Source organism: Cupressus sempervirens, chromosome 3 (assembly GCF_028749045.1).
Source record: "Cupressus sempervirens isolate cs-2001-9-10 chromosome 3, ASM2874904v1, whole genome shotgun sequence".
Classification (NCBI taxonomy): domain Eukaryota; kingdom Viridiplantae; phylum Streptophyta; class Pinopsida; order Cupressales; family Cupressaceae; genus Cupressus; species Cupressus sempervirens.
Genome location: NC_143120.1, coordinates 702,019,081 through 702,163,259, shown reverse-complemented (window position 1 = coordinate 702,163,259; position 144,179 = coordinate 702,019,081). Strand labels below are relative to the sequence as shown.

The 144,179-nt window shown below is 34.8% G+C and overlaps 1 protein-coding gene across 1 annotated transcript; it reads left to right on the top strand.

The window, feature by feature from the left end:
* Positions 1–37,546: 37,546 nt before the first annotated feature.
* Positions 37,547–85,084, top strand: LOC149568691 (proline-rich family protein). The gene is made up of 3 exons (XM_089821581.1): positions 37,547–37,823; positions 67,480–67,614; positions 84,179–85,084. Exons 1-3 carry the CDS (start codon positions 37,635–37,637, stop codon positions 84,551–84,553), a joined length of 699 nt encoding a protein of 232 aa, XP_089677707.1. The 5' UTR covers positions 37,547–37,634; the 3' UTR covers positions 84,554–85,084.
* The last annotated feature ends 59,095 nt before the right edge of the window (positions 85,085–144,179 follow it).

Genomic DNA, 144,179 nt, shown 5'->3' with positions numbered 1-144,179 from the left:
ACGGTACCATTATCTGGAGGAGGTCCCACACTCCACTTTCTTGCTGATTTTGAAGGCTCAATGACATAAACTCCTCTGTCAATCATTCCAAGAGTGAACTAATTTGAGTTAGATGGATGTGATGCAACTACTAGAGGATAGAAACTGCATGAATAATTAAAGGATACATTTTGAGTTAAATCATAAAATACTTGGGGATCCATTTATCCATACATAACATAACTTTTTCCTCCTTGGGCCAACTTATCTATTCATGCCTGAAGCTAAATATGAAGAAGGTGCAATATGACAGTGTGGCCTCAAGCTCTCTGCATCAAATACTCCAATGACACCATCACAATAGCTTGCAACTGTGAGAAGGCTGTCGCATGAATATACCGCACTTGAAATGGGAGCAGATAGAGAATCATGAGGTGTCCACTGTAGTACATGAAAATGTGATATCAATTTACACTCATATAAAGAAGGTATCTTATATCATTATCACTTACTAAATTTGAATTCTAAATTGGTGACAAAGACTTACATAATGCAAACGGTCAAACTTAGAAGCATCATAAATAGCAAGCTAGCTCTCATGAACAACCAACAAGTGAACTTGATCATTATGGAACTGTACTCTTGTATCCCCAACTGGTGGTGATGATCTTCTTATGTGTACTTGTAAAAATTTTGACTTTCACTTCTCCCATCTATCAATGCTCTAGAAATAGAGCTGCCAAAACATTGGCCAAAAATTTAGTAATTTGAATCTATAAACATGTGAATTTACAAATTGAGATGGCAATGGATATACAAAAAGAAGACAAACCTAGGCATTGGCCCCATAATATTCTTAGATAAATCTATTTAGGCAGTACCAAAGTAAATCAAGGTTTTAGCTTGCTGTGACACCTAAACAGAACAAGCAATCTGATTACAAGTTCTGAACTATTGGCATCAATCTTAGAGAATCAAATCGATCACCAAGGTTTTTGCACAAAAAGGTTTACAATTGTTTTTTATAAGAATCAAGGACCATGTCATGAAAGAGTTCATTAAAGTTTGATTGTTTTATGAATATTGCACTCCTACTGTGATATACAACATACTTTGTTATGAGTTTAGACCTTTATTAGACAAGAAAGACCATCTACACATTAACTCATTTATCCTGACACTAAAACAAATGTTACAACATTTCAAAGATAGTAATATAGACAAACAATTTAAGAAAGGGGTTTGTCTATACTCAACACACATTATGGAATGGTAGATGTACTAGTTCAGTATATCCTTAAATATGAAGTTTCAACATATATCATGATTCAACAATTTATACTAATATAGTCAAACATTGTATATGAAATCTTGATATGTTTAACAATTCATTGGAAGCACATATCTAGTATAAAAAACAATATAAGGATTCCTCAACAATAATTAATCTCTGATAGAACATTTCATACAATAATTTCACCTTTAGCAAAACTAATTCAGTTATTAAGTACATAGACTCAACATAACTCTAAATCAATCATATTACAAACTCTTACCAAACATAAGAATAAATGAAGTGCATTAGATTATACGCTTACACGACATTCTACCAAGCATACTATTAAACCAATTCCAAAAAAAAGATTTGTAATGGTTTAGAGAAGTATTAAAGTGCAGATGTTACTATTCTACATAGGCCTACATACCCAAGTTTAGAAGAGTAAAGATGAAATCAATAAATTTAGCCCTTGTGTTGGTCTCTGAGTCTAGTAACAAGACATTCATGTAACTAGATACAACTTAAGTTGTACTATGACACCTATCAACACATTTAAAATTAACCATTACATTTCTTAGTTGCTTCATCCACTACCTCTAAAAACTATGTATTCATCTTATCCCTACGAGTCCATGGATTTAATTTACCATTCTTTTAAAGTTCATATTATCCAACCAAATCTCTTTTTAGTTTGAGGAAGGCAACATCCTTGTCACTATATCATTGTTATGATGCTTTTTGCAGTCAACAATCTTGTGGGTTCAATATTTATCAATTCAAATTTCATTAAAAGCTACTCACATTTACCAAGATTTGTTTAGCCTTCAAATCCTTACTTCCATATACAAACAAGCAATCAATATGTTCAAAGAAGTAGTCGATATGTCTAAATTTTCCCAAATATAAATAAATGTAGCATGGTGTAGGGCACTCAAGGTCATCATGAGGCATTCCACAAGGACCTTGCACTACACCACCTTCCTAGAGAATTCATGAGTAAGATAACAAGGTTTTAGGATGTTAGGAATATTATGAATCTAGACACTAACTGTGAATCTACACATAATGTTCACACTGTTCTTATCTAAGAATCTAGACACTGAGTATTTATCTAAGAATAGTATCCTAAAACACTATTGAAGATAATAAGGTTTCAGGCTGTGTCTAGACACTGAGTATGAATATGCACATAATGTTCAACTTTCTCTTTCTCCTTCACAATCAAAACACTCAATCTTAAATATCAATTCATAACACAATGTATAACTCTATCATCTTCTATAAAGAAATGTATACAATCCATAAATATTTCAAAACCAAATTACCAAAAAATAGTGTGCTAAACAAAGTGAATCTTCACTAATGTTGGCTCCAGCAAGATGCAACATTAACTCAAGAGCTAACATTGAATAACCATGCATAATGATGGATTGAATAAAAAATTTCTATTCTTCACAAAAACTATCAATCATATATTCAATGATGAATATCTTGTGGAAATACCAACACCTAGGTCTATGATTATTGGATTAGATATATTACTTTGTCTACACACTTTATCTACAATCACATCCTTCAATCATACCAAGAACTTGTGTTAATTTCTTTTTTAGCTCCTTTGCTTTTTCACATAGTACAGGTGGAATAATTGCATTGTGAGGGAAGCAGAGAGGAAATCACAACAATGCTAATCTTCTTCTTCTTTTATAATTGTGGAATATGTTTAGAGTTCCAGTCTCTTGAAATATATATATATATATGTGTGTGTTTTTTTGCATGAAATATCGTGAGGTAAAGATTAGTTTAACAAATTTTTAATGGAAACAACAAAAAATCATATACCACATTTTGAGAAGGTACTCTCTAGTTGTGTGGAAAAGTAGTGTCACTAAGTGCAAGTATCCATAAACGCATAAGTAATTCCATGAAATACTGGAGTTGTGTTGTGACAAGATCTAAAGAGTATGATGCAAGTGTTGAATAAAGTTAAGATTGCAAACAATATGAGAAGTGCCATAATTACTATCAAAATAATATGAGAAGTGTCATTTTCCTTAAAGAGTGTAGGAAGGCCAATTTAAATTAGAATTTAATTTAAATTTGACTTAATATTTCTATATTTCAAATAAAGAAGATGCAAGTGCATTTGTGTTTTATTAGCCAACATGCTACTATGTTGATAGTGAAGTTTCATCAAAGGAAAGGATATATTCACACATAAGTATCCCTCAATCCAGCATTATAGTTGTTTTCATTCCAGAATTATAGATGCTTTCTGTTGCATCATCGAAGCACTTAACTTCATCCACCAATTACCACTATAAACTAATGATGTTGTGTAGAAAAGTGTTCTTGATGCCCATTGTCATATATTGTAATACTAAGCAAGGGGAAATTCCATAATAGATGATTTGACTCTTAGATCTTATCAAGTATGGTAGAAACATGTGAAAATGAAAGGGTCATTTAATCTATATTATGGGTGGAAGAGAATGCAGTCTTGAAGATGTCAATGAAGAACATGTTCTCTCATTAAAAAAGTTAGAAAATGCCATTATTGAGGCTAGAAACATAACATTTAGAGAGCTATCGATATTTTTTTATCATTCTCAATGCATGTTACAAAATTCAACATTTTCCAATCTTTTGGACAACTCTTGAATTATGTTAATTTCAAAACAAGGATACTTGGTAGCAAAGGAGCTGAAAAAGAAATTAAATTTATCTACCTAATGTTAATTTCAAAATATCAAAATATGAAAAAGAAGAAGAAGGAAAATCAAAATATTCCCAGATTAAAATGATGAATGATGAAATTTGATTCAAAACATTAACAACAATAAAATGATAAGATCTGTTTCACTCACCCCAAGCACAATAGTGACAACCCCACTCCATTCCAAAGATCGTGATGATTTATCAACACCCTTGTCCAAAAACACTATCAAAGTAGCAGTTTTAGTGGATCCCAAAAGTACTGTGAGTGCTAACAGGGATAATGGGGCTGGAAAGCTTTTCATTGTCTCTGCCTGCATTGTGCTCTCAATTTTTAGTCACAACTCAAGAATACAACTACTATATAAGTAAAGAGCGTCATGAATGAGACCAATGTTTCTATTATAGTAATAAAGGACTAAAAACTAGGAAAAGAGGATGACAACACACACAGAGCACTATACCCACAATCTTGAACTGGCTACTTGCAGACTTAATTTCTACTTTCTCCATCCTACAAACACAAAAAGGTACCAATTAGACCATAAGAGAATAAAAACCCAATCTTTGAAGAAGTAGAAAACATGTGATTAGAGCGTACTACTCACCAAAAATACTCACTTTCTCACCATCTTTCTCACCACCCTGTTTGTGAATACTTATCTTTCTCAAAATCTTGTTTATGAATGCTTATCTCCATACTTAGCATTATTTTGTGTCTAGAGTGTCATCGATGTTTTTAAATGTAGAATGAAATGGTTGTAAGTATGCATTTCTACCACATGCAAATGATTTTGAGATACAGACCTGTGCAATCCAATCTCCCAAGGAATAGACAACACCACTTATCGCCATCTTTGCCAAAACAGGATTTTTCATAAAGCGATGTTAGAATAGTTACTAAAATGGTCATAAATTATGTTGTTATGGTAAAAGAATACTTTAAATTAAGAAAAAAATAACACAATATTAAAACATGACATCGTGCTTTAAAAACCAAAAAGGTACCTATAACAAAGAACTTCATCTGGACTTGCTAATTGGTTGTGACTATTTACTAAAAGGCTTATCTTTAAAGTTTGAGATTCACTTGGTTTCGAGAATAGTTTAATATTCTCTACTAAACAGGGCCAACCATGTGAAGACAAAAGCTCATTTGCTTCCCTCCTTAACATCACTCTAAATTCCCCATTAACATTTAATAACATTCATTCATTCATCCATTTTTGAAATATAACATTCAATCATTATAATCACATGATAACATTCATTAACACAAAACATTCATGAATAATTCATTAGCACACAACATTCAAGAGTAAGTCATTCATGATAATTCATTAACACAATATTCATTAACACCCAACATTCATGAATAAGTCATTAACACATAAAATTCATTAACACAGAACAATCATTTCTTTTTGGATTTCTTGCTTCTTCTTTTTTCATTAAATTTCTAAGAGGAATATCAATGTCCTTGTCATCCCCCTCCTCTACTGGTTCTAACGCATGTCTCCTCCTCATCCGTTTAGGAACATCATGAGGCCGCTGCACCAAAGAGGGGGTCCGCTGTAATAACAAGTACTTCATGAGTTAAATTCACACCATTTTATATTAGTGAATTACAAGTTTTTATTTTAAGTAAAAGAAATACAAATCAAAAAATTAATTTAAAACAACAAAACATATATTTTCTTTACTTGAATGTGCAACATGTTCTACTTGCTAATCAGTCTGAACATCCTCTGACACTCGTTCAACACGACATGATTCTATATCCTCTAAAATATACAAAAAAAGGTTACACCAAGTTCAATTAAATATTTTAAATTGTATTAATAATTACATAATTATTTTTAAATAGAAAATGAGCACCTCCATGGATAGTACGATGCACATCAGGGGCTTCATGATGCTGCGTATGAGCTATGTTACGATTAACAGGCTGCATTGCAATGTCATGCACATTATTATCAAATAGATTGTTGCTCAAGTATTCAATTTCTAATATATTTTTTTGGCATATTTACCTTTACACATGATGCAGGAGACTGTTCGGTCAGGGCAATGGAAGCTTGTCGTAGGCATTCAGCCACGACTACATAGCCTTGCTTGAAGGCAATTTTTTTGTGTTCTTTCGTGGCCTCCAGATTATAATCAACGCCCTACATTTTTTTATTAATCAACAAAATTATTTTCATTTTATAAATAATTTTTCTCTGCAATTCATTTACTGCTACTTACAACTCGTGCTTTGATTTTAGAATATCCCCCAAAGCTAAGTCTGTGCAGCCCAACCTTTTCTAGTTTGGCTTTTGTTGCCTTTGATGTGTCCTGCAACCTATGAAAAGTTTGAAATATGTTAGATGATATAGATATAAAGATTAGTACTAATTAGTGCATTATTACATTAATGTAATAGTAGTTAATACTATTGCATACCTTCTTGGATTTGCTAGTGTACTTTCTCTTCGACCTTCCCCTTTCTCCTTTGCATCCAAAATGAACTCATTCTAGTGCCTCACTACAATAAAGGGAGGCCACTCATACTTCAGGTTAAGGACGAGACTCCTTCGATATGAGTCCCTCACAACCTTAAGATGTTTGGAAGCTTTTTGTAACAATTTCTTATGATAAAAAATATTACTACCAAACTCATGCTCTATATCTTTGGTGAGGTCATCTTTTAATTTTTTATCTTGGAAGTTCAACCTTTTAAGAAAAAATACAAAATTGTTAGATATAGCTAGTATAAGAAAAGATCTGAATGAAAGGAAAAATGTTGCACCAATTAATGATATGAAAAAAAAATAGTGGGATAAAATTAGTTCACTTATGATGTTCCACCTTGTATGTATGGTGGGCCCGAATCTCGTAGCACAAGGTCATAAAGCTTCTTATAAAATGTATCATTTCCTGCAATAAATGTCATGGGATAATTAATCCAAAGTGGTGCAAAAGCACCTCAAACATTTAAGCAAAAGATAAAGAACAAATTTGAGATTAAAGGGTTGATTATGTAAAAACCTTACCTAGAAAAAATATTCACACCATGGTACTTATGCAACAGTTTATTTCATAAGCATATTTTTCTGTATGGCTAAAGTGTGATAATGACAATAATATATGACAATTTCATTGGTATGTGAAATATAATGTTCTCAATATCATTATTGTTCGAAATCAAAAGATCAAAAGTAATTCTGCAAACTTGTTTTGAAGAAATATGGCACACTAACAACAAGCTCAGAAGTCACACAAATAGTTACGAAACAATACCATGAAGAAATAGAACAAACACTAACATATAGAAAGGAATGCATACATTAATTGAATCCCATTCACCTACAAAGTTGTAGAAAATTGATCAATCAATTCTACCATTTGTTGATCATAGTTGGCACATGAATATCAAATATATGTTGCATAGAAAATCCTATCTGCATGGGCTCAATGCCTCATTCTTGATTTAGTTTCTAAGTATGTTCCTTCTAAAAACAATGAGATTTTTGACATAATGAATCTTCTCGAGGATAGGCTACAACATGTAAATAGTGTTATCGTTTTAGCTATAGTTAATGTATTTCTTCATTTGACAATGTCCATGGCTGATGTGCACCAGAAGGTAAGTTTTGAAAATGAGTTCAATGTAAATAATGTATTATTTATTAAGCACTTGCGAATGGAAAATCTTACTGCAATTTTAGTCATATTTGTTTGATATTCTAATTTTGGTTGACTTCTACGTCACAATAGAAATCTTGATGCACAAGTCCTTGAAGGTACTTGAGAATGGAGTTGTTCTAGTTAACTCTTCTGAGGTTTTAAATAGGCAGACTTGGAAATTTAATGAGGAAAATAAATGCTTCATGCAAGGCCTTCTAGAGTTCATGAACAAGTAAAATGAAGAAAAGAACGAGAGTAATACAAACTCAAAAAATAAACTGGACAAAGGAAAGAGAAAAATAGGGTTTCTCACTAATGAGGGGAAGATATAGGCTCTGAAAAAGTTAGATCAAATTTGGATCTCATAGATCCAGTTCATATGCATTACTTGGATACTGCTGAAACATACAGTGCCAGTAGAAATATTTAGATCAAATTTGGAACTCACAAATTTAGTTCAAAAACATTAAAATGCAAAATAGACTTGTAGAGGGTTGTGCCCTAACATAATAGACTTGTTAAATATCAATAGAGGAAATCATGAACTCTAAATTACAAGTGATATAAATGTTTCCAGCTCCTGAACACAATAGAGCAGAAGAAGTTCAAGTTTTTACCGAACAATAAAATACAGAAGAGGATATCACATATTTTTATTGGATGAGGCTCTATCATTCAAGGGATTATTTAAATTCCAATGGCTTATGTAACATTAACCTCTAGGAGGAAATCCCTCATATTGTGGTTCAAAAAAGTATAATAGCTACCAAAATAAGGAAATAATCGTATGTAATTATATGAGAACACAATCAAATACAATATATTAGTTGGAAATTGAAGTAGAGCCTCAATACAAGATGGGGAATTGTGATACGATCAAAGGAAAAACATTATGAGTTAAAACTTGCCCTAGACTATGACTAAATCATTCCTTCCTCTCTTGAAGGATATAAACCATTTGAGCAATCCAAATTAAACCACCACAGGTACTAAATCAAATACTTCATAGCTCAAATTAAATTACTAAACTATAGAATTGCTGATATAGACTTTTTCATTGATAATTCATATGATCCTACCAAACCCCTAATAAAAAGGAATTCCAGAATAATTAAACAACTTGCACAATATGACATACTAAAGAAGGTCATGAGGCATCACTCCACATGAAAAGCCCTTGCATTCACCACTTCCTATCATGTTTACGTCTTGCAAGAAAATCCTTATTATAATATAAAAAATAATTATTTAAAGTACCTGGAATCTTAGGACATTTTAAAGGCATTGATTCATCATTGTTAATCAACAACAATGTCTGCATAGCTCCCATGTTAAAACATAGGTAGCTCCAAGAAATGATGGTGAATTATCACCAATACATGCACTATGATCTGTATTTGGCGGCATAGAAGACGGTGCATCTCCTACCACAAAAAAATCCACTATGTGATGCACCCAAGATTAAAGTACAAATTATCAACTCATAATTAACACAAAACTGAATATAGCAAAACAAGGATTTACTAGCTGGACATCCCCTTGTTGCCAACATTGCAGTCGAAAATCTTGTATGGATGTCTGTCAACCTCATAGGAGTCTCCTGCACTGGATGACCTAAACAATACATTGTTAGCAAAGACATTCTGAAATAATAAAAGTAAGAGTTGAGTTAAGAAGTTTTTGAATGTTCAAAATAAAAAATTCCTTCTAACTTGTCAACTAAAAGATTATTTTACCAATGCCAGTTAGAGCTCTGTTACTACTGGCCTCACTGCGTTGTCCTTGACCAGGTTGTGGATCAGTTGCCAAAAAATCTTGTATAACAAGAATTTAGTAATTAAAGTTTCTTACAACTCTTTAAAAAAATTGCATTAATAAAGTATTTTTGCACATATTACATATTTTACTTCACAACATAAAAGATTATAAAATATAAATCTTTATTGAACTTTTGTTATAACTAAAGATTCATTACTGCTTACTTCATAACGACGAGCTTGCACTCTCAAATCTGATAGCTTCTTCATCATCTCCTCGGATGGAATATTTGCTTCATCCAAAATTTTCATTATTTCTAAATTAATTTTTAAAAATTTTTTTCTTTAACATTATTGTTACATTGGGAGTTTTAGCAATATCATGATCAGAAGGCATAGCTAGTGGCTCGGTACTTACTGCTGGTGCTTTTCCCTTATCTTGAACATCAAATTGTGAGAGGAATATTAGTAAAACTAGCATAAAAACTCAAAAATTGTAAATAAAATAATTTGTAATAATATAACATTTTTCAACTATCTAATTTGTACAATTTCAATAAGGTTTACCCTTGCTAAAGAAGGGGTGGGAGTAGCATCCTGGTGGCCTCTATCATCTATCGGATCTATATCGTCCTGTCACAAAGATCAAACATAAAAACTTCAGCTAACTGAAAGCAATAGAAAGCAAAAAAAAACTTATTAACAAAATGGTATATAGTACTTACAACCCTCATGATAGTAACTTTGTTTGTATCTATGCGATTTAAATGGTAATTTATTAGCAGTTCTTCCCCTACACGTATTGATTTTATTACACAAACAAAAACTTCATTCCCCTCACATGCCTCAAATATGCAATTGGGTTGCTTACTAGTTGAGGAAGGCTGCGTACTATTTATAAAACCTACAATATTACTTGTTGCTTTTGGTCTCCCATCAATGTACATAGCAAATCTTTTACTTTGATCATTTTCTTTCTATTTTATATAATTAGCTAATAGTGCATACCTACGCATACTTTTTTTATGTCGAACAATCTGCATCCAATCATTGTAATTGTAACATGGACTGACATACTTGAACAATTTGACAACTTTGTTGTAACATACCTTTATCCCATCCATGGAAAATAGGCCCAAACCATGTAATGAGGATGGAGCAATGTGATATATCCTCTCATTAACTCAAAAATCTATGTTAATTGGAGGTAGCTCATTGGGTACCCATTCTTTCTCAATGTGTGTACATTGAAAAGGCACCTTGATGTCGCCTTTGGTCTCATCATCATAAGAACATGACCCCCCATTAGCAAGGAAAAATTGCATGTGTTTATCAAATTTTTTTCTAATCTTTTGACCTCTAGTTGATCTCCCTATTTTAGTTGTACTACATTTAGAGCTTTCATCTACCATTTCCTCATTTCCCTCATTCGATGTAGATAGATCTGACAAGTACCTATTTGGTGGGTCTTGCAATCCATCAAATAGAAAATGAAAGTGACAAATATAAAATGTAGTAAGTTGAGAGTGATTATACAATTATATTTCTATACGGACATTCTTTGTCTATATATACATTATATGATTATATAATATGTTTATTTATAACATATGTGCTCAATGATAAACAAGAAGAATATAAGAAAATTATGTTTATTTATTGACTTATACCTACTGATCCATGTCACTATGCATGATCCAAGCCAAAGGGGTCAAATTTCTTGCATATGTTAATCATTTATCTTAAGTTAGTTAAAAATTACATGATACATGTATGCTACAAATAACTTAGAAGACAACATGAACAATATGCAACATCGTAAACATGAACAAATTCACCTTATATATGGAATGCAAGATCGTCAATAGAAGGGGTGATGATGTTTGCAGTCATTGATTATCTTCATCATCATCATCATCATCATCATCATCATCATCGCCATCATCACCATCATCATTTCCATCATCACCATCATCATCGCCATTATCACCATCACCATGGCCATCATCATTGCCATCATCACCATCATCATTGCCATCATCACCATCACCATCATCATCATCATCATCACCATCATCATCATCATCATCATCATCATCACCATCATTGTCATCACCATCATCTTGATCTTCATCATCTATTTCTTCATCATCTTCAATATCTCCTTCTTCCATAACATTATACTTTATCAGCCTTCCTCTTGGATCATGTCTAACAACAAATGACCAACCCTGTTTATGTGGAACCTCTGAGTAAAACACTTGCTCACATTGGCTTGGAAGAACATAGGCCTCATCTCTAATTGGCTCAAACGACCTTGTATTAATCATTGTAAATCCATTATCATGTTGAATAATCATTCTATCTGGATCATTTTGATTTAGTCATAACCTGTACCATTTGATGATGAATAGAACTACTTTGAAGGAGTTAAAGTCACACTCAATTATATCATCCAAGATGCCATAGTATTGATTTTAAGATTGTTGAGGATGTATGTCATTTCTAGATGATATATTGGTGACCTTGAAAACTGCAGTTATCCCAGAATCACAAGTTTTCTTTGTGTCATCCAACTTTTTAATGTGAAATTTGTGGCCATGATAGTACATAGCTTTGTGGTGCTTGACCTACAATTTTTGAAGTGTGTGTAAATTATTTGCATCATGAGTTGATACGAAACATACGTCGAGTTATGATTATTAATAAATTTCTATGTACCTCTCCAACTCTTAAACCCTTTACTAGATCAACTACCATTGGCATAACATTGGAATCTCCATTACGATGAGTTTCTATAACCAATGAAGCAACACCTTCCCATGTTAATGAGCAACCATTTTGTTGACATCGTTCAATCCATTTCATCATCCAATCAAGATTGTTTGCAATATACGAATGTATTGCATCTCACTCTCGACCACCTATTTCAAAAAAAATACACGAATTATAAATAACTTATATTGAAGATTTATAAGAATTAATTAACTACAATAACATCTTAGATTTACCTGTCACTTTTCTCAATCTACCTTTTCCCATCAAGTACTCCACTTCGAATTTGTTAATTGGGTTGGGGTCTCAAATATGATCTACATGGATCTTTGCTACAAACTTAGGAAGATATTCACTAATGTACACCATGGTCTGGTATACCATATATCCCTCGACCATAGAACCCTCAGGATGTGCTCTTTGTCGAACCAAGCCTTTCAAAAATTTCAAGTGCCTCTCAACCATCCACATTGACCTAGTTGGTACAAGTCCACACAATTCAATCTCCTCAACTTGATGTATGAGGTAGTGTTCTTGTGCATTGAAAAAACTTGGAGGTAGACACTTTGGCATTTCACACATAAGAAGAGGAATTTTTCTCTTCCAATATTTTATATCTTCTTTATTGATTTCTTTAGATGACAACCACCTCATGTATTTTCCAAGATCATATATAACTTGTTTGACATTGTTGGTGAAGTGGTGTGGGAGACATAGAGGTAAAACGTACTACAATATTTGTAAAATGATGTTGTCAATATTTTATAAAAGAATGCAATTAAAACTACATGCAGTATATAAATACATAGTGAATACAAAATAACATGAATTACCTTAATAAATGTATGCCAATCATGTGTTTTCAACCCTGGCCCAAATTCACTTTTCTTTGATATGAGATTGTTTATGTTCGCAACAAATCCTGTGGAAAATCATTTTTTTTATGACTTCTTTTATAGCATTGCTCTGCTACTTTGACAATAACCAACTAAGGGCACTTGTATCAATCTGGTCTCCATTGTTATTTGGTCGAATGCCATTTTTCATTGCATGGTTGGATTCTTCAATGTCACTACAAGTTTTGACAATTTGTTCTTTGTCACGCCTTCCATCCAAGATTTTCCATAATGTCTCTGTTACATTCTTTCCAATATGCATAGGATCAAACAAATGCACAATTGGGAGTTTCTCATAGTACAATAACTTAGTAAATTGCGTAGGATAAATTTTTAATCCTTTTGAAAGTTGGTCATTGATGCCTTGACAACCTTCACAAGCATCAATTACATCATCAGTAAACAAAACAAAATATCAAAATATAAATTTGAAACAAAAACCTTCAGATGGAATGACATTACCTTGATGATTTAATTTATTGTATGCCAACTTCCATAGGTGAGGTGTCATTCTTTGTGGCTTTGACATAGTCTCTTCTTTCCCATTGAAAATATGTTTTTCGATAATTCAGTACTTATGATTTCTATGCAGAAAGTGTCTATTCTCATCGAACACCTGCTTTCTTAAACTTTTTGAATGATGAGATTTTGTCTTTGGACCACAAATTGGACATGAAAATTTTTCCTTTGTTTGAAGACCTACAAGATCATGTATAATTGGATTAAATGTCTTAACTTTGACATACCAAAAAAGAGGTGTTAAGAAGAGAACATACCACAAAAATGTATTAGCCTAGGGGCATCATGTATTGTCCATACAAGCATTGCATGAAATTGAAATTGTCTTTGTCCTATTGGTCTACAGATGTCATACATACTAACCCCATTCCATAACACCATCAACTTGTCAATAAGGGTTTCAATATATACATTGATATCTTTAACTTGGTACTTACCTAGTTGAATGAACAAAAACATTACATAATTATTATGACCATTTTGATGGATTAGTAATAATAAATTAATTTAGATGACCATTAAATCAAAAAATACCTGGAACAATCAACATCAACATTATGTGCTCTCTCTTTATGGACAACCAAAGAGATATGTTATTGTTGATAACAAAAATAGGCCACACTAAGTAAGTAGATCTCATCTCTCCAAAAGGATTGACATCGTCTGCTGCCATTGAAAGCTTGAGATTACGAGGTTCTTCTTTAAAGTGTGGCCATTTTTCCTCTATTTCCTTAAATGCCAAACCATTTGTAGGAATTCACATGATGTCATCTTGACTTCTATTGCGTGCATGGTAATCCATAAATTGTGCCAAGCTATTGCACCTGAATAATCATTGCAGACGTGGAATAAGGGAAATATGTTGAATAACCTTACGAGGCACCTTTTTTGTTAATCGATTTGACTGATATCTACTAATATGACAAATAGGGCATTGTGTTGCAAATTCATGTTGTTTATGATATATAATATGATCATTCAACATGCACATATTGTTTGACACTCCATTCAATATTTTTCATGATGGCAGATAATTCTTGGTATGAGCAAGGTAGAATGTTTGATGGTGGTAACAAACACTCACCTATCAACCTACGACCAAAAATATAATTTGTTAATTTAAAGAATATTAATTGCTACACAAACCCAATTTTAATTGTAAGGGAACTACGAGTAAAATAATGAAAGAAGATGGCATATCTTAACATACGTGTCATTGCTATGTTGGATAAACCATTCATAACCTTCAAGTTCACCAACAACAATACAATGACAAGAAGAGTTGTTTTGGAGCCTTCATATAGGGATTTGTGTGCCTTCTCAAGTATAGGTACATCAAGCTCTATGTCAACATCATCATTATCATCATCATCATCTTGATCATCGTGATCATCTTGATCATTGTGATCATTTTGATCATCGTGATCTTGAACATCGTGGTCTTCTTCCATGGTATCATTACCTTCTACTTCTATATTCACACCTCCATGTTCCCTCATTTGGGAATTCGCATTCTCCGAATTGTCATGGTCCATAACATGAACCTTAGGGATGTTGACCTATATGAAAATGATGACCTTATATTAACCATGACCATGATGTCATCATCAAATCATGTCTTATGTAATTTATAAATTATTAAAGTACATACCAATGGACAATATACATTTCCCCCTTCAATGTGACCATGTTGCCTACAATGTTGCTCAGCTGTTGTGATTAGATATCTTCAAGTCTTTAAGCCCTTACAAATTTTGCAAGGACAATAACATTTTCCATCACCTTTTCTTTTTAAGTTAGACCATAGTCTAGCAATTGTCTCCCTTTTTTTGGTGCATTGATATCATTAGACATGGTCTTTCTTGAATGGAATGACTCATTGGTGGAAGAAGGATGATTTGTTTGCAACCTACAGATGGAGTAGTAAGAGGAAGACACATATAGAAATGAATACTAAAGTGAGACAGATAGAAAGAGGTATAGATAGAGAGATAGATTGATAAAGAGATAAAGAAATATAAAAAATGAAAAGAAACAAATACTTAGTTGACCTTCCATAACTCTACCTCTACATATTGTACTTGCTACATACAAGCACTTCCTAAGAAAATGGGCAGCAATAGCCAAGAAGGGAAGAGGAGAGTCCATTTGGCTCAAGGGGACGATGCACAAAGTGACCAAGGGGCAAGAGGAAATGCTAATCCATGGAGAGGAGAGTCTCTAATGTTCAATAGAACCCTGCTAAAGACTATCATAGAGCAAGAACCTCCCCAAAGAAATACATTATTCAAAACTCTTTGCAAGGTAAGAGGTAAGGTTTGCAAAGTTATTGTAGATTCCGGTTCAATTGATAATATAGCCTCAAAAGAAATGGTGGAGAAGCTTGGATTGAAGAAGTTGCCTCATCCTAACCCTTATAAGGTTTCATGGCTAAATAAGGAGCAATAGGTCATAGTAAATGGACAAGTTCATGTTCAATTTCAAATAGGGGAGTACAAAGACAAGATTGTCTATGATGTTGCAGAAATGGATGCTTATCACCTATTGTTAGGTAGGCCTTGGCAATTTGATGTCAATTCTAAGCATAATGGAAGGAGCAATGTTTACATCATCTCCAAAAAAGGGAAGGAATACACCATGCGACCACTGCCAAAAGATAGGAAGGAGATTCAACATGCATCTAGTGTGATGATGGTTGGAGAGAAGGAGTTTTTGAAGATCCTCAAGGTGAAAAACACCCCTTGCTTTGCCATAGTAGTAAAGCCAAAACTTGGAGAAAAAGGAAAGGAGTTAGGTTTGTGAACCAAGTAGGAGTTAGGACATGCTAGAGTGGGGTCAGCCCAAGATATTTTGGAATGTTCAAGAACCTGGTAAAGGGTATCTGGAAAGGTGAAAATAAACAAGTATTTTTACAGCTATAAAGGAGAATTGAGAGCATTATAAATAATGAAGAAGAAACTTAAATCCATACAACTTCACCTCTATTTACAATTTCAGCTTTCTGCATTTGAAATATGACAATATACAAAATTTCTAGTCACATATTCACTTAAAAAAGAACACCAAATACACCTTTGCTACAATATCTTCTTCAGATTCTTCACTATCAGATTCTTCAAAACTACAAGCTCCTGTGCAGAAAAAAGATGAGCTGTACTAAGTAATTTTTGATGGGCAATATTTAAACAAATCAACTATCAAAAAAATAATTTATGAAATTTAGTTGCTTTATTATGTATTGAAGACTTGGCTTAACCATGGAGTACCTCATTAGAAGACTTGTCCTCACTTGATTCTTCTTTACCATTTTTAAAGCTGCAACTGACCCATTCTTTACTACAACTAAGTTTTTCTTTCCCAAAGCACTTGGTTTTTATGTGTTTCCTGTAATGCACTTTGAATAATATTAAACACAAATTTCTTATCTCTCTTTCAAAAAGTACAAAAAAATTGATAAAATGAAAAACGTCACAATAGTATAGCAATATTTAAAGATAAAAAACAAAAATCTATTAATGTTATGCTAGAAAAGTACAATGAAAGTCTTCATCATTTAGAGAGCACCAATTTTTTTGTTTGATTTTCAATTTGAAATAAGGCATTTCAATTAACTATTTGTTCACTATTGATCATCAAAATTCCATGAGCTTGTGATTCCACTAAAACATGATTCTGTTCTATAGTCTCCTCAGAAGAATCCTCATGCTAGAATCTTTTACTGGCAGCTTCTTTGCAATGGCAAGATTTTTGCTTACAGGATGCTTCACCTTTATCTATAGATCATTAACACAAAAATGATGTAACGCCCCGCCAAGGGATCCAAAAGAATTAACCTAAAGTTTCACTAAGTTTACTAAACATTTTTTTTTTTTTTAAAAGTAAGAAAGTATAACATACACATCAAACACATAGTAGCGGAAGCAATAACATGTAATCATCGACAAACATATATTGCAAGTTACATTTTTTAAAGATCCCAAGACGTTGAGTCACATTTAAATTTAATTAAATCTAAGTCTAACAACTATCACATACATATGAAGAATAATCAGAAAGTCTCATGTCCATAATATACATTTGTTCTGAATGCCTCTCGGCAAATTAATTCGGAATGCTCAATCATCCACTGTACAAGTCACAGGGTATGAAAGGCTTAAAAGAATATACATATGTAAAGATCAAGATACAACATCCTCAAATCCATGATACAAAGTACAGTAAAAATATATGAGACTATTCCCATACATGATACATCCATACATCCATAATGATAAAACATCTATCATAAAATCTAACCATCCATCATAATAATCCAAGAACATAGTGAAGGTAAATGCCAAACACGAAAACTCCAGCCACGGTGACCACGGAACGGATCTCAATACTTGTATTAATATCTTTATCAATTTATTAATATTTAACCAAAAACTATTAATAAATTAATAATTACAAAAACTATATTAAAATGCATTAATATTTAAATTGACAAATAATAATAAAATCTATCAATTAAATATTATTAAATAATAATAAGTTTACATTATAAAACTTGTTAATAAAGTATTATTAATTAATAATACATTTAATATTAAAATCTATTAATAAAAATATTAATTAAATTTATTTATAAATCATAATAATTAAAAAGTTATTATTATTAATAACTTTATCTTATATAACTTTTAAGAATATGTAATAAGATTATAAGTTTAAAAGAAGCTTTAAACATTAACCATTGCCAAATATTGAAAAAAAAACCTACTAATCGTCCTTTTTAAAAGAACTATGTGGAAAGCGATATTTAACCGCTGCCTGCGTGTACAGTGCGACTTATGTCAGCACAGGTACATATGAATTCACGCCAGGCCACCAAACAGGTAGGTGAGAGGTATGTGGGGGTACTTTTGTATATGTTTTTGTTTATATAAATTTATTTTGTTTTGTTAATATAAATAGATATATGTTATAATTAACTTTGTTTTAGTAAAACTTATTTTATAAATGAAACACAAAAATCCTTTCGGCACAATTTTAAAATGAATAATTTTTTTTTTAAAGATTTTGTTATTTGATTTAAAACCATCCAATCTCCCATACATGTTTAATTCAATATTTGATTTGATTTGATTTTACTAAATTAATTCATCTAATCAGATTTTATAAATACATAAAATTTATAATGTAAATCTTTTCTTTAAAAAAAATCATATATATTATTATTAATCAATTTCAAGTAAATTTATTTTATTAAATTTTATCAATCATAAAATTTAAATAAAATAAATCAATCATATTTATTTTCCAACTTAGAGATTTCTTCATCCAATTTCAAAACCCTAACCTTATTAAATTTCTCAAATTCCATTTAATTCAAACTCAAATCTTTATTTAATTCTTATTTATTTCAACTGTTGAATGAGGTCTTCTAAATGGTTTTCAAACCTAGATTTACAGATGAAAATGAATAGCAAAAAGGTCTAGAATGAAGAATTGACACATTCATACAATGAAATTTGAGAAGACAAGTTCTTACAATCACGAAGTAGACAGAAATATCAAATTGCATAATTCAAGCAATGATCAAAACACAAGACCCTACCTGAACCTGATGCTAACACACAAACACCCAAGAATTGTGAGAAGATTCGCCTCCCAAAATTCGCATCCAAATTCGTCTCTAAAATGTTGTCTCCAATTCCTCCCTTCAAAAATGAACCCTCTCATTGTGATAAAGAGTTCTCTCCTTAAATCGGGGCACTAATTGTGCGTTCACCCGAGAGGACTCGTTGCTCTCAAGTCTCAACTCGAAATTAACTTTTATTAATCTTTGCTTTATCTTTTCATGCACATTAACCAGATTATTAAATAACTTTATTTAATTTTCCTCTTGACTTCTATTTTTAATTAATTTATTACTTTAATCTCATGTGCACTTTAAGCAATTAAAATAACATTATTAAATTCACATGTTTAATCTTTTTAATTAATTTCTTTTATTTTTTTAAACTCATGCACGCATCATGCAATGTAGAATTTTTTTAATAATTTAATATCTTTCAACTTTTAATTTATTTTAGAACTTAATTGATAACATATTTAATTAATTTAAATAACAATAATATTTAGCATTTATTTAAAAATGAACTCCAAATATATTATTATTAAATTAAATAAATAATATCCTGTTCTAAATTTATCTTTGACTTTAACCTCTAAATTTAATTCTTTTATTTAATTAATTTCTCAATTAATTAAATATAAAGATACCATAATAATTCTCTATTAAATTAAATCATTAATTAATCTTTTTAATTAGACTTAATTAATAGAAAATACACCAAGGACTCATAAAGCAATATACGAAAACCCATCATAGAAAAACACATACCAAATCAAACAAAAGGGTTATAATCCCGAAATTACATCATTTGATGCATTCGGAGGGTACTTAACTCAGATACTTGTCCTAATTATCAATTAGGACAATTGGCTAAAGGGTTTAGGATTTGGACTTAAGAGTTTATCTCCCCTCTCTTACCATTGAGACAGTGCGATAGGGTACTCTCATCCTGACAATTCAGGGAAGTCGATACCCGGTACCTGCAACCTGCATAAAATCCACGCATGTACAAACACAATATTCTAAGCTAAACAGACAATGGCAGGAAGTGGTGCATCGTGTAGATCCCGACTAGCAGGTGACTACGACTCCCTTCCTTAACCATATCAGAAACACCATACATAAATAAAACAACACGCACACCATACACATGCAGTATGGGGTAAGTATCCATAAGAAGCACCTGGAATAATAAACCATCTAACTAATCATCATCGATAACTGAAACCATTGAATAATCATCATACATGCATGAAATATAGAGTACCAAGTAATCTCATCATATAATAAACTGAGTGTAAAACAACATCTGATAATATCTAAAATAATAATACTAATCATCAAACATAAATTGGCCTAAAAGAGTTTGGCAATGATATCAGAAATGTAGCTCGAAAATGTAAACTAGGGGCAGGCACTACAAATGAGTACCATAAAGTCAAAACATATGTTATATTATCAATATGATCCCAAAAAGCAACAAAATAACTCGCATTCTTTAGATCTGGTATTTTTTTCAAGATAAATGTAATATGTTAGTAGAGATCAGAATTTAGATTTGTAATATATATCCCTTATGTGCAAAGTGGTTGAAAAAATTCTTAGGCCAAGGAATTGGAAAATTTAATTTAGAATTGAAAGGAATATTACAAGAATCCCTATGAATTATGGTACGGACATACTCCTAGTGTTAAGCATTCCAATTTTTTTGGTAGAAGATGTTATATCAAGGGAGTTGAATTCACATGGAAATTTGATCCTAAGAGTGATGAAGGCATTTTCTTAGGATAATCCACTAAGAATAAGGTATAAAAATATCTTCAATAAAAGAACCAACATGATGATAGACAATGCAAGTGTGAAGTTTGATGAATAACCAGAGAAATCAGATAAGCCTAATGAATCTAGTAACCAAGAACTTGATTATGTTGGAGAGATAGTTTATATTCAATTGAAGATGTAGGAAACTCCTAATTTAAACGGGAAATTCCATGGTATGTGTAGCTAAACCATGTGATGAATTTGATCATTGGAGATAAAAATGCAATACAAACTAGAAGGGAAATCAAGGAGAGTACTTGTTTGATTTTTTAATTTAAGCCTAGAACATTTTATAAAGTATCAAAGAGCGACCAATGGATTAAGGATGTGGAGGAAGAACTTGACTAGACTTAGAAGAATGATACATGGAAATTAGTTCCTGAACCAACAAACAAGAATGTGATTAGCACAAAGTGGGTTTCTAGGAACACAAATTAAAAAATATTGGTGATGCAATCAAGAACAAAGAAAGACTAGTATGCAAGGGTTATTCACAAGGTCTGGGCTATTGAAAGAATTTTGCAATGATTGCAATACTTGAAGGAGTGAGAATACTAGACAGTCTCATAAATAATCCTGAAGAGTATACTGAAAGTTAGAAATGACTTTAGCAAGCGAGCTTTAAGTAATATATGAGATCTAAAACCATTTGTAACATCAAACAACCACTTTGATATAGCTTAGAGAACCTAAAAATCCAAACATTATAGGGAAGCATCCAACACAAACAAAGTATTTTTCACATACTTCGCATGGATGATAATTTCACAAACTTGGAGACAAATAAAGCTCACTTAACCTTGAACAAAACTAATATTTGTTCTTCAAAAGTAATAAATATAGTAGAATACCAAAAAACTTAACTTAGATTTGGTTGAATTTAATGAGAAGGTTCTAAAGACCATTCATTAGAGAAATCATTTCAAAGGTGATGTCTTTTTGCATATGGTAAGAGAATTTCACTTTCTAAAAGAAATAGAATGCTTACTAGCTCTGTGACACATTTTGATACAAAGAATTATAGTGACTAATCAAAATATCAATATGCTCAATTTGGTATTATATGTCAAATTTTACAGTGCAACTTGACTTTGAAAGGCATAGGTACTATCTTCAGTTTCTTAGCTCCTATTATTTAAGTAGACTTTGATGCAATGAAGCTTGAACTCTATTTTGAAAAGAAAAGAGTTGCTGATTATTTAACTTCCACTAGTGCCACTCATCCAATTTCTATAAAAAGAATACCATCAATATTTGATAATAATTTCCACGATAAGTTGATGTAAAAAGAAGTAGAACGAAAGTATAGTAATAGTCCAGATTGAGTTGAAGACAAATTTATGGTATTCATTGATTGTGAAGAATATCAAAATCATATATTATAGTTTGAAATTTTGAAATAGAAGAAGATGTGAATGTTAATTTTAGTTCTAATCCAAGATATAGTTCCAGATATTTTTAATGGTTATATACATACTCTTGTCAAGAAATAAGGTTATTATTTTTAAATTAACATTTAATCTTCAAAGCCACCCAAATGAAAACACACAACATTTAGGTCTTTTTGTTTCAATAATCCACTTATCTAATGAGCAATCATATCATTAAAAGCTTCATTATAGTATTTATAAAGGTCTTAAATTTTGTCAATTACAATCTTCCATAGAAAGAAAAGGAGTTACCAATTGCCTAGCCTAGATAATTTTGTTGAAGGAGATCTATGTTGTGGAACACTTCCAAGAAATGCAAGTTACACTTCAAAACAAACAAAGAAACACAAAATCAGACGGTACTTTCTGCTTCTATAAATTTTATTTAAATTTAATATTAACATAAAATAGAATGAGTTTAAATGACCATAAAGAAATTGGCTTTAGAAACTTTCATTAATTCTTGGAAATTTTTGAAACATTTAAATTGAAACCCAAAGTAACATGAATATTTGAACTTAGTTATCAAACCTTATTTTACTAGCTATGTACTAGCAAGATAAACTAAAATAGTTTGCAGAATGGGTTGTTGCATATATGCACTAATTACAAATTATAGCAAGACATAAAAAGAAAAAGAATGGAAAGTGAACCGAAAAAATCTACAAATGAGCATAGAACCAATGGGACAAGGATCTACAACACAGAGACTAGTGATAAAAGAAGCTAATTTTATAATGAAGTTCATCATAATATTGTAACTGGAAGCAGAATGTACATCCCTAGTACATCATAGGTAAAAAGTCACAAACTATAAAATGAAAGTAGAGACAAATTCTTAACACCATAAAATCCCTTACAGTATCTGGAGACATTAGTGTGCAAGGCAAAAAACTAAGTATCAGTTGTTGATTTACCTAAAAGTAAAATAATGAACGTTAGCCAAGTGTATCACCGAATAAAAACAAGCCCAAAACTTAATGGCTAGTCCTATGATCATGTTACCAAGCCCTTATCATTTTATGATTAGGTGTATGAGAAAAGGGCAACCAAAACTATACACTCCAAACTGGTTTGATAAACACTATCAATCATGTGTATGCACTCAAATTATGATCCAAAATTGTTGATCTACAAACATTAGTGCTAATATTTCGTCCCAAAAATGCTAGTTATAATTCAACTTTCACACCTTCTAAACATTATTGTGAGAATAAATGAAACCCAACGTATTGTAGGCAGTTGCCTCTTAACTAAAATTACTCCATCAATGTCTGTTGTTTTCAACTCGACTTACAAACCCTCTCAACTTACAAACCCTCATATTTACACCCTCATAACTAGGGCTTCCTCAAGCTATGACTTCCTCCAACAATGATTGTTTAAACAACAATGTATCAACTCACTTATTTGTGTATGCTCGTGTGTGCTTGAATGACAACTGACAAGTTTGTGTATGCTCGAATGACGACAGACAGTTCAAGTTTAGGGTTGCAGTAGATGCTCACAAGGGGTCAAAATGCTATAATTAAACGCTCCAATTGATGAAGAATGTTGGAAAGCTTCAAATTATCTGTGAATGATGATTGGTATGGCGCTCAAGCAAAATGCCCTCCATTGACTTGCCGCTCAAGTGAAATATCAACTGTTCCACGCAACTTTTTTTTTTTTTTTTTTTTGTCTTTATGCTGTTGTGTGCATCGCAATTGAGACCAACACAAAATACAAATAATTGGTCACAATTGCAACCAACACAAGCATGTATTAGAAAAAAACAAAAGTTTCCTTTATAATGATGACCAACCAAGCCATTTAAAAGAGTTGGTTGAAATTTAGGGTTAAATGCACTAGTGTGTGCACTTGATTAAGAGATTTACAATATAAAGGTTGGGTTAATGCCTACCCGCACTTTGAGATTTGTGAATACAATAAACAATATGTATTCTTGTAATATATGATTTGGTATAGTGCATCTAGTTCTATGCCTCATCAAATCCTCTATGCTTTGTACTGGTTCTTCAATTTTCACTTAATTGATTTCATAATTACATTCATCTTTATTGCTTGATAGAACTATCTTCTCTATCTTCCTTTTTCATTCAAACTTACTCTCTCTCTTTTATCTCTTCTCAATCAATACTTATATACTACTTTGTAGCTTCCTTTGTACTTGATCTAAATAAGGTTTTGATCTTTCTGCACTGCTTGAAAAATAGGATCTACAATCCACATTCATCTACATCTTCCAAGGAATAAATTCTTTAATACCATTAGTTCAATCCTTACATTCGGAACATATAAAATCTAGTTTCATTCATAATAAATCTTATCTAACATTTTCCTTGATCTTCATAAATCATTTTCCTACTCCATAGATTTTAATCACTTAAAATTTTGTAGATTCACACACATTTAGGTTCATTATACATTCTGTAGTTTCCTCTGTTTATTTGTTTGATACATGTCATGCTCAATATTAATTGTGCTCATTAACATTATGCTCGATTAGCATACTACTCGATAACCATTCTATTTAGTAATATTTTTGCTTAGTAACATTATTTATTGACCTATTCTATCTTGTATTTACTACATGACTTCTTATCATTTTGACTTGCTTCACCGACCTATCTTTTGTCTTATTGACTTGATTATTTACTTCATCATGACATAGTTTTTCACTAATGACAAAAATAATGTAATTAGGAGTAGCAAGATTATCCAATTTATTTCTCTACAAAAGCTTTGAAATCTTGAAAATACTCAAAGACTTCAAACTTATATATGATGAAATATACAAATGTGTATTGGAAAATATTATAAATGAATGTTAAAACATGTTTGGTTTTTTTCAAAAGAAAGGATGTGGAAATAGTCTTGCCAAATCGTTATGTACTAGCTCAAAAAACTATGTGGCTCTCCATGCTTTGCCTTCATCAAATATTTATTTAGGATTCTTTCCAAAAATTCATCCTTGATAAACTCCATTACAAAATTGAATAGAAGGCAACCCTGTAACTATAGTGTATTTATTGGGTTGTTGTAAGTAGCAGCAGTTTAAGTGGACAAATTGCTGATGTCGTAAATGACTTGCCTCATCTGAGTGAGTAAGTAATACAAGTGAAAGCAAATCAAAAGCAAAGTGAGAGAAGTAATATAATATAGATTTATGTTCTTCCTTTCCCACTACAGTTGTATACCTATTGCCCATTTCATTGATAACCACTGTATCTAGAGTAAACTCAACCTACTTGGTAAAGCCTATGTAAGTGATATGATAACTAGATAGGAGATTAGTTGAAAAATATGGAACAAAAAGAAAATCATGAAATGTCCCTTCACTCACATCAACAAACCCTCCCCCGTGCACTTCAACACGAGTGTCCTCACCCAAAATAATGGACGGTATAGAACATGGCTCCAATGAGGAAACCATTTATTTTGATGAAGCCATATGCTACAAAGCACCCAAATAAATAATCAAATAATTTGGTTATGAGGCAAAAATAATTAAGGCCTTATCCTTTCCTTTCCCTTTACTTGCTTCCTTTGAATGTTCTTTGGATGAACTTAATTTGACTGAGTAAGACACCTTGATATTGTTCCTTTCAAGAAGATGGGATAGGTTGTCAATTTACTTCTTTAGACATTTATGTTCATCATGACCAAGTTTCTTAGGAATTCATTGTTTTCTCTTACTTGGTCTTATTACCTTTTGAAGAAGATGCACCATTTGTTTCTGTTGGAATTTTTTTTTTCAAGCTTGTTTTCTTCGTGGTATTTTTTTTGAAGATCCTTTTTGTCCTCTAGTGCCCTAATTTGCAATCAATGCATGAAACTTAGATGGCTTAGTTGTGTCCATGTGGATGAAATTGTCCTACTCCTTTATGCATTTATTTGTAAACTCATCAAGAGAAGGCACTATATAGTTGCTTCCTAAGGCACTTTTAGTAGCATAGAAAGTTGAGACAAACACATAATATGTAAGACCAAACTTAGAATATTTCTTCTAAATTTCATATTGTTTCAACTACAATCTTAAATCCTACAACTTTGAGAATTTTGGCTTGCCTTTAGCACTAGAGTTTTAAATTTTCAAAAATCAATCGCAAAGGAAGAACAAACCCCATTTTCTTTGTATTTATATAAGTTTTGTTAATAATGTTTTTGCAAAGATGACATTTTGTGAAAAGAAAACATTGGAAAGAGATACAAAAGTTGACCCTTGAACCTCATTACACAAGGTTCAGAGTTCAAAATGTTGGTTTGGCAAACCTCAAGGTTCAAAGGATAAAAGTTTGAAGCTCAAATGCTCCAAGTTTGGGTTTCACATCTACCATTCATATGTGTAGGTCAACACAATTTCAAAATTTAGTTCAAAGTGGAGGATTGCTAGTGCCATGACTCAAGAATGAAAGTAGATCCATAGTTCAGTGTCAAAGTTTCAAAAGGTTAAAGTAACAAATTCACTATGTCGATAACTTGAGCTTAATTTTATTTGTTTCACATAATCAAAAGCTAGAATTGGGTTTGGTAAGTCTAATCTAGAAAGTGAAATCATGCATTAGCTCAAGTATGTAATATGTCCCTGACTATTAAGATAAAGCAATCTTTATGGTCTAATGATCAAGTCACATCAGAGGGCTAAAACATGTGGATCATATTTGGAGTGGACTTAATCAGATAGAAAGAAAAAGAATGCATCCTACTGAATAATCAAATGTGAACTTCCACACTCTTACATAATGGAGTACATGGTTAAAATTTCTAAATGAACAGATTGAGCTTCATGAGAACTTGTAAATGTTTCAAGGCATTCAAATCAAATTCTTAAACTTGATTTCAACCCTATCATGGAACTTTGGGTACTCATTCAAGAATGCTTATACCCCATAAGTCTTTGATTTCAATCCCAAATTGAGTATTCTTTTGGTATTGAATCCTGGGGAGACCGAGATTCTTACAAACCCAAAGGTGATGCCCCCCATCCCTAAGATGCACAGTACCATGTAAATCCCATGGACAAACTATACAAGCTTGAAACATTTTGAAGAAGACTTTGCTTCAACACATCATGGAATACTAGGCCCATAACTTATTTATTTCAAAAGATTGATAGCACGAGGGTTCTTCTTTTTCTTCCAAAAGTCTCCTGGTTATGGAGAGGGGGAGAATATCTTCAATGCTTATTGTAGTAGAGAAATGAGGGAATTAATTTATTTTTCTGCAACTTGATTGCATTGGGATATAATGATCCTATGTTCATCTTGTTATGTTTTCTTGAAATAAAGAGGAATATTTGTGTGTCATATCTTGAGGCTCAGACATTTATTTTTCTAGTTGAAATCGATCACGTGATTGCTTTTTTCCTATTATAGAATTTAGTCCTGCAGTATCATGTTAAGTATGTGTGTGTTTGTAAATCAGTTGGTTGACAAACTTGTAATTTTCAGAACAAGTCATGTAATTCATTTAATTTCTTCTATAATGTGGAAGACTTGGTAGATAGTCTTGTGGCAGTTTCCTATTTTATCTCTCATCTACCAGCTTGTAAATATTATAATCGCATTAATCCCATAGTGATGGGTGAATGTTAGAAAGCCTTTTCATCTTTAGGTTAAAGACAATTGTTTTTTATTCATTGTAATTGTTTCTAGGAGGGAGTTGTACCTCACAATTTAGAGAAGGGTTGTTAATCCAATAATAACTTGTCCTTGACTATTGGTGAGATTTGTTCTTCAATTTGGGCGATTTGAGTTAATTATTTCAATCACTTTTTGAAGGACAAATATGCTCACCAATAGTGAAGAAGTATTGAACAACATGCTAAAGTTACATGGATTTAATCATATCAACTCATTTTCTAATTGATTCCCTCTTAATCTACATTGTTTACAAACAATTCTTTTAATGGTGTCTAAACATTATTAGGATTTGTATCAGATGGCACATGAAAGAGAAGATCATGAGATATAGCTATGCAAGAATTACTGAATGCTTCATCATATTTATTGTACCATTTAGGCTTTTCTACAAGCAATGTTGGTTCAATTTTGACACCTATTATGATTCTATATAACCCTAACTTCTTAAGATAGAGTGTTATTTTGAACTTTCACTCATAGTAGTCATAGGGTGTAAGTAATGACATTTTTATTAATCCATTTTAGTGTTGAAGTTGAGATTATTGTATATAATAGAAGAGAAGAAAAGTTCACAAAAGAGAGTATATGATAGTACACATGAGACAAACCCCCTCTTCACTACATAAAAAAATTAACCCCTAAGATGAAATGGTTTTGACACTTTATAATCCAGTGCATGTACAATTGTCACTTTTACAAAATATGAATCAATGTGAACTTGGTTTTTTACAATTACAACTTCCACTTTGAAGCAATGAGAGATTTATACAATCAAGATGTAGGATCTCTATAGATCTAAATTATTATAAGTGCCAATTTTGGCCAAATGTTGAAAGTCTGATTTTTGTCTCAATAAGACTTATCTTCAATAGAATATTTAGATTCTTCTAAAAAAATTGGACATAGCTATCCTTCCTACAAACTGTGCAGTTGGCCAATTTTCAAAAAATCAAAAACATTATGGATTTTTTTCAAAAATTTTAGCACTTGATCTTCATGATCTGCATAGTTTGTAGTCGAAAACAACAAATAATTTGGAAAAAAATCACTATATTTTCATGAATCTAGAAAAAGAAGAAGTTTGACTTTATTTTGTCTTTAGTGCATTTTTCCTGGAGATCATCCAGTCCCAAAAGAAATAGGCACTAAAAAAAATGACATTATAAAATATTTCTGTATGAGCCTATTGTTGGAATGTCTTAATGGGAAGAGTGCTTCTGATGGGGGGGGGGGAGGGGTGAATTAGAAGTACTGGCCTTTTTATATATTTTAAATCCTTAATAACATATAATTGAAATTAACATGCATGCATATAAACATTAAAAAATCATGAGAAGCAAACATGCATCACCACATAACACTTGAGATTTTGGTGACTCAGAAACCCTCTAGGAATAAGAAGATAAAACTGGGGTGGGGATGATACCCACAAAATTACTACAGCAATTGATTTCAACCACTTCTGATGGTTTCCCCTATTAAAGGCCTGCCCTGTTAAAGGCTACAACACGCTGTTAAATGTGACCCTATTAAAGGATTTCTACACCCTGTTAGGAGTGTGCCTTGTTAGAGGACTTAAGAACATTCAACTTAGAATGCCACCCTGTTAAAGGATTTACATAAGGCTATTAAACCCACCTAACACAATAGGATTTCCAAATTCCTAATACAATTGTGAGAGAGTATTAGAATAATACACCTGATCTAATGCAATCTCTAACGTTGATCTCAGGTACTTGATCTGCTCTTCTATCACTAATCTCTGCTAGATCTAATCTGTTGATTGTGTTCCTTGTTCTGTTACGATCAACTAGATGTGTAAATGCCTTCCTTTCCACTATATCTTTAACACCAATGTTCTACAACGACCTTAATAATAGGCTCTGCTTTTCCTTCTTCTCACGACTCTTCTCGCTTCTCTTTTTAATGGTTTCAAGACTCCCTTATACAGATTAGTGGTTCGTTATGCATCCTAGATTCAAATGTTCCCGCTCAAACCCTTGAAATTCACCCATTGGCTGCATGCAATCTCCAATTTTCTAATTGGCTGCATGAGGATTGCATAGGTGGTTGTGAGGATTTGATCTTATCCTTTTATCTTGTCATGAGTTATGCATAACCATTTTACATCTTGGCTTGCGATTGCACAAAATTTCATGCTAATCCTGCATTGCTCGGCACATGAAGTAATACTGATGCTCGACACCATCTATTTTGGATTGCTCGACATCCACTATGTTTCCTGGTTACTCGGCACCTATAGAATTCCTGTGTTACTCGGCACCTATTAACTTCCTATTTTGCTCAGCACCTATTAACTTCTGCTTTGCTCAACACCTATTGACTTCTGCTTTGCTCGGCACCTATTGACTTCCTGTATTGCTCGACACATACTGTCTTTTGATCTACTCGACACTATCTATGACTCAGCATGTGTTAGAGTTCTGGCTTGGCTTCCATTGTATACTCGACATGTATAGTGAAGATGATTAAGTGTGTTGACACTCATTTGTCAATCTTACTTATTTGATCAACACCCATAAGGAGCTCTAGAAGTTGCAAAAAATAGGATTAGATAGGTACAATCATGAAAAACTATGATTTTTGATCAATATGTTTGCCCAAAACCAAAAAATAATACCACAATTGAAATGTTTGGGAAATTCTACCCAAAATTTAAAAATAATTACATCAAAGTTGGAGTTCGAATGACCAAGTTATGGTCTTTCAAAGTTGGACTACCGATTAAGAAATGCAAATGGTGAGGGGTAAGAGAAAAGAACATGTGATTAAATTTGATTGCCAAAAGGCTGTCATAAAAAAATAAAATCACCTACCATGATAGTCAGTGGGCTGTCAAATTTAAAACAATCTTTTGGCAGGTTCTTATACACATTTAGTCTCACATTCATAGGTATAGTGCCATCGAGCTTTATAATGTGAAGAAGACAAGTATTAACCAAAGAGTTGATGTGGAGGTGGCTACCCATCCATGTGGAGTCAAATTTTCTATAGTGATAACACATGGCCCAATATCACGAGTTGACTTTGGTGACATTAACATTGATTATGCAACTGTTGTCTTTGACATGTGGGTGCATGTGTTGAGCGGTGTGGATTTTTAAATGAGTGGTATGCTGGTGGTCTTTAGGTGGGTTTGCATACTAAAAGGTGGTCGAACCTTTTTAAAAGTGCTTTTAATTTTTAATTTTTTTTTGATAAATAAGATTGGCTTGAACTGCGTGTCAAGGCAAACCTAGCAATTTTATTTTGCCTCAGATGGATTCAAACACCAAAAGGGAGACTTTTATATCAAAATATTTTGCTCACACCTTCTAAATGCAATGACTAGATTCTTTTGGCATGAATATGCTCTGTTTGCATGCTGTCCTTCAGATTTGAGCTACAAGTGCAAGCTTGTAACTTATGCAAACAAACTCTGAATTGGGTGAAAAGAAAGGCAATCTTGACTTTCTCAAGCCTTTTGATTGCAATGGATATGTCAAAAATATTCTAAGAATCCTTTGGAGTGTTGTAATCACCAAATTAAGAAAAAATAACATATATAAAAATGTCAAATGGGTCCTAACCTTAGGGATCTAGCTAGATGGGATTGCCCCCAATGGACTGGTATAAGATAAATTTTGATGAGGCATCAAAGGGAAACCCAAGAATTGTTGCTTGTGGTATCATTATTAGGAATTTGAATGGGGATAGAGGAGGCAGAATGGCCATTCCTATTGGAGTTCAAACTAACAATGTGGCAGAAGCTAGTGCAACTCTCTATGGTCTTAACTATGCAAAGACTTTGAATTTGAATAAAATATGGCTTGAGGGGGACTCCCTTAATATAATTAATTTCCTTAATAAGGTTACCAATTCTTCTTGGACTATTAATAATATTATTTTTCAAGCCATAGATCTTATCAAATCCTTTGATATCTGTGTTGTCACTCATAATTATAGAGAAATGAATCAAGTTGCTGACTAGGTGGCTAATGTGGCATGCAAGAGTGATGAAAAGGTAATGTGGAACCACAATGATATCATACCTATTGAGGGGTGCTTACTGATCGAACATGACAAAGTTAGAAGTAAGAAAAAGTGCTTCATTAATGATGAATATGCCAGGAAGGAGTAATTATTATATGGCCAGAATTGGGAAGCGATGCGATATTATGAGAAGGACAGTGTATTACCATTCAATACCACACAAATTGTGGGTCATTTTTACCACTGTTTTCCTTGGTCGCAACATCGACTACGGTTCTCAATTGTAGAGAGTTTTTCTAAGAAGAGAGGAAATTCATCTTTGTGATAAGAAGAAGGAAGGAAAATGAAAAAATATTGAACTGACTAGTTGCAAAGAGTGGAGGAAGAAGAAGGAAATTTGGGAAATTTTGGAGCAAGGGAACTTTATTGGTTTTATGGAAAAGTTAAAAGGAATCAACCCTACCATTACCTAGAATTTCATAAAGACTTGGAAAGATGGGATTGTTCTAGTGGGAAATCAAAGGATGGAGGTGTTTAAAGACATCATAGCTGAAGCTATGGGGCTGGAGACGGAGGGCATTCATTTCTACCAAGATAGGAAGCTCTCAGACAAGGTGGTTGACGAGTTTGCAGATTCAACCAAAGAATGCAACAGACTGGTTAAAATAGGTAATTCCTACGTTAGCCCAGCTTTAATTAAAATAGGTGTTTGTGATTATTATCTTACTTTGGATGGGTGCTTCACTAAGATTGACGGTCACCATTTAATGTTAGTCAATCATTTTAGGCACAGGGTTAGGATAAATTTTCCTTTTTACCTTAGACAATCTCTAGGTAATTCTATTCTTGCCTTTCAAAATGACCCTGACAGAGATCACACCTGCCACGAGGGATTAATGGTTCTAATTATGAACCTTCTAAAGTCAAGAAAGGTGGATAGGCCCAAGAAGAATAAGAAATCGCTTGATTATGAGACGAAGGGCGGTGATTCTGAGGAGGATTTTGATAAGGACATCGAGGATGAGGTGGATTTAAAGAAGAACATGAAAGGGGATCTAGGAAGCGCTTCCAAGAAGAAAAGGAAGGGAAAGGGGAGTGAGTCAAATCAAGATAATGATTAGAAGGAGGAGTAGAGAAAGGGCTTTCAAAAGAGAGGAACTATAGGGAAGGGCTCAAGAAACAAGGGAAAGAATGTGGATAGGGTCTTTGTTCCCTTTGATGATGAACCTTTAATAAAAAGGATGGAAAGAAAAAGTAAAATAGCATTTTCTTAGGATGAGGGTGATGATAATGTTCCCAAGGAGGTGGATTTGGATAAAAACAAACAAGGGGAGCAGGAGTACTACTTTGAACACAATAGGGAAGATGATGAAAAGGGGTTTCTTAAGGGAATCATGGGTAACCCAGGGTCAATTTTGAAGGATATCGGGACCCTTAAACAAAAAATGCAGGAGATTTCAAAGGATTTTGATCAGCTTAGCAAAACAACAAGGGGGGAGTGTACATTGGGTTAGCACATTGATAGGCTCTCTGAAGTCATTGGCAATGTGGAAGAGGTTAAAAGGTTAATGAAGTAGGTGCCAACTATTGAAACTAAAAATAGGAACCTTGAACAGGTAAACAAAGATATCCAAACAAGGATGGAGAGTCTGGATGCTAGAGTAAGTAATATGGAAAAAATAGTCAAGAAATTGGCTGATCAGAATTGCAGTATTTTGAAGACTGTGGCTGATAACTTCAATACATTGCTAAACAAGATGGATTAGAGTAAAGGCCATGACTCCTCTATTGTGAATGAGGACCAGGGACTGAGCAAGAGCACAAGGGCCAACTCTAAGAAGACTGAACGAGTGGAAGTGAAAAAGCTGGACAAAATGAAAGCTTTTGCAGAAAATATGACCATTTTGGTAGATCAAGTTGTGAACCTGTTGAAAACTTTGTAGCTGTCTGGTTGCTGTCCTTTTGCTTTTCTTTTGCTGTCTTTTACTGCATAGCTATACTTTGGCCTCCTGTTTTTGTGGTTGTTTATGTGTTCACTAAGGCCTTTTATTTTCTAAACTTTTTTGTTTGTACTTCTCTGATACTATGTTAAAGGTTTCAGGTCCTTTAAAACCTATTTTTACGTAATCAAAACATTTATACAAATGAGAGATTAATGGGTCTTCATAAATCCTTTTTGATTCTCTAGTTCATATTAAAACACAAGAGAATTACATACATGATTTTATAAAACCTTTAAAAGAAATTCCAATATTTCAAAATAGGCTCTAATACCATGTTAGAATTTGTGAAAACAAATACAAAACTGGAATCTAATGAAATGGATAGATTAATCAATAGGAAATGAAATTGATAGAACAATAAAATAAGATCAATTTTTTTATGTGAATGTTTAGAGACATAATAACATCAATATTTTCTAATATGTATCATGTTTATATAGGCAAGAGTTGGAGGATGCTTATACAAGGTTTAGACAAGTGTCTCGACTTGAAGGAAGTTAAGTCCTTATGGAACCAACCACCTACCATTTAGAAGGGTGGTCTCCAAATTGGACTAAACCACATCTTAGGAGTAGTTGGAGTAAAAAATACAACTCAATAATATCCTCTAAATAATAAGATCCAAAATAAATGATTCCTCCTAATTTGAAGTTCACTTAGGTAAACTTAATAGAAGAGTAAAATGAAAGAGAACCATTTACTCCAACGTTAGGAACACTTGCTTTGGGTTTAAAATAAACCCCATTTAAAAGGATTTGGGGAATGGATTAGTCTCCTCCGTGTTTAGCCATGGGTTCTCACTACTTAGCCTCTTTTGATTTGTGGATCTTGTCAAAGTTCTTATCTAGGGGAAGCTTGTGAATTCATGTTTGAGTATGTGATTTGGTTATCTTGGAACCTTTAGAAGTGCTTGTTAGTCTTTTTCTTGCATGCAATCATTCGATGGTGGTAATGTATTCTCTTACATGCTATATCTTGTTTATGTTTATAGTTATGTGACTCACATTGTTACATGATAGTTGCTCCATGTTTCAAAAAAAAATGTTATGTGCATATTTAACCCTTTGTTCTAACGATTATTTGGTGGGGAATTACACATCTACCTCCACAATGAAAGCTAATTTGATATAATCATTTCTACCATTAGTGTTGAACTTTTATTGTGAAAATTGGGATTAATTGGATAATGGATTGCCACCCCCCACCCACATAAATTGTGGTTTATAGAAAGGTTGATTACAAATTTGACTTGTTTCACCAGTTTGTACACATTTTTTAACTACAATTGTAACTTTTCGAGTTTTATGTGCAAGATATCTAAAAGGAAGAACAACACCCTCTTATCATTTATTCAACACAACCATCTTAACTAGTCAATATTTATCGCTAAAAACATCTTCACATAAATAGATAACTAGTCAATATTTATCGCTAAAAATGTCTTCACATAAATAGATAATCCCAACCAAAGGAATTCTTTCCTATCTACTCAAAAAATCTAAAATAGTAGGAAGGTTTAATCTTCTATGAAGACTATTGATACTTTTTAAGAAGTATGCTTAGAACATGTCTCCAACATTAAGCTAATGCCCACTCTTGTGCTCTATATTCATGTCATAGATTTGACACTTAATTATTCTTATCATATTTTTCCTTTGCATATTTGATCATACATTTTTCTTTGCTTCTATTTCTACTCTCTAATTACCTGCTTCTTTTTGGTATGCTTAGAACATGTCTCCAACATTAAGCTAATGCCTACTCTTGTACTCTATATTCATACCAATTGCAACTTGTATATAATTTAACACTAATATTCACACTTACACCATGTCATAAATTTGATACTTAATTACTCTTATCATATTTTTCCTCTACAAATTTCATCATACATTTTTCTCTATTTCTATTTCTACTCTCTAATTACCTATATTTTTGTCATAGAATTTGACATTTACTTCCATCAATATTTACTTTACATATTTTACCTTGCAACTCTGTCCTTACACAACTCTTTGGTATACCCCATCTCTCTTGATCTTACACAACTCTTTAGTGTGCCCGCCTATTCCACAGTAAGGTGCTATTGGTACTAATATTCAAGCAAACCATGCAAGGTCAATGCAACATTAACAAGAGCTGTGTTACAGCAAGAGTCCAGCCTAATAGTAAAAAAATAAATATTGTTTGAATAGATTGAACAAACATTGGCATAAGTAAATGATTGTAAATAATTATAAGAAGAAAATTAAAATAAAGTAATATAAACTAATAATTATTAAAGAGTAAATCAAGTAAATTAATTTTATAAGTTTTAAAATAAAATTTAATTCTTTTATAATATAAGAACATAGAATAATGAAATAGAAAATTAGAGAAAATTAGAGGAAAGTGTTGTTTGAACATATATATTTTATTTTAAATCAATAGGTACAATATTATTTTAAATCAATTAACTTAAATAATTTCATTTATATGATGACTTCAAATTTTCTTCATAATTTATGAATTTATTCTAGCGTATTTACTATCAATCTATTTAAATAATATGTATTTCATTACTATCTCCTAAAATAAAAAATTACTCAAACTTTTTTTTCAATATAAACATTAAATGGGTAAATATTGTGGTGCTTATCTCTAAATGCAATTCTATTATTGACCCTAACCTAACGTAATAGTAAATCTAATCTTAATTGAATTCCCATACTAAACTCTAACTTTACTTGTAAAACTAATTTGAATGCTAAACTTAAATCTCATTTTAAAATTATAATAATGAAGGAGATTAGGGATTTTATATATATATATATTTCAAAAAAATTATTATATAAAATAAAGCATATAATAAAATTTAATAACATTTATAAAATTTAATTAACTTCTATAATAAATTTTATAATTTAATTCTGAGTCCTTTCCTTTCTCCATACTACTAGTTATATATATTATATAGCATATAATATATAAAGAGAAAGTCTAGAGATATGGAGACTTAAATTTACTTTAAAATTTTTTTTAGTTGATTAGACAATTTTTTTCTAATTTTCAGAATAAAAAATTAATTAAACCCCTAGCAAAAATAGGGTCAACCAATAAGAAAAAAGAAATACTTTTCAAAAATTCAAAAAAAAAAAAGACACTTCAAACATTGGAAATCATGTTTAATATTTTGCAAAGGCACAGCTTGTAAGGCAAACTAATAGCCTAAAATCAGGTGAAAACATAAGTCTCAGCCTATAAATAGGCTGGACTAATAAACTCAGCGAATGAAGAATCAACACAAATATTATAGGTAGCCTAAAAGCTTCACTCCAACGTAAGTAGCACAAAACCCGCTCTAGGTGCACTCTATCCATAGTGATGGAGCACGCTTACGTGGTGCAACATTCGTTCACAAATGTTTTGCCTTTTATCAATAGATATGCCACGCCCTTGGGTGCCTACTCTGCAGGCAGTGTACGTGAATCTTCTCTGCAGTTTTATCCCCAAAACACAATCATTCGGTTGGGTAGTCCGTGGCAAGTGCAGGCATGGCCCAGGCCGCAACGTGCAGCGCGCATTGTTCAATTCCCGGCAGACTCAATCTCAACTCCCGTGCATTGCCCAGAAGCACAGCCTTGAATTACCGCAAAACATTTCATAAGAACAGATTGATCAGCGTGAGAGTCAGTGCGCAGGCTGAAGATTGTAATGAAGAAGACTGCGCCCCAGAAAAAGAGGTAACCAAATCTTTGCCCAGTGAATTATTGTTTTGTGAAACTTTTGACAAATTTTTAAACTTAAAATATTTGGGTTTTTGTTGATCATTTATGGTTGCAAGAGATGGGTTCATGGATACTATTCCTCTGAAATATAGGTTTATTTAAATCGGGTCGAAACAAGACAGTTAAATCTCAATGAATCATCATATGATTATTCTATTTAGTAATTGGATTTGTTAAATTACATTAAAACATGAAGTAATACAGCAGGAGCAATGCAGTTACAATATGTGTAAAGTGTCCTTATCACTTGTGTAAGTATTCTGGCCAGGCTAAAGTCTCATGTTAGGTTTAGTTTTAGGTAACAATAATCCAGGTTGGTAATTTAAAAAAAAATGAAAAAGACAGGTGGGTTGCCCTGTCGGATGCTGATGATAAAAGTAGTTAATTATTGATGAAGCAACTATTCTCTAGATTTTTTGTAAAAAATATGTAAACATGTTCGATTGACTGAAGGAAAGCAGAATTATGTGTTGTAGATGCAAATGCCCTAGAACATTGTCTCAAATGAAACGGGAGCCCATGAATTTATCATGACCCACATGTAGAGTTGTCTGGTCTAAATACTATTAGTATCTTTACGGAAAAAAAGCAGAGCTTTGCACTGCAGAGCATAAATCCCCACATCTTAAATCTGCGAGAAAGTCATCAATATTATTGATAAAAGTCCATCCTGATCAAAGAGTAGCAATCTGTAGATAATCTATATTTTTCATTCCATCTTGTATTCTCTAGAAATCAAATTTATAAAGTCTTTTGACTTCTCAAATTAATGCACAGATCTTTTAAACTTTCACCTTCTTCTATCTTTTAATCTATATTTTTCATTCCATCTTGTATTCTCTAGAAATCAAATTTATAGTCTTTTGAATTCTCAAATTAATGCACAGATCTTTTAAACTTACTATTTTTGAAACTTTCACCTTCTTCATTAATTTTATTCATTAAAAAGTGGTACAAGCCATAGATGAGGTTCTTCCCATCAACTTCCTTCAAGTGCTGTTTCTCATCTTTAAAAAGAGTAAGAACACTCTACCATCACCCACTTAAAAAAAACTTTTCAACTTGTTGTGAAGGTGGAAACTAAGCAAGGGACCCCAAAGTACTCATCATTTACGGAGAGATTATCCTTGTCTTATGCCTGTATTACAAATGTCACAAGATGCTCACACACCAATAAAGAGTTGGTATTTGTAATAACATCTGTAGGTCATTGGCTCAAATCCTTATAAATTTTTTTGTGATCACTGTAATTCTAACACTTTCTTCACCCAGTTACTAATATATTCTAACAATTTCTTCACCCAGTTCACTAAATATTCTCTCACTTTCTTCACCCAGTTCTGTGGGCAAGGTGAGAGCACATGGAGACTTAAGGATAGAGAAATTACATGAAAAATATTAGCAGCTTGTTGTTCAATCTATTATTAATGCAAATCATAGAATTCATCAAGCCAAAGTGGTTCATAGTGAATGCAAATTCAGATCAAGTGAAACAGATTGAATGCAAACAGAATTGTGTCAATGCCAAAATGGTAGACTAATTCACTTAATTCTGATACATGCCATGCAAGGGGGAAAATGTAGTGAAAATTAAAATAGGATCCAATTGGTAACTGACCGGGATCATAACAGTCAGGTATAGTGGTCTGGCGGTCAACCATCCAAAATCTATAGTAATAAAATAAGTAGCTACTGGTGATAAACCATCCAGTGTTACAATTGTGAATGATATGAACAAATCCAGAACAGGTGTAATGTTAAATAATAATCCAGTATTTTGCATATTGGCATTTCATCAAACAGTTGATATGGAATCTAAAGAAGTCGTAAAATACTAAATACCTAATTATGCTGATATGTTTGAGAGAATTTTTGAATGATGAATTGTTTCTACAATTTGTTCCCCAGTCCACCAAAATTCTGCTATTGAAATCTTCAAGTACTAAATTCGAATATCATGCTGAATAACTCAAGGGCTATAACTCAAATTGTTTTTAAAGTGAAATGAAAACAAGAAGAAGAACCTGAATGATAATCATGCCCAGCACATAAGAATGGTATGCAAAGTTAATGCCATAAGTCATAAATAAACAGTCGATCAAATGGATTTGTTTTATTAACATATAAAAAAATCAAAATCCTTCTTAAATAAATGCGCCTTACTTGGTTAAAGGGTAGCCTTAACCACATTAGACAAATTGGTTTTGCTTTTTGAAGACATCTTTCTTAAAATATGTGACATGTTAGCTGATAAACAATCAGTGAGTATTTTGGTCAATGTTGGAAAAGGTAGTGGCCTTGGATAGGAATATGGTGGGTTCCACGTCAGCAGATGAGATGATACCACATTAGAAGAATGTTTTCCTGGCGGTAGAAAATTAGGCAGCATACCTTAAATATCTTGCCAATGAATACAGTGCCCATGTTCAAGTATGATAGCCAATAAAATCATGGAAAATATTACGAGGAAAGTAGTTTCCAATCTCGGATTCAAAGTACAACACCATCAGAAATTTAAACTTGGACAGCAACAAATATTTATATTGGCAATGTCGTTACAATATAAATCGATCTCAGAAAATAATCATAAAGAATATAGTATAACTTTATAATCTTGCAAAAACAATAATATGATTTATTTCTAAACAATCTTATTATTTCCATTAAATTTCATTTATCATAACATTTAGCATATTACTGAATTAGTTTTACCAACTCTAGATAAATTGAAAAATACTACAATCAACATCCTACTGAAATATCAGAAAACTCACAACCCTGAAAACTAATTTAATGGATACCGATAAAAATATTTTTGTATTTTCAAAATAATCCATGCAATTGAGATATATGCAAATATGCAAATGTTAATTGATAACTTATGAGAGTCAAAGAGACATGTCTCCAGGAGACATGCCTCTTAATATCATATACATATGCATTGAGAAGGTAACTTGAAACACACATAAAATCTATGAGTGCTATTACAAGTTACAGCATATCCAAAACCTGGGAGTTTAACATGGTATTAGAGCAGGCGACCCCTAGGCCTGTTAGTAAGTTCAATAATTTGATATGAAAAATCATGTATCCAACATATTATCGTATTTGGAGTCTGAAAAATTTAGGGTTAAAAATGTGACGTTGTGTATGGGTTTCACTAAATGAAGTATTGCAAAGAGCGGCCTAAAGTCTAAGATGCACGGTGTGAGGTCCGCATCGATCACAGTGAGAACAGTGCAATCGATGACCGATGAAAAGGCCATACAAGGGTGTGGTATAGTAAGAAATGTCACTGTGGACTGTATCAAGAAATATCGCAATGAGGCACTAAGGGAAGCTCCTATAATAATTTATATTGCTTACCACCAGAGTATCAAAAAGCACTAAGAATCCCATAGCGAAAGGCGTTGACCAAAATAATGAATCAAAATTTGCCCGTATTTTGCAACAAAATGCAACTGAAGATTCCAAATATATTATTGTAGGCACCATAGTAATGAGACTTTGCAGATGTGGACAAGTGAAAGGTCAAAGCTGCCCAAGAGCCTTGAAGGATACAAAAACATTAAACAAAAAGAAGAAGTCGTGCAACCTAAATTAGGGAACCAAAATGATCTTCAACTGTTATAGAATAGTGCAGATTCATACTTGATAAGATATTAACATCTGATGAATTTGGAAAAAGTATATATGTAGTATAAAAATGTCTGAGCACTGGTTGTGACATTTGAACATGTTAAATGTGGACGTGACCACCAGGAGCACCAATGCATTTCTTTATGGTACCCTAATTTTATTTGCCCAGCATGTTGACTTCCCAACAATATTTGAAATGCAGTCAACATTGCGCTATAAAAATCTACGGATGTCTCTTGGTGTAGTTTGTCACTTTGGATATGCCTTACTAAGTAGTAAAGAGGGGTATATTGTATATGTTGAAGTGACTCAGTTTTATGTCACCATCAAATTAACAATCATCGGATTAAGTCTTGTGTATGTGAGCGACGACCATGCTTGTGTAATTTGACCTTACAGTTTGGTTGGCTTTCAGGATTTATTATTTTGGCCCGACATGGATCCTTCTTTACTTAATATGGATTTGGGATTGAGAGTTGATTGTATTGATGACTATTGACATGGATAGATTTCAGAGACATAAAGTATGTAGGCACATCTGGACATAGGGTCCTAGAAGATCTGAGTTGACATATTTCTTCAATGGGAGTGTTTGACTGTCTGAAGGCTTGCTACAATCTATAATCTCTTCTGATTCCAATCATGCTGAGTTATAAATGGAATGGTTGATCAACCATCCAGAAAAGGCTTTACAATTAAATGTTGAACTTGCATAAGCATTTTCTTTATCATTGGGGAACTCAGACTCTTCATTAATAGAGGATATTGATACATAAAATAATTCTAGATGAGATATTATTCAGACACAGACACATGAAATAATTATTGGAGGCATCGGGTCTTCCAAACATTAGCTTACACTGCTTACATAATTTCTATCATGGACTCTCTATATTGGCGTTACTACTTGATGGTTAAGAGTTAAGAGATCATCGTGAAAACTATTTGTTCTTTCGACAATATTCTTCTAATTTTACTACTGTATGAAGATTCGGTTTGGAGCAGGACAATATAAAATGAGTTAAAATTCATTTGAATAACATAGGCATGTGAGAATGATAGCATGAATAAATCGTCATCAACATTGCATTGAAGAAGGTTGTTGATTAAAGTCATTGGAGTTGTGAACCATATGGGATATCTTTCACAAATTTGTGAACTGATCATTGATATTCGGCATTGAATGGAGGCAATTGGTGGTTTGTTTTACTCTTTGTGTTTGGGGCTGCAAATATTTTGAGCAGGGTTTGTGTGTGGATATTTTTATTTGAAGCATATTAGACAGGCTCAGTGGCGGTTCTTATGTAGTGTCAAGATTATTGTCCTAGATCTGATAATCTTTCAACATCTTTGACAGTACAAATGTTATATTAAGAGCTAGAAGGTGACTCTTGATCTGTGGTAGTTGTCTCTAGAACAACGTGATTTTCCTTGTAGGTGGTGAATTTTATTGATGTTGTAGTTCCTTCAGTCAAGATGCATTAAATTCTTTCCAATCTCAAAGGATATTAAGATTTAATTTGAGGATTTAGTGACCATTACTAAAGATTCATTTTCATGATCCAAGCAAACATTTGGGAAGGAAGAAAGAAGCAAGTTGCATCAGGAAGGATGTTAATGAGCATCTTGAGATAAGGATGATTCTTTGTAAAGAAGAAAAAGAACAGAAATAAGTTTTCCATAATTGATATGATACAAAAACAATATAAGAGTGAGAATTTTACATTATGGGGGGAATAATAACCAATGTTCTATTCCCATTTGAACCATCTTTAGAAGGGAGATGTTAGAGAAGAGACACCATCCAAGTTCCAATTTGAACCATCCTTAGAGGGGAGATGATTAAAGGGGGAGATGTCTCTCAAACAATCTGAAAGTATGTTTACTTCACAACTAAAGTCTTATAGAAACCTTCATAATGAGAGATGGGAGCACAAATGATGTACTCAAATTAGTTGACAAATGCTTATATGGAAGGCGTTTTTCGATGGACCTTCATCGGAAAAACTTGTATTAATGATGTTGATGTGCAAATAAGTACTTATTATTCTTGACTATGACATGTATCTACTCATTGTAGTCTCTCTCTTATTTGTATTTCTATACACACTATAAGATCTATTTACCTTGATCTAGTCCTTTATCTTCAGGGATGTACTTGTAGGAAAAACAAAATCGCACATTAGGCATGCTACCAAATATAGTGCAGGATTCACTCTTATATTATTAGTTCCAAAGAAGTTTTTATCTAGAATTCATTAGTCATTTGATGATCATGCTATATAAATTGAGGCTCTTGAAGCAAATATCTTTGATGATTGAGATAATGAGTATCCTTCTATATCAAGGAGCTTGACATTTCATGAGAGGCAACCTTGGAAAGAGAGGGAGTAGACAAAGGATATGTTTCAGTTGACATTTGAGGATCTTTATCATATTTATTTAGAGGGAATAAAACATGTTAAGATGGTTTCTCTAGTGATTAGATGGATACTTGGGAATACTATTCATTTAAAGTACATTATTACTAAAGATCTGACAACTGATATTTTCTCCAGGTCTTCTGTCAAAGTGAAGTTTGTACTTTATTGAAGACAAGCTTGAAGTAATAGATCAGAGCCTTATTGAGAGGGAGACTCAACATCAATGATTACCTAAGATGTATTATAATACATCCGTCTCTATGGGAGAGAAGTTTGAGGTGAAAACCCTTATTCCCTGATATGGTTCACGGTGGATGTCATGACAACACCACAAGACAATATTCGTGGTGACTCCATGTAAAATTTTGATGTCACGTGTGTATGGGCCTACCCCCTCTATGTGCATCATGAGGAAGTGACAACTTCCAAATGATTGTCACTTGTATTTGAAGAAGTTATTGAAAAGTGACAATCTTACAATAACTTAAGTTTTTCTATTGTGATAGACATTTACAATTTCTAAGCAAATCATGATAGATTATATCTTGTAAATCCACAACTAAGTGATAGATGTCATAACATTGACGGTCTATGATATGTTTATATAGATGTCATATGTACTTGGTGAATATCACGTGACATGGTATTCAAGAGGCCATTACCCTTGTAACCATTAGAGTACTTAGTGAATATCATATGAATTGATATTCAGGAGGCCATTGCTCAGAGTACTTGGTGAATATCACGTGTTGATATTCAGGAGGCCATTGCTTAGAGTACTTGGTGAATATCATGTGTTGATATTCTGGAGGCTATTACTCATGATATCTTAAACGATATCAAAATGGTGGACATCTTCAAATCAAAGATATTCTTAAATTCAGCCATTCCTGATATTACATTGAGGTAATATCTATTCATATGTTTATCCTTCCTAACTAAGAGGGATTGTTGATGTTAGTGTAGTTTCAGCTGGATAAAACTCAGTGAAGATATATATACTTCAACTAATTTAATATATTAATATATGTATGAAACTTATTTATTACATTCTTAATCATGATAATAGGCAAATGTTATTGATAACTAATGAGAGTCAAAAGAGACATGTCTCTACGCAAACATGCCTCTTAATATAATATACATATGCATTGAGAAGATAACTTGAAACAGACATAAAATCTGCAAGTGCTAGTACAAGTTACAACATATCAAAAACCTGGGATTTTTACACCATTAAATGAACAATCTTTTAAACAATCAAAATCAACTTCCTTTATTTCTTCAACTGAGGTAGCTCAACTAATGGAATGAAACAATGATTAGTTGCCTTATTGAGGTGAGAAAGATCAAACAAATTATATACCCTACTCTATTCTTGCAGGAGTCTTTTTTCATGCTTAGTAGATCTTTTTCCATTTCTCTATTTTTTGAACTTTGACATATGGCTTTTTAGATGTGTTGGAAATCTTATTTATTCAGCTTGCATAAATATCGTGTACAGACCAAAACAGCAATATAGATGATCACAAAAGGTTTGAAGTATGACTCAATATTAGCAATGAAAAGGTCTCAGTTCAAGACATGGAACAATATGAATTTCTTATGGGTACAATGAAATTGTTGAAAAGCCTATTCTAAGAAAGGAACGAAAAATAAAGATGAAAAATAAGGTTGGCACATGAGGTTCTTCACATGTGAGAAGTGCATCTTGTTGATGTGACACTAGTACTACAAATCTTGTTGCAAAAATGATATTAAAGTGAGGCCAAAGAAGCTCTCAACAATGATAATAAGTTATAACGGACATGGGGTGGTCTCACAGAGGACAAACTATGATCAAGCTTATGGCAATAGAGGGATTTTTGCCACAATAAAAATTCTCCTCCAAACAAGAGAAGCTAATTGAGTGCTTGAAGACACAACTACACATTCAACAAAGCCACACCAGCAGTAAGAAGACACTCCAATCCCTCCATTGAATCAACTTGGTCACTAATCAAGTCAAGGAAACATGACCAATCCACATCCAATTTTTCTTAGCAATCGTCTATTTCATTAATTCTACAAAAGAACATCATCAAACATATCACATGAAGACATCTTACTAAGCCATCAAATAATCACTATAAAATCCCCTTCTACAATCAAGTGGTTAGACCTAGCAGAGGCAGCCTAAGAAAGATCTCAATGATTGTCACTCCCTCCGTGCCTTTTTCAGAATGAAATCACCATGAGAGGAAGTCCTCTCCTCTCCACAAAAGTGTTAGAAGAGTCTTGGAGAACAAACCCAACCTCCAAAAGCCTTGGGTTACCCCTCAAAGCTCCATCAATGTTATGATGCTTCAAAACCCTAGGGGATTTCAGCCCTTTGGTTTTTTTAGCAGCCAAGTGTTTGTCTAGTACCCTTTTAACTTGAAAGTCGAAACAAATTTAGAAATCAGTTGTTTGATGCAAAAACTTTATAATTGAAAAGATGAATGATCAATGTTTTATGGGAATTGGGAGCATACCTCAAGAACTTGTTATTGCAGGTGTTCTCCCTCTTCCCCCTTGATCTCCTTTCCTTTCTCTTTCCTCTTTTCCTCTTCTTGATTTCTCTCCTAATCCTTCAATGACTTCAAAGGATCATGGGATATGATTTTAAAGTTTATCCTTTACTTTTTGGGGGTTTGGTGGGACCCCTTTTAGGTCTAGGTTTAATGTAGGACCTCTTCACTTTTTCGTTTTTTAAATATTTAACTTAATTGTTTTTTTTTCTTTTAGGGGCACCATGGGTTGAGGGATATTTGGATGCCCTTGGGGCCTTTCCTCTGACATGAAGATGTTATCTCTTTATCCTACTACCTTTAGGATGTCTCAAGACACTAGGCCTAGGGCTGGGATGCATCCTTGTAGACCCGTACATGTATTCATCCGCAAAGCAATCAAATATTTGTTAATTTTTAGTTTGATGTTTTTAGGAGCCTTAAGCATTTTCTCCTTTGGGGATCATTCAAGTTCTGAATCAAGCAAAGGTCCTGGAGGGAAGGATACAACCAAGCAAATTATGTATCCTTATGGCTCTACTTATAGTGATGAATATTGAAAATAAAAAATAGTATTCAGTCAGAAATCATCACGCTACAAATAAAATCAATGCAAGAAACCAGTAGCCACTCCCTTGTTGATCTGTTTGTTCAGCTTCAAGTGCCAAGTACATTGGTAAGCTAAACCTTACATTTTGATATCATCAAGTCTGTGTGGCCCTCTTGAAAGACAATTTTCCAATGCAAAGTTTGCCCTTTAAAAGGGGTTAGTCATGCCTTCAGCCTTCACCAATGCATTTGTAGTTTTTATGAACAAATCTTCTATATAAATTCTTTGAAAAGTCCTATACATTCGTCATCAATGATGTTTGCCAGCTACATTTCAAAAATATTTCGTAGACTGATCAGACGATACCTAGTTCTAGCACAAGACCTGGGGTTAACTGCCTTGCCCATAAGTAGCTAGTTCTTGTTCTCCTTCCCCAACAAGCTGAATGACCTTTTGAGTAAACCTCATGCAAGTACTTTGAACGCATAATTGAGAGTATGGACCACATGTAAATCCAGTGGTCTTTTGAGCAAGCCTCATTTAAGACTTGACATTCCTAATGGAGAGTATGTAATACATGGTATTTCTAAATAATTTAATCAAGTCAAGGACCTGCATGAGTGGCTCACTCCATACACCATTTCAGATCTATAGAGTTTTCTAAGCCTTAAGAATTTTCATTCACTATTACTCAAATGCTGCCCACAGTCTTTATCAGCTACTAGTAAAAACTAAAAAGACTATCAACTGGAATCCACATTTCATTATAGCATTCAGCTGTTTGGAAGTGGATTGTTTATGTGCATGCCCTCCTATAGTTGCAATGATCATTTGAGCTAGAGATTGATGGGCCCCAGTATGCCATAAGCCCAATGCTTAATAAGCATGGAAGGATCCTTTATTTTATCATTAAGAATTTTCATCTACAGCCAAGCTCTATTATGGCTAGTATGATAAGGAATTCTAGCATCATCATTTTCTCTAGTTATATTCATTCTGCACATTGATTAACTTCTAATTTAATTCTCAGGCTCTCAATCTAATCCTCATGAACATCAGCATTTGTAGTGGTCATCTCACAATGCCTCTTTTCATTTAGAATTGAGGTTTAAGAGAATGGCGCCAAACATGGGGGATCTATATAGTCATCCTTGTTCGCTTGCACTTATCATTTTGGAAAGCTATGTGTGTGGCGAATGATGAGTCATAAGTTCACTCCATACATATGAACTTTGCAGAAACCCATGATTATGAATCTGATACCTTTTTTGTACTACAATTTTCTAAACGGACTATATCAGTTCTCCCTGCTTTGTTCTCTTACGGAAATGGATTGTAGACTCTGTCTGCTAGGTCTGCACTCGGGATAATTTTCCATTGGCAAAGCAGTATTGGTTTAATGCCTCCATTTGTCGGCCCATGTCTACCTGGGCTAACCAGTTCTATTTGTGGGAAGGTCCATTCCAACGTTGTCTACTTCTTGGCTGGCTTGCCTGCAAACTGCGTTATCTTTTGCAGTAATGTGGTGAGCAAGAAAGTGGCTTTCTTTAATCAGGCAGATAGGCAATGTTCGTTGTTTGGAGTGTAATATTGATTGGAGGCTCTCATTTCCATAGCAGATCTGTGAGTGCCTGGGTGGATTCTCATGCATATCTGCACAAGCTCTCCAGTTGCATACGCAAGCTTTCTCCACTTTGCAGACTTATTTTAGGGTAGACTTTATAATACTTCAAAGTCTTATATCAAATATTTCCTTTTAGGGTTACATGCTCCTTACTTGATTGTGCAGAGAGCTTTTCTGCTCCTTATATGCATTAGTGCTCCTTCATTAGAATGTGTGTCGTGAATAATACTCACAGTGGTGGGTGAGTAAAGCGTTGAGGAATATTGTGTGTCACAGGCTACCCACCACATTCTTGTAATAAAAATATACTCTTCTCTAAGAGCTCTACAAATTTTTAGCCACTGTATGGGTGATTTTTTGGGCCCTCACTAGTGACTCTTAGAGGCTTCTTTTTCTTTATCACATAACTTATGCAAACGAGGTGATTTTTGACAAACCAGATGTTGCAGGAAAGCTGCTTCTACGGCTACACTGTGGACCAGATATTTTCTAAATACTTTGCTATCTTTTGACATTTTTATTAGCTTGAAGTTGCATGTTGCATTTGTTGCTTCTATCTGGTGTTATTCGGCAAAATTAGTGCCGGGAATAGCAAATTCTGGTTTTATCCATTTTGGCGGGGTGTAAGAAGTACATTGGTCTTTTTGTGTTCACTTGTCCATATTGTTAGAGTCAAGGATTGAATTTATCATTCCAGACAATTGTCACTCATGGAAGCTTAAGATTTCATAGTTGTTGGAATCTTGGGGTCTTTGGCAAATGTTGGATTAAAGACCAACCTGAGTTTACTTAGGCATTTTTCGTAGTTTGTTCATTAAAACAAAATGATGAAGTGAAAAAACTCATAGGTCTCCATGTTCTTGATAATTTATTGTTTCATATTGCAGAGCATAAGATACCTAAAGAGGTGTGGGACACGCTTGCTGAGTTGTATGGTAAAGTCAATGAGTTCAGGATCTTGTAGCTTGAAGCAGATCTCACTTCTCTTTCTTTAGATGCATTTGCCACTATTTAGGATTTCCTTGTGCAGTTTAAATTGATTTTGTCACATTTGAAAGGATGTGATCATGCCAAAGATGATAAAGAGTGTATCTTCTTGATCATATCTAAGCTTAGAGGTGCTTTTCATGTATTTGATTCTACCTTTCATTCTATTGTGGATGCTATTGGAGAAGATCTTAAGATGCCTTCTTCTGAAGTGTTTTGTGATCATCTAACTAGAGAGTAGGTCAAGTTGGTTTAGATTGATGCTCTTTTTAAGAGCCATGCTTTGATGGCTTAATCTTCCCAGGGCAATGGTAATAATAAGAAGCCCAAGAAAATTTTTCCTATAGATGGCAAGCCTCCAAGCCTAAGGCAAAGAATGATTAGAAAACTAATTCTCCTCCTCCTAACTCACGAAAGTCATTCTCCAAGTCTAAGGAGGAGAATTCGTCCTTTTGTGGGAAATCGGTAGGTATAATGATGCATGATGTTTTGTGAGTTTAGCAGCATTGGAGGAAGCTATGAGGAAGCGTAATATTGCCATGTCTTATTATTCTTCCTCGGGAGAAGGGAAGACATTTTTAGCTAGGGAATTGTCCCAATCAATAATAGTTGGATTCTTAATTCAGGTGCTTCACATTACATGACTCATATCGTGGATCTTCTTGATTCATTTCCAAAAGTAGTACTTTTCACATTGCTATTGGGAACTCTTTGTGGATTCAAATTTTAGCGGCAGGCTTAGTTCAAATGTAGGATGGTTGCATTGATGATATTCTCCTTGTTCCTGATACTTATTAGACTTTTTATCATGGTGATGGAGGAATGGTTCTCTCTCAATGATGTGACTATTCAAGAGTTATATGATCTTGAGAAGGTTGTTATAGGCACAGTTGATCATGTGGCCCATTTGTATAGGTTTGATGGATTTGAGTTTTTATTAGGGTCATTGCTTTTTGACTCATTGACGAAAGCAATTTTGACACTTGAGTTACAAATGTCTCTTGTAGATGAGCATACAAAGTGTGGTGATTGTTCTTCCTTAGATTTCTTGTTCATAGGGAGTTTGACAAGCTTGTGTACTTCGATGGAAAAATTGTCATTGATGTCAAAGATGAAATGTTGTCATTGATGTCAAAATCAAAGATATGACTAGAAGATGCATATACATTCAATATACATAAATATGAAATATATATATTTCATTGTCCTTGAAAATATATATAGAAAGTTGATATATAAAGAACACAAAAGCAAAGAATGGTTAGCTACACTTGGTGACATGAAAGTTCATTTTAGAAGATTTGAAGATGTTGAACAGCTACAACCCTAATGAATGACGATGACAACAATAATACTGAGACTCAATTTAAGAATTATCAGTGGCCATATAAAAATCAGATAGTAAGAGTGATATATTAAACATTACGTTAAGGAAATTCATATGTGCCTAATCTCATACTATGTCATGACTGGATGTGGAAGCCATGACTCAGGTATCGTGTATATGTATCAGACCAACAGAGGGATTATCCATGTCAACGAAGGTCAGAAAATAAAAAGAAAAACATCATATGCAGTAGTGTCTTCAGAATTGATGAACTGGAGATGTGTTTCTTGCATTGATTTGTTTTTAAAAGCAGTGACAACCACTAATATGAAACGACAGCATGTTTATACAAATAGAAAGAGATGAACAGCAGCAACAACATTCCCGTAAGGAGTCAAATGCACAAGAACAAGATCAAAGTCAAAATATATGAAGCCCGATAACTGTTGAATTAAATGCCTATGTTATTGAGGATCAACAAATTTAGAAGATGACCAGTTTAGAGGGATCAATATAAAAATATCAAGCATCGAATATCGTGAGTCAATAGATATAGACAGTGATGAGAAATGGCAGAAATATTCAGAGTACATACAACATAGCAGTCTAAGACTTACTCCAGCACCAAAATGATGACAGATATTAAAAAATTATATTTTGTTCATGCCATTCGAATAGAATGAAGTATATATGAACAGAGATGTAGAAGATTGTGAGACGGCAATGGAAAATTAAGCAACTAATACAGATTTGAGGGAACCTTCAAAGAAGCAAGTATCTTCAAAAGGAGCCACACAGCTAAGAGACAGAGTATCTCTGCATTAGTTCATTGTAAAAAATCAGCAGGCATATTTATACGGAAGAGGAACATTTATAAGGCCAGTGTATACAGCGATACTATCATTACTGTGAAGACACAAATCATTATAAAGATCAATTTATTGTTTTCAATGTATAAACAGTCAGAGACATTTCATTCAAAAATAACTCCAGCGCTAATATTGAATAAAGATGGAAGTTGAATATGCACAGCATTTTATGTGAAGCCACGATGATTGGAAGCCAATTGGCAATGAGTTTGCAGAGTAAATATGTGCCAAATGTCATTAGTGAACCTACAGGGTGAAAAGTAAAGGATAAGAAGCTTTGGGAATTCACTAGGAGGATTCCATGTCAGATGTTTAAAGGAGATTGATCTATGTGTTTGCTTCAGTACGTTACAGAATATAATATTCCTATAGTGTGAATTGCAGCAGCAACTTTTGGGACACAGGAAGATACCTAAGCATGTATCCAAAGATAAAGCAGCATTTTTATAACCAAGTTTGATAAGTGTTTTAAAAGAACAAAGCACAATATAATTGAACTTACATAAATGTGATTACTATAAGATTAAAAAAAATAAGATATATTATTTAGAAAAGTCATATCCTTTCATAAATGAAAGGGCGCATTATTTCTGCTTCCAAAGATATAAATATGAATTATATAATTTGGAAAATAGTTGTGGGCAGAGAATTAAAATAAGAAAGTGTGTAAGATCAGAGTTATGGAGAATCATGCAGAAGAGAGAAAGAGGATAGAGCAGATTGGTGAAGGTAAAAAAAAATAGAATCTATCTATATTCTTATTTCTGACCTATATGTATGTATATTGAAAGTTAGAATTATAAAAGATAAATTAAATAGGGAAGATTTCTGCACTCTCAAAGGGAATATAAAGAAGAATATTTTACAGATACGAGTGTGGATTTAAAATAGATAAAAATATTAAATTGAATAAAAGAGTTTCTGAAATAAGTGTATCCATCATCAGCTGAGTAGAGCAACAGTGTCAAGATCAGTTGAGCAGAGCAATAGTGTCAAGGTGGAGAAGAAGTCTGTGCGCAGTTTGTCGGTGCTCATAAAGACACTAGTGGGGGTTGGTGCTTCCAGTAGGTCAGAGCCTGGGAAGGGTGGGAGTTAGACTTCCAGTGAGCTGGTGCTCATAAACGTAGGGGTTGGAGCCTCTAGTAGGTTGAAGCCTACAAATCATTGTAAAAGAACAAGTTTATATAAAAGCATTTATTTGCTGTGGTTTTCTCTGGCATTGGGTTTCCACGTAAATCTTGTGTCATTGTGTTCATGTGTGTAACTATTGATTTCAGCATTTAAGGTTATTAAAGCAATTGTTTGGATAAAAAGTTATAAATTGAAAAAGTTGTTATTATATTGATTCACCCCCCCTCTCAATATAATCGTGTGCTCTTCAATTGGTATAAGAGCCAATTCCTTCAATAAAGCTAATGGCTTGAAGGTAGATCTATTGAGCACACATGGGAAAAAGGAAAGGAAATAAGAGAAAAGGAAATTTGAAGAAGCTTATTAATAACAATGCATCAACTAATAGAGATGAAGTGATTGATAATGAATTCTTTGAAAAAGGAGCTGACTCTATATTCAGTGATGATTGTATTGATATTATAGAATCAATCATATGTGGGTATATGGAAGTTAACTTATGTGATGAGGTGGCACTTTGAATACTTACAGCAATAGAACATGATGATGTGACAAATCATGACGACCTTGTGAATGATGGAATACAGATGATTAAAAAGGAAGACAATAGAAACAACAAATCAGATTTAAAAGAAGTCCCGGATGTTGGAAAACTCAAAGAAGGATATACTACATACATGAAAGATGAAGAAGAGGCATAGATTGAGGAAGATGATGTTGATTTCATGGAGGAATCTCACTATGCTTACAAACAGAATGGAAAGCTTAAGAAAGAAATGCGAAACAGAAATCAGAAATTCAAGAATTATATAAATCCCAAAAGGAATCAAGCAAAGTAATTGAAAATTTGAAAGAACAACTAGAAGAAATGATTTCAGGATGAGATTATGAGAAAGTTAAATGCTAAAGAAACGAATTATGCCAAATTAGAGGAAGAAGTCACCCTGTTGAAAAGTGATTTAGAGAAAACCACTATCAAATCGAATACCAGTCTTAAGTTTGAAAATAGTTCTGAAATATTGAGTAATATCATTGATAGCCAAATGCCATCTTCCAACAAGACAGGAGTAGGTTATGAAAGATGTTCAAAGCATCATGATTGCACATTCAAAGGCTTCATCAAAGAAGGAAGTAGCATGGAAGATTCATCTAAGAAAGAGGAAGAACTTGAAAGATATGTTGAAGTGGCGATAAATCCTATCAGAGACAAAGATAGAAAGAAGGATCAAAAGTCAAGCACATCTTCAAAGGATAAGGAAAGAATCAGAAAAGATTTCCCTCCTAGACAAGAACGTACATTAAAACTCCAACGTGACTTCTATGGATATTGCCACTCATGCAATTATTTCAGTCAAAGAGTGAGAGAATGTAGAACATGAAATAGATGGACAAATAGAAATCATTATGGGCACTTAGTGCAGCATTATAGATGCAGGTACATATAATCACATGAAGCATACAAGAGAAATTATACAAATATCAAACAAAAAGGAACTATGCTTGTATGGAGAAAAAAACCTGACAAAGAAAAAGAAGAGAATGAATCCGTATGGACTTAGAGGAAAAATAATCCTAAGGGAAGAACTGCAAAAGTACGGAGAAAGAAGATAACCAAAGGAGGAGGAGAAACAAATGCAAGTGCAACTTGCAGTTCATACACTTCCTAGTTTTGAGAGAAGCATAAATTCAGGGGGAGATACAAATGAGAGTATTTATTAGTCCCTTGGAGAAAAGAGTGATATAAGTTTATCACGTGAAGAAGATGGATAGTTGATTGTATTGATGTCAAAGTCTTGAGAAAGATCGTCATAGGAGCAGATGCCTGAAATGACAGCTTTGAGTAAGTAAGAGTATAATAGAGAATTCTTCTCAGGGGACTAAAGAACATTCATAGGGGGAGCTACATATCTACATACATGTGATGACTAACTTGCACATAGAAGGTTGATAATCATCCCTTTGCCATTGATGTCAAAGGGGGAGTGAGAAAGAGGATGAGAACTAGAAGAGGTGGGAAAGTATTGCCATCAATGACAAAGGGGGAGATTGATGGAAAAATTGTCATTGATGTCAAAGATGAAACATTGTCATTGATGTCAAAAGCAAAGATCTGACTAAAAGATGCATATACATTGAATATACATAAATATGAAATTTATATATACTTCATTGTCCTTGAAAACATATATAGAAGGTTGATGTATAAAGAACACAAAATTAAAGAATGGTTAGCTACACTCGGTGACATGAAAGTTCATTTTAGAAGATTTGAAGATGTTGAACAGTTACAACCCTAAGGAATGACGATGACAGCAATAATACTGAGACCCAATTTAAGAAGCATTAGTGGCCATATAAAAATCATATAGTAAGAGTGATATATTAAACAGCATGTTAAGGAAATTCATATATGCCTAATCTCATACTATGTCATGATTGGATGTGGAAGCCAACCAACGGAGGGACCATCCATGTCAATGAAGGTCAGAAACAAAGAAGAAAAACATCATATGCAGTAGTGTCTTCAGAAATGATGAATTGGAGATGTATTTCTTGCAGTGATTTATTTTTAAAAGCAGTGACAACCACTAATATGAAACAACAGCGTGTTTATACAAATAGAAAGAGATGAACAGCAGAAAAAACATTCCCGTAAGGAGTCAAACAAAATGCACAAGAACAAGATCAAAGTCAAAATATATGAAGCCTGATAATCATTGAATTAAATGCCTATGTTATTGAGGATCGACAAATTAAGAAGATGACAAGTTTAGACGGATTGATATAAAATACCGAGAATCGAATATCGTGAGTCAATAGATATAGAGAGCGATGAGAAAAGGCAGAAATATACAGTGTATATATGACATAGGAGTCTAAGACTTACTCCAGCACCAAAACGATAACACATTAAAAAATTATATAGTGTTCATGCCATTCGAATAGAATGGAGTATATATGTAAAGAGATATAGAAGACTGTGAGACGGAAATGGAAAATTAAGTAACTGCAATGGATTTGAGGGAACCTTCAAATAAGCATCTTCAAAAGGAGTTACACAGCTAAGAGACAGAGTATCTCTGCGGCAGTTCATTGTAAAAAATCAGTAGGCATATTTATACAGAAGAGGAACATTTATAAGGCTAGTGTATACAGCAATACTATCATTGCCATGAAGACACAAATCAATTAGAGAGATCAATTTATTGTTTTCATTGTATAAATAGTCAGAGACGTTTCATTCAAAAATAACTCCAACGACAATATTGAATAAAGATGAACGTTGAATATACACAGTGTTTTACATGGAGCCATGATGACTGGAAGCCAATGGGCGATGAGTTTGTGGAGTAAATATGTGTCAAACGTCATTAGCGAATCTACAGGGTGAAAAGTAAAGGATAAGAAGCGTTGGAAATTCACTAGGAGGATTCCACACCAGATGTTTAAAGGAGATTGATCTATGTGTTTGCTTCAGTAGGTTACATAATATAATATTCCAATAGTGTGAATTGCAGCAGCAACTTTTGGGACACGGGAAGATACCTAAGCATGTTTCCAAAGATGAAGCAGCATTTTATAACCAAGTTTGATAAATGTTTTAAAAGAACAAAGCACAATATAATTGAACTTATAAAAATGTGATTAGTATAAGATTAATAATATATAAGATATATTATTTAGAAAAGTCATATCCTTTCATAATGAAATGGAGCATTATTTCTGCTTCCAAAGATACAAATATGAATTATATTATTTGGAAAATAGTTGTGGGTGGTGAATAAAAATAAGAAAGTGTGTAAGAGCAGAGTTGTGTAGAATAATGCAGAAGAGAGAAAGAGGATAATGTAGATTGGTGAAGTTAAAAACAAACAGAATATATCTATATTCAGATTTATTTCTGACATATATGTAAATGTATAAAAAGTTAGAATTAAAAGATGAATTAAATAGGGAAGATTGCTGCTCTCTCAAATAGAATATAAAGAAGAATATTTTACAGATATGAGTGTGGATTTAAAATAGATAAAAATCTAAAATTGAAGAAAAGAGTTTCCAAAATAAATGTATCCATCATTAGTTGAGTAGAGCAACAGTGTCAAGGTGGAGAAGAAGTTTGTGCGCAATGGGTTGGTGCTTATGAAGATAGACGTGGGGGTTGGTACCTCCAGTAGGTCGGAGCTTGCGAAGGGTGGGAGTTGGAGCTTCCAGTGAGTCCGTGCTCATAAACATAGGGGTTGGAGCCTCTAGTAGGTTGGAGCCTACAAATCATTGTAAAAGAACGAGTTTATATAAAAGCATTTATTTGTCGTAGTTTTCTCCCACATTGGGCTTCCACGTAAATCTTGTGTCATTGTGTTTATGTTCATAATTATTGATTTCAGCATTTAAAGTTATTAAAGCAATTGTTTGGATAAAAAGTTATAAATTGGCCAAGTTGTTATTATACTGATTCATCCCCCCTCTCTATATAATTGTGTGCTCTTCATACTTGGCAAACGTCACAGGGATCCCTTTCCTAAGGGCATGGCCTCATGTGCTTTGGCACCCCTTGAGTTGGTACATAATCAGTGCATGTCATTTTTAACAAAATTTTCATGGGCTAATATGTTCTCACTTTTTTTGACGACTTGTGTTGGTGCACATTGGTGTGGTTTTTGAAGTACAAGGATGAGGGTCTTTGACTTTTCATGACCTTCCTTGTAGTTCTGGAGAAGCAGTTGGGTCTTTCTTTGTAGAAGTTTCAAACAGATAATGAAAGGCAATACGTCAATCAAGCATTTCAAGTCTTTTGTAGTGACTGAGGTCTTTGTCACAACACATAGTGCCATACATGCCTCAATAGAATGGTATGGCCAAGCGGGATAATGGGACTTTGAGGGAGATGGCCAATTGTATTCTTTCATGTTCCTTTGCTCCAACATTTTGGACAGAGGATGTCAATTGTGCCAACTATATTTAGAATTGTATGCCTTGAAAGAAAGTCTAGAATATGACTATTGAGGAGGCCTGGTCTCGTATCAAGCCTAAGGTATTCTTAATTAGAGTATTTGGTAATGATGTATGGACAAATAATTCACATGGTATGCGCAAATCAATGGAGACGGTCAACATTTTTTTTTTGGCTTTGGGAGGATGTGAAGAGTTATCATTTGTTCAATCCTATCACCCGAGAGGTTCATTTTCATCCCGATGTACATTTTGATGAGACCTTTACTTAAATGAATTCCCCATCACAAGCTTCTTCCTCACTTCTTCCCAATGATTCTTCAAAGGATGCTTTGTTGCTTTTGTTAATAGTCCTAATCTTGTTGATAAGGTTTCTCTAGCTTCTCCAGCACCTACATGGTCTCTTTGGGCTTGTACTCTTCTTGAGGAGGTTGGTTCTCTTGTGGGTGATCCCATAGCTACTCATTGCATTTGTTCCTAGACTTCGTGTTTCATTCTTTTGAGTTATATAGTTTCAATTAATTTGTAGAAGTTTTCATATGCTTCAGGTGTTCTAGAGTGGGATAGCTCTATGGTTGAGAAGTATTCTTCTTTGATGAAGAACCATACTTGGGACTTGTTCCTCTTCCTAAGGGAAGAAAGTTGGTTCAGTGCAAGTGGGTCTATCATACCAAATTTGCAGTTGATGGTTCTGCTAATAAGTGCAAGGCTTGTCTTGTGGCTAAGGGGTATTCTCAAGTTAAGTGCATTGAATATTCTAAGACCATTACTCCTTTACCCTAGATGGATTCGATTCATCTTGTACTTTCTATGGCTACATATTTGGTTTGGATAGTGTATCAGATGGCTATGAAGATTTCCTTCTTGCATCGTGATCTTTAGGAGGAGATTTATATGGAGTAATTAGTAGATGTCTCTTCAATACTACAATTTATATTAGAGTCATTGTAAAGTTTCTGCAAACTCTATAGGTTCAAATCTGAGATAATACCTTTCTTCTTTGTTGCTGTTCTGATCTTCTTCTTCAGAATGTAAGAGGTAATTTTCAGAATATTAAATGCGATTCTAAAACTTGTTTGTCTCTGCAATAATTCGTTTAGGGCAGTATTGTTTTAAGGAGTAGACTTCATTGTGTTTTTTGTGTGTCCTTAAACTACAATCACACCCATCTCTTATACAATGACCAAAGGGCATGTCCCTCATGACCCTCTCTAGGTCGGCCCATACTTCACTTATAGAAATCAGCACCAAAAAAAGGAGAGCACATGTATTAACTAACATAATTAAATAGCTATGGTTAGTGCATAACAAGGTTATTGCCAAGGATCGCCACCCATCCTATTTGCCAAGTGTAATGTATATAATGCTTTCGAATGGTATACAAGGAGAGAAGATTAATGTGTGGACTGCACTCTCAGACTAGTATGAATATCACTGTTAGAATTTTAACACTCCCTCTTAACTTGATAATCATATTGAGAGATAACATATCTAGCATCATCAATTACATGAATAAGCATAGATTAATACTCTATATCTATCTGAATCTTCTGAGCAATTAGTATCATGGAACACATGATATTGAGTCATATAACCATCTTGTGATATGACTTATCACTTATACTAGTGATGTCAGTATTGCATGTAATGCAATACACACAGGATAAAATCTGAAGAATGATTAAATTCCTCATTTATCCAAGCTGTGACTCACAGGAACTAGCAATCCTATATCACAACTTGATCCTGTGTTAAGATCTACTAGAACACAGGATAAAGTCTGAAGAACAAATTCTTCCTTTATCCAAGTTGTGATTCATGGGCATAGAAATGCTTATGTCACAAATGATCTTGAACTCACCTAGATCTAACAATAGTTCTCTATTGTTCAACACATTATTTGAGAGATTGTCATCTCTCATAATGTCTTTTATACAAGTATTCATTATCTCAAAGATCGTCACCTCTATAACAATGAATACAAATGGTGGAGCCTATAACAGTTAATAGCCTGACAATAAAATTATTTTATTAATAATTTTAAGAATACAAATGAATTACAATTCAACCATACCAAGTCTTTTCCTGAAGTGATCTATCTTCACTCTAGAGAGAGGTTTGGTGAGAATATCTATTGTCTGATCTGCAGTGCAAATGTATTCTAATTTTACAGTAGTCCTGTCTACCATATCTCTTACATAATGTTAAGGAATTTCAATATGCTTGGACCTGTCATGAAAAACTGGATTCACCGAAAGCTTGATGGAACTCTGATTATCACAATGAATAATCGTAGGATTCATGGCTTTACCAAATAATCCCACAAGTAACTTTCTAAGCCAAACTGCTTCCCGTGAAGCCATCGTTGTTGCAATGTATTTGGCTTCTGTGGAACTTTGTGCTATTGAAGACTGTTTTCTGCATATTCAAGATATTATTACTAGTCCTAAACTGAAACAACATCCTGAAGTACTTTTTCTGCTTTAACACTTCCACCCCAATTTGAGCCAGTGAATCCATGTAAAACCAAGTCAACTTTCTTATATTTGAGCCCAAGATTAAGAGTGCCTTGTAAGTATCTCATAATGTGTTTGACTGCAACTAGGTGAATCTCCTTTGACTCACACATAAATTGACTTAAAGCATTAAGAGCATAGCAAATATCAGGTCTTGTATTTACCAAGTACATAAGGGACCTAATCATCTCTCTGTAGAGAGTAGAATCTATGGAAGGTGGTTCTGCTGCTGCTTCTTTAAGTTTATGTAGATTAGTCTCCATTGGAGAAGACATAGACTTGCAGTTCCACATTCCAAATCTCTTCAAGATATCTAATGTATACTTCCCTTGATTAAGTATAATGCTGTCAAAATTCTGCCATACTTCCAGTCCTAGGAAGTAATGAAGAAGTCCCAAATCTTTCATCTTGAATTCTCTGATTAGATCTTTCTTGCATTGATCTATGAGATAATCATCACCTGTTATCAGTAAATCATCAACATACAGTATGAAAATTATCATATCATCTTTATCCTTTTTATAATATAGATTTGGATCAGCTTTGTTCATGGAGAATCCTAAGCTGGTGAGATACTTATCAATTCTTTTGTACCAAGCCCTTGGAGCCTATTTAAGTCCATAGAGAGCTTTTTTGCGCTTGCAAACAAAAAATTTAGGGTCATGAGTTTCAAAACCTTCAAGTTGCTCCAAATATACCTCTTATGTAATCTTTCCATTCAAGAATGCTGCTTTTACATCCATTTGATGTACTTACCATCTCTTCGATGCTGCAATGGTTAGGACTGCTCTTATAGAGGCGTATCTAGCAACAGGAGAAAAGGTTTCTTCATAATCAATCCCCTCTTTTTGAGAGAATCCCCTAGCTACAAATCTGGCTTTATATTTTTCAATGCTACTATCAGTAGCATGCTTTATTTTAAATATCCACTTGGAAGAAACAATGGATTTTCTTTCAGGTCTTGGAACAATTTCCCAAACATCATTTTTCATAATAGATTGGTATTCTTTTGTCATAGCATCTTTCCAAGCTGTATATTTAATAGCATCTGAAACATTGGTTGGTTCCGATTTAGACAAATCATTCATGCTTGCTGTATAACTAGAAAATCTTTTGCCTCTTTTGCTTTCTCTGATTGTTTCGGATGATGCAGTGAAGTCTTGTGCTTCCTCTACTATCTTAATGGCCCAAAGTGGTCTTTTCTTAGAATTTTGAGTTTCTTCAAGATTAAGATTTTGAATTTCATCTTCAATTTCTTCAATGTTCTCCCTCTGAGATTCAGTTTAAGTATTTCTTTTAGAACTAGGTAAAGGAGAGGGTTCTTTAGAACTTAGGGCTCTTTTGAATGCTAAATCTTCTTCAAAAATTACATCCCTACTAAGTTCAATATATTTCTGACCAGGTATGAAAATCCTATATGCTTTAGATGTATCACTATACCCTACAAAAATACCTTTCCTCCCAAAGGGTTCTTAGTTCTCTTTTATTTTGGAACATGGATATATACAGGGCACCCAAAAATCCTAAGATGACTTATATTGGGTTTAACTTTAGTAAAGACTTCTTTATGAGTTTTATCTCTAAGGTGGGAGTGAGGATTTTTGTTTTGAATATAGACAACAGTACAAGAGGCTTTTGCCCAAAGATAATATTCTAGATTTTGATCAAATATCATAGCTCTTGCAGCTTCTATAATTGTTCTATTCTTCCTTTTTGCTACCCCGTTTTGTTGCAGGTTATAAGGAACAATATACTCCCTCTTAATTCCTATTTCTTTACAAAACCTCTTAAACAAATTTGAGGTGTCTTCTCCTCCATTATTAGTTCTAAGAGTTTTAATTTTATGTTCTGATAAGTTTCCAGTTAAGGTTTTAAATTCTTTAAATCTCTTTGGGATTTCTTTTGATTCTTTGCATTTTAAGAAGTAAATCCAAGTCTTCCTAGAGGAGGAAGTAGAGAAGGCAGCACAGGTGGCAATCAAGGTCAGATTGGCTAAGGTGACATTATTGTGTTAGTAGAGGCTACAAATGCAACGTGTTGTGGAGACCTGTTTGGTACAGGCATAGGGCGAATGTGAAAGTGGTGTGACAGAAAAAGATCTATACTGTTATAGTTAGGCACAATTAGTGTATTCTATTTTGTCATTTTGTCTCGGATATTTTGTAATTGTCATTCGGAGACGACTTTTCTTTTGGGGGGGATGATATCGGTAAAATCTATATTGTAGTTGACGGGTAGAATTGTATCCGAATGGGCACGTGATGGTTGAGTCACCCCTTTGGGAAGATATATGTACACTGTCCGGAATGGACTTTGGATCAGAATGAGAATTGTAATCATCATTGTAATCAATCATATCAAATATTGTAGTATCTTCTGTATACATGCGAATAATAAAAGGAATACTTCTATGTTACATGTTCTTGTCTATTGTCTGAATGCATTAATAAACCGTTTACCCTGTATGGTAAACACTTCTCAATAATGCAAATTGTTTGTGATGTTTCATTTTCAAGAAAATAAGATTTACTCTTCTTTATATCTATTAGTGGTGCCCCTTCACCAAGGGTCACCACTCTTTCAAGATGTCCCAGTATAATTATATTAATATATAATCATAACCCATATGATTAATATCATAATTATATATCATATAATTCATTATCAATATAATTATCATATTATCAAAGTAATTATATTATCAATAATCATATTATTAATATAATAATTATATCACAATAATCATATTATCTCAACCTTTATGCTATCTATGTGGGCCTGATGGAATCTGACCATAGCTACAGCCTACAATACTTGAATGAAATTCAAACAATATGTTCTAGTTAAAGAGTCTAAACTCTATGATTCAATCTTTAAAGCTTCAGATTTTATTTCATCGTATAGTTCGATTTTAATTTTTATATTATTCTGTAGCCGATGAATAAATTATGAAATTGAACTATTAGGGTGATAGTAGAGAGTCTTAGATGTTAGTTTTGATTTAAGTTCATGATTTATGCTCATTGTCAAACTATAGTTCAGTTTTTTTAATATTAATTTTGATCTATGTAATTTGATTTTATTTAAAATCTGTAAGTTTTTATTTTAATATACTTTTCTTTTGAAATATGCACACAAGGGATACTTGTGTTAAAAATCTGAGTGTTCAATTTAATATACCTAATTTGTTTTGAAATATGCACGCAAGGGATCCTTAATTTAAATCTTTGTGTTTGCCTTTTTCATCAAACTGTCAAAACATTTCATATTTTAAATATTAAGATTGAACACATTACGATTGTTAAAAACTTAAAAGTTTAAAACTTGTATTAAGTATGGATTCTGGTTTGAAAATTTAAACTGAAAGCAGGATGCTGGTTTGACCTTGCAATGTCATTCAAGCAGCATAGGGTATTCATTATTCAAGCAAAAAACAAACAAAATGAATTTACATTTTGGTTCGTTATGGTATTTATATGCCTTTTCTTGTCGCAATGTTGCCTAAAACCTGCATCACCAGGAACTGCTGGTAAAGTCTGGGTACATTTTGTGTATCACTATGGGTATGCTCAGTGTACTGCCCGATTGCCTTGGCAGTAATCGGGGCTGTACCAATGCATAGTTTGATCAATTGTAATCTCAATTACAGTCTCCATTATTTTGGATATGCCATTTCCTTTATCCATCCATCCCAACTGCATCATAACTTTGTAACAGCATTTTATATCTAGATATGCCAGGAAGAAAGTAATTAAATATCATTTCAGTTGCACTAGTGAGCTGTACCTGTGAACACAGGATTGGTAAACTTTATCTGCATTAATAAGACTAATTTCAGCTGATTTACACCATGCATATTTTGTAGCAGCTGTTTGTTCATGTTGTGTGAAACCACTTTCCTTGTATTGTTAATGATTTTGGCATTTTGTCAAACATTTGCAAAATGAAATTGAATCAACTTTCGCACATGACATAGCTAGTGGGAGTGGCAATCTAATTGATTGTGGTTCAAATGAAATGAAGCCAAATATTGACATTGACCTTGATTCTTTTGATGAAGAAGAAGATCAATATTAAATAATAAATATTCGTTGTAATTTGAATTTTCATTCTGTGATGACATTTTTAGACTTATTTTGAATTTTGCAAATTATGAGCACAAGGTATTTAAATATTCCATTTTTTTGGCAATTATAAGTATCACTGTTTTTATATATATATATATATATATATATATATATATATATATATATATATATATATATATATATATATATATATATATATGGACATATGTATCTGTACTGGACTGGGTTCCAGTTTTTGTACCTGCACTCATCCCCTAACCAGCAGCTAGCTTAGAACAAGTTAAATTTGGTATATAGAAGCAAAAAAATGAGGGATGCAACATTGTTTAGGGTTTTTGTAAGTGAAATGTCTACAAAAATCTCCTTGATCACTAGAATCTTGATGTAGCTGCTTTGGAAGCACCACATCAGAGGTGGACTCATGATGATTCTGCAAGCTTTTTGGCAGAAACATTTTACCCTCAGAAATGCAGAGTCCCAGAAAGATCCACTGAAGGTTCTGGTGCAAATCCAATTCTAGGACAGTGGCATACTTGGAGTTAGCGATACAATCCTGCTGATTCGGCAACGTAGTTTGTAAGAAACGAAGGGAGTGCAGTTTTGCAGACTTTGTTTTTGTCAGATTTCTTCAAGAAGATATTCACAACACTTTGTAGAACATTCCATCACCATTCATTATTTTCAATGTTAAGAAGGGGATGGTTGGGGTTGCTGAGTATGCTTCTTGGAGTATATTCCTTTCGTTTGTATAGTCTGCTTCTCTTTTACAAGTTTGGTTAGCTTAGAGAAGTTAAAGAATGTCTTATGAAGGACAGCTTATCAATTTTTATTACCACCTTCCATATTTTCTGCTAATTTTACATAGGTAACTGCAACACATTTGGAGGATGTGGAAATGTGCCCGACCTAAAGGAACTGAACTTTTCATATAAATTAATGTCTTCCGTGGGAAAGGATCCTCAATCACCATGATACTTTTTCTGGTTTTGATCTTTCTGTTCGCATTCTAACAGTTCTTGTGGAATGTCTTTCATAATACCCTATATGTTTATTATAAGTTTAATTTACTCATAAAAAATTATGCTTCATTGTTGGTTGGCTACTCCAAGGTTTCTTGTGCAAAGAGCCATAATTTTGATTTTTTCTCGTCTAACTATGCTTTCTACTCCTAGACATTTATTCCTTCCGACTCGGTAAATTTAGTTATAAGGAAGTTAGATGAGGGAGAGTGGCACTTGAATTTGTTATAGCTAACTTAGATTTTATGTTATAGCACCTAGGGATCTTCCATTTTCGTAGCAACCCAGTTAAGGCAGATATATCCAAATAAACAATACAACTGTAGGATACTTAGTTTGTACAATCAATATGTACACACAGACACACACACACACACGACCCAATGAATTTTTTGTTGTCAAATTACTGGACTGGGTTCTAGTTCCTGTACCTGCACTCGTACCTAAACCAGCAACTTAGCATAAAACAAGTTAAATTTGGTATATAAAAGCAAAATTTGAGGGATGCAACATTGTTAAGGGTTTTTGCAAGGGAATTGTCAACAAAAAATCCACTTGATCCCTAGAATCATGACATAGCTGCTTTGGAAGCACCACATCATAGGTGAAATCATGCGGTTATGGCAGATTTTGGGCAGAAACAATTCACCCTTAGAAATTTCAAGTCCTGGAAAGATGCACTGAAGATTCTGATGCAAATCCAATTCAAGGACGCTTGTGTATTTGGAGTTAGCAATGGACCTGCTGATTTGGCAACTTAGTTTGTAAGTTACAAAGGGGTGCTATCTTGCGAACTTCATTGTTGTCAGATTTCTTGAAGAAGATATCCACAATATTGTGTAGAATATTCCACAGCCATTAATCATTTTTTAATGTTGAGAAGGGGATGGCCGGTGTTGCCGAGTATGCTTCTTGGAGTATATTCCTTTTATTAATATAGTTCACTTCTCTTTTACAAGTTTGTCTAGCTTATAGGATTTATAGAATGTCTTATGAGAGACAACTTGTCAATTTTAGTACTATCTTCTTCCATATTTTCTGCTAAATTTACTCAGGTATCTGTGATCTGTGACACATATGGAAGATGTGGAAATGTGCCCCACCTAAATGAATTGCTTTTTTTCATGTTAATTAATGTCTTCTGCAGGAAAGCTTCCTCAATCACCATGATTCTCTTTCTGGATTCAATCTATCCATACACAGCTTAACCGATCTCTCGGAATGTCTTTCATAATATCCTATAAAAAATTATTATAAATTTAATTTACTCATAACTAATTTATGCTTCATTGTTGATTGGTTACTCCAAGGTTTCGTGTGCAAAGAGCTATAATTAATTTTTGGTCCTCTATTATGCTTTCTACCCCTCGTCATTGATTCCTCTTTAACTCGGTAAAGTTAGTTTCAAGGAATTTAGATGAGGGAGAATAGCACTTGAATTTATTATAGCTACCTTGGATTTTATGTTATAGCACCTAGGGATCTTTCATACTAGGAGCAAGCTAGTGAAGACAATTATATCCAAATAAACAATACAATTGTAGGATATTTAGTTTGTACATTGTATGAATCAAATAAAGTGTGAAGATAGTTCTTTGTGTTGTAAGCAGAGTTTCAAAAAGCACTAATTCAGAGAAAATACAAAATGAGCACCAAGCAGTTCTTAATTTTAAACATTTAATTAATATTGCACAATTTCCGATTTTTCACCTTTCATACGTAAACAAGTCCAGCAGCCACAGAGATATTGAGAATTCAGAAATCTGACAAGTGAGTATCTCAAGTGTCAAAAAGGCTAATATTTGAATTTACTTGTATTATTGCAGCATGAGGTGGAATATAAATTTATTGCTTACAAGCTTCTAGCTGCATACTGAAACACTGCATATGCGTCTTTTGTGTTCAATCTTGTATTTTACCTATATGTAACTTTTTAAATATGTTGTTGGGGTCTGTTCAGGTTGGAAAGGTGAGCATGGAGTGGGTAGCTGAGGAAAAGACCAAAGTAGTAGGTACCTTTCCACCTTCAAACAAAAGATGGACTGGCTATGTTGAGAAGGATACAGCTGGCCAGACTAACATTTACTCGGTTGAGGTAAGAACAAGGCAATTCCTGTTAAAACTAATAAGAATATTTTTGTGGATCCTGTAACCATATACTTAAGTCTTTAACTTTGCTAGTACATATTTCAATGTAAAGTTTGTGGAGCAACAAGCTCTGGACTCACATAGAGATTCTTAGGAACTTTAATAGAGGTCACCTTTCCCTGTTTTTTGTCTTTTAATAAATAATATATCGAAACAAAGCTTATTGTTAACGTGGATATTTAAGTTTTTCTTTTATTTGAAAACCATAAAATTGTATTATAAAATAACAAAATATCTAGGTTGCTATGCTATTAGTATTTTAATACAATGGACTTAAACAAGATACATGAGGTATACAAAATGGGATACTAATAAGGATTTTCAACATAATAATACCTGCATACATCCTACAGGCATTAAAGAACTTGCTTTTTTTTAGCAAAATAGCAGATAGAAACTAAATACACATGGATACCTATCATAATAGTGACGCAAGTTAACTACAAGGCCAAGGCATCCTTCATTCACATCTACATATTGTAATATTTATTCAAACACATTTCTAGAATCTGACATTTGTAAAATACAAGAAGATTGTTTTACAAATGGAGAATGCCGTGACGATCTTGAAATCCAAGATTGAAATGAAGGAATCAACGACATGAAGGCTGACAATTTTAAGTCATTAAATAAATTTAAGGCAAGATGAAGACATCCAAGAAGACAGCCAAGAAGTCTAAACCATTTGAAAAATTCATGAAGATGGAGCAATTTTGGAATATGAGCCATCACAATTTATTCGAAGTTATTAATGTCAAGTATCAAGATATATCTCTTCTTTGTGAATGAATGCTAAATTTTACAAGATATACATGTTGAGGTGGCACCCTTTCATCTTCAACCAATCGAAAAATTCCATGTAGACATGTACAAGTTCATCAAAACAGACTCATTTACAAGTGGACATGTGGAAGACATTTAATGTATTGCTATAGGCAAATTTATCATTTTGTTTTTGAGAGGGTATGTATTCAAAGATTTGTAATCATCTCATTGGATGACATTAAATATTTGTAAGTGGTGGTTGCAACAAACCCTAATTAGAGTTTTCTTGGAATAGTTTTGGCCATTGATTTCAGATCAATCTAGGCACTTCATTGTGTTAGAGAGTTCTACGAAAGGTTTAACCTTTTTATTTCTAAAGAGTTAGTCATTAGATAGAAGCAAACAATAGTAGTAGTAGGAGATTGAAAGTTGTTGCTAATACTATGTTGAAGTTTGTATACTATTTTCATTGAAGATATGGCAGATCTTTTTGTATGAATTTCTACATTTTGCATGGTTTCTACTTTTAAAATTTTTCAGTTGCAAGTTCATTGATTTTAATGGAGAAATGTGGAGATATATGATGAATTCCTTAGTGCATACCATTTGTAGTTTGTTAATTGCAAATTGCTATGTATGGTTAGTTTGAAACCCACTAAAGTGCAAGTTGAATATTGGATGTTCATTTGGATTGTGCCAATATTGGGTATTTAGATGAATGTTTACAATATAAAAATCTTTCGTTGCCGTTAGAAATTACATCATGTTTGTGTAGTTGTTTCCATATGGAAAAGGAAAGTTTGCTATAAGGAATTCCTTTATCCAAAAATCATTTGTTGTTATCTTTGTTCCTTAGCAAGTGGCTTAGACACCTTAAACCCTTACTTTTTTGTCTTTATTTGAAGTTCAATCTAGTTAGTTCAAGATCCAATTGCTTTCTGCAAGGTCATACATGCTTCAAAGGAAAGTAATTGGTTAAGTTGAGGAACATTTATTTAAGTTCCTTTATGAAAATTAGCATATCATAGAATTCCATTGAGTTGTTTCCAACATAAAGTTGCTAGTACGTATTGTAAAGCTTGGGGTTGCTTTCTTTGATCACACATTTGTTACATTGTTTAGCATTTGAACTTTCCTTATTATTCAAGAGAGGATATGATACTTAGTATTTTAGTTTGTGTGTTGGGAGTGGTTACAAAACTCACATCAATAGGCAGGAGAGTGTGAGCACTTTTTCTCTAATCCTCTGGAGACCAAGCCAAAGCTTGAAATATGTAGTTACCAACTGATCAAAACCGTTTGTTGATAACCTTTTTTTGAGCATCATGATCATTGAAAAAAAAAAAGGCCTTTTTGAATCATTTGACAAAATGAAATGTCAAACACTAGTTTTTTTACCAAAACATTTAAAATCCATTCATCCATAAACCTATGAGAGGGAGATTTAATAGGGTCTAAGTTGTTGGTTCAGGTTTGGCTTTGGGTTTAGATACGGGTTCAAAGAACTGGTTTGCCGGTATGGCGAAAATTTGAAATGGAGTTTGGGTTCATTTGGGTTCGTTTGTACAAAAACATGTACATACACACACACACACACACACATAAACATGAGTTAAGATTAGGATGTCACATAATATCATATAAATAACAATAGCACCATAAACTTGTAAACATAGTATCATGATATTATCATGATTCTTCAATTTCAACTTCAAATAAAAAAAATGTGAAATGATAACATCAAGCTTAAGTATCATTGTTTCAACTTGCAATAATTGGAACTTAACACTTTGTTTCAATCATCTAATGGATTATTAAATTCTTGTTCATCTTTTGCTTCTTCAATGACATTAGTTGATTTGCAAATAGTGCCAAGGCCAATGGGATCAGCTGCACTGATAACATTCTCACTGTCCATGTCCTCCAATGCATCAATTGCAAGTTGAGAAGTGGAAGCATCCAAGTTCATATGCTCTGCATTTGTATCCCATGGGCCACACCTTCGGATTCCCCTCTTTATATTCATTCTGATTTTGTGAAAGGAGATATAAGTCGAAATGCACATATACTAAATTCTCCTCTATTTTGATTGCAACCTATTACGCTTTACAAAGTGGATGAAAGAACATGTGCTCTAATTTCTTTCCGATGCAGATGAACTAGCAACCTATGAAGATAAGACAAAGTAAACAATTAAAATAAAATTATTAGCAACCTATGAAGACAAAGCAAGTTAAAATTATAAGTATAACTTGTGATATAAGTTTGATCGCAAGGGGCTGCAACAATTGGAATAGTAAGCCATGGAGGTACCACCAACTACAAGCATCCTTCCTAAACTGATGATGAAAAGAATCATTACTTAGGCCTCTTGCATTCACAAACTCTATGAATTCATCTATAATCAATCTCACATATCATCATCATCAGGAAAGAGTCTAAGGAATGCTGGTTTGTACCCATCAAACATTTCTAAATCTCTACATGGTGGAAGCCTTCCTGACATACTTAGATATTGAGTTCTATAATATTTTGGTGTCAATGCATAGGCAAGCAGATTTAGAGGAGCGGTCATCTTGTTCTATCATTCTAGAACAATTGTTTTTGATTGTTTGTAGGTGTCCTTAGGGTCTTGTGTTTTTTTATTTACAAATTTCATCATCTTTTCAAGCATTGAGTCGATGCCATCATGCACCTCTCCAAGGCAAGACATATCTATGTCAATGTAGTGAGGCAAGCTCATAGTGGGCTCACTGAAACAAAGGAGATACTCCACATGTGCCCACTATGAGGCATCCAATATCTTTTGCTTAATTTTGTTGCCCTCTCAGTGCTACTTTTCCTCCATATAGATCAATTATTGCTGATCACCATATTGCAAAGTGCCAATTTCACTTTCACAAGTTGTCTCAAGACGATTATGTTTGATGGAAAATGGGTTTCAACAACTTGTAGTAGAAATTAAAGAAAATAAGTAAGTTAAATAAAGACAACCTTTACAAAAGAATACACACTACACAAACAAATTATGAAAATAAAGAAATGTAAAATACTAATTTTATTTCTTACTAAAATTAAATAACTACTTCAAGTTCAAGTTCACTTACTTTCAATAGCTTCAAATTTGAGAATAATCTGAAAATTCTTTGTGACGTGGTGGTTGGTGGTGAACATCTGGATGTTTGTAGCCTTTGCATGCGCCTCTTTGATCCACCCAATTTTATTTCCAAACTTTTGTAGCAGAAGGTTCAGTGAGTGGACTGCACAAGGCATCCAAAAGATATATTGATATCGCTCTTCATCTAACAAATCAACAGATCTACAATCTTTGCGTTGTTTGTTTTGACTTGAACATTGTTTCCAGGTCCCAATAACTCAATGATAGAGATAAGAATATTAGCAATAGATTTCCCATCTTTTACTGGCCCCCACAATCCACAAATTTCAAAAACATTGGCCCTTTAGGGGATACCATTATGACATTGATCAAGGGACGATTTCTTGCATCTTTCCACCCATTTGAAAAAATCAATACCCTTGTCTCAATCTATGAGTCCCTTACAAGCTTCAATGTATCTTGAACCCCCTTGACCTCTATTTTGAACAAGCTATTGCATATTTTCTCATAACTAGGACCCTTATAGCCTCTTGAAGCTTGATTGACACTTTTCAACACTTCTAGAATAGGGAGCGAACGACACTAAAAGGCAATCCATTTGCATATATACATCTTGCTATATCTTGGTCGGCAATGTCCTCATTCTCATTTGGAAATGAAGTTTCTAAACTTTCTTTTGCTTGGTCATGGAATGGGTGCTTGAGCTCCACTTTTAGGCTCAACTGTGATAATATAAAAGGGGTGGTCTCCTATCACTATAGTTGAAGATGGTGGTGGTATTCCCTTGGATTTTTTATAGTGAGCATATTTTGTCTACATGCTTCTCTCTTTTGCTTCTTCGTGCTTTGTGATATATGTCAATATTGTTTCATTTGGTATAGGCGCTCCTTTTTTAATTTTTCTTTAGAATAAGAATTTGGACCTATTCTTTGTTGTTCATTATTGCCAAGAGAGGAAGAAGTAGATTTCATTGGAGTTCCTCTGGTAATAAATTCTATACACTTTCGAAGTAAGCACAAGAGAATGGAAAGACATAGATAGATCTTAGAAAAATTAAACAAAAAAAAACAAAAAATGAAAAACAATACTTACCTCTTTCCCCCAATAGAAGGTTGCAAAGGTGTAGCAATAAGACAAACACTTCATGAAGATTCATAAGTCAATCTTCCAACTCCCTTTTGCTCAACCCAAACTTTGCTTGACCACCTATTTGCTCCACCTCAAGAGAAAACAATCTATTTGCACATGAAGCGAGACATAAAAACCAACATAAGTCATTTAAAATTAAATTTGCAAAAATATAGGTTGGGCATCACTTTTTTGCTCGAATCTGCTCATGGGCCAACCAAATTCGGCTTGGTCCAACCTAGTTTCGAATTGAGTCCGACAGACTTGAACCGTCTGCCTTGGGCATGAACCTGAACTTGGACAAAGGTCCTGCATAGGCAACCCAAACTTCATAGATCAGGGGTTAACCACAACAAAAAAATTTGCAGCATTTGTAAGTCTACAAGTTTCAAAGGAGATAGCTTTTGCCATTTCTTGATTGGGACAAATGTGGAGGTTTTTAATAGAGCCAAAACCTTGCTTACCTTGTTATCCTCCACAACGTTGCCCTTGTCCTTATCCATCATTTACAATGCCAAACCTACTAGAAGCCGAAACAACTTTCTTAACAACATGAGCCTCAACAAAGGTTTTAATCGACTTAGGGTTAGAGCTAGTCATTTCACCTTGCCTAGAGTCAGTGGCTATAGGAAGGCATGAGCCCTCCACCATAGTTTCATAGGAATGATCAAAGGGGCTAGAGTCATATGTTTATAAATTGTAGCACAAAAACAAAGGAAAGACAATCTATGGCACATCAAGAAAGCAACGAAAGAGAGGGGAATAACTAGGAATGAGGAGAAAGGTTACTCTCCTACCAAGATCAAGAACAGTACATTCATCCATCCTACCGATTGTCAGAAACCCTTGAGATTGGTGTAGAGCCATTCTCCCCATCCTTTCTTGTTTTTATAATTTTAATATATTATAGAAATAAATGCTAATGGGATTTTATTATTTTTCTTTAGTGTTACATTTTTATAAAATAATGTTATGTACCCTCAAGTGGACACCTAGGAAAGGGGGACTTGGACAGGTTAATATTAAATTATCGAAAAGGACATTTGAGGGAAATGATTCTTTCTGAATTCAAAATTGCTCTTTTTTCCCTCCAATTTCATAACAAGAGCCATAGTAACACGGGGACGTGGTCCCCCCCATTTTGCCCCATGTCCTGGAGACTTCAATGCACTGGGGACTTTGTTTCCCCATCCCCAGCGGCGCCACCAGATTCCGCCACCTCCATCGAGGATGGGGAACACCCCGATGTTGACTATTTGCAGATTCGATTATTTATGTTTAATGTTTGATGTTCCAATTCAATGCAATGTTCAAGTATTTACTCTTTTACATCTTTATATCTTATATTGCAATACATATTTTCATAACTAGCATTTTAAGTACCATATGCATACACATACACACACACACACACACACACACACCCCTTCTCTTGTCCCCTGCCACCGTCCCCCCTGTCGTCCCTCCACTGTCCCCAAATTAAGGCCCCTTTGTCCCCCTGTCCCGGAAACTTGTGCCCCTGTTCCACCATCCCCTCGTCCCCCAGGGCAGTGTAACAATGAGAGCTCTTGAGCTATCATTTGGATTATTTAGAGAAGTGCTCATAATAGGACGTTGTTGGATTGAACCAGAGATTTCTTCTAAGAATTTATTGAGGTTTAAAACTTTCACCATTTCACTATTTCCTGATTGTTGCCAAGTTTTAGTCTTCCCTTTTTAAAGCTTGAGGTCATTGGTTAAAGTAAGTAAGAGGTGTCTAAGTTTATTTTAGGTCACTTGCTTCTCATCTTTCCCGAAACATTCTGCTATCTTCATTTTCCGGGTCTCCCTTTGCAATACATTTACCTAATCTTTCTATGCGGGTTTCCTATTTTTTTGGTGTGCACAGGGATTAGGTGATTTAGGCATGGTTGGGGTGTGATCTTGCGCCCTCCCGATGATAAGTGTTTTGAACCTTATTATCTGTAATCTTGCCCTAGCATTGTATATCTCATGGATTCTGAGCTCCTGAGCTGATTTCGCCATTAAGCAAACTGCACCAAGTGCGAATGCAAAGATTGAAGCCGTGGAAAGTGACTAAAAGGTTGTGAGTATGTTTTTGCTAATGCCCAAGGATTTATGAAGATGTCGATAGAGGTTGGGCTGATTCTCATTCAGATCTGTGGAGAGAAGATCAAATGTTGCGTAGAAATACGGGTTTATGGTTTCGTTGCTGCATAATCATGGAGATGGAGCTGTTTTGTTTTGCATCTGAGGCTTTATGAACTCAAGCCAAATCTCAGTTCAGATGATCAATTAATGTCAACATAGTGTTGAAAGAACTACTTGAAGGTTCATAATAATTGAGGTGTGCTTGAGATCTTTCTTCAAGCCCATCAGATCAAAGTTAAAAGTTGAATACTATTCGTTTTACGTTAGTCCGGAAAATGTTGCTCAGAAAGGAGTTTTCAGCCCAAAGCTAACAAAACGGGCTACTTTTTTGGAGGCTTTGAGAATACAAAGACAAGTTACTTAAATATTCAAATATCCTTTGGAGATGCCCAAAAGATACTTCCAGAGAAGTGATGAACATGCGAATCCGTTATGAAGAAAAAGTAGTGTTAAAACCTTCGGCGGAAAGTGGAAGAATGGAATGCGCAAGCTAGCAAAAGGATTACTCCTCGTGCTGCAATTCCGAATATAAGGGAAAATGGGTTTGTGGAAAAGCTAAGTGTTTCTTTCTCTCCCTCATACTAATATTGTTAAGCACATCTTTATTTCGGATTTTGAAGAAAAGTGAGGCACTTCCCGCAAAGCTAAGTATTTATGTTGTTCAAGGACTTTTAGTCATATCACTTTACTTTAAGTAAAGTAAGAGTGCTTTCGGGAACTTAATATTTTAAGTGCAAATAAATAGAAAGTTTAAATAGCCGTTGCTTAAGGAATTAAATGCAAATCTAACCATTATAATCGTTGGCCAAACTTAATTTTGTTCGTGTGGTGCCAACATTCTAATTCCTTAAAGCTATTTCATTAGATTTGCAAGCAATTGGTTTCTACAAGTTTATTTAACGACTATTTATGGAGAACTGCATCCTATGCAATTATAAGCGAATGGCAATCATAGCTGCTGGTTACGAAAGATTAATTGGCTTGGAAAGTGAGTTAAAAGAATATACAAATACATCGTTCAAGTTTTAAGATTTGGGTGATCTTAATAGGAGGCTAAATTCCCAACCGATTCACCCAATCACTCTAAAACTCAAAGAGAGTGGATTGGTAGAGGCAATTGGCTTCCCAATGGAAGTTCATACACCTAAGCTAGTAAAGGAGTGCATAGAGAGATACAATTCAGAAACAAAGCAGATTTTGTTTCTAGATCAGTCCATTTTCTTTTGAATTAAGATGGTATTGACGTAGTCAGCATTTGGCATCCTTGCACAAGAGCAATATTGTGACATTGATTTTGGATCCTCTGCATCCATGTTTAATGAGAAAAAGACCCTTAGACAAGAGGAATTGCAAAGGACCTGGTCCCAGACTGCCCGCTCAAAGAAGAGCAAATTGCCGAAAACTTTGTTTGGCACAAATCTAAAGCAAGAGATCGCAGATATCCTTGCACTCCTCAGATTGAAGGGAAGAGAGGAGATTTTGGAGTTCATCAAGCACCATTTCTTCCTAGTACAAGCTATCTGTGCTGAAGATATGAAGATCGATTGGGCACAGAGCATTTGTGATGAGCTCGCTTCATGGTTAAATTCTACCAGAGGATTCAAGCAATTTTACATGTCCTCTTATTTGGTCTATGCTTTGGCAACACACCATTTGTGGCCTGGTCTCCCAAGTATCCTAAACTACGGTGAGCACACCAAGGTCTATGAGTTCTATCCACATCTACAACTACAAAGGAGCAATGAGGAGTATGTAGCTATCACTAATGCTTTTACGATGAGATTGTGCTGGGAATTACAAGGTTGCCCTAAGAGGAGATTCTCACTTGAGGCAATTTCAGCTGTAAGCCAGTTTGGATGCTCGTTCATCTAGTTTCCGAGCTTCTCCTATTTGCAAATAGGAGCCTATGATGGATTTCCCAAAAAATTGCCCAGATATCCAAAGGACAAGGTAGTTCTAGTCGAGCTATGTTGACAAATTCTGGAGGTGAATACCCTGTGTTCAAATGTTAAGAAAATTGTCGGGATTCCATTCCCTACTGTGGTAGGTCCATATTCATGTCCCTCTAGATTAGATGCTAGGAGCCTGGCAAAGAGTTTTGAAAGCAAGATCAAGTTGATAGACTATGTGGTGCTTCAATATGATCCAGTGAATTTTGTAAGGGATCATTTGAAGTTGGGGTATGCCTATAGGCATGTCTCAGATATTGAAAATTTCTGCTCTGGGTCACTCAATGAGTACCAAACTCAGGAGAGATTTTGGTCAAGACTAGCTATTGATGAAATAAAATTGTATAACAATTTTGTTGATGTCTCTAATCTTGCAAATGATGGAGCCTACATGTACCCCACATCTTATGAGAAGATCAAGAACACATCTATTTTGTCTACTCCACCTGTTGAGCTAGTCATTGATACAATGGAGGTTCTCATGCGAGGGGTAATTAAAAGAATAGACAAATGGGTGGAGTGGACTTGGGCAAGGAAGAAAAGGATTGGAGTTGCCAGTTCAGCAGATGGAGTATCAACTAGAGACGCCTAGTCAGCTGCAGCTACGACTACAACGACCACTACAACAACATCTACTGGGCCATCACAATCCATTGGCCAAGGAGGAGACCGACCTCCAGAAAAGAATATGCCACTTACTCCCACTTGCAGAGCTCGCCCTCTTCCACACATTGGGAAGACGGGAGAGAAGGAAGATGACAAGGATAAGGGGAAGGAACAAGAGAAATCAGTGGCTAAGCCATCGTCCCTTGTTCAAGTTATCAATTTGGATGGTGATAAGAATCCCATGGATGGCTAGGAATAGGAAGCATCTTAGCAAGGGGATACATTAGCCCTTTTGGTAACCAAGGTAGCTGCCTTCCTTGTTGCTTCCCAGAGCAAGACAACTCTGTTGATTTTGAGGAAGTTGTTTGATCCATTTGCACTTCAATTTGCTATCAATGTGCTCTCTATAGAGTCTTGGCTCGAAGAGACTATTGATAGGAAGAAGAGGAGATATGAGGACGCAGCCCCATCAAAGGACTTGATCACACAAGTCACCTCTTCTCAGCCATCAAAGAAGACAAAGAAGCAAAAGACAATTGCTGCCCTGCCTATAGATTCAACAACTGGCCATATGCTAGTTGAAATTGTAGAGCCTCAAAAGGACGGAAGATTTCACGAGCTCTCAAAAAATGACTTCCAAATCAGAACATTGGATCTTGGCATTCCAGTTCATGACTCCATGGTGAATATGTGGAAGTCAACCAATAAAAAGATTGAGGACAAATTGGAGGAGCTAAGAGTAGAGAAGGAGATATTGAAGGCCTCCAACAAAGAACTGGTAGAGTACATAAAGTTAGCACTTGGGAGTACTTTTTTGAGTCAATTCGACCCAAATGCAGAAGAGAATAAGAACTTACTACTCTAGCAGTAGCAAGAAAGACAATTCGGGCAAGTAGGCGAAGCATGGGTAGATCAGATAAAGGTCCAAGGTCCCCCACTAGTTGAGAATCTGGGAAGCTTGGTATTGGATGCTCACAGGCTCAGAGAGGCTGCCTCAGATCACCAAACAACCATACAGAAGGCAATAGACAAGCTGACAGAGCAATTGGCCCTTTTGCAGGAAGTGATAGATATGAAGACCGATGTGGCCATTGCTCATGGGATTCTAAAGACTGGCCAAGAGTCACTATTCCATTGGAAGCAATCTTTAGAGTTTGTCGTAGAAAACTCTGTAAGATCTGCAAATGAACTCAAGGATGTGCATGACTTGGTGCAAAAGATCATTGACAAGTTGTTTCAATACTTAAAGATCTTGCACATAGAGTCCTTTGTGTCTACTAATGGCAAGCTGGTGGACATCGAAAGAATGAAGTCCAATTTCTTGGTATTTGTTGACGAAGCCATTAACCCGCTCAACTTCCAAGTGGCCAAGATCCAAGAACTGTCAGTAGCGGATGCAATCATCAAAAGAGAAATGGAGAAGTTCCAATCGAGAGTGGCCAGAATTGATGGATTTACAAAGATGCATGATTATTGGATGATCTGAGCCAACAATATCCTTATTCCAAGTGTTGAAGAGCTAGATAAAGTAATCGGAGCTATGAAAGAATATAGGGATAAATCAGTTACTTCCAAGAAGGCATGATGATTCTGATGCTTTTTCAGACCTTTGTCATTTTTCCCTTCTCTTTCTTTTTGTAGCCATTCTTGGCATTTTGCTAATCTTTGTAACGGACAATGATTTGAGCTTGTCCTATTTTTAGATTATTTTGTTCAAAGATGCTCTGCTGAGCAATCATCCAATGTAACCGGCCATTTTGAGAAGGCCTATATATGTAACCTTTTAAGATGTAAATAAGATCGGCAAAATTTACTTTGGGCAAACCCCGGTAGTTGGGACTACTGTGTGAGACTATGAATTCATTTTTAGTTTTGCTGTTCATTTAGTTTAAGTGGAGTTTGTGGAATGAATGTGTTAATGCTGAAAGATGAATGAATGTGAATGAACTTGGCTTTATTTCCTTCGTTCAATAGATTGTATGCTTTACTCTCTCTAGCATAAGCATGTCTTTTGTTCACTGTAGTCTGTATGTTTAGTTTAGTTCTTTGTATTAGGAAGTTGGAAACTGGTGTGGGGAGCGGCTGAGAAATAGACAATTTGGGTAATGTCAACGCATTGGCTAACTCTGTAATCCGGGAATCACTTACTTCGCTGTCTTTCTTTTCTTCTTGCTGTCGTAGTTAGTCCTGGATGTTTCCTTTTCTCTGCATTGTTAGTTTGAGTAGATTGCATATTGTGAGATAGTCCCCCTTCTTTGCCTAGGTTGTTTAAGGTATTGAGCAACTTGGTTTTAGCCTCTTCTGCTCTCTGGGTAAGAGCATACCCCCAAATCCCAAAAGACAAATTCATTGCATATCTTGCACTCATAAGAGAGCTATACCTTTCAATTTAGGGGTCTTTGATAGATTACTGCACTGCCCCATTCTGTTGTTAACTTAATGTTTTCCATAAGCCATTGGACAAGTGAAGAGTCAAGGTATAAACTAATATATCAAGGAAGACAAACTATTAACCAACACTGATCTAAGGGATGGTCCCTAGCTGATTGGAGTGATTTCATAGGCTTTTGTCTTCACAACACAATCTTTTTGCAGTTTGGGGTTTCAAATAAAAAATGAAGATAAAGTCTTTTGATTGCAGGTTTGTGGGTTTATTTTATGGGGATTTTGGTAGAAATTTTATGGTGTTTGTAGATTCCTCTAGTGATACCATTGCTGGCTGTATATATCTGTCAATCCCTAGATAGGCCGCAACACCATTTTGCTTGTAAGGTTGAATAAAAGGGAACAAATCTATCCATGCTGGTTTGGAATCATTTTCTCACTAGGGGACTAGATTTAATGGGTTTCTTGAAGAATTTACATGTGCTACAAGACGTACATGTACTTTTGGCCACTGTTTGAGGATTCATGAGTGGCAGTGCTGGATTTTTCCTTTTTTCCTCCTCTTCAACGTTGGTGCCTAGTCTTGATGGAAACTTGCAGCCTGCAGGTGTTAATCATGTTCACAACATTGCCTTTTTTTGGAAGTTTTGAATTTTTAAAGGCTCTTGCACTGTTTTCCAGTGACTTACATCAGTGGTTTAATAATTTCATTTCAGACCCCTGGACTGGCAGTCCTTCTTGGTTGGAGATAATTTGAAGTTGGAAGAGGCATCCAAGTTCTGAAATCCTTTCCTAAACATTTTAGAAGGTGAATTTCAGTAGTTGGTGGTGCTTGGGATTTAATTCCTTGCTGACCGCATTTGTTTTTAGAGTGTTAGTTCATGTTGGGTATCCCTGGAGATGTTTACCAAACTGGTAACATGCTTTGTTCTATCATTTTATGACAACACTTCTCAGCCAGGTTGATTTATGTGATTTGTGGAAGCTTTGGTGAAGTTGCAGTGTACTCTGGAGTGGTCATCTTGCTATGACAAACCCAATTTACGCTCAGAATGATATGACAGACCTGTTCATATTGATATTGGTCCAAATTTAAGGTGCTGGAGTGGAAGTTTTAGAGGCGTACCCACAGTTTGGGCTTTTGGTAGATTTAGGATAAGTGTTGAAGATTTCTGGGTTGCATAATGTGATTCCTTACTTGTACCAACCCTCTGATATTCAACAAAGTTTTCAAGCTATTTTGAGTCGGAGTTTTTATATGAACGTTATTTCATGTTTGGCACCACCATGCGAGTTATTGTCTTCCAAAAACATTGTAACAGCTGTAATGTGTGCATTGATAATTTATATGAAAACTTTAATGTCAACAGAAAACCATTGAACACATGTTCATGTTATTGAGTGCGCTGAGCAAGATTTCAAAAAAAACATCTCGGGTAGCCATTGTATCTGTAGTGGACAAAGCACCCACAACTCGTTGTTTGGTTATCCAACTGATAGCACCACTGAACAAATTACTGATATATCTCTTAATAGGTCTTTTGTTGTTAACATCTCCCACTCAATTTGAATCCACAGATATTTTATATTGTCAACATCTCGTTTATGCTTTATTGGTGAAAGAGTATATAGGTTGATTGAATGCTTATTTCTTTTTCCCATGAAATGGTCTCTCCTTTATACATTATTGGTGAGAGAGACCACCTTGCACAAGATTGAGTCACCATCATTTATTGCTGCCTTAGAGAACAATATATTTTTCTAAATTCCCAATCGACTGTATCCATACTGAGTGAGGTGGCTGAACTGTCAAAAGATGCACTAAAGATGTTGTGATCTGTAAAATATAAGAAATGCTCAACATAGAAATCTATCCACATTACATATTTCATGGGAAGAGGACAAGAAAGTGTATTTCAAGACTTTTTGAATTGAGAAAATTGGCTAGTGCCAAAACTTATATACTGAAGAAATAAACTAGTGTTAGTCCTGGAATACCAACACCGCCAACATCTAGGGAGCAAGGTGTGAACTTTCTATAAAGATAGTGAGCTGAATACGCGTGATCTCTTAATTTGATTTTAAATTATCCATGGACTGAATTTCATTAAGCAAAATAAATCTGAAAGATAATTTTGAAACAAGAGGTTCATGGCCTGGCTAGTTCATTGAGGAACCATTTATTTGCAGTAAATTATGTGTAGAAGCATGATAATCTGAACCTTTTCAAGTGTAGCCATAGATTGCTGACTTATAAAGAATAGAGTCTTTAATTATCATATTGATTAGATGCATCTTCGAAGGGATATTGTGGAAATGTCTGTGATGGCATTGAGGCTCAGAGAGAAGGCATATCCCTTTCAAAGAGACAATTGAGAAGGAGGCCTCAAACTGAGATATAGACCTATAATTTGGATCCACAAGTAAGCATACCTGATTGTTATCCCAAGTTCCTCTTTATAGAAGTGGAGCCTGGAAAGAATTTCTCTGCAGGTGTTAAAGATCATAACCTTAGTCTAAGGTTAACTACTCTCCAGAGAAGCTCACAGAAGATATCAAGGATGTTTGATCTTCTCTGGAAGCCATCAAGAGATTGAGAGACAAAGATGACGCCATTGGAAAGGTGTAGTATAAAGATGATGCATGTAATTAGATGCGTTACCCATAAATGGTCTCATGGTCTTCACATTCTTACTACAACTTGAAAAAAAGAATGCTCAAAATCAAAAGCAGAAAAAAAATTAGAGCAGAAAAATATTTGTATTTCCTAGTATCAAAAAGTATACTAGAAGTAAATTACTCATTGAAGCTAGAGACGGACAAAAGTATCTTCATCTTCATAGATCTGTTGTGTTTTTACAGACCTTTTGACGTTCAGGAAAAAAGACTAGATCTTAAGCTTTTCTCTTTTGTGATAGACATGCTTGGTGATAATAAGCCACACATTATTTTCACAACATAATTTCTTACCATCACTTCCTTATAGGTTTGATGGGACATAATTGACAGTGTAAATCTAACGAAGAGATATAAAGGCTTCTAATCTCTCCTTTTCAGGGCTTACTAGATGACACATCTTTTCCCATATGCAGTCAAAGAATGAATGAATGGAGGCCCAAGAATTTCCCTTAGGAATTTTATAACCATTTTTTTTGTTAACATAGTCTATACGTTCTCTTGTGACTACTCCATATCCTCTTCAGCATCTCTGCATTTTTTGTGCCATTTTATGCGAGAGGAGAGGATCTCAATGTCTTTAGACAACAACCAGACAAATTATAGGAGACCTGTATAGTCCTGGGAAACGGCGAGGCATCATTTACTTGTTTTATTCTAAACATGTATCTTTCTTTTCGCTGTTAAGTTTTATTAATATTATTCTCTGGAATGTAGGTGTTTAGCTGTAATCCAGGCTGAAGTTTCTCTGAAGTTTCTTTATATTTTCATTTGCTATCACCTGCAGTCCAATCCAATTGACATGTTTTCATCAGTGGGGAGCAGTAATAGATCTCTCTCTCTCTCTCTGTAGCATGATAGGACACTTCCTTTCTTCCCTATAACTGTAAACTCCTTGATAAAACTATGAAAACCGATTCAGTTTACATAATGGATTGTACACATCATTGAAGACAAATAGCTGGCTCCTAGCACCCTCTGCATTAAACCACACATGGTGATCTTTGTACTAAAACCCTGTCTTACCTTTTTGTTTTGGTGCTCACATTAAGTACTCTTGAATTGCAAATACAAATTAGAACTTCTATCTGGATTTTGGCAGTGATGATCTGAGCTAAATGTCTAGTTTTTATAATAGCATGAACATGTAGAGAACCTGTTTGGTGTGTTTGATTGTGCATTCGATTCTGTATTCTTAGATTGTTACAGAACAGTCATTATAATTGAATTTTCGATTCTTGTTCTTGCCAGACTGAGAATGAAATGAAATTTATATTGGGAGTTAAATGTAGGCATGTGATTTCATAATAATCATTTGAATGGAAGGGATTAGCTTTCATTTATGCATAAATATGATGTATTCCCCTTCACCAGTTCTATTTGATTTCTTTATTTAAAAGTTCTCTCTTAACATTTTTTGGAATGAACTTAAAGTAGCCTTATGAGTAGAAATTCTGTATTATGAATATTCCATGTCTACTGAAACATAAAGATTTATACAGTAACAGGAACAGCACGTCAAGTAAGGATAGCCAGATAAAATACCACCTATTTCAGAAATTGCATCTTTTGGTCCTGGCAATTTTCATTGATATTTGGATACACACTAATCATTTTAATGCATTGTTGTCAACATCCATCTGTCTTAAAGAACCTTGTTGATTTAATATTATTAGTTAGAAAGTGGTGTTCTGTTGATTAATATCTGATGAAGTCATATGAATTTCCTGCAGCCAACAGTTTATGTTTCAGAGAGTGTAATAAGTTCTGGTACAGCTGGAACATCGTCAGAGGGATCAGAACAGACAGCTACTGTTGCTATTAGCTTAGGTCTTGTTATGCTTGGGGCTGTCTCATTAGTACTCTCAGAAGTAGGGAATGATTCCCCTAAAGCTGAAAGTATTGAGTACTCGGGCCCTCCTCTTAGTTACTATATCAAGAAGTTCAACAAACCAGTTGTTATTGAGACAATTGCACCTGTTGAAGTTCAAAGTGCTCCTGCACCAGTTTCCACTGCTGCAAGTGAGGAAAATGGACAAGCATTCCAAGGTGTGCCTGATGCTTCTACAGATACGAAGTTAGAAGCTGCTGGATTGGCCAATTCCTGATATTATAGAAAGTTTCCCTGGTAGCAATGAGTTCCTCCATTGTAAGATTCAATTGCCATGTCCAAATTTGCCTTGATGGTTAACTTTGTAGGTTTATATAGGTTTGACATGAGCAGAATAGCTCAAATATTGCGTGACAGGCTTCAACAAGAAATATTGAGGAGATCATGTTAGATGCCTAACTTTTAGTGCTTGCTGCTTATTTGCATTCCATGCATATGACTATCTAAGTGGTCATCTAATGTTCTCAGCAAATTCCAAATTTGATGATGCATCATTGTATTTCGCCTGCTTACTAGAATAAGATAGGGAATGCACTGACTCTGGATTTAGCAGAAAATTTAGACCATGGTCATATAATGATCTACACCCATTCCAATTCTGGTGATGGTCATATAATGATCTACACCCATTCCAATTCTGGTGATGCATTACTGTATCTGGCCTGCTTGCTAGAATAAGATAGGGAATGCACTGATTCTGGATTCTTTACCTGTGAAATGTGCTAAAGGGGATTATTACCATTTAGAATACATCCACACATAATTGCAGAAAGTTTACACCATGGTCATATAATGATCCACACCCATTCCAAGTCTGGTGATGCATTATTGTATTTAGCTTGCTTACCAGAATACATAAGGAATGCACTCAATTCTGTACCTCTGTAATGTGCTAAAGCTGGTTCTTACAATTTAAAACACATTGAAGTACAGTTAGGAAAACATTTAAACCATGGGGAAAATGCAGGTTCCTTCACTTTCTATGCATCCATATAATTATGGTTAGGCATAGTCAACCTTTTGATTCTGCCTATTTTGAAATTGATATATATTTTTTTGAATTAAGAAAATGTAAATGAGATTGATTGGAAATTGGTTGCTGACATTGTAATTTAACAGGATTTACCATAGATCAGGGAACTAGGAATGATCTCCTTTTGTCCAGCCTATATATCTCTCACACAACTGGGTAACCGTTAATTAATATGGAATAATTGATAAGAGCTGCAAACATGACGATGCATGTAATACACCCTTTTTGCTTTACCCTATAATTTGTCCTAGAATTAAAAATTCAAGTAATTAGAAAACATGATATAGTTAGAGATATAACTTTTATTAAAAGGATGTAAAGCAAGATGAATCCATGTTGAGATCCTGCAATCATGTTAGATAAATATTGAAGATACAATTCATAAGATCAACCATTACTGGGGTTCAAGAGTATATATTCATAATCATTTTAATCATAGATAATATATCTAATTTTTTATTAGAGTTCAACCAAAATGGAGCCTAGATAACGAGACATCATAGGGTGCCCAAAGTGATCTTCTACCCTAGTCCCAAGAGTGGATATACCATTCCTCTTGGCCTTATGTGCCCTCCACCATCTCACATGAGATAGTGTACCTACTGAGGAAACCTGTAGCTGTTCCCCTTCATCATGCGACCCTTATTAGCTCTTCTACTATTGAGACTCTTTTGAATCCCTCCAAACAATCCCTCAATGTAGAGCTTGGGGGGAGAAATTACAATAGGGTGCCCTAGTGATCCCTTAACCTAGTCCCAAGAGCAGATATACCATCCCTCTTGGCCTCATGTGGCCTCCTGCCATCTCATATGAGGAGGTGTTCCTAGTGAGGTATCCTGTAGCTGTTTCCCTTCCTTGTACTACCCCAGATTGCAATGATTGGTTGTCGCCATTCGGAGATATATACTATTTACTTAAATCCAACACATACATAATTTATGTGCATATATTAATACATAAAGAATTGTAGATTATATTTCTACATATATCAGGCTTACACATTTAGACATATTCATCACAATAGCAAGAATGTTTCTGGTTTTTTATCATAAACAGGTTCCAGTTTAGTCCTATTCCTTGTTATGCAATTGCTGATGCTTATCAATGTTCTGATGTGATGGTTCCCTGCTTCCCTCCAAAGAAGTTTTTTTTTGTATCTTCATACCTAACTGAAGAGATGCAAGACTTCATAAAGGATGCATTAATTTCCAATGGCGATGCCCTTTACCAATAGTTGTACTTGAAAAGATAACTGCTGCTTTAAATACACACTTGACAATCTTCTCTATTCGTTATCACTTCCATTAACAATATTAATCGCTGCCTTGGGAGATCATACCAGGCACTGCTTTTAGGAAGATATATTTGCTGTTTATTATCAATGATCATTCCTTATAAATCACAAATTTTTAATTTATTTCTGTGCATAATCCTTAACATATTTCTGTTGTACATCTTTTTTGCATCTCTTTTTTTTTCCCGCTCTAAATCAAATAATATCCCTCCTATTCACCCCTCCTAACGTCCTACTTTAACATCTCACTTTAGTTGCCAAGGGACATGACTTTTCAAAAGGGTCGATTTCTAACATGGTTTTAATTTATTTTAAATATCCAACAGGCCAGCCATTCTGAATAATCATGACCAATATTTTTTACTTGGGTTGGCTTTTAAACAATTGAATCATTCTGGATTTTAAGCTGTGATTGTTATGAGTTTTGCCCTGGTCTCTGCTGGGGTATGGTAGTCCAGCCTTACCAAAATTGCTTGTCCTCAAGCAATGATAATTTTAACCCCATCTTTTCAATGTGAGGATCCTCGAACTAATCGTTAAGTCCTTGTGATATAATTAGCTTCTGCTACACACTTATGATATTATCACAAGACATATATCTCTGTCATCAGTTCAGTGTGAGTTATATCAACCAATGATTTTGTAATCATAAGAAACTATTATTGTTGGTCTTACGGATATCTCCTTCAATTGTATCAAGGGTGTGCTTTTAGCATATTAAGATGAGGATCAGAAGCATGACACACACCAAGAATGTTGTGTATCGAGAATGGAGCATGTGCGGCTCGTTTTTTATTTGAATGCAAGAATATGGGTCATAGAAACGGTAGTAACTTTTCACATGGAAACACCTCAGACAAAAGACATACATTAGGGAAGAACACACACATGTGAAGTACCTATGCCGAAAACATGAAGCAAACATAAAATTTCACAGAAGATGCGAACTATTTGAAGCACAATTTGCAAACCGAGTACTCCTGTGTTGCTGACTATTTATTTTTTTGCTGGGCGAGTACTCACTAGTTTAACTCCCACATTTTTATGGACACAAAAAGCCATGGATAAAAATGTTAATGCATGTAAAATGTGTTTTTCACTTACTGCTTTTGCTGTAAAATCATGCATTTTCTCTTTCAAGATGTCAATTTTTCATTTAATATGTTTTATAAATTAATTTTATAGAAATAAAAAATAAAAATGTTTCTATGTTAATGCATGTAGCTTCGTTCTGCATTACTGTGATCAGCATATATGTATGTACATATGTACAACAATATGATGCACACATTGTTATACATATATGCATACGCACGTGTTGTATGTGATCATTCACAGCTTGAAACCAATGACATATTTTGAGAGATCATTAAGGCATGATCGGAACTACTTTTGATTCCTTCGATATTTAGATTATGATCGATCTATCGTTTTTATCGGGCCACAAATTTAATGATTGGTAATACATTTAATTAATTTGGTTTAAGTCAGTAACAAATTGCGAGGATTAGTTACCTCCGAATGGGTGTGAGAATGAATAAGTCAGTAACAAATCGTGAGGATTAGTTACCTCCAAATGGGAGTGAGAATGAACAAGTCTGTAACAAATCGTGAGGATTAGTTACCTCCGAATGGGTGTGAGAATGAATGTCCATGTCTCCATTCGAAGACATGGCCATTCATCCCCACACCCCTTCCACTTGATATATATCCAATCTGCCCGAAGTAAACAAGGCATCAAAATCTATTAATGCAAACACTTCAAAGGATCAAAGAAAATTCTGAGCTCAATAATAATGCTTTATCTCTGTCATTACTGCACTAACTTCTACAGATTTTGGAAACGAATCAGTCCATTGGCATTAGTGATCATACTTACAACACAATTGTGCATTAGTCTGCAAATAAATTAGAATTTGGTAAGAAACTTTACATGGTATCAAAGCCTTGTTAAGGAGAGATCTCATTAAGTTCAAAAGATCAGATTTCACATTAAATTGCAGTCTATCCTTTCTCTACAGGATGACAAACATATTAAGATTTGAACATTGCCTTGCGAGTGCTAATAACTTCGAATCTTGGAAATTTCGTATAATGATGTTATTAAAAAAAACAAATTGGAATCTTTTGTAAGAGACAATAAGGAAGAACCTAAAGATGATCTAGAGAGAACATTATGGATTGAGAATAATGAGAAGGCCATGAAGATAATTGTGGGTGGTGTTCAAGATCACATTGTGCCTATTGTCGTAAAATATGCAACATCATATCGCATGTTTTGAGCTCTTGAAAATGCATTCATAATAAATAACACTAGCAGAAAACTTGCTCTTAAAAGACAAATGAGTAATATCAGCATGAACAAGGGAGAAACTATAAATGCCTTCTTTGTGGGAATCACAGATTTGAGAGATCAATTATTTGCAGTCAGTTATGAGATTGACAACCAAGAATTATCCCTAATAGCACTAGGAGGACTTCCAAATTCTTGGGAATCTTTTGTACAAGTGCTAGATCTAAAATTCCTAAACCAGATCAACTAAGATCTAATTGTCTTCAAGAATAATTGAGATAAATGATTAAGGGAAAACAAAAAACCTTAGATGAAGACGTTCAAGTTCTTAACACAAACTCCTATAAGAAGGGAAAGAAGAAGAATAATAGAAGGAAAAGAAACTTCCATGGAAAGTGACAGTCTAAATAGAAGAAAGACTTGCCTAGAATTCAATGTTTCAGATGTGATCTATATGGACATTATGTGATAAATTGTCCCGATTGATCTAAACCTCAAGTTTCATTTGCCAAATCTGATGAATCAGATGAAGGAAAGGAATATGAGAAATATGTCTTCTATTTAGCATTGCCTAGTCAAATCTCAATCAAATCTAACACATGGATAGTTGATAATTGATTTTCAAGATACATCACTAGATATCAAAATAACCTAGAAAATATGCAAATAGAAACATATGAAGAAGTTAAATTTGGTGATAATTCTGCACATTCTATAAAAAGAATTGGGACCTGCACCATCAAATTGAAATTTGGAAATTCTATTCAACTTTCTAGAGTTCTTTATGTACCAAGTATTAAAAGTAATTTAATATCAATATCTGCACTTGAAGATGATGGTTATAGAATTGCATTCATGGAAGGTAAGGTACTAGTTTGGCCTAAGAATTCAACCATAAAGAGGGCTCTAACAATAGGAGTATGACAATGACTATTATATGAGCTATGGACTAAGACAAACTTTGCACTTGTACATGAGATTTTAGATTCAAATGAAATATGACATAGAAGATTAGGTCATATCAAATTTTGTGCCTTAACATCCATGAAGAAGTTAGTAATTGGAATACCCAAATTAAGCCATATTCACAATGAATCCTACAAAGGTTGTGCCTTAGGGAAAAACACTAAAAAGTCATTCCCTCATAGTTTGAGGAGAACTAAAGATGTGTTGGAACTAGTGCACTTTGATCTATGTGGACCCATGTCTTTACCATCTATAGGAGGGTTCCTGTACTAAGTGATATTTGTTGATGACTTTTCAAAGAAGACATGAATATACTTCCTTAAGTGCAAAGAATTTGAAGAGATTCTTTTCGACTTTAAAGAATTCAAAACAATCATTGAGAACTCCTTAAGAAAGAACATTAAAGTTTTGAGAACAGATAATGGGAAAGAGTACACTTCTGAAATATTTAAAGAGTTATGCAAACTTCCTGGGACTAAGAGGGAGTTCACAGTCCCCTACAGTCCTCAACAAAATGGAGTTGCTGAAAGGAAAAACAAAACTATTGTAGAAGCTGCTAGGGCTATGATTTTTGATCTAAACTTGAGTATGTCATTTTGGGTTGAAGCATCTAATACAACAGTCTATATTCAGAATAGATGTCCTCACTCATATTTGGACAATAAGACTCATGAAGAAACATTTTCAAGAAAGAAGCTTGACATCAGTCACTTAAGGATATTTGGATGTCCTATGTATGTTCATGTACCTAAGGAGAAGAGGAAAAAGTTAGAACCTTATGGAAGAAAATAAATCCTTATCGGTTTTAGTGAAACAGTAAAAGGATAGAGTCTACATACCTAGACAGAAACAAATAGAACTAAACAAAGATGTCATTTTTGAAGAAAGCATTGCCTTCAGAAGAGCTAAAACTTCTGATGAATTAGATATAGTTGACGTATCCTGAGACTCAGAGTCTTTTGCTCCCGAGACTTAGAGGGATTACCCTAAAGAGATTTCAAATGAAATCGAGATCCTTCCTAAGACTCAAGAAGAGAGTCTTCATCATTCTAAAAGGCCGCTTTGGGCAAGGAAAATTATACAGGAAGGAGATGGATTTGCAACACCTTCAGGAACTTTCCGAGAAAGCAGGAGACCTAGAAAATTGACATACAATGCTTTCATGTGTGAGAGTCCAACCCTGAACCTTCAAGTACTTTAGAAGCACTTAAACATCAAGCTTGGAAAGATGCAATAGTGGAAGAGTATCAGTTGATGCTAGAAAATGATGTTTGGGATATAGTTCCTAGACCTAAGGGAAAATCTGTTGTGTCTTAAAAATGACTCTTCAAAGTTAAGTATGTTGTAGATGGAAACATTGAAAAACATAAAGCTTGTTTTGTGCTAGAGGTTTATACTAGTTGCTAGGTATACCTCAGTTAGAGCTGTAATAGCCATTGCATCAGCCATAGGTTGGAAAATCCATCATATGGATGTAAAAATTGCTTTTTTTAATGGAAAAACTTGAGAAAGAAGTATACTCAGAACAACCAAAAGGATTTGTGACTCATGATGCTACCTCTTATATATGTAAATTGAAGAGGGCTCTACATGGACTCAAACAGGTTCCCTGAGCCTGGTATGAAAGGATTGACAAATACCTTTTAAGTCTTGGATTCACTAAGAATGTGGCTGATCTAAATCTCTACTTTAAGTTAACTAAAGGTGATATGCTAATTCTAATTCTTTATGTTGATGACCTTCTGATTTCAGGGGAAGAACATCTCATTAGCCAGTGTTAGAAAGATTTGGCTTCTAAATTTGAAATGAAGGACTTCGGAATTCTTCATTACTTTCTTGGTTTGGAAGTACGTTAGAAGTCTTGGCATATCTTTCTACATCAAAAGAAGTATACTATTGATATTTTGAAATGATTTGGAATGTGAGATTGTCAACCTATGTCTACACCTATGGAAACCAACTTACACCAGCTAAAGGAAGCAAGTGCTGATTCCAGAGAAGTTGATCCCACTTTATATAGACAAATAATTGGGTCCCTGATATATCTTGTAAATACTCAATTTGATATTTGCTATGCTGTGAATGCATTAAGTCAGTTCATCTGTGACCCTCGTGAGATTCATCTTGTTGCTTTGAAGCATATATTAAGGTATCTCCAAGGTACTATTGGATATGAACTTAAATATGAGAATACCAACTTGGAGTTACATGGACATACTAATTTTGATTGGTCCAGAAGTGTAAAAGACCATAAAAGCACATCAGGATGTTGTTTTAGCTTAGGATCAGCTCTGATTTCTTAGATATGCAGAAAGCAAGCTTCATTTGCTTAGAGTTCTATGAGGTAGAGCATACTGCAGTAGCAATGAGAGCTAGAGAAGCAGTGTGACTTCAGAAGTTGCTTTCTAACTTGTGTTGTGAGCCTACGAAACCTACCACTATTCATTGTGATAACCAAAGTTGTATCAAGTTATTTGTGAATTTGATATTTCATTATAGATCCAAGCATATATAAATTCCTTACCACTATGTAAGAGACAAGGTGGAAAGAAGAGCTATTCAGTTAGAATATATTAATACAAGTGATTAAACAGCTGGCATTCTCACCAAGGCTATTCTTAAAGTGGAGGTTGATCATTTTAGAATGAAACTTGGCTTGGTTGAAATGTAAGTTAATGAGATTGAGTCTCAACTTTGTAAATTTTTATTATTTTAAATAAGATGTTTGAAGTTGAAACTCTTTCGTCATATGTGTGACTCTATGACTCATGGGCCTACCCTATGTTCATTACTTAAAAGGTGACACTCTTTTATAATGAAATGTTGATTTTAATAATATAAGGTTACGACTGTATAATTATTAGATTACTATCGTGATAAATATCACGTGACTTGATATTCATGGAAAAATCATGATAGTTAAAAGAGCATATTGATGGATATCATGTGACTTGATATTTGTTGAAGATCAGTATGTTCAAACTCACAATGGATATTATGTGACTTAATATCTATGGATATACCATGATCTTTTATGGTGGATATCATGTGACTTAATATCTGTGTACACCCCATAACTGGAAAGAATATCATGAGACTGGAATTTTTTAAATATATCTTGAGGATATTACTTTTCAAATAAGAACTTTTATATATGTGCACTATTGTCTTCCCTAGCTAAGAGGGAGTGTTAATGCATGTAGCTTCAGTCTGACATTATTGTGATCAACATATACGTATGCATCTGTGTACAACAATATGATGCACATATTGTTATACATATATGCATACGTACATGCTTATTGTGATCATTCACAGTTTGAAATCGATGACATATTTTTAGAGATCATTAAGACATGATCGAAACTACTTTTGATTCCTTTGATATCTAGATCATGATCGTCTATCCTTTAGATGAGGCCATAGATTTAATGATTGGTAATACATTTAATTACTTTGGTTTAAGTTAGTAACAAATCATGAGGATTAGTCACCTCCGAATGGGTGTGAGAATGAATGTGCATGTCTCCATTCAGAGACATGACCATTCACCCCCACAACCCTTCCATTTGATATATATCAAATGGAGACATGGCCACTCACCCCCTCACCCCTTCCACTTGATATATATCCAATATGCCTGAAGTAAACAAGACATCAAAATGTAATGTTCCCGTTATAAAATAAATCATTTATCAAACTATTGTTAATGGGTCAATTGATTTAATGTCTCGAACCCATTTTTATTTTGTTTCCATAGTTTGTGTCGCCGTTGGCTATCTTTGTACACCCTCAGAAAGTTAGGATTCTTTGTTATTCGCCATTTCAAAAGTGAAAGATCTTCCCTATTTGGCTCATGCGGTTTTGGTGGGATTCAATCCTCACCCTATTCTGTTGCATGTAATACTTCGCTCCAATCTAGCAAATCGGAGCACCATCTTTTGGCAAATAATTATTAAAGGAGATTCATGTTCAAATCCTTATTCTTGTCTGGTGTAGTATAATAGATTCAAAATTAGTAGTCTATGGTGTATAACTATTTTTCATTCATAATTCACATGCAACTAGCAACATTTCTTATAACTTAGATCTGCAACTCGTACGACCTCCTAGTTCCTTGTACGGCCTGCATAACACACTGTACTACCCTCATTGTTCACTGTACTACATCCATTTCTCTCGTATGACCATCCATTTCCACTGTACAACAATACTCATTTCCCACCGTATGGCCAAAGCCAATTCCACCATACCACCTACCCACTTCCCACTGTACAGCCTCCCCCTTTCCAACTGTACGACTTGTACATTCTTATCGTACCTTTGAATTGTTTCATTCCATCGTACGACCACTGTGGCCTACCATACGGACTTCTCGAGCAACCATTCTTGATACCTACGCCGTACGACATCCATACGACACTCTCCTGTAGACGCACACCATTATTTTATTGTTTGTTTTAACTTTGACGAGGACAGGGACATTTCAGTGGACTCAGAGCTTCGATCTTGCTAGCCTATGGACAATGAATGAGAGTTTATAGCCGAAAGAGGACACATTTCGTAGATAGAATGGCTGCCAAACTGGAACCAACAATTGTCAAACTCGTGGCATTATTGAGAGAACTTGCCAGGAATCAGGCACATATCACTGATACTCAATGACTCTTGGAAGAGACTCAAGAAATTGGCAGACAATAAAGCATCTGGAGAACAACATGGTCATAGCACGGACTCAGTGTCGGGTAAATCAAACCCTCATCCAACATGCTCTCAACCTTCCATGCCGTCTTTTCCCCCATGGACGGAGGCACCACACGAAGGGGAACAACCAAACTTGAAGAGATGCAAGAACAATTGAGGGAAGACTAGAAGAATGCAAATTTTGAGGAAGATATATCCTACAAAGATTACACGGATTTGAGAATGAGATATTCAAGAGGTGGAAACCGAGGATATTTTATCTCAGAAGAAAGTTGAGTAAAGTAAATCTGTCTCCATTTGACAGATCCGGATCTATATCTGCGCAAGTGTGGGTAATGAAGGCCGATACTTACTTCCAGCTGAATCCTATGCTAGAAGAAGAAGCAATCAAATTTGTGGCGCTGCACTTGGAAGGAGTTGCGCATGAATGGTGGCATCATGACACCATAACACTGGGGCATGATTGAATAAATACTTACGTGGAATTCACTGAGAGACTAATAGATCGATTTGATGGTAAAGATCCAAAACTCAATTTCAAAGATTTGGCATAGTTTACGCAAACTAGATCTGTCGAACAGTACATTGTAGAATTTTAGAAACTCTCTATTTTGGTCACAGACATTTCTGAAAGAAGATGGGTGGTGCTCTTCATGGACGGACTGACAGAACCAATGAAAGGTTGGGTAAAAGTGTTCAATCCTGCCACCCTGTCAGAAGCTATTAAGAATGCACGGAGCATGGCATCATCATCGATGTCATCCTCTCGAAGTTACACACACCCCAAACCACTAGCATTTTCGAGGGACAAAGATAATAAACCTCTGCCCAGGAAGTTGTCATTGGACGAAGCTACCATACAGGAACTCCAAAGGAAGAAATTATGTTTCAACTGCAAGGAAATTTGGGAACTTGGCCATAAATGCCTTGGAAAAGGAAAAATACACTACATTGAAGTTGTGTCCGATGATGAGGATGAACAGGAAGAAACACTCGCCGAAGACAACCAACATCACGATGACACCAACATGGTTAGTTTGAATCGTACGAAAAAGATTGCAGCATTGGTACAACGCAGAGGAACTATTGCTTTAGTTGGTAGCTCGAGGTGCACAGTGTTCCGTGTACGGGGAACTCTTCAAGGACAAAGAATAATGGTGATGCTCGATAGCGGAGCTTCGCTAAACTTCATAAACTCCTCTCTGATGAAACGAAGAGGTCTACCTATGGAGATGCACGCAAGATTTTAGGTCAAGGTTGGTGGAGGTACTCTTTTGCCATGCACACACTTTGTTCCTTAGCTAAGTATCACAATGGCGAATCACATGGTGACCGAGGATTTCTTCATAGTGGACCTTAATGATATGGAGGTTATTCTAGGCATACAGTGGATGGAGACACTTGCTGAATACACACAGAGCTTCAAACAGATGGATTTCACTTTTGTTGTCGATGGAAAGAAGTTCTCTGCAGAATGGAAAATGAAGGTCCGAAGGAAGTTTTTGCACATTGGATGGAGGCAATTTTTCGGTGTGATGACATTGCATGGGCTGCACATTGTTTTGTCTTAGCAGTTCCTATAAAAAGGGTAACAGACACCTCCACAAGATGACGATCTCCAGGATATTTTGAGTAAACATGATAAAGTTTTCATTGACATTCCTTCTGGTATACTACCCCATCGAGGGTTTGAACATACTATCAAGTTGGAAGTTGGAGCCAAGCCAGTCATTACTACACCCTACTATCATCCTAAGAAATTCAAAGATGATATCGAAAATACTATTCAGGAACTGCTGAGAAAGGATGGATCCGTCCCAGTTCTAGCCCATTCGCATCATCAATAGTTTTGATTAGGAAGGAGGATGGGACGATGCACATGTGTGTGGACTATTGTGCATTGAACAAAAAAACAATAAAGAATAGATATCCCATTCCAAGGATAGATGAGTTGTTGGATGAATTACATGGCGTAGTCTAGTTTTCAAAAATAGATCTCTGTTCCAGATACCATCAGATCCACATAAGGGAGGAAGATGTAGAAAAGATGGCCTTCCATTGTCACTACGAGCATTATGAATTTCTGGTCATGTCACTCGGATTGACAAATACACCTACTACATTCCAATCATGCATGAATCGCATCTTCAACAAACTATTGCGTTATTTTTTGATAATCTTATTTATAGTAGGACATGGGAGGAGCACCTAAAACATCTAGATGAAGTCCTAAGGATGATGGAGAAGCAGTCTTTGTTCGCCAAACAGTCTAGGTGTGAATTCAGTATGACATAAATATTGTACCTAGGGCATGTTGTCAATAAATACGGAGTTCAAGTTCATCAGGAGAAGATTCAGGCTATCCTTGATTGGCCTCCAAAATCACTCAAAAATTTATGAGGTTTTTTCGAGTTGTACAATTATTACCAGAGGTTCGTTAAAGGATTCTCTCAGCTCAGTGCACCCTTAACGGATCTGACAAGGAAGGGGTCTTTCCAGTGGAATGAAAAGACACAACTCACCTTTGATAAACTGAAAGAGGCAATGAACACTTGTCCTGTACTTGCATTACTTGATTTCACTCGACCATTCATTCTAGAGTGCGACGCATTCAAAGAAGACATTGGCACAATACTGATGCAGGATAGACACCTCGTAGCTTATGAGAGTAGGAAGCTTACACAAACAGAACACTTATATTCCATCTACGACAAAGAAATGTTGGCCATTGTACATGTGGGTGCCAGGTTTGTTGTCTGTACGAATCACAATAATTTGAGATATTTTTTGGAGCAATTGGACTTGAAGGAGAGGCAACAAAAATGAATAAGCAAGGTTCAGGCTTTTGATTTTGACATTGAATATGTGAAAGGAAAGAACAATGTGGTTGTAGATGCTTTGTCAAGGAAACCCGTCATTTGCTCACTAGACCATATTTCAACTGACTGGAAGACACATTTGTTGGTAGAATATTCCAAAAACATATTTGCCTATGCGCTAATGGATGACAACACCCAGGACAATTGGTACAAAGTGGTGGATGACATCATCTACTATAAGAATAAGATATTTTTAGTGCCAAAATCCAAATTGAAGAAGAAAATCTTGAAGTACACGACTCACCTTTGGCAGGACAACCAACTTTCCTCAAGACTTACAGAAGTCTTTGGGAGAGGTTTTCATGGAAAGGACTCAAAGGAGATGTGTTGCAGTATGTAAGAGAGTGTGCAGTTTGCCAACAAAACAAATCCGAACATACTCTACCTGTCGGGTTATTGCAACCTCTTCCGATTCCAAAACAAAAGTGGGAAAGTATCTCAATGGCTTTCATAACAGGGCTTCCCAAGGCAAATGGAAAGGATTGTATTTTCGTGGTGGTTGATAGATTGACAAAGTACACACACTTCCTTGCCACCCGCTTAGATTTTTAGATTGCACAAGTTGTCGATCTATTTTTTAGAGAAGTCCTTCGTCTACACGGGTTACCTTGAAGCATTGTCAGTGATCGGGATGGGTGATTCATCAGTATCTTTTGGACAAAACTATTTCGATTGGTAGGGACAAAATGGTCACCAAGTACTAGTTACCACCTATAGATAGAGGAACAAACAGAGATTGTGAATAGTGGCTCAAAGGTTACCTTCAAAACTATGTCTTGGCACAACAACAAGCGTGGGTCAAGTGGATACACCTGGGAGAATATTGTTACAATACCACGTATCACATGTGCATCAAGATGACACCATTCAAAGCTCTGTATAGGTACAAACCCCTCTCCTTCATCAACACAATGTTAGGAGACAACTGTGCACCAAGGGCAAGAGATTGGCTTTAGGAGGGACAAGACATCCTATGATACCTAAAGGAAAACTTGCAATAGGCATAGAATCAACAAACGATGTATGTTGATAGACACCGAATGGAGAGGAGTTTCGAAGTAGGGGACTTGGTATATCTTAGGCTCCAACCATATCGACAATCTTCATTGAAGGAAAAGAGAAAAGAAAAATTGAAGCCACAATTTTATGGCCCCTATCACGTAGTCCGTCATGTTGGTGAAGTCGCTTACAAGATGGAACTTCTAGAGGGAAGTCATATTCATAACATCTTTCATGTTTCATGCCTAAAGAAGGTAGTAGGAAAGAACTTCACGGTAGTCACAAACCTTCCACCACTCAATGAGGAAGGCAAGCTCATATTGGAACCAACTGAGATCATCGAAGTACATGAGAAGACTCTGCAGAACCACGCTGTGAAGGAATATTTGGTGCATTGAAAACACTTGCCATTGGACGATGTGACGTGGGAGGGCAAGCACATTCTTTAGCACCCTGCATTACATTTGCTTGAGGGCAAGAAAAATTTGGGATGAGAGGACTGTAATATTCCCATTATAAAATAAATCATCTATCAAACTGTTGTTAATGTGCCGATTTATTTAATTTAGCTTGGACCCATTTTTAGTTTGTTTCCGTAGTTTGTGTCACCGTCGGCTATCTTTGTACACACTTAGAAACTTTCTCGATAGGTGTTTAAGCACGACTTGTAGGTAGCCTTTATGTATGCATTTTGGATTATTTCTTTGTACTGCAAATTCCAGTTAGGATTCTTTGTTATTCGCCATTTCGGAAGTGAAAGATATTCCCTATTTGGCTTGTGCGGTTTCGGTGGGATTCAATCCTCACCCTATTCTGTTGCATATAATACTTTGCTTGGATCTAGCAAATCAGAGCACCATCTTTCAGAAAATAATTATTAAAGGAGATTCATGTTCAAATCCTTATTCTTGTCTAGTCTGGTATAATAGATTTAGAATTAGTAGTCTATGGTGTATAACTATCTTTTATTCATAATTCACACGCAACTGGCAACATTCCTTATAACTCAGTTCTGCAACTCGTACAAGCTCCTAGTTCCTTGTACGACTTGCATAACACACTGTATTGCCCCCATTGTTCATTGTACTACATCCATTTCTACCGTACGACTATCCATTTCCATCGTACGACCTACTCATTTCCCACCGTACGACCAAGCCAATTCCATCGTATGGCCTACCCACTTCCCATCGTACAACCTCCCCCTTTCCAACTGTACGGCTTGCACATTCTTACCGTACCTTTGAACTATTTCACCCCACCATATGACCATTGTGGCCTCCCATACAGACTTCCTAAGCAACCATTCTTGATACTTGTGCTGTACAACATCTGTACGACACTCTCCTGTAGGGCACATACCATTATTTTATTGTTTGTTTTAACTCAGAGGAGGACGGGGACATTATAAAAAATCTATTAATGCAAGCACTTCAAAGGGTCAAAGAAAATTTAGAGTTCAATAATATTGTTTTATGTCTTTTTTTACTGCACTAACTTCTATAGATTCTGGAAGTGAATCGGTCCATTGGCATTAGTGATCATACCTGCAACACAACTGTGCATCAATCTGCAAATAAATTAAAATATGGTAAGAAACTTTACATTCTGTAAGGGATTTTAATTTTTATTTCTTTTTAAGTTGCCAAGTTTTTGTTGATTTTTCTTTGAATTTTCGCCAAGTTGATAATTTTGGGCTTGCAGAGTACTTTGAGTCCACAGACTATGATAAAGCTTAGACATAAATATTTGTAAGGCATCTAGTATAAACTTAAGGCATAAAGTGTCCATATAAAACATGTAAGGCAAAAACATATATACACACAAGGCATGAAGTAAAGTATACATGAAGGGCATGAATCATATGCATGGATACACATACGCCATGAAAAACACACCTAAATACACACAAGGCATAAATCATACATATGAATCACCCTAGGCATGAAACAATCTAAATGAAGGGATGAAGGACACACATCAAATATGTAATGCATGAAGCAACACACATAAATACGCACCATACATGTAACATATGGAATAATAAATAAGGGCACAAGACATGCATGAGGAGTGTTCTCATGGAGTAAGCATGTCGAAGTCCATCACTTGTGAGGCAAACACAAGGTATATATGTGAAGAGCATGGAGATAAAACAGATGGAGTAAGCATGCTTATAATAGACACAAAGTAGTTAAAGACCCATTCATATAGAAATGCATTGTTGGCCTACTCAATTTTATTTTTGATCTACTTAAGAAGACGGCTAAATTGTTAACCCTTATTAGGTAGCGATTAAAGTAGGCTTGTTCCAAAGACTGACAAGATTGTTGTTCTAATACCAATTGTAATTTCTTCTTTTAGGATTACCTTATAATTTTCCATAGAATCATAAATTCAAATAATCAAGGAACATATATAGTTGGAGACATAGCTTTGGATGAATAAATCCAAAATGAGATTTGCTTCAAAAATCACTCAATATAGAGGTTGGGGGGAAAAACTACAATAGGGTGCCCAAGTGATCCTCTACCTCAGGGCCAAGAGTAGACCATCCCTCATGGCCTCATATAGCCTTCTGCCATCTTATATTAGGTGGCGAGCCTAGTTAGGTGTCTTATAGTCATTTTCCATCCTTGCATTCCCTTCTCCACATTGCCATGACTAATTATTTCTATTTGGAGATCCATATTATTACTTGTATCCAATAAATCATAATGTTATTTTAGTACATTAATATGCAAAGAACTATTAATTATAATGTTGCATATATCACATGCAGATTTAGACATATTCATCTATACCGCAATAGCAAGAATGTTACTGCCTTCTGATAAAAAACAAGTTCCAATTTAGTCCTATTTATGCAATAATTGATGTTTATCGATGTTTTGACTTGATGGTTTGTTGCTTCCCTCCAAGGAAGTCAATTTCTTTTTATAAATTCATATCTCAATGAGGAGATGCAATATTTAACAAGAGACACATGACTTTACAAGGGAGCTGCCCTTTACTAATCATTGCTCTTAAAAAGATTATTGCTTCTTTCGTACAAACTTGATTGTTACTCTTTATTCTTTACCATTACCATTAGCAATACTAATTGCTACTTAATGAGTGTCGGAATCATTTGTTGTTGCACGAAAAGCTCGAACTTTTAATGCCCGATCCAAATGTCAAATTTGCCTAGATTCACAGGAGGTGTTGACCACCAAGTCAACAATCTTCAAGGAGGTGCTGACCACAAGTCAACAATCTCCCCCTTAGCACTGATTGAGCCTTAAACACCAATTGACGGGAGACTCGAACCTTTGAGGCAAGGGTCTGATACCACTTGTTGGAATCATTTGTTGTTGAACCAAAAACTCGAACTTAATGCCTAATACAAATGCTAGATTTACTTGGATCAATAGGAGGTGTTGACCACCAAGTCAACAATCTTCAAGGAGGTGTTGACCACCAAGTCAAGAATGAGATCATGTTAAGCGCTGCTTGTAGGAAGATATATTTCTTGTTTATTATCAATAATCATTCCTCATGGACCATGATTTCTTATTAATTTATGTGCACAATACATATTTCTTTTGTATATCTTCTCTTCATTGACATTTTCTTTTTCTACTTGAAGTCAATTGATATTCCTTCTATTTATTAACATCTATTTATAGAAGTTTAGTTGCCAAGGAATGCTACCTTTCAAAGGGTTCAACTAGTTTCTAACTTAATTTTAATTTATTTTAAATATCCAACAAGTTGGCTAACCTGAACAATCTTGACCAATATTCTGTACTTGGGTCAGCCTTTTACCAATCAAATCACCTAGGTCTTTGAGTATTTAAGCTATAATTGTTATGAATTTATCATTGGTCTCATGTAGGTTATGGCAAAGCAAGGGAAAAATACATATTGTCATATTAGCAATTGCCCCTATGCCTGTCCATCCAAAATTTGAACTTTATGTTGAAAATAATATTTTCTAAAGGCTTGATCGACTCTTCTATTGATTGTCTTCATCTTTCACCAACTATTATGTGCCTAACCCTTCAAAAGGTTGAGCCATTAAACCCTATTGCAGGGAAAAATAATAAATGTTAGACTTAAAAAATATCTAATCTTTTGTTGGGATCTTGTTTATTTTATGGACTAGTTGAGTCCTCTTGCTCCTTAGCTTGTCTTGCATTTTGAATTTTTGAAAAAGGATACTCAAGTCAAAAGTTATCCTTGGTTAAGTGAAGCTCACCTTTTACACATTTTTTTGGGATTCATTAACCAAAAATTAAGGAGAGTATGATGAATCTTCTTTGTACACATAAAATCCAAGGATTGATTAACCTGAAAGGAAAAAAGGTTTAAAGTAATCTCTAAAAAACACATAAAATAAGATGATTAATTAACATCTTGCGAAAAAGTGAAGAGTTAATTAACCCATTGAAAAGACGCAAAGAAAGAGGTTAATTAAGCTCCATTAAAGTTAGTTATTTTGTGTGCCCATGCCGAAATGGATATTTATGAGCTTGATGAAATGGGGAATTTGTTAAATTTTATAGTTTGATAGCTTCAATTTGTTGACAATTTTTGTACAACTTTCAAGCAAATACAGGTAGCAAACATAGATGAAAAGGTTCAATAACTTTATCAAGAGTCTTGTGGTAATGATGCAGATGAGAACATGAAATCACAAAGTCGTATGGAAAAATTCCAAAGGAGACATCATTTCGTGAAGAACAATGACTGAGATTTAAGGAAAATGAAATTGAGAGGAAATTTTAATTTTTGCAATCAAATGCCATAGTAAGAAATCTTATGACTTGGCATTTCACATAGTCAAAACTAAAGGACTCTAAGTCTTCAAATATGCTTTGAGTATTCATGAAAATATATACCATTAACAAAGTTAGAGCACTTGCACCATATTTAGTGAAGATTCTCTTCTATGCTCACATGATAAAGATAATTGCTTTTATTTGTGAATGTCTATGGGTTGACATTCATACAAAATGGATGATCATAGATAATAGGTCCAAATTGTTTAACAAAATGCTTCAGGCAAATTGCAAACTAATTATTTGATTGAATGCTTGATGGAGAGCTACCTCATTAAATGCCCTTGAAGACATCACATGGAATGCAAGAGTGTTTGTTGTGTACCAAAGTTAGTGCATGCTTTATAATTTCCATTTTGAATGAAGAAAAAAAGTGCATATGATAAGCACATGTTGAGGTCTAGTTTGGGCAGGGACCCAAATTACTAAAACTATGAGATTGGGTGTCTCATCAACCTTATACCAAGTAGACCATATCCCCAACACACGAGAAATGTTTCTCAACCTTTAGCATGTGCTAAGGATCATTGAGCTCAAAAGCTAGCAAAATATCCTCTGAAATTCCTTAGAAATTCTTGAGGGCTCTTTTGAGGAACCATATATGGTAGAAGAGCCTTCCATGGAAGATCATTTCATGTATGAGGAGGTTCTAGAGGCTTCATGTCTGAAGGGAGATGCACCTGGCTAGTCCAATTTTCTAAAGTCCTTATTTTAGTCATTGATACAAGATATGATTTTATTGTTCAAGGCTAGTCCAATGATTTGGCACTCAAAACAAAAGATTGTACAAGGTTAGCATGACCTATAGCTAACACAAGCTAGTGAGATTCAAGAAGTAGACAACCTTCCCCTACTAAATTTTTAAGACTAGTGAATCAAACCTTTTCTTTCAAGATCCCTTATTTCATTAGAGATGATGAGGTTCCTATCCCAAATGTATCAGATATTGTAGAGAAGCTTTCAAAGGAAGTGTCGTCATAGGAATTTCTCCCCAAGCCCCTTGATGAGAAAAGGAAAAAAAAGGATGATGATATGTCTTTCTGGGATGTAGTCATCCCCTATGTCTTTGAAGACAGAATCACCAACCACCCAACCCTAGGAACATATCGATGCATTAACTACTACTAGTCCATCTGAGTCATTCTCACCTTAGAGAATGAAGAGAATCTTGTCGAAGGTCTTGAGGCACCATTTCCATTGATGTAAGAGGAAGCACCCAAAATTAATTATAGTGTCATCACGTCTGACATATCACACTCAAGAAGGGTAATACCAATGTTTCTGTTATTTTTCAATGATTTTTCTAGATTTTTTGATGAAAAATAAAAAAATAGGATGCAAGGGAAACTATTTCCCATGCCTAGTAAATTGCCTCTTATTAATAATTGGCAATAAAATATTGTAAATAGTTAGGTCATGGTAGTTTATTTTCAATAAGTTTTACTATGTAAGTTGACCCAATTATGGTGTCCCATGTATAGTCATCAACCTCTTGTTAGTTTGCGCTTGGTCTTTTGTCATTATCATCATCACATGCCAAGATTTTCTTTATTTCAAATGATGATTCTATTTTATGCCATCCTAACCCTTTTGTTTGTTAAGAGCAAGCTTGCCAATGCAACAATATTCCACTTTGTACACATTCTCAAAAAGGTATTTTCTACCTTACCACCATCTTGTTCATGCTGGTAAGACCCCTTTTGATGGTATTTAAATTCTAGATATTAAAGATTATTTTAAGCCTTAAAGAATTGAATGATTAAAAGTCACAAATGAAAAGAAAATCAAAATATAGACATTGAAATAAAGAAAAGAAAAACTCTACATTATATTCATCTTTGATATCTATATACATTTTGAAATGTGCAAAATATTAACTTTACTTTCTTCATCATTTACATATCTTTTTTATATCATAACATTTCTTTTGTTCAAAAGAAAAACACAAGTCAAGTGTGTCTACAATTGGGAGTGTCATGATCTAATGAGTTGTCTCCATTCTCCTCCGAGTGTTCTTCTGAGTTAGAAGACTCCCCTTTCTTGACTCAATGGGCATGTCCCATGCTTTCTCAAATGAGACCCACAAGTCTTTTTCAAATGAGACCCATAAGTAGAAGTACTCTATCATCACCTCAACCATTTTCACATCTGGGTCTAGTTTTTTCTTCAGGAATTTGACACCATAGCTTGAATAACAATTGTGAATGTCATAGGGTTGGAAGTAGAAATTCATAATTAATGGAATGACCAACATCTCTTATCTTGTCTCCATATAGACCTTCAGGTTAATTGCCAGTGGTAACTCAACACTATTGCGAGCTACAACAAGAACAATCTCAAGTCCTCCGCAAAGAATTTTCCCAAACATTCCCATTGATAGGAAGATAATGAGGTCCCTAGGACCCATAGGTCTAGTAGAGAGCCCACATGTCGAGAAAAAATGTCTATGTTTCACTGACAATGACCCTCACTATGAAGAAAGTCCTCACCTTACCCTTTTTAGGAAACCAAGTATAGGTATAGGATTGATTACTAGGGAGGGAGGGGTAGGCAGGTTGTTAGAAATGATTGAAAATATCATTAGGAAAATTGTTGGAATGATCATATGGAACTGGTAAAGAATGTTCTCAATCATTGTTTTGTCATTGATGTTAAACTTGCTACTTGCAGGAATGACAATTGCTTTAGTGATCTAAATACTATCAATTAGTTGATTGACAAGGAGGAGGAATCAATAAGATGTAATTAGAACACCTAGAGAAAGGTTGAAGTTATGATGTTGTAATGAAGTCCAAGGATCAACTAAGTCATTGATGAAAAAGTGTATTGATGACATACTCTAAGACACAGAGAATAGGCACATTGAAACATATCAAAGATGTAAGGTTTTAGCTAATTCATTAAGAAGCCAAACAAATTCCTAGTTGAAGTCGAGCAAGTGCTGAGCGTCGAATAGAATCAAGTGCCGAGCAGAATCAAGTGCCGAGTGTTGAACAGAATCAAGTGCCGAGAAGATACAAGTGCCGAGTAACACAGAGATGCCGAGCATTAGTAAACCAATAGTGCCAAGTTGCTGCATTATTTCAAAAATCGAAGATTCACCAGATCTAAGCTGACATGGTGGTTATCTAGAAGTCTGTGAATTAAATGGAAGATAAGAATGATGAGCTGGTGGCACAGAACACCATGTAGAACATTTTTGGAGAATACAACTGGACTCTAGATGAAGTTTTTAGATAAGAGCAAGATATGGGGTAGATACATTGTATCCTACCTAATCCATTTGAAACCCTAAAATTGGAGAGGGAGAATTGAGCGAAAAAGGTAAACCAGATTTCTATTTAAGGAGTCATAAGGTCATGAAGCAAAGAGAGGAGAAGGTGGTTGAGCATAAAAGCATGAAGTGCTAAAGAAGGTGCTAAGGAGAAGAAAGCACAGAAACTCTGTTTGGATAGATGACCACAAGGATGATTGCATTGGCATGATGAGTAAGAAGACTCAAGGAGACGAAGCTTGAGAGGAAGACAAGCTGTCAGAGCTGAAGTGATTAAAGCCAAGCAAAAGGATAGAACTGAAGTGAGATATGAAATCTGTAAAGTATGTTGTAAGTTGTATCAGATCAAAAGGCCATTATCGTTACTCTCTAGCAATTGTAACAGTTAGTTTAAATCCTATGGACTTAGGTTGGTTTAAAAGCCATGAGGTAAATCCTTTCACAGGGTGACATTCCAAGTGAATGTTCTAAAGTCCTTTGATCAGGTCCATTCCTAACAGTTTGGTGAAATCCTCTAACAAGATCACATTTAACAGTGTGTTGTAAGCCTTTAACAGGGCAGGCTTTTAATAGTGCATCACTTTAGAAGAGTGAGAATCAAGTAGCATGTTACTGGTGGTTTTTCCCAAATTGGGTTTCTACGTAAATCATTGTGTCATGTGTTGATCTTGCATATTTTATTCCTGCATGCTGATTTGCTATAACTTGCTAAGATGGTTGATTTAAGTTTGGATGGATGAAAAGTTTATAGACTCATTATAAGTTGTGAAAAAGTATTATTAGGGCATTTGGACCTTGGATAACTGATTCACCCCCCCTCTCAGTTATTCTAAAGAATTCTAACAATTGGTATCAGAGCAAACTGCTGATTCAGTTTAAATGGACTATAAGCAGAAAAGATCAAAATGCCTAAGAGAGAAGTTCCCAAGCTCAACAAAGACAACTTTTTTGCATGGCAAAGTTTGATGAAGCTACATCTTGGATCCATAGGAGATTATGCCCAAAATTCAATTGTTACTGAACATGTTGATCCAACTGGTACTCTTACAATAGAAGATATGAAAAACAAACAAGAACACAATCAGAAAATGCTGGAGATTGCTTCTGCACTCAACTATGCTGAATTTGATGATATCAAAGGATGTGACACTGCATTCAAAATGTGGAAAGCCCTATCAGACATCTATGGAGGAGATCAGAATGTCCAAAGAGCAAAAAGAGAAAGCCTCAGAGGAAAGTTTGATGATATGAAAATGGAGGAAAATGAGAATCCTGCTCAGTATGGTGCAAGAATAAAGGAAGTGGTAAGTACAATAAGATGTTTGAGTGGTCAATTGGATAAAGATACTGTTAATAGTAAGTTCTTAAGAACCTTGCTCCCTATCTATGCTATTAGAGTATCAACAATACAAGAACTAAGATGTGTACCAGGAAACAATCTAAGTTTTGAAGGTATAGTGGGTAGACTCATTGCATTTGAGTTATCTAACTTTGACAACTACAGACCTGAGAATGTTGAATCTGCTTTCAAGGCCAAGCTATCACTGAAATGATGTAGGAGCATCTAGAGGTATAAGGGCAATCCTGTGTCACCCAAAAAATGTACTTAGACTTAGTTTCTGTTTCATGTCTTTACATTTTTGGATACCCATTTGGGTCAAATAAAGGTAGCAACTCTTACAGTTCAACTATCAGTGTGTTTGAAAATCCTGAAAAAATAGGAGCATATAATTGGGCCATCATTTTGGTAAACTAGAAGGTGCGAATTAGCCAGATGAATGTAATCGTGATTTAGAGCATTCCAGAAAAAGAATCGAGTCAAAAGGCCCCACGGTTTGAAAGTTATTGCAGTTTTTTGAGTTTTGGAGACCTCCTAAGAATGCTTCAAAGTCAGGTTAGGGGCATTAAATGACCTTGAAAAGGGCCAAAAAATGGGGAACGAGAGAAGCCTGTCCATAGGGCTATAGAGCGCTTCGAGAGCTTGCCAAAAATGTAAACGGTTCGTCAATCAGAGTTATGGTTCAAAAGTTATGCCTCCCGAAAGTTCGGTTACCGTTTCTAGATTCTTCTAGATTTGCGCCAACTTCTATTGCAGCTTCCGAAACCTTCTATTTGGTCGGTGGATGCCTACTAGCACTTTCTAGAATGTACTCCTAGTCCTTAACCCTTCGGGGGTCTATTTAAGGAGATTTCTGGCATTGTAAAAGGCAGTTCAGAGTGGAGTTTGAGCGAAGGTACTGAAAGGAGAAATTATCTCCAGATTTATGCTATTGTAAGCCCTTAGGTCATGTATTGAAGTTTATTTTCTTTGTATTGTTTGTACTAGGTTATTTTTTCAGTTAATACAATTTCCCTTTTCTGTTGTGTCCATTCTGTTCTTGGGTTGTGTCCCCATCAAGTGGTATCAGAGCTGATTTTCCTGAGTGTGTAGACAGAGCGCTGACTGTGAGGCAGTTTGCACCAGGACTGTGTGGTTGTGGGATCGAGTTAGAAGATGCCTCCACAAAGAGAGCGTGGTGGAAGGGCCAGAGCTATTAATCCTGAGGAGGTTAGAGCCCTCCAAAGGCAGGTACAGGCATTGCAAGAGGAGCTCCATAGAGGAGCAAATATTGTCGCTGGTGACGACAGTGAGGATGACAATGAAGAAGAAGTTATGGGACCAGAAGGTAATTTGACGGAGAAGTTCTGAATCATGCAGAGGAAAGGCTTTTTAGGGCCATTACTAAGTTTGGAAAAAGACCCACAATTGAAGTGGGTGTATTTTCAGGAAATCTGAAACCAGATGAGTTGATCGATTGGATCAATGAACTGGAAGAATACTTTGAGTATGAGGATATCAGGGACCCATATAGGGTTAAGTTTGCAAAGGCCAAACTAAAAGGCCATGCCAAAATCTGGTGGCAAGAGGTCCAATTGGAAAGAAATAGAAGAGGAAAGGAGAAGATCACAAGATGGGATCGCATGGTGGACAAATTGAAGAAGCAGTTCATTCCTGTGGACTATGAGCTTGATTTGTTTAAGAAGATGCATGGGTTAAAGCAAGCAGGAAGATCAGTCCAAGAATATACAGAGAAATTTTATCGACTCTTGATTAGAGCGAGATATGCAGAAGAAAATAAGGAGAAGGTTGCTCGTTATATCAATGGGTTGCGACCTAGCATCCAGGAGGAATTAAGTCTGGTAAGAATGACCAGCGTTGAAGAGGCATACCAGTTTACCCTACGAGTTGAAGAGAAGCTGAATAAAAGGTTTAAAGGAAGACAAAGAGGGTGCGGTCAAGGAGGAAGGGGAAGTGGTAGGTCATCTGGAGGCCGCAATGAAACCCAAAAGAAAAATGAAGATGAGGGTACTAGCAGGAACCAGATGAATGAGGGTTTCAACCGCTCCTGTAACCAAGACTTTGGAAATCAGAGAGGAAGAGGTAGAGGACATGGACAAGGAAGAGGAGGCTTCTGTGGTACCTGTTTTCATTTCAATGAAGAAGGTCATCGTGCCTTTGAATGCCCTCAACGACAAGGAAGGACAGATAGGAGAGCTGAGGTTCAAGCTAGGGTTGCTCATGTGGATAAAGATGCACAATCATCACATTCAGAGGATGCAGAAAGAGGAGAGACCTTGGTAAATGAAAGAGTCCTACTAAGTGGTGAGATTGAACCAGGACAACGAAGGAGTTTGTTCCGTACCAAATGCAAGTGTGAGGATAAATGTTGTGACGTGATCATTGATGGTGGTAGCACTGATAAATTGGTATTAGAAGAGATGGTCTCTAAGCTGAAGCTCAAGAGGGAGAAAAATCCCCAGCCCTATCGAATTTCTTGGGTAAAAGATGATCATAAGGTCCTGGTAAGTGAACAATGTTTAGTGAAATTCAAAATTGAGAGTTACCATGATGAAGTTCTTTGTGATGTTATTTCGATGGATGTTTTCCATCTATTGTTGGGTAGACCATGGTAGTTTGATAGACATGCAGTACATGATGGACATGCAAACACATACTCTCTGACAAAGGATGGAGTTCGCCACAAATTGAAGCCCATGAAAAAGGAAGGTGAAAAGGTATGTAGCAGTGCTAGGATTTGTCTTGTTGATGAAAGGAAGTTTTTAGATGGCATGAAACATCATCATATGTGCTATGCTTTGATTCCTAGGAAAGATAAAGAAGGTAGTAGTGAAATGCCACTTGAAGTTTCAGATTTACTAAGGGAGTTTGGAGATATTATCTCTGATAATGTTTCAGATGGATTGCCACCAGTAAAGAAAATCAGTCATCAGATAGATCTGATTCCAGGAGCTAGTTTGCTGAACAAGGCTGCTCACAGGATGACTCCTACTGAAACAGAGGAGCTAAATAGACAGGTTCAAGAGCTGTTGAGGAAGGGCTTGATTCGAGAGAGCCTAAGTCCATGTGCAATACCTGCAGTACTCGCACCAAGGAAGGATGGAGAGTGGATGATGTGTACAGATTCTTGAGCTATAAATAGGATCGGCATCAAGTATAAGTTTTCTTTGCCAAGGATGGATGATATTATGGACTGCTTGACTGGAGCTCAGTACTTTACAAAGATAGATCTGAAGAGTGGTTATCACCAGATACGGATTCGAGAAGGAGATGAGTGGAAAACAACCTTCAAGGCCAAGGAGGGTCTTTATGAGTGGTTAGTCATGCCCTTTGGATTGACGAACGCCCCCAAACACTTTCATGCGGCTCATGAATGAGGTACTTAAGAAGTTCTTGGGAAAATTTGTTATTGTTTATTTGGATGATATTTTAATTTTCAGCAAGACTTTGGAAGAACATTTGTTGCATATTCGTAGTGTCTTTGAAAGGCTAAGGGAAGAGAAACTATTAATTAATCTGAAGAAGTGTAACTTTGCAAAAAGGGAGTTAGTCTATTTGGGGTTTGTTATATCACCTGAAGGTCTCAAAATGGATCCAGAGAAGGTAAAAGCCATCTTGGAATGGCCTACTCCAAGGTCTGCTACTGAGGTAAGATCATTTCATGGTCTGGTTAGTTTTTATAGGAAGTTTATTAAGAATTTCAGTGGCATATGTGCACCCCTAACTGGTACAATAAGAGGGGATAGAAAAGAGTTCAAATGGACTGTAGCAGCTGCGAGAAGTTTTGAATTGCTGAAGAAAAAGGTAACAGAACAACTTGTGTTGGCACTTCCAGATTTTAGAAAGGTTTTCTAGGTAGATTGTGATGCCAGTGGCAGTGCTATTGGGGCTGTATTAAGCCAAGAAGGTAAGCCTATTGCATATTTTAGTGAAAAATTGAATGATGCAAAGAAGAAGTATTCTGTTTATGATCAAGAGTTCTATGCAATAGTTCAGGCCTTAAAGAAATGGAGGCATTATTTATTGCCAAAAGAATTTTTTTTGTATACTGATCATCAGGCATTACAGTACCTAAATAGCCAAGGTAAATTGAATCAGTGGCATATGAAGTGGGTAGAGTTCTTGCAGAGTTATACATTTGTGTTGAAGCATAGAAGTGGAAAATCTAACAGGGTTGCAGATGCACTAAGTAGGAGACAGTTGTTGCTTACAGTAATGCAGGTTGAAGTAGTTGGGTTTGATGAACTCAAGAATTTGTACCCCAAGGATCTTGATTTTGCTGAAGCATGGAAAGCTTGTAAAGAGCCTGTTGCTGTAGATAGAACCAAGGGGTTAGACTATTTGATTCAGGATGGCATGTTGTTCAAAGGTAGTCAATTGTGCATTCCAAGGAGTATAGTTTCTGACAGAGACACTAAATTTGTGGGGTATTTGTAGAGGACATTATGGAAAAAGTTGAGAAAAGACTTGAAATTCAGTTCCACGCATCACCCACAAACTGACGGCCAAACAGAAGTGGTAAACAGAAGTCTGGGCAATTTGTTGAGATGTTTAGTTGGGGATAAGCCCAAGGGATGGGATTTGATTCTACCACAGGCAAAGTTTTCTTATAATAACTCTGTAAATAGGAGTATTGGAAAATCACCATTCCAAATTGTATATGGGAATAGCCCAAGGACTGCACCAGAGCTAAGGAAGATAGAACACGGGGAGAGGACGAGTGCTGAAGCTGAGAAATTTTCTAAACATATCAAGCATCTACATGAGGAGGTTTAGGCACACATAACCAAGATGAATCAAGAGTATAAAGCTAGGGCTAATCAAAGGAGAAGACATAAGGAATTCCGAGTAGGAGATTTAGTCATGGTGCACTTACGAAAAGAAAGATTTCCAAACGGTACTTACAACAAGCTAAAAATGAAAAAATTTGGCCCCTGCAAAATTTTGAAGAAACGTGACTCAGGAAATGCATATGAGGTGGAGCTGCTAGATGGTATTCACATATCTTCCATTTTCAACATTGCAGATTTAACAGAGTATCATGATGATGGTGCATATGAGGAGTTGGTGTTAGAGCCATGTCCAATTCCTGCTTCTAAGAAGGAGGAGATAGAAGACATTCTAGATCATCATGTGGGTAGGAGTACTAGAAACAGGTAGTATGAAGAATATTTGGTCAAATGGAAAGGACGGTCGATCGAGGACTCAACTTGGATTTTAGCAGCTGAGGTTTCCCATTTGGAATTTCCTCTACCATCCATAAAGTGACAGGGTCACTTTTCAATCTACCTTGGGTGTCTGATGTAGGAGCATCCAGAGGTATAAGGGCAATCCTGTGTCACCCGAAAAATGTACTTAGACTTAGTTTCTGTTTCATTTCTTTACATTTTTGGATACCCATTTGGGTCAAATAAAGGTTGCAACTCTTATAGTTCAACTATCAGTGTGTTTGAAAATCCCAAAAAAACAGGAGCATGTAATTGGGCCATCATTTTGGTAAACTAGAAGGTGTGAATTAGCTAGATGAATGTAATTGTGATTTAGAGCATTCCAGAAAAAGAATCGAGTCAAAAGGCCCCACGGTTTGAAAGTTATTGCAATTTTTTGAGTTTTGGAGACCTCCTAAGAATGCTTCAAAGTCAGGTTAGGGGCATTAAATGACCTCGAAAAGGGCCAAAAAATGGGGGACGAGCGAAGCTGGTCCATAGGGCTATAGAGCGCTTCGAGAGCTTTTTGAAAATGTAAACGGTTCGTAATCGGAGCTACGGTTCAAAAGTTATGCCTCCTAGAAGTTCGGTTACCATTTCTAGATTTTTCTAGATTTGCGCCAACTTCTACCGCAGCTTCCGGAACCTTCTATTTGGTCAGTGGATGCCTACTAGCACTTTCTAGAATGTACTCCTAGTCCTTAACCCTTCGGGGGTCTATTTAAGGAGATTTCTGGCATTGTAAAAGGCAGTTCAGAGTGGAGTTTGAGCGGAGGTACTGAAAGGAGAAATTATCTCCAGATTTATGCTATTGTAAGCCCTTAAGTCATGTATTGAAGTTTATTTTCTCTGTATTGTTTGTACTAGCTTATTTTCTCAGTTAATACAATTTCCCTTTTCTGTTGTGTCCATTCTATTCTTGGGTTGTGTCCCCATCATGAAAGATGCCGAACACGTAAAATCAAAAAAGGGAAGAAAGATGAAATATGTATCCAGTGACAGTAGCACTGATGAGGAAGATGTGGAACAATTGGAAGCTTTGCTAGCTAGAAGATTTCATAGAGGCAAAAGAAAATTCAAAGGTAAGATGCCTATCATTTGTTTCAATTGTAATGAAGTAGGACATATTGCTGCAAGGTGTACCCAGAAAAAAGATTACAAGGATGGCAACAAATACAAATTCAGAAGAGATGATGATAAGAGAGATTACAAAGACAAAGGCAAGAAGTGTTATATTGTTGAAGAGAATTCTGATTACAATGATGATGAAGTTGTTTATGTAGCCATGAAGGACCAATTTGATGAAGAAGAACCTACAACACTGGTAACATGTATGAACAAAAATGACAGATGGATCATAGACAGTGGATGCTCACATCACATGACAGGAGACAAAAGTAAGTTTGTTAACTTTACTCAGTATGATGGAAATAGTGTTAGATTTGGTAATGATGCTCCATGTCAAATAAAAAGAAAATGTTCCATTAAGCTTACAGAAAAAATTTCATGTGATAATGCATACTATGTTGAAGGATTAAACTACAATTTGCTGAGTGTCTCACAATTAGGCAATGTAGGATGCAAAGTAGAATTTGAAAACAAAACTGCAAAAATCTATGATATTGCTGGTAAATTGATAGGAAAAGGAGATCAAACAAGAAGTAATCTATTTTACCTTGATATGGATGATGTTTCTTGTTTTATTGCAAAATTTGATGATGAATGGTTATGGCATAGAAGGCTATGTCATGTCAACTTTGACAATCTGGTCAATATTAGTAAAATGAAGAAAGTCAGAGGTTTACCAAAATTGAAGAATCATGATAATATCATGTGCAAACAATGTCAGCTAGGAAAGATGACAAAGTCAAGTTTCAAAAGCAAAAACTATACATCTAAAGAAATACTTGAGTTAGTTCATATTGACTTATGTGGTCCAATGGAAGTACAAAGCTACAAAAGAGATAAATACATAATGTTATTTGTTGATGACTATTCCAGGATGATGACTGTTATGTTCTTGAAACAAAAATTTGATGCTTTTCAAATGTTTAAGTGCTATGTGTCTAGAGTTGAAAAGGAAATAGGAAAGAGCTTGAAATGCCTAAGATCAAACAGAGGTGGTGAATTCACATCAAATAAAGTTGAGATATTTTGTAATGATAAAGGAATCAAAAGACAAACGTCAGCTCCTAGAACTCCCCCACATAATGGAATTGCTGAAAAAAAATAGATCTGTGATTGACTGTGTCAGAACATTAATGATGGAAAAGACTGTTGCTTTAAAATATTAGAGAGAAGTTGTAAGTGTAGCTGTTCATACACTGAACCGAGTACAAGTCAAGAAAGGTACAAATAAAACACCTTTTGAACTATGGTATGGTCACTCATCCAATGTAAAACATTTCAAAGTGTTTGGTTACAAATGCTTTATCTTTAAAGATGCTAGAAATGGAAAATTTGATGCAAAAAGTGATGAAGGCATATTTCTTGGTTACTCCACTAGAAATAAGGCATACAAGTGTTTGAATACTAACACTAACAAAATTGTGGAAAGTGCAAATGTAAACTTTGATGAGCATACAAAAGTTCAAGCTGAAGAACCAAAAAGAATGGATGAATACAGAACCTTTGTGTATTCTTATGAAGGAATACCTGTTGATGAGGATGATGTCAATCAAATTGAAATCCAACAACAAACTTCAGTCTCAGTCGAGTCACAACTAGTAAATGCCGAGTTACATTCAGAAGTCGAGTTGTAGAATGAAGGAAATGCACAATCTGATACTGAAGTCAGTACACATGAAATAAATAAAGAACAACCTGACAACTCAGTACATAGTGACCCTGAATTTGAAAGATCAAACATGGAAACAAGGACAGAACCAAGATTATCCAAATATGTAAAAAGACATCACCCTGCTGAACAGATAATTGGTGACAAAGATGCAAGACCAATGAAAAGGAACAGACTGAGACATAAATCATGTCTGATCAACAAATCGGAACCTAAGACAGTATATGGTGCATTACAAGATGATGACTGGTATAAAGCTATGGAAGAAGAAATTGATCAAATAAAGAAGAACAAAACCTGGAGTTTGGTTCCCAGACCAGTTGACAAGAATGTGATTGGCACCAAGTGGGTATTCAGAAACAAGCTAGATGAGAATGGTGAGATTACTAGAAACAAAGCTAGACTAGTATGCAAGGGTTATGATCAAGAAGAAGGACTAGACTATGGGGAAACATTCGCCCCTGTTGGTAGAATGGAAGGAGTAAGAACTTTACTTGCATATGCTGCATATAAAGATTTCAAAGTTTATCAGATGGATGTAAAATTTTCTTTTTAAAATGGTATACTGGAAGAAGAAGTCTACATTGAACAACCAGAGGGATTTGTTGATGAGAACAACAGGGATATGGTTTGTAAACTACATAAAGCACTCTATGGTCTGAAAAAAGCACCTAGAGCATGGTATGAGAGACTTCACAAGTATCTAGTGCAAATAGGATTTTAAAGAACTGATGATAACAAAAACATGTACATCAAATCAGACGAAGGTAAGGATATTATTGTATCTGAAATCTTTGTGGATGACATAGTGTTTGGAGGAAAGGAAGTGCTTTGCAAAGGCTTTTCTGAAAAAATGAAACATGAGTTTGAAATGTCTATGTTTGGAGAGATCAAAATTTTTGTTGGATTGCAAGTACATCAACTAAAATATGGTATATTTGTGACACAATCAAAGTACATCAAAGAGATACTTAAAACATTTGGATTGGAGGAGTCCAAACCAGTCAGCACACCAATGGCAATAAGAAATAAGCTATCCAAAAATGATAAATCAATTGAAGTCAATCAAAGAATGTACAGATCCATGATTGGAAAACTACAATATGTTGTACATAGCAGACCAGACATAGCATTAGCAGGTTGAATAGTGGCTAGATTCTCTGCTAATCCCAAAGAAAATCATCTCATAGCAGTAAAAAGAATAATGAGATATCTTAAAGGAACTGATAACTTTGGTCTATACTACAAAAAGAATGGAAAGTTTGAACTCAATGCATATACAGATGCAAATTGGGGAGGCAACATTGATGATAGAAAAATCACAAGTGGAGGTGCATTATTTTTAGGTAAAAGGCTAGTTACTTGGACTAGTAAGAAACAAACATGCACGTCCAGAGTATGTAGTAGTTGCAGTAAATTGCACAAACATTGTGTGGCTCACACATCTATTGAAAGGAATGAAATAAGAGGTAACAAAACCTGTGATATTGTATTGTGATAATACAAGTGCTATAAACATATCCAAAAATCCAGTAATGCATGTAAAAACCAAGCATATTGCAATCAAGTATCATTATGTCAGAGAATTGGTAGAAGACAAACAAGTGAAGTTGGAGTACATTCACACAAAGGAACAAACTACAGATATCTTCACCAAACCATTGCCCAAGGATGCTTATGAATATCTTAGAGGCAAGTTGGGGGTAATGCCCCTAACTCAAGCAGTTTAAAGCAACAAGGAAGCTGCCCTGCATCAATAGGAACAAATCATTGAAATATCTAAAGAATGATGTAGAGGATGACAGCAGGAGCAGAAACTCCAAATCAGTCACAAGCATGGTGACAAAGGGAGAAGACATCAAGAAACCAAAGCTTATACTTCGCATGTTAAAGATGTTACATCTTTGGCATTTATGTCAAAGAGGGAGAAATATGCAGAAACTTGATCAATGCAAAGGAAGAGGGAGATATATATGAAAGAGGGAGATATATGAGATCAATAGTAAGGATGCAAACAACCAGGAAAAGTAGTAGACAATGTATACAATCTTGATGGTAACTAAGTTGATCAATTGATCAGTTTGGTTTTGCCATCAATGCCAAAGAGGGAGATTGTTGGAAATGATTGAAAAGATCATGAGGAAAATTGTTGGAATGATCATATGGAACTGGTAAAGAATGTTCTCAATCATTGTTTTGTCATTGATGTCAAACTTGCTACTTGCAGGAATAACAATTACTTTAGTGATCCAAATACTATCAATTAGTTGATTGACAAGGAGGAGGCAATCAATAAGATGTAACTAGAACACCTAGAGAAAGGTTGAAGTTATGATGTTGTAATGAAGTCCAAGGATCAACTAAGTCATTGATGAAAAATTGTATTGATGACATACTCTAAGACATAGAGAATAGGCACATTGAAACATATCAAAGATGTAAGGTTTTAGCTAAGTCATTAAGAAGCCAAATAGATTCCTAGTTGAAGTCGAGCAAGTGCCGAGTGCCGACCAGAATCAAGTGCCGAGTGCTGAACAGAATCAAGTGCCGAGCAGAATCAAGTGCTGAGCAGATACAAGTGTCGAGTAACACAGAGATGCCGAGCATTAGTAAACCAATAGTGCCGAGTTGCTGCATTATTTCAAAAATTGAAGATTCGCCAGATCTAAGCTGACATGGTGGTTATCTAGAAGTATGTGAATTAAATGGAAGATAAGAATGATGAGCTGGTGGCACAGAACACCATGTAGAACGTTTTTGGAGAATACAACTGGACTCTAGACGAAGTTTCTAGATAAGAGCAAGATATGGGGTAGATACATTGTATCCTACCTAATCCATTTGAAACTCTAAAATTGGAGAGGGAGAATTGAGTAGAAAATACAAACCAAATTTCTATTTAAGGAGTCATAAGGTCATGAAGCAAAGAGAGGAGAAGGTGGTCGAGCATAAAAGCATGAAGTGCTGAAGAAGGTGCTAAGGAGAAGAAAGCACATAAATTTTTTTTGGATAGACGACCACAAGGATGATTGCATTGGCATGATGAGTAAGAAGACTCAAGGAGACAAAGCTTGAGAGGAAGACAAGCTGTCAAAGCTGAAGTGATTAAAGCCAAGCAAAAGGATAGAACTGAAGTGAGATCTGCAATCTGCAAAGTATGTTGTAAGTTGTATCAGATCAAAAAGCCATTATCATTACTCTCTAGTAATTGTAACAGTTAGTTTAAATCTTATGGACTTAGGTTGGTTTAAAAGCCATGAGGTAAATCCTTTAACAGGGTGACATTCCAAGTGAATGTTCTAGAGTCCTTTGATCAGGCCCATTCCTAATAGTTTGGTGAAATCCTCTAATAAGGTCACATTTAACAGTGTGTTGTAAGCCTTTAAAAGGGTAGGCTTTTAATAGGGCATCACTTTAGAAGAGTGAGAATCAAGTAGCATGTTACTGGTGGTTTTTTCCAAATTGGGTTTTTACGTAAATCATTGTGTCATGTGTTGATCTTGCATATTTTATTCCTGCATGTTGATTTGCTGTAACTTGCTAAGATGGTTGATTTAAGTTTGGATGGATGAAAAGTTTATAGACTCATTATAAGTTGTGAAAAAGTATTATTAGGGCATTTGGACCTTGGATAACTGATTCACCCCCCCCTCTAAGTTATTCTAAAGAATTCTAACAGGTGAATTAGTAATCACCAATATTTAAACTTTTAACATCTTTCTATATTGTTTATCAATAAGATTAAGTTCTGCCTATAACAATGTTATCAGTTAAGTGCATAAACAATCACACAAAATAATAAAAGCATTCACTCAATAGTGACATCAGTATTTGTCTCGTGGAAACCTAATTTGGGTGAAAACCATGGTGTAAGGACGATGCTCACAAATATTGTACTCCATTGGACTACTCTCTATTAGGAGCTTGCTCGATTAAAGGTTATAAAACACCATCAAGTGTACCTTATTAAAGGGTTTTCCTCTAGGTTTGTTAGGATCTTTACTATGCTAGGAGTAACCTTGTGAAAGGATTTCAACACTAATATAAGAATGCTACCTTGTGAAATGTTTTACAATAGACTAATTAAGGTCACCCTTTCAAGGGATTACAACTGTTACAATGGTAGGAAGGTAACATAAATAAGATGATTTGTAATTTGTGCTACCTTGCTATATTAGATCCTTTGAAGCTCTTCAATACAACATACCATTAACTATTCTTTTTGCTAACATCACAACCCTCTTACTTCTTTCGTGCTCCGATAACTCTGTCTTTGCTTTGCTTCCTTTTTCCAACCACTTCCCTAGTCACGAAACCTTCTTCTTGTCTTTCTCTTTTCCTTAAGTATATCACAAACCCTAAAACTAGATCCAACGATCACAATAAAATCCTTTTGTCCTTGTAGAACCTTATTGAACAATCTTCCTCTCCTTATCCTAGTGTTGACTTGACTTTTTCCCACTTCTCCGATAATAACTTCACTTCATTGATAAGTCTTCTTATCTGATAGTCTGATAAGACATTTCATCATTAACACTGCTTACATTGTTTACCTCAATTGTTACCTGATAAGTCTCCTTTTAACTATTCTTTCTCATTTTCTAGGTGCCCTTAATAATATACTTGCTAAAGATATAATAACCCAAACATTTGACATCAATGATAAACATTATAACTGATGAGAATGCAATACATAAGTCTCCTTCCTTCATTAGTAACTTTTAGATCAATTATGCCAACAATCTCCCCCTTTGGCATTGATGGAAAAATATAGTAAGTAATAACATCTTGTGCCAAAAACTGCCCCCATACAATATGATCTTCACTTTCTCCCTTTACATTTTGATCTGTCATCTTTCTCCACCTTTCTCTTTTGTTCTATTACTCTCTCCTCCTTTGACAACAATGCCAAACACACCAAGCTTTACACAAACTAGGTCTTGTATCCTGATTTTCTTTTCTCTTATACTCAACTACTCGTCCCTTGAGAAAACCACACCCACAACAGTCCATGAAAACGATATGTTGTTACACAATTCATGAACTAATGCACTCTACATCCTCCTAGCTAATTTCCAACATGGGTATGACCCCTAACTTACTTTTCAAATACTCAAAGCTTTCTCTTGGTAGTGGTTTTATAAATATATCAACTACTTCTTCCTTGGTGGGAATTTACTCCAGTCTGGCTTCTTTATGTAATTTCCCCACTATTAGGGTTAGATTGGAATACATAATAATTGTAAAAGACATATATGATCACAATAAATCTAGCTAAAGATTTCATATCCTTAAGAAGAATTGATAATCATTTACAACAAATGTTCTCCACCAACATAGTCTAGATCATATACAACATTCATCTTAGAAAGCCCTCCACCAAGAAAACTTGCATCATATGATGACATCCATGTGAGATGCCCTCCACCAAGTTATACTTGGATCATTCTCCACCAAGTGCACTTGGATCATAATATGACATTCATATTGGATATCCTCCACCAAGTTTATACTTAGATCATATTATGACATTCTAATGAATCCACCAAGACTTTCTTGGATCATATACTTAATAATTATATTCTTTTATTTTATTATGATCTAAATCCATAAATAATTGTTTAGAAAATATACATATACAATTCCCATATATTTAATATCATATTATATATATATATATGGAGTTTTTATATGCATATTTGTTGACTTAATGATGAACCACATAAAATAAACATATATTATTCAATATGTCATGCCCAAAAAAAAATAAGGACAAAAACATAGAATTTTTTTTTTTGCTAATAAAGATAATGTTCTTGTGGTTAACTAAGATTAAGCAAGATAACATGGTCGAAACAATTTTAGGGTTTAACTATAATGGAACTAGTCACGTTCAATTGTTATGACCTGAAGGGTGTTCTAATTAGTTAGGCCCGTACTACTAAATGAATAACTTGATTGTCGATACATTGTTAATACATTGCCCTAGGCTTAGTGTCATGAATTAACTTCTTTCAACTTCGTTAAAATTCAATCCAAAATCAATATTAACCTTCAAATTTTCTCCAACATACGTATACAATCTAATGAATTAATTTAGTGTTTGCTATAAAAAAAAATGATGACTAAAACAATTTCAAATAAATCTACATTTTGATTTGAACCTTATTCTAACTATGATGAGATTTAAGTCCAAACATTACATTGCCAATATTACGACTAATCTAACTAATTCACATTGGTATAAATTAATTTATAAAACATTTAAAAAAAATTTATTATTTTAAAATTAAATTATCTAAATTTTCTAGTTAAAATTTTTTAAAATTAAACTAATTTAATATTCTAACATCAAAACACTATAATATACTAACAACCATACCAACATAAAACATTTTATCTCTCTTAATATTATCTAACGTCTACAATTCTAACTAAGTTTTAATATCACTCTTATTCGAAATTAAATATAAATTAAATCCTAACTAAATTAAATACTATAAAAATGACTATAGAAAAATAAATATAAATTCTAAACTATCATAATTTTAATACTAACTAAAGACATGTCAAAGCTAAATTCAAATATAATTATAATGATAATACTACTATCTTCTACATAACTAAACTCAATATTAACATTCTAACTAAAACTATGACTAACTAAATTTAATAACCTAAACTGCAACTTACATACTAACAACCCCCCAAAAAAAAACAATATATAAAATCAACGAAGTACCCTACCTACACCTACCCCCCCCCCCCTACCTAGGCCTGCCCATGCGTTGCCCAAGGCCTGCGCATGGCAGGCCTGTCCCTGTCCTCGCGCGAGCGAGAAGTAACGCAAGACGTGCGTTGCAAAAGGAATTATGGTGGGGGTAAAAGTATTATATGTATAAAACTTTCACTTTCCCCCCCCCTTCCCAACCATTGCAAGGTCAACGCATGGAGTAGATTTATTCAATATTAAAACATTTGCTTGCCCTCCCATGCGATTTGACCCTTATACTTGGTGCAGGGGGGACTTAAATTGGAGGTTTAGTTTGGAATTTTTTTTTAAAATTTATTTATTTATAAAACAATGGAAATGATGGCCTAACCAAGTACTCTGACTCCTTAACCACTAGGAGTTTAATGCAAAAAGTTTTATTGGTGAAAGGAAAATGTCAACAAGATTTTCTATATAATATTTTAAATTTCAAAGGTATTTGATATATATATATATATATATATATATATATATATATATATATATATATATATATATATATATATATATATATATATATATATATATATATATATATATATATATATATATATATATATATATATATTTCTTTTGAAGATTTAATAATGATGTTTATTTGAAATCCAAGAGAATAATACAGAGAATATCCTCTGTAACTAGGGGGAAAGAATTAAATTTTGCTCCATACATTTTCCAGAGAGGTCTTTTAAGGCTGGAAATGCAAATTTTTTTGATAACCAAGATGAGTTAAACATTTCTAGAGGCAAAATGGAGTTACATTCCTCTAAAGCAATTTGACACACAAGCATACAAAGGATTATAATCCCCCTATTCAAATTTAATTTTATTCTTTATGAACCTTAACGAGGGATTATGATTCTATATTCAGAATTCAAAAGGTGATGAATAATTATTTCAATTTCAATTGTATTACTAATGGAGCATAACAATGAATGTACTAACTTGGTGATCACAATGTAGGATTTCTAATTCATCAAATTACTTAACCATATATTGAAAACTTCAACATCTCAATTTGCATTGTAATAACATAATTGGAAACTTGGAGATCTATAATTTAGTGTCAATATCTACCAACCTATTTTCTCACAACATATGCAAAATTTGGAACCACATGAGAGCAATGCAAGAAGAATTTCTTATTCTTTTCTTTCCTCTATTATTCATCCTGGTTCAAGGCTCCATCGGGAAAGAACCAGTAAGAAAACCCGATATCTTTGCCACTACATCAAATTCAATTACAATTTACATGATATTACAATTCATTGAGTTTTCTTCAAGACTTTCACAAGAGACTTTTATCAAATGTCTTCATTTCCTCAAGGGTAAACATGGGAGATACAAGAAACAATCATGGAGATAACAACACAAGGAGGTAAGCAAAATGAACATACATTCCCACTCAATTGCACAATAGGTCCAACAATGGACCAATATAGGGGAAAGGTGGATTTTCTCAATAGGAGAAGTCAATCACCATACCTTCACTTAGCCCTTTCGGGGCTTAAAACTTCAAGAATTTTCATTCTTTCTCAAGGCCCTTTCGGGGCTATATCCACAGGGATTTTCATTCTTTCCCACATTCAAGAATTCTCAATAACAACAAGGTATGGGATGACAAGTAGGGGCCCATACACCCTACCCTTTCTCCCTCCTCTCTCCATAAGAGGAGACTCTACACTATTGAGGTCCAACTAATGTCCTTTCCCCACACATGGCCACTTCTTCCCTATCCAAGGGTGAGTGTTGCCAAATACATCCCCATGAAAATCTCTCAAAAACAACCAACACACCAAGAAGGCATATGAATAACTTCAAAGAAAACAAGATAAAATCCCTCCCAATACCACCCTCAACACATAAGCAAGGAATGCATATCTACACAATGTCTCCAACATGATTCAACAAGACTCAAAACATGAACACACACAAAGAACCATTCATGGAGTGAAGAACTCCTACCTTCATAAAAGAGTTATGGCAATGGTGGTTTGAGAAGAGCTTCCCTTTTGCTTTCTTCAATCTTCAAGGCTTCCTCCAAAACTAGAGGATTGGGTGACAAAACTCAAGTTTCTTCCAAAAGGCCTCTAAGTATGGTCTCTAACCCCACTAAGCTTCAAGTAACTCAAGATGGAGGTTTGGTTTCACTAACCCAAGTAAAGAGCAACCCATTTTCGAAATCAGCCTATAATAGGGTTTTTAAGAGACCCTAAGAGTCAACCTAGGAGGCTAAAGGGTTGGAAAGTACCCCCACGCATACCCTTATCCATAGGGGTACTTAAATTTAATGCTTCTAAGCCTTTAAAGGCTTATTAGGATTAATTAAAAGTTAGTAGAATAGTAAGATCAAATTACAACCTTTAAAGAATTACAATATAAGATTAGCACAAAATTAACAAGAAATTTAACTCCGTTTCTTCCATTGGGTTATCTTGGCTGATTTTCCTGCACACTCATTGCACACATCAGTAGGTCCAAAAATCATGTGCATAATGTGAATAACATGCTAAAGGAAATTATGTATAATTTAAAGCATCCACTTCTTAATAAATAGTTGTTTTATCTAATTCTACTCATATTTCTAGCCTTTCGACTTGCATAACCAAATGTGTTAGCGTTGCATACATTTTCTTTCATCATTATACATATTTATAAGCATTAAATGGCAAAATTAACTAACTGAAGTAAGCATCACACATCAAAAAATAGCATAACAATGTTCAATGTATCCAATAATGTTCTGACATGTTAGCATGAGTATCAAAATAACAATGTATCATAGGTGCTAGGATGGGCCAGGGTGAGGCCTCACACAATAATAATATTTAGAGATATACCTTTGACTTTCCTTGGGGAGATTGGGTACCCATGTCTTTAACAAACCATCGTACTATGGTCTTGGTGTCATTCCCGTACTCCATGTGCGGTAGTTTTTTTATTGATGCACATGACATTGATGGTGCGATTACTTGGTAGCACCTCCTATCCAATCACTTTCTAAATTGGCAATGACAATGGTTTCTCAGTTCTTCACCCCATATATCAAACTCCTTAATTTGTATGTTACCCTTCTTGGTACATATGCCACGTGGCTATTGATTCTCTTGAGTCACGTTGGGAAGGTCTAGGCTTTGATTGCTTTGAAATGCAACATCTATTATCTTCCTTTGCTTATGCGTGAGTCCCTCTTATCAACTCTTGCCTCCAAATTCACTACCTTTCTTATTTCTTCATTCTTCATTCCTATTTATCCCTCTTATTAGTCCCTATTGTTAGGTAGGAGACTAAAGCTTTCATCGAGCATTTTGGTATTAATCCATTTTTAGGATGATGTGCAATGTTCATAAAAAAAAGTTTTTGAGCAATATTTTCATTTAATTGAAAATTTTCACAATTAATTACTATTTTATCATTGGTTACTTTGATTTTACTAAGTAGTCTTTTCAATTTTAACTGCAAAAAGTTGTCAATTATATGCATCATGTTTGAGGTATCCACTTGTCTGCATGTGTTGGTTACCATGCAACTCCACAAGAGCTACACAAAATTATAAGGAAATTCATCTCCACCGATGGGAGTGTGGCATTGTTCGGAGGTATGAAATGCATGTCATCTACAGGTGGAATAATATGGCATTTTGCATGAACACTTCCTCTATCCCCTGTTGATGTATTAAACTTTTTTTTCAATTCCTTTTCAGTATGTCTTCTCCCAAACACTGTGCATTTGCTGTGGATGAAACATGGTACATCTTATTTTGCATCACAACCCTTGTTCAAAATTAAAGGTATTTTTATCTCAATTCCTCTCCATGCTTGATCTATGATTCTAATAGCTAGAACAAACAAAATCTGTGAAAATAGTTGGTTCTCCCAGTATATAATCTCTATTAGTGATCCAATGCTCTCCATAAACTACAAAAAAAAAGTACCATGAAAATTATCTTAAATTTATTCTAAAGCTTTTGCCCTAATTACATACGAATTTATTGTCAGGAGTTGTCTATAGTCCTCACATTATTTTTAATTTATTACCATTCTACTCAACAAGGACCATCAATTTTCTCATTTAGACTGGAAGGAAATCTAAAATCTACGATCTCTATCCAATCCAAGATAAGTCAAGGCGGGGCCTCAAGTACTATTTGTTCAATTTCTTCATTGTGTACATTACTACATCCATATAGAATCATTGCCTCCAAAGAAACATGATGTGAAAAGGAACAAACTCCATCTACTTTGATGGATTCACAACCAGTGACCTTGATCTCATTCAATTTTGAACAATTCTTACCAATAGTAAGCAATGAATCAATCAAATGCTATGTTACATTTGTACAGACATTTTCCCAATTCTAGGTATGATTTTTTCCAATTTTGATATTTTATTTCTTCTATTATTGTATTATTGCTTTATTTTAGTCTATCCTTATAGATTTCTCCATTATTTTGCAGATCTACAGGTAGGCATTGTTGTAACTCTATCCATGATAGATGTGGAATTAGTGTTCATAGCATGCTCTCTTAAACACAATATTTAGAAATAGAGGTTAGAAGCACCAAAATGTAGGGGCCAAAAAATTTAATCATCTCATTGTACATTTTTCTTATGAATCTTTTTAAAATGGAGATTCATCCTACTAATTGCATCAAATGGATTGATTCTATTCTATGCATGTTTCCCCTCTTCCTTGACAACTTTTTCTATTATATTTTGTTTGGCTTAACTTCATTATTTACCTTACTTGGCACGTCCAGAAATGCTATAGTTAAAATGACGAGGATAATGGTGAGGATATTAATTCATTGGTGTATGTAAACTATAGATTAGAGATGAATCTAGTATAAAAATAATTTGATTGTGAATAGAGTCCAAAGGTATTTTCCTTTTCATCTCTATCTCTTATGAGTAATGAAGAAAATAATGAAGTAAACTATTTGCATTTTCCAATATCCTCCTATATCTAACTTGTGGTAATTATGGTCATTCTCTTTGCAATAGTCTCTAGTTTACTAATGTCTAGTAAATAATACACATTTTTGCCAAGTATTTATGCACAACCATGCGATTGTTATTAAAAATAAAATATTAGTATAGAAACTATTCTCTTGCAATTGTAGTCATTTTCTTTCCAATAGTCAATTCTTCACTAAAACTCTGTGGTAGTCCAGCTTCCTGGTTGGATCATTGAGATTGCCCTTTCTTTGTCAAGTCTATAGGTAGCTTGCACATTAAAGTTGTTTTGGACGGTTGACAAAAGAAAAAGAAAAAGGTTAGGTCAAGCCTCAACTCTCAACCAAGGCCTTGTTTTGTTTTTATCATTGTGTTGCTTGACACTATTTCATCTATTTAGTAGACAGTTGCTTGTCTCTATCATAAGCCGTAGTATAATATAAGCTTTCATTTCTCTTGTTCATGTAGGTTTCTAACTACTATCTCTACAAGTAGAGACAATTTCCTATTGGAAGCTTCAACTAGGAAATGCAAGACTTTATTTCATTGGGACAATCTGTTCTTTGTCCGCAACTTGTGAGCATAAAATCTTCTAATTGATGTAAATCTACTTGACTACCATAAAAATGCTTTTCCATTTATCTACCAAATGCACCGTCAAGGGAAAGATGAGTGTTTATACATGCTCAATTTCTTCTAGATTGTATGCAACCTTGCTTCATGAATGGATATATTTGTGCTTGGTGTATATCACTTCTTACTCCTATAATTTGTTCTTAGAAGATTCAATTTGTGAGGCCTTTGTCATGTAGTTGGATACTTGATGCAGGAGCATCTAGAGGTATAAGGGCAATCCTGTGTCAACCAAAAAAATGTACTTAGACTCAGTTTCTATTTCATGTGTTTTCATTTCTGGATGCCCATTTGGGTCAAATAAAGGTTCCAACTCTCACAGTTTCACTATCAGTGTTCTAGGATAGAGTATTTGAACACCTTGGGATACATGTAAATGTCAAAAAAATAGGAGTATGTAATTGAGCTATCATTTTGGTGAACTAGAAGGTGTAAATTAGTTAGAAGAATGTAATTGTAATTTCGAGCATTCCAGAAAAAGAATCAGGTCAAAAGGCCCCACAATTTGAAAGTTATTGCAGTTTTTCAATTTTTGGAGACCTCCTAAGAATGCTTCAAAGTCAGGTTAGGGGCATTAAATGACCTAAAAAAGGGCTGAAAAATGGGAGACGAGCAAAGCTGGTCCATAGGGCTATAGAGCGCTTTGAGAGCTTTGCAAAAATGTATACGGTTCGTCAATCGGAGCTATGGTTCAAAAGTTATGCCTCTCGGAAGTTCGGTTACAATTTTTAGATTCTTATAGATTTGTGTCGACTTCTAACGTAGCTTCTGGAGCCTTCTATTTGGTTGGTGGATGCCAATTAGCACTTTCTAGAATGTACTCCTAATCCTTAACCCTCTGAGGTCTATTTAAGAACATTTATGACATTGTAAAATGCAGTTCAGAGTGGTGTTTGAGAGGAGGTACTGAAAGGAGAAATTATCTTTAGATTTATACTATTGTAAGCCCATAGGGCATGTTTTGAAGTCTATTTTCTCTATATTGAATGTATTAGCTTATTTACAAAGTTAATAAAATTTTCCCTTTCTTGTTGTGTCCATTCTATGCTTGGGTTGTGTTCCCATCAAGTGTTATCAGAGAAAGTTTTCCTGAGTGTGTAGACAGAGCGCCGAATGTGAGGCAGTTTGCACCAGGACTGTGTGGTTGTGGGTTTGAGTTAAGAAGATGCCTCCACGAAGAGAGCATGGTGGAAGGGTTGGAGCTATTAATCCTGAGGAGGTTAGAGCCCTCCAAAGGTAGGTACAAGCGTTGCAAGAGGAGCTCCGTAGAGGAACAAATGTTGCTGCAGGCAACAAAAGTGAGGATGACAATGATGAAGAAGAAATTGGACCAGAAGGGGAATTTGATGGGGAAGTTCTGAATCAAGCAAAGGAAAGGCTTTTTAGGGCCATTACTAAGTTTGGGAAAAGACCTACAATTGATGTGGGTGTATTTTCAGGAAATTTGAAACCAGATGAGTTGATCGATTGGATCAATGAACTAGAAGAATACTTTGAGTATGAGGATATTAGGGACCCAAATAGGGTTAAGTTTGCAAAGGACAAACTGAAAGGCCATGCCAAAATCTAGTGGCAAGAGGTTTAAATGGAAAGAAATAGAAGAGGAAAGGATAAGATCACAAGGTGGGATCGCATGGTGGACAAATTAAAGAAGCAATTCATTCCTGTTGATTATGAGCTTGATTTGTTTAAGAAGATGCATGGGTTAAAGCAAGCAAGAAAATCAGTCCAAGAATATACAGAGGAGTTTTACCAACTTTTGATTAGAGCAGGGCATGCAGAAGCAAATAAGGAGAAGGTTCTTGTTATATCAGTGGGTTGCGACCTAGCATCCAGGAGGAATTAAGTCTGGTAAGAATGACCAGCGTTGAAGAGGCATACCAATTTTCCCTATGAGTTGAAGAGAAGCTAAATAAGAGGTTTGAAGGGAGACAAAGAGGGTGTGGTCAAGGAGGAAGGGGTAGTGTAGGTCATCTGGAGGCCGAAATGAAACCCAAAAGAAAAATGAAGATGTGGGTACTAGCAAGAACCAAAGGAACGAGGATTTTAACCGCTCCCGTGATCAAGACTTTGGAAATCAGAGAGGAAGAGGTAGAGGACATGGACAAGGAAGAGGAGGCTTTCGTGGTACTTGTTTCCATTGCAATGAAGAAGATAATCATGCCTTTGAATGCCCTCAATGACAAGGAAGGACAAATAGGAGAGATGAGGATCAAGCTAGGGTTGCTCATCTAGATGAGGATTCATAATCATCACATTCAGAGGATGCAAAAAGAGGAGATACTTTAGTAAGTGAAAGGGTCCTACTAAGTGGTGAGATTGAACCCAGACAAAGAAGGAGTTTATTTCTTACTAGGTGCAAGTGTGAGGATGAATGTTGTGATGTGATCATTGATGGTGGTAGTACTGATAACTTGGTATCGAAAGAGATGGTCTCTAAGCTGAAGCTCAAGAGGGAGAAACACCCCCAGCCCTATCGGATTGCTTGGGTAAAAGATGATCATAAGGTCTTGGTAAGTGAAAAATGTTTAGTGAAATTCAAAATTTGGAGTTACCATGATGAAGTTCTTTGTGATGTTATTCCAATGGATGTCTGCCATCTATTGTTGGGAAGACTATGGCAGTTTGATACGCATGCAGTACATGATGGTCATGCAAACACATACTCTCTAACAAAGGATGGAGTCTACCACAAACTGAAGCCCATGAAAAAGGAAGGTGAAAAGGTGTGTAGCAGTGCTAGGATTTGTCTTGTTGATGGAAGGAAGTTTTTAGATGGCATGAAACATCAGCGTATGTGCTATGCTTTGATTCCCAGGAAAGATAAAGAAGGTAGTAGTGAAATACCAGTTGAAGTTTCAGATTTACTAGGTGAGTTTGGAGATATTATCTCTGATAATGTTCCAGAAGGATTGCCACCAATAAGGAAAATCAGTCATCAGATAGATTTAATTCCAAGAGCTAGTTTGCCTAACAAGGCTACTCACCAGATGACTCCTACTGAAACTGATGAGCTAAATAGACAGGTTTAGGAGCTGTTGAGGAAGGGCTTGATTCGGGAGAGCTTGAGTCCATGTGCAGTACCTGCAGTACTGGCACCAAAGAAGGATGGAGAGTGGAGGATGTGTACAGAGTCTCGAGCTATAAATAGGATAACCATCAAGTATTGATTTCCTTTGCCAAGAATGGATGATCTTATGGATTGCTTGAGTGGAGCTCAGTACTTCACAAAGATAGATCTCAAGAGTGGCTATCATCAGATACGAATTCGAGAAGGAGACGAGTGGAAAACTACCTTCAAGACCAAGGAGGGTCTTTATGAGTGGTTAGTCATGCCCTTTGGATTGAAAAATGCTCCAAGCACCTTCATGCGGCTTATGAATGAGGTACTTAAGAAGTTCTTGGGAAAATTTGTTATTGTCTATTCAGATGATATTTTAATTTTTAGCAAGACTTTGGAAGAACATTTATTGCATATTCATAGTGTCCTTGAAAGGTTAAGGGAAGAGAAACTGTTAATTAATCTGAAGAAGTGTATCTTTGCAAAAAGGGAATTAGTCTACTTGGGGTTTGTTATATCACCTGAAGGTCTCAAAATGGATCTAGAGAAGGTAAAAGCCATCTTGGAATGGCCTACTCCAAGGTCTGCTACTGAGGTAAGATCATTTCATGGTCTGGTTAGTTTTTATAGGAAGTTTATTAAGAATTTTAGTGGTATATGTGCACTCCTGATTCACACAATAAGAGGGATAGAAAAGAGTTCAAATGGACTGCGGCAGCTACGAAAAGTTTTGAATTGCTGAAGAAAAAGGTGACAAAACAACCTGTGTTGGCACTTCCATATTTTAGAAAGGTGTTCCAGGTGGATTGTGATGCTAGTGGCAGTGCTATTGGAGCTATATTAAGCCAAGAAGGTAAGCCTATTGCATATTTCAGTGAAAAATTGAATGATGCAAAAAGAAAGTAGTCTGTTTATGATCAAGAGTTCTATGCAATAGTTCAAGCCTTAAAGAAATGGAGGCATTATTTATTGCCAAAGGAATTTGTTTTGTATACTGATCACCAGGCATTACAGTACCTAAATAGCCAAGGTAAATTGAATCAAAGGCATATGAAGTGGGTAGAGTTCTTGCAGAGCTATACATTTGTGTTGAAGCATAGAAGTGGAAAATCTAACAAGGTTGCAGATGCACTAAGTAGGAGACAATTGTTGCTTACAGTAATGCAGGTTGAAATAGTTGGGTTTGATGAACTCAAGAATATGTACCCTGAGGATCCTGATTTTTTTGAAATGTGGAAAGCTTGTAAGGAGCCTGTTGTTGTAGATAGAACTAAGTGGTTAGACTATCTGATTCAGGATGGTATGCTATTCAAGGGCAGTCAATTATGTATTCCAAGGAGTTCCATGAGGAAAAATCTGATTAAGGAGAAACATAGTGGAGGGATGGTAGGACATTTTGGTCGAGATAAGACTATTGCCATACTTAGAGAACATTATTTTTGGCCTTAGATTTTATAGGATGTGAAGAAGTTTGTACAGAATTGCCAAATTTGTCAAGTTGCCAAGGGATTTAGTCACAATACTAGACTATATCAACCATTGCTTGTTCCATCAAAGCCATGGGAGGACATAAGTATGGATTTTGTTCTTGGATTGCCGAGGACACAAAGGGGTAATGACTCAGTATTTGTGATGGTTGATAGGTTCTGCAAAATGGCACATTTCATTCCATGCCACAAAACTCATGATGCTGTCCATATTGCAGACTTGTTTTTCAGAGAGGTGGTAAGACTACATGGTCTCCCAAGGAGTATAGTTTTTTATAGAGATACCAAATTTGTAGGGTATTTCTGGAGAACATTGTGGAAGAAGTTGAGAACAGACTTGAAATTCAGTTCCACACATCACCCGTAGACTGACGGCCAAACAGAAGTGGTAAATAGAAGCCTGGGCAATTTACTGAGATGTTTAGTTGGGGATAAACCCAAGGGGTGGGATTTGATTCTACCACAAGAAAAGTTTTCTTACAATAACTCTATAAATAGGAGTACTGGTAGATCACCATTCCAGATTGTATATGGAAGTAGCCCAAGGACTGCACCAGAGTTGAGGAAGATAGAGTAAGGGGAGAGGACAAGTGCTGAAGCTGAAGAATTTGCTGAACATATCAAGCATCTACATGAGGAGGTTCAGGCACACATTACCAAGATGAATCAAGAGTATAAAGCTAGGGCTGATCAAAGGAGAAGACATAAGGAATTCCAAGTAGGGGATCTAGTCATGGTACACTTACGAAAAGAAAGATTTCCATCCGGTACTTACAACAAGCTGAAAATGAAGAAATTTGGTCCCTACAAAATTCTGAGGAAACATGACTCAGGAAATACATATTAGGTGGAGTTGCCAGATGGTATTCACATTTCCCCTATTTTCAACATTACAGACTTAACATAGTATCATGATGATGGTGTAGATGAGGAGCTGATGTTAGAGCCATGTCTAATTCTTGCTTCTAAGAACGAGGAGATAGAAGACATTCTAGATCATCATGTGGGCAGGAGTACCAGAAATAGGCAGTATGAAGAGTATTTGGTCAAGTGGAAAGGACAGTCAATAGAGTACTCAACTTGGATATCAGCAGCTGAGGTTTCCCATTTGGGATTTCCTCTACCATTCATAAAGTGACAGGGTCACTTTCCAATCTACCCTGGGTGTCTGATGTAGGAGCATCCAGAGGTATAAGAGAAATCTTGTGTCAACCAAAAAAATGTACTTAGACTTAGTTTCTGTTTCATGTTTTTTCATTTTTTGATACCCATTTGGATCAAATAAAGGTTCCAACTCTCACAGTTTCACTATCAGTGTTCTAAGATAGAGTATTTGAACACCTTGGGATACGTGTAAATGTCAAAAAAATAGGAGTAATTGAGCCATCATTTTGGTGAACTAGAAGGTGTAAATTGGTTAGAAGAATGTAATTATAATTTAGAGCATTCCAGAAAAATAATCAGGTCAAAAGGCCCCACGGTTTGAAAGTTATTGCAATTTTTCAATTTTTGGAGACCTGCTAAGAATGCTTCAAAGTTAGGTTAGGGGCATTAAATGACCTCAAAAAGGGCCAAAAAATGGAGGATGAGTGAAGCTGGTCCATAGGGCTATAGAGCGCTTTGAGAGATTTTTGAAAATGTAAACGGTTCGTCAATCGGAGCTACGGTTCAAAAGTTATGCCTCCCAGAAGTTCAATTACCTTTTCTGGATTCTTCTAGATTTGTGTCGACTTCTAACGTAGCTTCTGGAGCCTTTTATTTGGTCGGTGGATGCCAATTAGCACTTTCTAGAATGTACTTCTAATCCTTAACCCCTCGGGGTCTATTTAAGAACATTTCTGGCATATTAAAAGGCAGTTCGGAGTGGAGTTTGAGAGGAGGTATTGAAAGGAGAAATTATCTCTATATTTATACTATTGTAAGCCCATAGGGCATGTTTTGAAGTCTATTTTCTTTGTATTGAATGTATTAGCTTATTTACAAAGTTAATAAAATTTTCCCTTTCCTATTGTGTCCATTCTGTGATTGGGTTGTGTCCCCATCAATACTTCTATCATGCATTGTATTCATCTTGCACACCAATATTGGCATACAGTTGTCATGAGATGTAAATTCAAAATTACTATACTTAGAAAATATAACTTTTCCAAACAAAACTTGTTGTGTCTGTCATTATAGTTTAAGTGTTACTTTGAGATTTATGTTATGTGTATTTGTGTTGATAAAAAAAAAGTTGAAATGGTGTTGGTACTAAGTCTTCCAATAGAGAAATTGAAGTCAGTTTGATCAGAGTTTGATATAATCTCATATATTTATAATTTGAAAACTAATTCTTTTTTACTATTGAAAATTTCTGAGATCCATTTCTCATGAGTGAGAGAAATGAACAACTAGGCAGAGGAAGAATTAAACTAAAAGTGGTAATGCTAAATGAGTTCAACTCCTAGTTGGCACATTTAAGCAACTAGAAGTAAAGATTCCACTTGAATTCAAGCAAGCTTTAGCAATTAAATCTTGTTAGTGCTTAGGGGCATGCCATTGATTACATACATTTTCATACTCCCCTAGCAAGGGCAAGGACTCGAGCTACACACAACCCTTTTTTGTCTATCTACTTTGATTTATATGCTCCTTTGGTGGTCGGGGGTTGTGACCCTTTGACTATTGACTTGGATTATTTATAATAAGAATGTTGTCTTGTATTAAATATGATAATTATTTATCATTATTCTATTTCATACTATTATAAATATGATCCTTTAAATGTAATACATTAAATATGATTATTATAATCATTTATCAAATATGATCATTTATTAATATTTTTCTATATCATATATTGTGTTAATGTAAATGTTCAACATTATAACGATGAACAAGACATGGCGATTTACTAATGATAAAATGAATACATATATCAAACTAATGTTTAGATTTACATTAGTTATGTCATTATGGAGTTATGACACTTTATCTTGTACTTGCTCTCTCAGAAAATGATATTTGATTGCTACATGTTTGGTTTTTGAGCACATTATCAGATTCTTTGATATATTAATAGCACTAGTGTTGTCACAATGTATAACAACTAGTTCTTCAATTGTTTCCTATATTCCTTCTAGTATCTTCTTTATCCATGCAACTTTTTGATAATTGATTGTAGTTGCTACATATTTAGCTTCCACAATTATGAGATGCAATTGTGCTTCTTACTATTCCATGAAACTAATATTTTTCCTAAGAAAAATGCTCCCCCGATTGTGCTCTTCTTGTCATCAATATATATGTCTAGTTTGCATCTATATAGACTTTAAAATCAAAGTCTCCTCACTTTTCATACCATAGGCCATAATCTTGAGTACCTTAGAGATATCAAAATATCCTTTTAATTGGTATTATATGTGACTCCTTCAGTTGTGATGAGAATCTTGCAACAATTCCTATGGCTTGAGCTTGCTAGGTCTACTATGAACAACATATTGTAGCTTCTTTATCAATGATTTGTTTGGTGTTTCATTCACTTCCTTGGATTAATCTTCTTTTGATAGCTTACAAATGGTAAATATTGGTGTACTAATGGGTTTAAATTCTTCCATCCCAAATGTTTTCAATATCTCTTTTATGTACTTTGATTGAGTTATGTAGATCCCATTCTTCATCTATTGTACTTGAAGTCCAATAAAGAATTTTATTTCTATAATCATCGACATCTCAAACTCATTCTTCATCTCTTATGCAAATGAATTAATGCTTCATCTCCTCCAAAGATTATATCATCCATAAATATTTTAGTAATCAAGACTTTACTTTTACTTTCAGTCTTAAGATATAGAATACACTAATTGCTTGTTCTTACAAATCCTATTTTGATCAAATAAGAGTGTAATCTTTCATACCATGCTCTTAATATTTCTTTTAGTCCATATAGTGCCTTATGTAGCTTGCATACCAAATCGTTGTCTTGTTTAATAACAAACTGTTCATGTTGTTCAATGTATTCTTTCTTTTCTAATACTTTTTTCGAAAATGCTCATTTCACATCCATTTGATAAACTTTAAATCCTTTATAGGATTCATATGGCAGTAGTATTCTTACAGCTTCCAATCTAGAAATTGGTGCAAATGTCTCTCCATAATCTAATCTTTCCTCCTGTGCATAACCTTTGCAGACCAATCGTGCCTTATTTCTTATTACTTCTCCACTTTCATTCTATTTGATTTAAAAAATCCACTTTGCACCTATATTGTTTTTGTCTGTAGGCCTTGAAACTAGTGACCAAGCATTATTCTTCTCAATTTGTTCTAGTTCTTCCTTCATAGCTTGTTTTTAGTCTTCATCCTATAATGCATCTTTCACAATTTTAGGCTCCATTTTTTATATTAAACATGTATTCCTTACTCTTAGTTGATTTCTAGTCAATATTTCAATTATATCTCCAATTATGCTTGACAAGTTGTGGTCGATCCTCATGCGTCTTGGTGGAACAGGTTCTGTGTTTTGATTTTAATCTTCAATTTACTCTCGTGGTTATGTCGATTGAACATTGTCAGCTCTTGTAGTCACATGTCATGTTTCTATTTTCTCTGGTCCAAAGTATGTCGTCTCATTGTATTCCTCGAGTTTCCTACTACTATTTTCTTCATTATGTTCAAAGAACTCATCTATCTTTACATTTGCACTCTCAACTATTTTGTTTGTCTTTAAGTTTAGAAACTTGTATGCTTCACTTTTGGTTGAGTTTCCTAGAAATATTTCTTCCTTACTCTTAGTGTCCAACTTTCCTCTTCTTTCATCCTTCTTAATATAACACTTGCTTCTAAAGATTTGGAAATAACTTACATTGGGTACCCATCTATACCAAATTTCATATTACGTCTTATGTATTACTTTTTTGAGTTGTACTTGGTTAAGTGTATAGACTATTTTACTAATAGCTTCTCTCTGGAATTCACGTAAGATTGTATTTTGACTTAATAAAGTTCTAGCACATTCAACTATGGATCTATTTCTTCTCTTTGCTATACCATTTTGTTGGGGTGTTCTCGATGCTATCAGCTAAGTTTTGTTTTCATTTTCTTCATAATATTGGTTGAACTAATTAGATGTGAACTCACCTCCTCTATCTGATCTAAGACATTTTCAAAGTTCTACTTGTTTCTTTCTCCACTCCAGCCTTGTATTTTCTAAACATATCAAATGCTTCTGATTTTTCCTTTAAGAACATAACAAACATCATTCTTGAATAATCATCAACTAATAGTATAAATAATTTATCTCCATGATAGTTTTTAGGACCAATAAGACTCGAAGATCTATGTGTACTAAATTCAGTATGTTCCGAGTTGAATATTCTTTGCTTGAAAAACTTGAACAAGTCATTTTTCTAAATTGACACTCCATACATACAACATTGTTAGGTTTATTCATTATCAACATTCATCGAACACTTTTTCTTTTTTCACCTTTTCTAGATTATCAAAGTTTACATGTGACCACCTCTTATGTCATAGCCAAATTTCTTCTATTTTAGCAATTAGACAATGACCTAATGAGGTATGTAACTTGATGATATTGCCTTTTTGTCTGTTCACTAGTAGCATGTAGTTTTCCATTCTTTTCAAATATTTTACATTTTCCATCGCTAAACTCAACTTAGCTAGCCCTAATTTTGTTGCAAACGGAGAAAGGAACTAATGGATGGAATCCAAGTCTCTGCATGCAGGGGTGTGGTAGGTAATTACCTTTGAAACCTTTGTTATTAAATTGAGAGAGACTTAAAAAGATTATACTATAAACATTTTGACCAATAATCTTCATCACAAACAATATCATTAGTTAGATCAATTGTACCTTTTCCTCTAATTATGAAGGCTGAACCGTATCCAAATTTTACAGAACCTCCATCACATTGCTCCATGGTTACAAATTTTCTCTTATCTCTATTCATGTGGTGAGAGCACCCACTGTAAATGATCTATTCATTGTTCTTGTCCATACTTGAGATTAATGCCTTCTGTTCTCCCATAACATCCTTGTTGGTAGATGACTCTCTTTTCACAACAACAAAAACTATTTCTTCATCATCTCCATTAGCATCATCTTCATTATATTTTTCCTTAGCTATGTAACAAACTTCTTTCTTTTTTGTGAAAAGAGTTTATTCTCTTTGTACTGGTTTGCCTTTTCTTCATTTTTCTCTCTCTTTGGTTTATTAGGACATCTTTGTGCAAAATAACCAATTCTCCTTTGGGAAATCTTTTTGCTATCAGGGCTTCCAATGCTTCTAACTCTTTCTCTTATGCTGCTAGTACTTCATACTCTCCATCATCAACAAATATACTTTGGTATGGCTCTTCACTTGTTGAAGCTTGAAGTGCCACTTCACTAGTTGATTGACTATTTTCATAATTGCTTGATTTAAACATTGTTAGCCTACCAATAAGAGAATCAATGGTAATCTTGCTTTTATCAATTGTTCTTAGCTCTTGTATAGCATAAACTCTAATTGCCTATTGGTTAGGCATGGTTATCAATATCTTACAACTTTGCTTTCTTCAAAAGTTTCTCCAACACCTTTGATTACAACAACAATCTCCTTGATTCTTGTTCCATACTAAGTAACAGTCTCATTTTATTACATTCTCATGGCATCCAATTTTCCTCTTAGTCCTTCCACTTTAGCTTCCAAAACATGCTTGTCTCCACTGTATACTTGTAGTAGCTTATACCACATCTTCTTGGTTGTTTGTAGATTCTGAATATCAACATACTTATAGTTCTTCAATGCATTAGGTTGTTCTATAATTATTGTTTTGTGTACTAACTTTTCCTTCTTTTGTGCATCATCAAGAGGACCTTATGGTTCTGTATACTCTCTGGTAAGATAGTCTTCTACATTACCTCTAGTCTTGACAGGTGCAGCTTCATCCTATTGGTCCACATTTGAAAGTCATCTTCATACTTGTTGAACTTAGGTGTTTCCTTCCTACACATCTTAAATTTTTTTCCCTAGGCAATTAGGCTTCCAAAATAGGGACCAAAACTCTCATACCAATTAGAGGAATAAGATTGATTCGTGGGTGGGTTCGTAATCACTAATATTTAAACTTTTGATATTTTTTTGCCTATAACATTGTTATCACTTAAGTGCAAAAATGATCACACAAAACAATAAAAATATTCACACAATAGTAACACTAATATTATCTTGTGGAAACCCAATTTGGGTGAAAACCACGATATGAGAACAATGCTCACAAATGTTGTACTCTTCTTGAATACACTATGTTTGGAGCTTGCTTGATTAATATTGGTTACAAAACACTATCAAGTGTACCTTGATAAATGATTTTCCTCTAGATTTTTTAGGATTTTTACTCTACTAGGAGTAACCTTGCAAATGGATTTCAATACTTTAATCTAAGAATGCTAGCTTGTTAAAGGTTTTACAATAGAACAATTAAGGCTAGCCTTGCAAGGGATTTCAATTGCTACAATGGTAAGAAGATAACATATAATTTGTAATTTTCATTTCCTTTCTATATCAGATCCTTTAATGCTCTTCAAAACAAAAACATACCATTAATTGTTCTCTTTTCTATGAACACAACCCTCTTACTACTTTTGCAGTCTAATAACTCTGCCTTTTCTTTGCTTCCTTTTTCCAACTACTTCCCCCTTTCATGACACCGCCTTGTCTTTCTCTTTTCCTTAAGTATATCACAAACACTAAACCTAGATCCAACAATCAAAATAACATCCTTTCATCCTTGTAGAAAGTTCTCTAACAATCTTCCTCTTCTTATCCTAATGCTGACTTGACTTTTTCCCGCTAGTCCGATAAAAACTTCACTTCGCTAATAAGTTTCATTTTAATTGTTCTTTCTTGTTTTCTTGATGCCCTTAATAATATACTTGCTAAAGATATGGTAACAAGTTAAAATAATATGCCCCTTCTTTGGATCAAGGCGACTTTGGATCAGATTACTAAGGCTATCCCTTCTTTGTTGTTGCTCGAGTTGGTTCAACTGGCCTTTTCTCCTATTGCTATAGGTATTGATGCCCATGTTTCTTTTGCGAGGGTTTTGGGGGTTAACAGTGGTGCTACCCCTTTCCCTCTTATGGATTCTCTTGCATTCTACCCTAGTTCTTTAGGTTTATCACTAGATTGGTAGATGGTACTGAGAAGATGGACGATGGATGGACATCAGTTAAAGGAAAAAAAGTCAAATCCTCCAAACCTTCATTTGATATGTCTTTATAATCTCAAAAGTCTAGACCAACATGAAAATCTTGATGGTCCTTTATTTATTTTTGGGCTAGTTTATAGCCATCTTGTTGGGAACTATGGTGTGTCCCTCTAGTTTACTAGGTTGTGTTCCATAGTTGTGTTAAGATCCTTCATTATTACATCTTTCTTTTCTCTTTGTGCAATATTTTGGGTCCTTTCAAAACCTATTTTTACTTAATGAAAACAAGTTAAAATAATATGCCAAACATTTGACATCAATGACAAACAATATAACTAATGAGCATGCAATACATAAGTCTCCCTCCTTCATCAACAACTTGTAGATCATTTATGTCAACATTGAGGACCAACTTATCAATTGTTCTGACTAATGCAACCAACTTGTCACCATCTGTAAGCCCAGGGAAAGGATCTTAGGGAAATGGGAAGGTGACTCTTATGTGCATATCCTTATCTTTAGGTTACACTAGAAAATCATAAACCCTTTACTCTTAGAGTCTACAAAATGCTTATACCACCTTTTGAACATGTTACCCTTTTATAGAGTAGTTGACCGCTTCCACAAGCATTTTACATTTACTCTACATAGAGAGAATGCCACATTAACTTGCAAAATTATGCTACCGATTTTATAAAGATTGTCATCTATCATGTTTTGGGAGCTTTCAACCCAATTTTTGGTTGCTAATATTACTATCAAAGGAGTTTTGTACTCAAATGCCAATAGAGGTAGTTGTATTTACCCATAGTTTAAAATAAAAGACTATTTTTGATACCCCTACACACTAAGACATTTTAATGCAATATTTAGCATTAACATCTATGATTTCATGGAATTAGGGACATGTATTTTGATTTTGCATGCTCCCCACTCTAAATACATAAACTAATGATGTTGAGATGTCTTTCTTCTATCTAGTAGGTGAAAAATCAAAGAATCTTTTGCTACCACATTGGCAACCAACATATAAGGACAATTTCATAGTTGTTCATGCATAAGATAAGATAAGATAAGAAAAGATAAATTTATTAATGTCCAATAGGAGATCAACAAGGGTCTAAGGGATTGGAAACAACACAAAAGGAAAATTTCAGTAAGAGGGAGCACCAAATGGTGTCCATAGAAAGAACGTGAATGCAAAACAACAAAAGAACCAACGGAAGGAAGAGCAAGAACTAAGTACTCCGCATAGGGGAGAAATAGTCAAGAATGGAAAGGTGTGCACTAGAACAATCAGGTGCTTTGGAAGGTCAGCTTTGAGGCCTTCATGAGGTACTAGTAGTAGAGAGGCATTGTCGAGTGTGATCTTTGCGGTGTCTTATAGATTTGGTGTGAATTGAGAAAGTGTAGAGAGGTCGCTTTGATCCTCAAATGAGAATTGTAGGACTGAAAAAGGAGGTGATCAACCACATAGGGGTCGGTGTCAAGAAAAGCTAGAGCTATAGAGTGTGCTCACAAAGCCACATGGTCTCCTAAAGGTAAAGTGCAAGACAATATTAGTCGATATATCTTAAAAATGAGGGAAGAGACTGACACTCTCTGAACAAACAATAGAATCTCCTCTGGATCTCATAGTAAATGGGGAAATGAAAGATAAAGTGAGACTCAGTCTCAACTTGTCTGAGGTGAGAATGGTGATAGATCCTATCCTCCTTGTCAATCTAGTGATCAGTTTGGGTATGTAGCCAGTGGGATCCCACTCTAAAGGATCCCAAGCATGCTAAAGTAGAAAAAGAAAATAGTGAAAATAAAAGAAAATTTTTAATGAAAAAATGTAGAACATTCAGGTCATGTTAAAAAACTCTATTGAGGTTATGGATGCCTAACTAGTAGTAGAGAAATGTTAATGACTATTAAGGTAATAACCTTGTTGGGGCTATAAAAGCCTGATTGCCAATAAGGTTCTATTCAAGTGGCTATGGAATGATCTCACTTACATAGTTGAGTAGATAGGTGGAAAACATTTCATCATCTTAGAAAAGGGAAGGATTAACTACTTGAACACACAAAAAATTTGCAGATGATCTATTTTTGTTTTTGACATGTTAATATAATGTTTGAACAATATTGACACTAGGAGGTATCAAACATGGAGTTTTATCTTGAAGATGGAATCAAACTTGGTTGTTTTCTTTCATTTCTTAGTGTCCTCCATTCCTCTATGGTCATTAGGTTCATCAATCTAACTTGTTTGGTTCAGAAATGTGATTGCATCTCTTGGCTAATGTTTCTTGTGCCTATAACTTTCTTATCTAATGATTTTTATCGTGTATCTAGTTTCTCACCTTCAATCCTTTGGCTACATCTATGCCTTATTAAATATGATGGCTTTCTTTTCAAAAGAAAATCTTTGATCTTCACTTTTTCATATAGGTTTCTTGTGTCTAAAATGATTATTCAACAAATCCTAGAGATAAATGACATAAGAGATCTAAACTACATTGACTCTCAATCCCATAGATAATGCTCTAGTCTCCTCAACCAAATATTTAAGCTTTTCTCTCAAAAAGCTAAGATCCCCTCAAAAGTTTCCAAAATGAAAACTCCTACATCATCATCCTTAGACACCTCCCTTGTTCTCCCTTCAAACCATTGATTGTGCCTAACACTTTTTTCCATTTCCAAAGTCCCAACTCAGCTGATACATGTCAACCCGCTAGAGTTTTTAACCACTTTGCATAGGATGTACTTTCTCAAAGTTCTGTTAGGCTTCCATGTGTCTTGCAAGATATCACACTTTAATGAGGCTTATCGATACATATTTAGGGAGAATTCTTCCAACAAGAATTTCCATGACAAACAAAATTTTAGATAGTTGCCCTCTTCACACTATTTGGATTGGCCTATGTAATCATGCCATTTCTAATCATGTCACTAGGGTTTAGCTTTTTAACCTAGTTGGCAAGCATGCTATAATTAATCAATTAGATTCATGCATTTTCTTGCAGCACAAGGAAGTGAGTGATCATGCTAGTTTTTCTACATGTCCCTCAATTATAACAAAATTATAATAATTCTGTGATGATCTCAATTGGGGGTTCATGATTAATGTTAAAATAGGTTTTGAAGGGAC

Bases quoted from the DNA above. Each gene is read 5' to 3' on its own strand.
- LOC149568691 (XM_089821581.1), top strand. From the start codon at position 37,635: ATGGCCCAGGCCGCAACGTGCAGCGCGCATTGTTCAATTCCCGGCAGA. The intron at 37,824-67,479 runs GTAACCAAATCT...GGGTCTGTTCAG, and splicing joins ACTGCGCCCCAGAAAAAGAG to GTTGGAAAGGTGAGCATGGA. The intron at 67,615-84,178 runs GTAAGAACAAGG...AATTTCCTGCAG, and splicing joins CTAACATTTACTCGGTTGAG to CCAACAGTTTATGTTTCAGA.